This window comes from Equus caballus, chromosome 7, assembly GCF_041296265.1.
Source record: "Equus caballus isolate H_3958 breed thoroughbred chromosome 7, TB-T2T, whole genome shotgun sequence".
Taxonomy (NCBI): Eukaryota; Metazoa; Chordata; class Mammalia; order Perissodactyla; family Equidae; genus Equus; species Equus caballus.
The window spans coordinates 9,750,418-9,894,596 of NC_091690.1; the positions used below are offsets into that span (position 1 = coordinate 9,750,418).

General features: G+C 35.8%; 1 long non-coding RNA gene across 1 annotated transcript; it reads right to left on the reverse strand.

Annotated features, from left to right (window-relative positions):
- Positions 1-31,083: 31,083 nt before the first annotated feature.
- On the reverse strand, positions 31,084-90,829 carry LOC138925273 (uncharacterized). Its single transcript, XR_011441198.1, has 2 exons — positions 90,484-90,829; positions 31,084-32,471 (listed from the first exon to the last, which is right to left on the reverse strand). It is a non-coding gene; the product is annotated as an uncharacterized lncRNA (long non-coding RNA).
- Positions 90,830-144,179: the final 53,350 nt, after the last annotated feature.

Below are 144,179 nucleotides of genomic sequence, written 5' to 3' on the forward strand. Positions count from 1 at the left end.
GTGATCTGAAATTTTAACCAAGGTTTTGGATGTCAGCTTCAATGCTGTTTTTGACACAAAGCTGTGTTACTTGGTGAAGTAAACTGCCTGATCTGCAAACATTTGTTCCCCAATATCATCATGGCAGATCAAACATTACATTTTGATAGTGGTGATTTATTTTACTAAATAGTCATTCACAATGACAAGAATTCTCAAAGAAGCTGGTCAGAGTTGGAGGAGCAATTGTAACCTTAAACTTGGTAACCGGTTCCCAGAGGACATGGCCCTTACATCTAGGTTTCGGAATCAGTCATGTCTAACAAACAGAGATCATCAACTACGGACATGTTGAAGCTTTGAAATCAAACCAGAACTCATTTCTTTTCCCTCACATGTCTTCACAGGTCTTTCTCCTTGATATATTTCTTTTACGCTAAGATAATTTCAATATTCTTAATAGTTAGAATTATTTCTCCTATAAGAATATTATTGCTTCCATGTGAATCATATAGAATATGATTCTTTAAATAACACTTCCAATTACATATACATTTCCAGTGATGTTACCTTTATGTAAGAGAAACACTAACAGTTATGTCAATAATTCCCATTTATGCAGCTACAAACAGAACAAATAAATTTGTTTTTGTTGAGATTATCTCTAATGCTGTGTATGTTTCAATCACTCAAACATTACTTTGGCAATCAAAATTAGAATAATATCTGCGGACAGCTGTTATTCCAAACAAACGAGGAAGGTAAGCCAGATGGAAAGGCAGAGGGTTACAAAATTCCTTGAGGACTTCTCAGCTGACTACTTTTTCATTAAATGGTGATTACTGATAATTTATATTTTGGAACTAGTCAAATTAAATAACAAAATGCAACTTGTTTGCGTATTTACACTGCTGTTTACTTCTAATAGGTATTTTCTCTCTTTAACTTAAGTGATCCAGCTGATACATCAATTGCAATCAGTTCCACTAGATGTAACTGAAAGTGATACGGAATGCCAGTCATGTGCAATTACAGATCTGCCAAACACTATTAATATTCACTTCACAAAAAATTATATTCAATTGCTGAAAGTGTTCCCTAGTAAGAGGCCCGGATGTTCTCTAGTACATGCTTGTTTGTCTACTCCCTTCATGTGAGACTAAAGAAGTTCCAACAGATGAGAAAAACTGTGCTGTCTCACCCACTCAGCGATTGGGAGAGCCGGACACTCAATTTTCTTTCATTGCAATCATACACTAACTGTTTTAGAAATGTTCTTCATGGGAGGGACTCCCAGCCTCATATGATATATAGAGAGTTTGCATGATGAGATAGCTAATGATTTCCAGCAGACAAATGACGTGACAACAAAACAAATACAGAACACTGGGAATAAGTAAACATAATGTAACCGACGCCAAAGAAAAGGTATACTAGGAATTGGAGGAAAAGAGCTTCATGGCTAGCATAGTGGAAAGATGTCAATTACCTTGTGAAACTAGCAGCGGTTAATCTAGCATAAAATAGGGGAAGAGTAACATCATCATCATCATCATCATCATAATGAAGAAGAAGAAAAATTCAAAGAAAGAAGAAAGAACAACAGATGACAAAGCAAAAGAAAGACAGCCCAGACTATTGCAAGGAAAACAAACAAATCCCAAAAGCAGATTCAAGTAAATGTGCTCAGCAGGAAAGAAAGAGTAAAGTACAATATGAGAGAAAGTTCCATGAAACATTGCTGTATTTTTGAATTACTGTATTTTGAGTGTGGTTCCCTTGAGCTGATTTTGTAAAGAATGCAACATTGCATTAGATTTAGTTTAACGAGGGAATATCTTGAAATTTATGAGGAAATGTGTCAACAGGAATCCAAATATAATTAACTTGCTTAAATGGCTTGAATATGTTAGCATAAGCACAAGGATATCTGTGACTAACTGCAAGTGCCTAAATATAAGATGGGATCATTTCCCCTTCCAATGTGGATTCAATTACAGTTGGAAAGAAACTTTGTTCCTTTGTCTTCCATGGGAGAAACAAGTCTTTTTAAAGAGGGATGCAACTGGAATAGCTGTGAATCTAGAAACTCTGCTGACTATGGAATATTCATTGTAGGTAAAGTTGATGTAAACTTTTTAAAATGATTCAATTACTACTAATTTGGTTATTTTAGAAATGGGAGTACAAGTTGTAATAAACATTCTATGGAGAAGCACTTTTCAAAAGTGCTGTTTGAAAATAAGCAGATACAATACAATAAAATCATTTTTTATAATGTAATATCTGAAAACCAATCACCATAAATACGTAGTATATGTTGACATAGTAGAAAGTAATAAAAAAAGATGTAAAAGAAGGAAACTCAGTCAATTCTCAGAGTAGGTAATAATCTCTTAGGCAAGAATGCAGCAAATCAGTAGGATAATTTTAAAGCTACAACCAACCACTCAAAATGGCAGAAAACCTTATCTAACATTTATTATAAATACAATGATTTAAAATGCCAAATTATTTCTGGATCTGTCTTATCAGTTAACCAAATTGGAACAGGCAAGAGTCACACAATAGAAAACAGGCTGCCCAAATTTCTCAGCTTCCAAGTAGTTTGGGGCTATTAGCTACTAAAGGAATGATAGCTTTTTTCTAAAAAAAAAAAATATATATTAATTTGTCTTATGGATATCAAGATGCTTGTATTCATTTTCTATTGTTGTGTAACAAATTTCCACAAACGTGGAAAAGCTTAAAACAATGCAGTTATGTACATAAGAGATCCAGGCATTCTGGGTTCTCTGCTCGGGATTTCAAAAGCTGGGTTCTGTTATCACCTGGAGGCTTGATTAGGGAGGAATCCGTTTCCAAGCTCACTCAGGCTGCTGGCAAACTCAGTTCCTTGAGGTTGTAGGGTTGAGAATCTCAGCCACATGGAAATCACACGGCTCTCTCTACAGCAGGAAAGTTTGCTTCTTCAAGGTCAACAGGAGAGAGTCCTCTGCTGCTTCAAGACTCTCTTAAGGACTCACCTAATTAGCTCAAGTGAACTGATTAGGGACCTTAAATACATCTCCAAAATCCCTTGACCTATGCCATATGGGCTATCATGAGAGTGACACTTCATTATATCCACATGTCCCACCTACACCCAAGGAGAAAGGATCATACAAGGGTGTGAATCATTGGGGATCATCTTAGAATTCTGCCTGCCACAATATTCTTTCACAGTGAGCCAATTTAAACCCATCTAATAATTAAGAGTTATTAGACTGCTGTAACAAATTACCACAGACTGAGTGACTAACAGCAAAAACAAACTTCTTATCTTACTGTTCTGAACGTCAGATATCTGAACTGGTCTTGATGGGTTAAAATCAAGGTGTTGGCAGTACTGTGTTCCTTCCTAGGAGCACTAGAGGATAATCAGTTTTCTCACCTTTTCCAGTTTCTAGAGGCTGCCTGCATTTCTTGGCTCATCCTTCCATTCCCATTTTCTTAGCCAGCAATGGCCAGTTGAGTCGTTCATTGCGTAACCCTGGCTCTGTCTCTTCTACTTCCCTTTTCCACTTATAAGGGCCTTATCATTACATTGGGATTACCCGGATAACCCAAGACAAACTCTCCTTCTCAATGTCAGCTGATTAACAACCTTAATTCCATCTTCAACCTGATTTCTCCTTGCTGTGTAACACAAGACATTCCAGGTTTCTGGAGATTGGCATGTTGGCGTCTTTGGGGGCTATTATCTGGCCTACCACAAATCTGTCTAGCAATTTTGGGAGAATTTCCCATAGACACTGTATATCTCTCCATTCATTTATGTCTTCTTTGAATTTTTTTTCAGAATTTTGTAATTTTCTTTCAACATTCAGTTCTTGTACATATTTTGGTAAGTTTGTACCTAAGTATTTCTTTTCCTTAGAACAATAGTAAATGACATTGAATTATTAATTGTGGTTTCCACATGTTCGATTTAGTATATAGCAATGAGATTGATTTTGTATGTTCATCTTTTACCTTGCTACCTTGCAGACTTCATGTATTAATCATAGGAGTTTTTTTGTAGATTCCTTGCGTTTTTCCTATATAGGCAACTGTTATTTGCGAAGAGGGAAATTTGTATTTCTTTCTTTGCAATCTGTAACCCTTTGTTTTTTCTTTGCCTTATTGAAATGTCTAGAACTTCCAGCGCTATGTTCAATTAGATCATAAAGTGTGGGCATTCTTGCCTTGTTCCCAATGTTAGGGGGGAAAGAATGCAGTTTTTCACCATTGTTTCATGTTAGCTGTAGAATTTTTGTAGATGCTAGTTATTAAATTGAAGTAATTGCCCTCTTTACCTACAAGATTTTTTTTATGATAAGTGGGTGTTAGATTGTATCAAATTCTGTTAATTGATATAATCACATAATTTTTTTCTTTAGCCTTTATCAATATAGTTGATGGAGGAAGCCAGCCTTGCATACCTGGAATAAATCTTACCAGGTCATGTTATACGATTCTTCATATTCACTGTTGGGTTTGATTTGCTAATATTTTGCTAAAGAATTTTCCATCTACATCCATGAGATACTGGTCAATAGTTGTCTCATTCTTTTGTTTTTTTGACTTGATTTTCATTTAAAAACCTTATAAACTGGAAAATGATCCTTCTCTTTGATCTTCTAGAAGAAATTGTATAAAATTGGTATTACTTCTTTCTTAATCATAAAATTCTTCAGTGAAGTCACATGGGCCTCAAGATTTCTTTTTCTAGGAGGTTTTAAATTACTGATCCAGTTTCTCTAATGGTCATAGGGCTATTCAAATTAGCTCTTGAATTTTGGTTAAGTTTATATAATTTGTATCTTTCAAGGAATTGCTCCATTTCTTCTATGTCATTGAATTTATGATCATTAGGATGTTCTTAGTATTGCCTATTATCCTTTTAATGGCTGGAGGATCTGTAGCAGCAGTGCCTGTTTCATTCCTGATATTGGTGATACGTGACTTTTCTCTTTTGATCTTTTCCTGCTAGTGGTTTATCAATTTTATTGATTTTATCAAAGAACCAGCTTTTGATTGCATTGATTTCTCTATTTTTCACTTATTTTCTGTTACATTCATATGTCCTATTATTTTTATTGTTTAGCTCTTTCTCCTTGCTTTGGGTTAATTTTGCTCCACTTTTTCTAGTTTCTTGAGATAGTGACTTAGATTATCATTTTGAGAACTTTTTTCTTCTCTGATGTTGAGCTTTTAATGCTATAAATTTCACTCTCAGCACTACTTTATCTGTATCCCATAAATCTATGTTTTGTTTTGTTTCATTTAGTTCTATGTATTATGTTTTTTGAGACTTCCATTTTGACCAATATAGTGTTTAAATGTGTGTTCTTTAATTTCAAAGTATGTGAGGATATTTTTTGTTTCCTCCTTTGCTATAAATTTCTAGTTTGATTCTATTGTGGTTGGAAAACAATCTGCATGATCTCAATTCTTTAAATTTGTTGATGTTTGTTTTAGGACCCAGAACATGATCTATCTGGGTGGATGTTCCATGGACACGTGAAAGGGCTGTTCATGTTGAATGGTCTACAAATGTCAATTAGATCCTATTGGTTGATGGTGTTGTTCAGTTCTATATATTTGCTAATTTTCTGTCTACTCATTCAATCAATTGCTGGAGTATTGTGTTAAAGTTCCAAACTATATTTTGAATTTGTCCGCTTTTCCTTGTAGCTATATCAATATATGCTTCATGTATTTTGAGTCTCTGTTTGCTGGTATCTTCACATTTAGGATGATTATGACTTCCTGGTGGATTGATATTTTTATCATTATGTAACATTCCTCTTTATCTGTAATTATTTTCTTTGCTCTAAAATTTACTTTATCTAATATTAATGCAACCAGTCCTGCTTTTTTTTAATGTTAGTTTGATATATATTTTTCATCCTTTCACTTACAATCTACCTTATTTAAAGTCATGATGCAGTTATGTCATTTGTTTTTACTACTCTGTAAATCTTGTCCTAAGTTTACATTAGGGTTCACTCGATAGCGTGCATTCTATGGATTTGGACAAATGTATAATGTATAAGGTTATACGGATATGTCTTTTGTAAATATTTTCTCCCACTCCATAGCTTGTCTTTTCATTTTCTTGACAGTGTCTTTCACAGAGCAGAAATTTTTAATTTTAATGAAGTCCAGTTTATAAATTATTTCTTTCACAGATCATTCCTTTGGTGTTGTCTAAAAAGTTATTGCCAACAGAAGGTCATCTAGATTTTCTCCACTTTTTCTTTTTTAAGACTAACATTATCTTGTAAGAATTTTACAGTTTTGTCTTTTACGTTTAACTTTATGGTCCATTTTCAGTTAATTTTTGTAAAGGCTATGGGATCTGTGTCTAGAGTAATTTATTTTTTGCACATGGATGTCCAGTTATTTCAGCATCTTTGTTGAAAATATTCTCTTTTCTCCCTCTTATTGTATTTTTTAGGTTTTACACTTTCTATTTCTTTGTTACAACTTCTATTTCTTTGCAGAAATTTTCTATATTTACCTTTCTATCAATGGAATTTATAATTACTTGTTCAAGCAGTTCCATGATAACTGCTTTAAAATTTTTTTCAGAGTTTCAACATCTAATTCATCTCAGTATGGGCATCTGTCGATTGTCTTTTCTAATTCAAGCTGTAATTTTACTGGTTCATGGTAGGATGAGTCACTTTTAATTGTATCCTCTGACATTTTGAATATTGTGTTAGGAGACTCATTATACTTTTAAAATCAATTTTAGTGGATTATCACTTTGTTTAGGCTGAGCTTGTAGGTTTTGACCTACTTCTGTGGGCTGTAGTTGCAATGAAAATTTAGTTTTCTGAACTTCTGCTCAAAAGACCTATTCTGCTATTCTGGTCTGCTTCATTCTTCTGCTTCTGCTTGAGCTCTTGCTAGATCCCTGCTGGCGCCATCTGCAGAGACGGAAGACACTTATCTGGGCTACCCAATGTCATTAGGTGCACCTGAACCCATGGATGAAGCTATGGCCTCTTTTCTGGACACCTAATGTGGGTGGGGTTCCCACTGTATCTCTGCTAGTGCCACCATGAGAGAGAAGTGCTACTTAGTTCATCTTGTGCCACTGGGTGGAGGACAGCTTGATCCTGGCCCTGAGTTGCCTTCTGCTATTTAGTGAAGGGCTGGAAGACTTCTGGTCTGGATCTTCTGCTTCTAAGTGGAGGATGAGAAGTTGCTAGGTCTGGAGGGCTCTCTGCTGTTGGGTGGAGGACAGGGATATCCAGGTCTATTTATGCCACCAGTGCAGGCAGAGAGTCTCCTTTTGCTGCCAGTGCTTGTGGGATTAAATTTGGGTCAGCCTGCCTGGGTCCTGCATTGCCACTGCTGCACGGGCATTGCACCTCTGCTGCTGGTAGCTGTGGGGCAGGAAATGAACTGGCCTCTCCACTTTACATTTGTGCCATTGCTAGGGAAATATTGGCCCACTGCTGCCAATGGATATGGGGCTGGGATGGGTTGGTACCCATCCCCTTGCTGGCATTGCTGGTCACTACTGCTGATACCGAACCTGAAGTAGTTTGCTCACCCATTGCGCAGCAAGCCAATCTCTGGAACCAGGTGTGGTGGAAGAAAGTAGGAATTTTAGTTTTGCACAGCGCTGAGCAAGGAGAGAGGGCAGCTAATGTTGAAATCCCAAACTCCCCAAAAAGCTAAAAGGAGGGATTTTTATTTGGGGTTTTAGATAGGGGAGTGGGAGCATATGGCCTTTCCGGTTGGAGGTTTCCCACCAGCCTGTCTTTGGCCTTGAGACTACTTGCAGAGAGGAGGGAGCCCATGACCTTGCTGATCAGCAGCTTTCCCACCAGCCTGTATCTCTTTGCAGGGAGGAGATAATCTAGGTGCTTGTCCTTGGCGGTGTCTGTCTCCATGGAGGATAGTGGATTCTGGAGCCAGGAAGCCAGAGAGTAAGCAGGAAATGAGTGTTTTTGTTTTAACCCCATATATGCTGGGTTTAATGTGGGGAAACTGATAACAGGCTCGATTTCACTGCCACTGGATGTAGGTCATCAAATTAAGTACCTGGTCTTCCTTTTGATCAGAGAACATGAACATTTCTTGTCTTTTTCTCCTTTTTTTCTTTCCTCTCCTCCTTTTTCTCCTGTTCCTCCTCCTCTTTCTTTTCCTTCTCCTTCTCCTTCTTTTTTTGTATATGCCCATTAACATTTCTGGATTGCAATTCTCCTTCTCATCCACTCCTAGACTGACTATATAGGAAATAAAAATAAAACTAAGAACTCATCCTGAAGTCTTTCTTCCCATCCTGAGATAGATAGTCCACTTTCTTACAACCTTTCAGATTCCATTTATTTTGTGCATTGAATTAGTTGAATTATTTCCGGGCTATCTAGTTGTACTTAGAAGGGAGGAACAAGGGAACATTGAGTTTATACCATAATATCCCAGAATCAGAAGCCTGTATTTTCTTTGAAACAACAACAAAAAATCATTTAATATATTTTCTCACCTTATGAAAGTAGGCTTAAAATCTTATAAATTCTGGGGCTGGCCCCGTGGCCGAGTGGTTAAGTTCGTGCGCTCTGCTGCAGGCGGCCCAGTGTTTCGTTAGTTCGAATCCTGGGCGCGGACATGGCACTGCTCATCAAACCACGCTGAGGCAGCGTCCCACATGCCACAACTACAAGGACCCACAACAAAGAATATACAACTATGTACTTGGGGGCTTTGGGGAGAAAAAATAAAATAAAATCTTTAAAAAAAAAAAAATCTTATATATTCTACCATATTGCATGCTAATGATGTATAGTATGTGATATGTTGTATGTGCAAAATTAATAGGCTTTTGTTTCCTCCTATTTAAAACTAAAAGTGTATTTTTTAGCCAAATGTTCTTAAAACAAAAAGTAGTTAATGGGGCCAGCCCCGTGGCCAAGTGGTTAAGTTTGAGCACTCCACTTCCCATGCCATGACCCAGGGTGTCGTTGGTTCTGATCCTGGGCACAGATATGGTACCGCTGGTCAGGCCATGTTGAGGCAGCATCCCATGTACCACAACTAGAAGGACCTACAACTGAAAATTCACAACTATGTGCTGGGGGTATTTGGGGAGATAAAAGCAGGAAAAAAAAAAAAGAGGATAGGCAACAGTTCTTAGCTCAGGTACCAATCTTTAAAAAAAAAAAGTAGTTAAGATTACCTAACCTGTCTTCAAATTAATCCATATTTTTCATAAATTTAAAAAACTTACAAAGGAAAAATAAAAATGCATCACTTAAGCCAGTGTGATTTAATTATTTTAAAGGTATACTTAGTAATTTTAATGTAAATAAATATTGTAAATTAATTTTAATAAATATTTACAGATAATGTCAAGTAGCAAATGTGCTAAAACCACAAAAACGAAATTTGAAGAAAATATAGACTAAAATAAAATTCTGCACAAGAATTTTAAAAGAAAAACTTGCCAAGCAGCGTGATCAATTATAAACATAGCAGTTAAAAATTTTTATACGGTGTTGGTTTCTTTCTTTTATAGATCTATCTATTCATAAAAGTGCTATTTTTTAAAACAAAAATAAAAATAAAATTTACCTTTTAATGTGAAACTCGTGCTTTTCTTTTTTAAGAATAGAGGAAACTAAGAGAAATGAAATACTGTATCCTGAATTGGAGTCTAGAAATAAAAAAAAGAAACATCAGTAGGAATAAAGTCTGCAGTTTATTCAGTACTGTCCTACCAGTGTTAATTTCTTTGTTTAGATAAATATAGCGTAATTATGTAAGATGTTAACATTAATAGAAGGTAGCTGAAGAGTATCTGAGAAACCTCTGGACTACATTTGCAACTCTTGAATATCTAAAATCATTTCAAAATAAACAAAATAAAAACTCTTTCAAAAATATTTAGTAGATCTTTAGGTCCCCTTTTATGTCATTGATTTTACTTTCTATTGGAGACTTTAAAAAAAGGAAACAAACTGAGTTTTCTTATCACCTGAATTCTGATGTAGTATTTTTTATTTTATATGGGTAAGAAGAGCACAACAGACATTTTAACAAATTCTTAGCCTGAGCTGGACTAGAGCAACAAATTAGTTTCCTTGGAAGTTCTGAACAGAAGGGGGATCTGCTCCACTCACCAGCTTTTTTCCACAGGCTTCCACAGGATGCTCATAAAAAAGACTGGAAGAAAGTCAAGGGACCCAAGAGAGCCACTTTCAGTGCTGTGAGGCTTGCCAAGATTTGAGGATAGAGCTGGAGTAACTGTAGAGGTCCATGCATGTTGTAGACCCTGCATGAGGGAAAGATAGGCATGAAACATGCTGGTTCCCCAAACTCTTCTTTGATAAGAAGCAAAAGACATACCCTGCTGTAGACGGAGTGAGAAACATTTCTATGCCCCAGATCAGACCTCGCTGTCAAATGAGGTGAAGATCAACTGCCACTGGAGGGAAGAAAGAAAACCCACCCACATCCCAGTTCTGATCAGATACCAGGCAAGGGTGAGCTGTCACCCTTCCACAGTCTTTGATGATACTAGCCAAAAGCCATCTGATGGTGGGGACCCAGGGGCAGAAAATCTTTTCATGGCCAGGATCCTGCAGGGATTCAAAACAAAGGTGTGCTGCCTCTGGAGGATGGGCCAGAAACAGGCTGCCCACAAGAACACACTGATACAATCCAGAGTTCTGCTGCTACAGGGGAAGAGGCAGGGAATAATTCACCTGTACCTTAGACCCTGCCCTGGGATAGAGGTAGAGGTCAGAACAGGAGGACTGAGAAAGACTCATTTCTGAGTTGCAGGCTCACAGGCCCTGCCTATGACAGACTGGAAAAGGAGAGCCACGAAACCCTTTGCCTCCATCATAAGACTCACACCAATTAAAATACCAAATTATCTGACGTCTATGTAATTGGCACACAGAAGGTAAAGGGAAACAATGAAGCAGAAAAAAAAAAAAATGGGAGAGATACTAACTGAGGATTTCCAAAATTAATGAAAGACAACAAGCCACAAATCCAAGAAACACAGAGAACTTAAAAGCAGAATATGAAAATGATAGTTCTTTCTCTAATTCTCATATTATTCTTTCTTCCCCTAGCAATTTGTTTAGTTATGTGATCTTTATTTTGTCTGGGAGTATAACACAGATTTGTATTAACACAGATTCTGCACCAAAATTCACAATATTTTTGTCCTGCTCTTCCAGTTAAATAGATTCACTACTCACTACCAGTCTTTCTGTTGACTTTTTATTTTTTAATTATTTAATTATCTCTTGCTTGGCTTGGTTCTTCTAGGAGATTCACTAAGAATTTCTTGGGAATAATAGTCCCCTGTTATTTGCATAGTCAAAACTGTTTTTCTGTCACCTTTATTTAGTTTGAGAATGTATAGAATCCTTGGGTCACTTTTTGTTTCCCTGAGGATTTAAGAGAAGTTGTTGCAGTGTCGTCTAGCTTTGGCAATTGTTCTGGAGAAGTCTAAGACCAGCTGTAATTCTTTTAAGCCTTTGTAAATAGCACAGTATTCTTTCCTTACAGCACAAGACATATTTTTATGTATTTTTTGAAGCCAATTAACTTTACAGCATATGGCATGGAGTTGACTCTTCTGGATCCTTACACATTGAAGTTGTCTTTATTATAGGAAAAATTTTCTTTCTTTCTTTTTTTTTTGTTTTTGGCTTTAATTCTATCTCCTTATACTTGTTCTGTTTCTTACTTTTACTTTTAGTTTTCTCTAGGTACTCCAATTATACAAAGGTAAAATATTGGCATCTCTGATGATCTTGAAGCTGTCAGGGGAGTATGTGTGCTTACCTCTAGGTTCGTTTGTGTTATAGAAATTTATTTTTATTTATTTATTTATTTATTTATTTGTTAGTTAAACATTGGCGCCGGAGCTAACATCTTTGGCAATCTTCTTTTCTTCTTCTTCTTCTTCTTCTTCTCAAAGCCCCCCAGTACATAGTTGTATATCCTAGTTGTAGGTCCTTCTGGCTCTGCTATGTAAGATGTCACCTCAGCATGGCTTGATGAGCAGTGCTAGGTCCCTGCCCAGGATCCGAACCCGCAAAACCCTGTGCCACCAAAAAGTGTAATGCACAAACTTAACCACTCGGCCATGGGGCCAGCCCCTAGAAATTCATTTTTATTTTAAGCAATTATTTTCCAGATCTTTGTTGCTCCTAGTCACACTTAACGCTAACTGATCAATTTTCTTTTCTTTGTATTCATATAATGTAGTTGCTTAGCTGTGAGCTTTTTCTTCTTTGTAAATATTCATCATAACTGACAGTGATATCTTACAAGACTGCCAGTTTGAAGGAAAATCTTCCAGGAATTTGCCAAAGACTGATTCAGGAGACATCAAACTATTCTTGTGATCCCAGATTCTGTGTGGATGATTAGCTTTCATTTCAGCCCTGGCAACAGGGAAAGCAAAACATGACTTTATTTTCACAAGTAAAATAGTCTAATTCCCCATACCCTCATAGTCAGAAGGTTTCCTGGGGGTGGGGATTTTCTGTGAGATTCCTCATCTAGTCCCACTTTCTCATATTTTCAGTAACAGAGCCAGGTGCACTCCTGTTCCCAGTATATGCATCTTTTGTTGACTGTTGCAAAGGAGCGATTTAGGAATGGCACAAGAGACCGGGTTCCTCATTGTGAAGTGTGTGTTTTTCAGGCTCCACCCAATCTTTTCAGCTGCAGTACCCTTTAGCCAGGGTGCTACAACTTTATGCCCTCAGTACATAGTTGCCTTTTTTTCAATTATAATGTCTTGGGGGGCCGCCCCATGGTTGAGCGGTTAAGTTCTCGCGCTTGGCTGCGGGGGGCCCAGGGTTTCGCTGGGTCAGATCCTGGGCGCGGACATGGCACTGCTCGTCAGGCCACACTGAGGCAGTGTCCCACATGCCACAGCTAGAAGGACGTGTAATTAAGATACACAACTATGTACTGGGGGGATTTGGGGAGATAAAGCAGAAAAGAAAAAAAGATTGGCAACAGTTGTTAGCTTAGCTCAGGTGCCAATCTTTAAAGGAAAAAAACAATTATAATGTCTTGTCCTTTTCATCAAAAATTGAAAGATTTAAATATTTCCCTTTTTCTTGTTTCTTTATAAAGTACTTCTAAAAACAAAAGAGAGAACTGCCGATTTTTGCAGCCTTGTTCAAATTACAAACTGAAAACTGCTACCAGAGTCACCTTAATTTTAACTCAGGAACAGGGAAACCTATCAGAGTGAACTAGATTGTACTCTAATTATGATTTTATGAAAGCATTTAGGATAGAATTGCCAGAATACTATTATATAAAATCTTGCCATTATTTGTAAATTGTTTGTTTGCTCTGCATATTGTTACCTTTTTCAGTTTATACAAAGCAATCTAGGATCTCGTTGGTGACCTGTTTAGATAATCTCTGGATATAGACAAGAAAAGCTGATGGAACTCTACTGTCTGTCAGACTATTGTCGTTTCTAGGAAATTCTACTCGAAGGTTTACCTCATCCAAATCAATGCAGGTCTTATAGCCTTCCTCTCCTCCTCATTGATGCATGAACATGTAACTTATTTTGACTAAACCCTATCTGTACGTTAAGGCTGCACTCATTTCTTTTTTCTACTTTTTCCCATTATTCCCTATCACTTGATCCTAACTCATTCTAATGCCCAAAGTTTTGACAATTGTGCTCACACAAATCTGAATCTGATGAATAATGTTTTAAGACATTTTCTCTATGACACACTCTTGACCAAGATTTTGAGGATCTCGTTACATTGAGAGATTCTCATTGTGTCAAGCCCCTACTCCAGCCTTTCTGAGAGTCCTCTCCTTTAAAAGAAATGTGAAGGTGCTTGTAATAATGAAAGGATGTCACAAATATGAAGTGTCCTTATGATAATTAGCACCTTCTCCAGCATTGGATATTTTACAGAAATAAACTGTATCTATCTCCCATTTTCACTGTAGGAACATAAACAAGGAGATATGTTCATTCAACAAATATGTATTGTTTATTTCCTATGTGAAACTCACTGTGTTCACCATTTAGAGTATACTAGAGAGAAAAACTGCCCTTTCTCCTCATATGATTTATCATTTGGTGAGGAGCGTGAACATTAACCAAATGTGTAAGTAACTATACCTTTTTAATTGTGGAAAATATAAAGAAAAGATAAAACATTAGGAGGGCATTAACATTTAGACTTGACTTAATATAAAGGTAGGGAAGGATCACTAAAGAAGTTATATCTGAGCTAGAATCATAAAGGTGATTACACAGGATAAGAGGGCGGTGGAAAGGGGAAAAACATGCATTTGCTTACCGACCTCGCTATACTGCTTTATGGACCCATGGCCTTAGACATTGTTATAAAACAATAAAGTACTCAATATTGATTGATTCATATTTTATTGAAATAAAAAATTTAAACAATTGATTTGTAACTTGGAACACAGTCATTAGGTCACTATCTTTCAGTGATGATAAAACCTGCAACTAATCAATGATTAATAACTGGTCATTTTTATTCCCAGAAATATGGTCCCCCCAAAAAGATGTTGAAGTTAAACATTTGATGAAAGAAACTACATTTAGCACTATTTTCCTGAGCTGATTAAAAGTAGCTCCAGTCATATCCCAGTAGCTTTGCTTTTGTTCAAACATCTGTTTGTTTATCTTCTCCTTGCCCTGAAAGCTGATCGAGTGGTTCACCAGGTGGAGATGGAAGGCTCCCAAGAGTGTGATCCGGTAAGGATTTTTGAAACTTCTCTGTCTGGGGTCACAAACCAATAAAAGAAGAAAGAGTGTGGCAGATTTAATACTTTATTTTATTTTCTATTTTTAGCCTGTAGCAGTTCAGTCTTTTATTTATTTATTTTTAGTAGGGGTCACTTTAAACATTTACTCTGAGTAATTTATTTCGCGTGTAATTCTTTGTCAGCGATTCCCAGTTTATGCATTAGATTGCTTCAGATGCATTTTCAGGTTATTTTCACACTCCAGGCAAAGAGCTATTGGATCTCTATCTATCTGTCTCTCTTTATCTATCTTTCTGTCCCCTAACTATCTAAAAATTTTTTCCTTCAACTTCACAAAAACTTTTGATGTAAAGAAGCAAATTTTTTTTCAAAATGAGATGTTATAAAATACAAAGTGCAATATATAGAGTGAAGGTTTATACATTGAGATAATTTAATAAAAAATATGAATTTCATGCCAAATAATACAAGTTAGTCATTTGAGTATATATAGAACTTATGCTTGTGAATGTTTTGCATGGTTATATTTTATGCTTATATATAAAAAATATATATATATCTGAAAGTAAGTCACAATGTGGGAAGATATTCAATATATATTTGATGAAGAATTAAATAATCACATTAGTGAAAACTAATAATCAAAAAACAAAATATCAAAAAATGTTAAAAAGCAAATGAAACATGTTTTCCGATAAAATGGCATGGATTTTAGTATAACCCTTGGAAGAGTTAGGGATCAGTGAGAAATATACTAAAGACGGATGAAATTATAAAGACACTAAAAAAGATGAACATTGAACACAGTTTAGGAAAAAATAACTACATAATAGATGAGATTGGGCTGAAAGGTCCCATAGATGGACTAAAGCATATTTATTGTCTAAGGAAATAGAATAAATTTTGTGTCTCATGCTCTCATTATAACCCAAGAGGTACTTAAATATAAACAAATAAATAAAACATGAGTATAATAATATAGCTATATTATAAAAATTGTATAAGTCCTATTAACCATCAGTATTATTTCTGCTTCACATTTGTCAACAATTAAATTCCAGGTAATTCATTAAAATTTCTTCTTATAATTTTCTGAAATTTTTAAAACTTTCTATTACAAGCATAAAGTATCAGAAAGTCTAGCAGAAAATATGCCACAATTATAACAGACAATTACTTTTACTTATTATTCTTCCAATAATTTTATTTTACAAAAACATCATTTTGAGAATGCATTTCCTTCATAGTTATGTAAACACTTTGCCAAAATAAAATAGATCACTAACAGTTTATGAATGACACTGACAAAAGTTTTTTAAGAAATCAATAACCCTGGAAAATGATCAAAAAATTAAAATTAACATAGATATAATTGATCTAATTTAATTTTAAAAATATTTTATAACCACTCTATTAGAAATTAATACAATAGATATTCTAAAATAGGCTATCTAAAAAATCAAGAAGTTATTTCCCAACACATGGAATAAGGCAAGAATACTTCTAAACAAAAATCTAATCAGTGGTATTTATTGTTGGACAAATGTAACGACCAGAATGGAGAGAATTAAAAAGACAGTATTGGTGAACGTGTGGAGCATCCTGGTTTCTCATAGACTGAGAGTGTGATTTATCATGACCAATTTCAAACTATTTGCCATTAGCCACTAAAGCTAAATATATGCAAACTCTATGGCCTAACAATTCTAGTCCTAGATTTATCTAATAGAGATGGAAATGGAAAGAAGTAGAAGTCTAAATAGAAATAGAAAAGACATATTAGAATGTTAATAGCAGTACTATTATGTTGCCCATTGGGGGTTGTCTGCTCACCACAAGACATGCCAATATTCAGGAGACAAGGTGGTAGGAGAGAAAGGGTTTCTTTGTCACAGCTTGCCAGCAAGAGGGAAGATGGCTGACTCATGTCTGAAAGAACCATCTCTCAGAACAAAGACTACAGGCCAGTTACATACGGGGCTATTCTCCAGGTGGGGGAGGCGGCTGGGGTTGGTCTTCGGATGGGGAAAGACCTCTCGTCCCAGTTCCTGATAGTCCTTTGTTTTACTGGATATGCATCAAAGAATGGAGCAAGGCTCTATACCTGATCTTTCAGTTGTCATTGATGATGGCTATCAGCATAAGCTCTCTGCCTGGGGGTCATCACTTTCCTAAGGAACTCAAAAGAACAAAGTTATCATAAAGCAGCTGGGAGGAGCCACAAAATCTACAGAGCATGTCTGGACTAGTGAATTAGAGGTCATTTAAAGTTACCATATGGTTTCTTTTCTACAATATGGCTTCCTTTGTGTCAACCTTGTGTTGAGCCAGTATCATTTACAATAGCAAAAGACTAGAAGATTCTCAAATGCTCATTAACAGTAAAGTGGATATAACCAGTGTTGTATGTTTACACAGTGGAATAATATATAGCAATGAAGAAAGGGCTGATGCTACATGGAAAATCTGATTACACTTTATAAACAACTGTGTAAAGGAAGCTAAATAAAAAAGTATTGACCAATACCACATATATAAAGTTGAATTCAGCAAAATTGCTCTGTATCAGGATAGTGATTATGTTTGGGGTATGGGTGATAGTCATTGAAAGAGGATAAGAGAAGGACTTCTGGGATGTTGATACTTTGTTTCTTGATCTGGATGCAGGTATTTGGTGGTGTTTACTTACTGAAAATGTATTGAACTTAAATGTGATATGTACCTCTTCCTGTTGATGTGATACTTCATTAAATTTTTAAATCAAATGTACTTTTCTATGGCTGTGCTTTCAAATATTTTTACTGATAAAACTCATTGTGTACATACAATGCCCATCTTCCTTAAAGATGAATAAACTGTAGGGGAGGAGGACATTTCCTCTCCCCAAATGTGGGTTCGTCTGGCCGGAGAACAAATTAAATTCACATGAGACAGAATAGCAAGAGAAAATTAAACAAAGCTTTATGAGGAACCATGGCCCAGGGCCTCTCTTCCCGAAGGAAGAAAGGGCACCGAAGAAGTGGGGTGCACATAGTGGTTATATACCCCCAAACAGGGTGTTTCACATGTGATTGAAATGCCCCTTTTACAATAGTCACGAGGCCGCTCTGTCAGCACAGAACTCGATGGAAACGACAGATAGGTCTGCTGTCCCAGTGAACGCCCTGGGGTGGCAGGTGTGTTGCCTCAGGTTGGGGGGGGGGGTGTCACAGATGAGCACCACAATCGGTTCCCAGCCTAAAGAAAGATGCTTAATCTTTAAGGAGATGCCAACATTGGGAGGGGGAGGGAAGTCAGTTACAGGAGGTTACCAGAGAAGCACAATAAAATGCAGATTTAAGTCCTTGCCTTTGGTATTGATTAAGAGTTTCTAGAGAGAAGGTCACCTTTCTTCTTCCTGGTACAGAGAGGGAGGCACTTTTACAGATAGAGATTTACCTTACAAATGTAAATGTGTCCTAAGGAAGGGCAAGTTCCTTTCCTCAGAGCCTCCTTCCCTGTCCCAGCTTATCAAAAGCAATCAGCCTCAAATAATCCCGATGCCAAAGAGACATATCTTGGGGTGGCCAATTCCAGGTCCCCACAATATCAAAACACAAGAAAAAATTCTAAACAAGGTCACCTGAAGCCAATATTATCTTCCAGATATCATCAGTATATGTTTTACTGTGAAAAAGAGCATAAAATGTATCTTTTTCTCCTAAAAAGATTAGATTAAAATAGTACAAAAATTTCATGAGGACATGAGTACATTAGTGCATTTTTATTTTATTTTATAATGAAACGTAATTCAAACCAAAAATTCGTACTGGGTTCGTTTTATTTGATTCATCATCTCCATTGATTAAATAAACCAGACAAACAGAAAATCTGATTTTGTTTGATGTTAATGAATGTTACCTAAATGTCTGAATTATATCTCATCAATGGAAGAAAGAACATATAAACGGAACTGGAATGAGTTTATTACTCTTCCAGTTCTCTCAGATCAGTTGCTCCTTATACATTTTTGTGGGCTCTCTATTTTGCCACATACAATAACTTCACTTGTTAAATCATCACCACAATTTATCGGAATCTCCAATATAGCAAATTATCTCATTCTGTCTTCTACTATGGCTGTTTTTGTATGGCTTCTCTTCCTTGCTAGACTGTTAACTTGTTTGGGTCGGTCACTATGCTTTGCTTATCTATTTATCTCTGCAAGAATTGACCTTAAAGCCTCACACTTATGAAGTATATTGAATAACACGTTTTCAATTTTTTTTTTCCCTCTATATTCATTTGGTTTGTGAGATACTTAGCTTTGGGCATTATCAAGAATGATGTTTGGAAATAACATTTCCTATCTCCGTACTTAGCCATGTGACTTCGGGTAAGTTATTTAACCTCTCTGAGCTTTGGTTTTCTATAAAATGGGAATAGCTACACTGCACCTATCTCTTAGAGTAGATGTAAAGATGGACAAGAATTAAAGTGTGAAGTGTTGGGTCTTTTATTAAATACAGGGCAGCTAAATAATAAATGTCAGTTCCTCTCTCTTTCTCCTTTCCCAAAGGCCTATCTTTTTAAAAGCAAGTGCTATCAGCATCTGTGAGGAAACAGTTCTCTTATTTTTATTCAATTAATTTAAAATAACAAAACAAAACAGTTCACACATTTGTCACATGCCCCACCTCCTGCCTTTGGCAACCACCAACCTGTTCTCTGTATCTATGAGCTTCTTTTATTTTTTGCTATTGAGTTGTATGAATTCTGTATACATTTTGGATATTAGCCCCTTCTCAGATATATGATTTGCAAATATTTTCTCCCATTCAGTAGGTTGCCTTTTCATTTTGTTGATAGTTTCCTTTGCTGTGCAGAAGCTTTTTAATTTAATGTCACCCCAACGTTTATTTTTGCTTTGTTGCATTTGCTTTTGGTGTCACACCCAAAAAACTGTTGCCAAAACTTTCGTCAAGAGCTTACTGCCTATGCTTCCTTCCAGGAGTTTTATGATTTCAGGTCTTACATTCAAGTGTTTAATCCATTTTGAGTTAATTTGTGTATATGGTGGACAATAGTGGTCTGGTTTCATTTTTTGGCATCTGGCTGTCCGATTTCCCAAACACCACTTTTTGAAGACACCGTCCTTTCTCCATTGTATAGTCTTGGCTCTTTTATCATAAATTAATTCGCATATATGTGTGGGTTTATTTCTGGGCTCTATTCTGTTCCATTAATCTATGAGTCTGGTTTTACGCCAAAACTATAGTGTTTTAATTAATACAATTTTGTAAAATAGTTTGAGATAAGAGAATGTGATGCCTCCACCTTTGTTCTTCTTTCTCAAGATTGCGTTGGCTATTTGGAGTCTTGTGGCTACACACAAATCTTAAGATTGATTGTTCTATTTCTGTGAAAAATATCATTGAAATTTTGATAGGGATTGCATTCAATCTGTATAATGCTGTGATAAGAAAACAAAGACAAATAAGGAAAAACTCTCAGGGGAGACTTCAGAATTTCTATTTGGAGTTGCCCAGGGGCGATCCTCTCATTGGAAAGGGGAATTGTTTAAACTAGGAGTAGCTTTGGAGAGGTTGATAGAAATTGTTATGCTAAAATATTCCTAACAAGCCTCTTGACAATTCTAATGATACCTCTTCATATCATTATGAAAATGATAATGATTTTTAAAAGCTCATATTTTAACAAAAATGTTTTTTTAAAAAATAATACAAACACTGTTGTAAAACGAAAGATATAAAAAACCCCAAACACTCCCTATAACATCAGATGACATATAATTTAAAAAATCTTGGATAAGCGATCGATTTTCAGAGGACATTCGAGAACTTCTGTTTTCCTATAATTTGATTATTTACCTTAGCATCAATGTCAAACACTCCTGGCCAGAGCCTTCCCTAGTATTCATCCTAGCAAGGATAAAATTGGGGACTTTCCATTTGTAATATAAAAACTGTAGAGACCTCTGAAAAATAAAGACTTGAGGTCAGTACAACGTGCCCTTACAGTTCACAGTAGATCACTGATGTTGATGTCTTGAAGTCTCAGAAGGCACTAAAACAATTCTGCAGGTAAATGGCAGCTGACTTGAGAGGCTTCTAGGATGTCTTTACTCAGGGGAATTCTAGAAAAGCTAGAGGCCATAAAGTATAGCTGGTGAATACAACCTGGCTGCCCAATTGTCCATATTCTATGAATAGCTTAAAAGTTAATGAGCATCCCTTGATAACTGACTGAGGGGGAAGACACAAGAATTTTCTTCCATTGACACATTGCTAGAGGCTAACTCACTCTAGGACTGAAATTTAATGACAGCTGAATCAGCTGAAATTTTAGATAAAGCATTTACTCATATATAATTTGCTAAGCTTGGCTGCATGTCCTGTCATAGTTTAGATTCCAAAGCACCAATAGAATTACAAAGACAATATCAATCAAAATACCAATGATTTTTGACCTAGTATAACCATAATTTTAGATTAAATACCAATGATTTTTGATCTAGTCTAACTCATGATTGTATAGATAGAGTGTTTGCCTATGTCTACACAGCCAGCATGAAAATATGGTACGTGAACTGTAGAAGATGGAGTTATCTTACAGCTAGACCAGAACATTCCTCTGATTATTTCTGGGGTTACTTAGAAGTCAGCTAACGACTCCTGTCTACAATAAGATGAGATCAGCTAGCTAGTAGTTTTAAAGTGCTCTATAAAGTTTGAAAATCCTCTGGCAGAACCCAGGACTATTTTGGGGGCTGTATAAATGAATAGCTGACATTTGGCAGCCCAATTTCCCTGCATAATCTGTGGTGCGTTGAAATGAACAAACAAACAAAAAAACCCTAAAACTTCTGCTGGAGCTCTCTTAAAATGGAGATCTTCCTGCGTATCTTGATAGATCATAATCCAGAGATGAAGCACATCCTGTGAAACTTGGAAAGATCCAGGGGAGCTGCCCTTGGAGGTTTCTTGGGACCCACATGCTTACCTGCGCTTTCTTTCTCTGATGTACTCTGTTCTTTACCTGGATTGGCATCTTAAATGTTTATTGTCTGTGGAGTCTTGTGAGCCCTTTCAACTAGCCTATCTGTGCAACATTTCAATCAACTAACTGGTTAAGTTGGGTATTTCCTATAACTGAAATAGATACATATGGTTGTATAGTCTATTCCATTTTTGGCAAACTTTGTCCTGTATAGTTTCATTCACAAATTCATTTGAATTAACTTATGTCAGAAAAATCACAATAGTACCAGTCCACATATACAAAACATTTTAGATTTACAATGTCGTGTTTCACCATCAAAAAGCTCTGTGAGAACTGATGCCAAATTTTGCCTTGCTATATGTTAAGGATAGTGGAAGAAGTTAGCTTCCTTCTCTTCTCCATCAATTTCCTAACAAACTCAAAATATACACATAGAATCTAAGCAAAACCCAGACCGAGGCTCTAGCCTGCCTTTTCAGCTAGAATGTTGATTCCTAGCCACCTGCCATTCAGAATTTCTCGCAACTTGATAAGCAGGAAAATTTCCAATTTCCTGAAAAAGGCAAAGACTCAGGGAATTTCAGTAAGTTTCCTAAACTCACAAAGCAGGTGCCCAAACTCAGGTCTTTCATATGCAACTTATCCAATATAGACTCTCTAATAACAGTTTCTAATAAAAAATTTTGTGACTTTAGTATTATATCAAGCTGCTAATCACATTAAAAACTGAAACACTGAATTACTCATATTTGATGAATGTTATGATTTATAACAGAAAGCTGAATTAACTAAACACAGTAACCTCAAGCCAAACATCATTTTGATAATGTAATGATCCTGCAGGTTATAACAGGCTAACTTATCAATCCTGGGTTCAGCTTGAGCTAGCAGAAAGTTGTACCTCATTTTCTTTTCAATAGATCCCCCCTGTAAAGTCTGATTGTTTACTTTGCTGAAAGTTACAGTGGAATTGGTTTTATTTTATTTTTCTGGGATGTGAAATGATAGCCCAGGTGTAAAATCAAACAAGACACATAATACTGAAAATTAAATTGGTCTTAGCCTATTAAGGAAAACTCGAGTACAGGTATGAAAAAAATGCCAATACCACTGCCTGAATTCTTAGCTTTTAATACAGTCCGCAATACCTGGCAGCAGTTTTTCAGGAGACATTAGATTGACAGGTTAATTATAGAAGATGTAAAACTATATGTACAGATAGCAAATCAAACGAGTATTCATTCGCTTGGCGCTTCACCAGGAAACAGCAGACAACTTTTATTTGAAACTATTTGAGGATACAAATCATATAATGCATGACATTGAAAATTCCCATAACAAATGCATAGTGAGGCTGCCAGTAAGATTACTGATTCACATTCAAACATAAATTTATGGGGAGGAAAAAAAAAACCTCGATTCACTTCAAAGTAAATGAATTCTCCTATTAGGATGTGCGGTACTATAGTGTGCCTCACAATATCCTTCAAGTTGAATGAGATCACCTTCAAGTTTTACCATTACCATACTGATGTCTTGACATAACTTGAAAGTTGTATTCTATCCTTTGTCATTTTGTACCAGAGAGATGCACACACTGGCGAGGAATGTCTTGATTCACTGTATTTGGACCAATGGAAATAATTTTTTTCATCTACATTTATACAGAGGAGTTCACCTTGCTTTGAAGCCAGTCTGAATTTCTGAAAGTAGACATAAGGGATTCTTGTTTGAATAAATCTATCTTGAAATGATAAAACTTCCCAAAGACAATTATTTCAATATAAGACACTGATTTCCATGAATGCAATATAGTACTCCCAGCTTTGTTGTTTATTGGTTTGGCTAGACATGGTCTTGATATTTTGTGTTATTTTGGCTATGAATGAGTCTTAAAGAAATACAAGACAGATTTCACAAGAGTAAGAATTGTTCTTCTGATCTTAGCCAAAATCATTTCTTCCCACTGTTATACCATATGTTCTGTGCAGATTGTCTATTTGGCTACTGCTATCAGCCGTGGAAATGGCATCTTTTCAGTGGTGAAATGACCCCTGTATGAAAGGAGCTGGCAGGGCACTTTGGGAACTCACAGGATGAGTGGATCTGTATCACCCTAAGATTCTTCTCTTAGTATGAGATTTCTTTCAAGTCTTTGGCAAATCCACAAACAGGATAAATTACTGCAACCTAATATAGAATTCTCAGCAGAAATATGACTTGAATGTACTTTTCCTCTACTATATTGCTTAATTCTGTAATATAGAATCTGAATACTCTTCATTGGAGGAAAAAACCAACAACTTCTCAACTCTTCTGTGTTTGCCTAACCTGCAAGCAATCCATGACTAATATTCATTGAGGACTGACTATATCCTAGGCCCTTTTCTGGGAATCTTACATGTATTTATTCACATTTTCCTCTTGAAATTTCTACTTGACAAGTTATTTTATTATCATTATTTAGATGAAGAGATTAAGGTTCAACTAAGTTGAATTCATTTATTCAAACAAATATTTGAGTGCCTACAAAAGGTGGATTTCTTGGGAGGTCAGTGAAGACTGTGTCTCATGGTTGTTCACTTATAGGGACTTCCAATGCCCTGAAAGGAGCCCTAGGATCACGTTCATATGGTGGCACTTAATTTAGTATTTGTAATGTCCTATTATTTTTCCTAGAGAGCGTTCCTCAATTTGTATAAGCTTCAGTTGGTACAAAATTTGTATCCACTCTGATAATTGCATAGAAATCTCCAGTCACTGTCATAAATACATGAGATACTTCAGTAAACAAATAAAGTGCCTATATTGCACTTCGGCAGCCCAGGTTTGGTTCCCAGGCGCAGCCTTACACCACTCATCTGTTAGCAGCCATGCTATGGTGACAGCTCACAAAAAAAGAAAGAAAAGAGAAGAAGATTGGCAATGGATGTTAGCTCAGAGCAAATCTTCCTCAGGAAAGAAACAAAACAAAACACAAGGATACACTTGAAGAGGATTCAGGAGTTGGGGAATGAACTGTGGAGTTAGGAAGATGAGTGGTTGCAATTTTATACAAAATTTTCAGATGGGCCTATTAAGCAGATGACCATTGAGGAAAGACTAGAAGGAGGTCAAAGAGTTTGCTGTGTGAATACCTAGTGGAAGCACATTTCAGGCAAAGGGACACTTCAGTGCAAAGGCCCTAATGCCTTCCCCAGGTTCATATAGCTAGAAAATGAGAGTTATAATACAAACACTTGTAGTCTGGTTTCAGAACTTGTTTTATCACTATACTACACTATGTCTACATTGACAAACTATTGAAAAGTCAAGTAATAAATGTTTTAGGAAAACTACAAAGCTAAAGAAAATCAAGAGGCATAAAATATAAGCCCTGCTCTCAAATACTTGATAATCTCGTGTGGAAGATATAGCATACACATATAGATGTATGACTATAGAAGGAACATAGTCTCATTGTCTGATAATTCCGGATGTTGGATCTCAAAGATTATATCCAGACTGTTGCAGAAAATTTCCTGGAAGAGCTGTAACAAGATATGGGCTTTGAAGGATCAATAGTTTTCATATAAATGAAAAGGACCTTTCGGACAATATGATGTAGTAAGTCACCAGATTTATACCCCGGTGCCTAGCTTGTCCCCTTGGCCCTAAGAGTTGTTTTGTTGTTCTTTTAAACCCTCTAGAGATGTTAAAAATATTTTATGTCCTATGTATTAGGGAATGCCCGATGCAAGGGAGATGTTTTGAAAATCACTTTACCCTGTCAGCAATCCTCAAAATTTGGAGTAGACAGAATTTGTCACCAAGCACAATTATATTTTAGTCTAATTTATGTTAAATGGGAAAAGTCATGACTGCTGGATCCAGTGAACTCTTTCATTTCTTCTGGGCACGAGCACACTGAAGCTGTGTGAGGTACATGTGTGTGCATGTATATTTGTGTGTGTGTGAGTGTTTGACTCAAGCTGCTTCAGTTCACACTATGTCCTCTGGCCTTTGAATTCAGTAATAAAACACGCAATTCATACACTATTACAAACAGATTTCTGCTAAGCATTCTATGTGAGAATCACAGAGTTTCTTCTGCATAACAAAGATGATAAAACACTGACAGCAAAATACCTTATTTATTCAAAATAAAATCATTTCTATACTTAATTATTAAAGCTATATATTCATCAAATCCTTCTTATATGCAGTAGTAGACTTCAGCCTTTAAAGGCTCTTTACTATAAATTTGTCAACAAGTAAAACCAGTTTTGCCCATCTGCTTTAAAAATGAGATAATCGGCCTCTATTTTGGAGCGGCCACCAAGGATTTCCACCTCCTGCTATCTGCACTGTTATATAATCCAGTGCTCTTACGCATAGGGGATTATTCTCTGCCTATCCACTGGGGAACATTTAGAAATATATGGGGACAATTTTGATTGTCTCAACTTGGAGGAGGGAGTGCTCCTGTAGTGTCTAGAGCCAGAAATGATGTTAAACAACCTACAACGAGCTGAATAGTCTCTCACAACAAAGAATTATTTGAACTAAAACTTTCAATAATTCTAAGGTTGAAAAATACTGTTCCTTTTGGCATTGAATAGGGTTGACCTCCGTAACCAACATGATACTGTGAAAATGAGGGTGTGACTTCAAAGCTTAGGTCATAGAAGATAGTGGGGCTTCTGTCTTGCTATGTTTTTGTATCGCCTGCTCTGGAGAAAGCTAGTTGCTATGTTGTGAACACACTCACATAGCCATATAGACAGGTCTACCGAACCTCTGATCTTGGACTTACTAGAAGCTTGCCATCTTTTTATCCTTCCCATATGATTTCCCCTAGGTAATTATTGTCTACATGCTCACAATTCCCCTGTAAATCTCCAGCCCAGACCTCTCCTCCAAGCTTTTGATTCATATTATCTAATTGTGTTTATTGACTCTTCCACTTGGAAATCTCATAGATACCTGATATTGAACATGTTCAAAATATAATTTTGATTCTCTTCTCACTAAAAAATATCTGCTCTTCCCCAGGTGTTCCAAATCTCAGTAAACAGTAGCATTATCTATCCATTTGCTCAAGCCAGAATGCCAGACAGCATCTTTTCTCTTATTATTCCTCCACCCAATCCCATATTCACATTACTATTAGAGCTTAACGGTTCTGATTTGGAAATACATATTGACTCTATAAACATATCTTTTTACTGGCTTAAACCACTGCAGTTGCTCACCTGCAATAACCTCATAAATGATCCCCTCTATACACCAATGAAGAGCGCCAGGGTGTGACCTTATTAAAACACAAATCGCATAATGTAAATTTCTCTCTGTAAATTCCTTAGTGGCATCTCATTACAGTTAGACTGAATCCAAAGCTATACTGGCCTACCCACTCAATCTCACATTATCCTCTCCCTAGCTCTTCCTTCTGCTTCAAACATATGTATAATATGACATATGACACAATTTGCTTACTAATTGAATAAAATCATATGTACCCTGTCCATTAAATAAGTTATTTCTGGAAAGCTAAGTACAAATATATTGCTATTCTTTGATTTTTATCTCTGAAACCTAAAATAATAATTGTTCTGTTTCTGAAATGTTTAAATGGTATATGGAGACTATGAATTAAAAAGTAATTCATGCAAAACTAAAAATATATATCATGCATAGTGAGTATTATTCAGACTCCTTTTTATCTGATCAAATGTTATTTTTAAGTAGAATGTTTAGTCCTCAATAATTTACTTAAAAAAAAATCATTTCAGTGATATTTTGGAGATTGATTTTTGCTAAACTCAGCATCTGCCTTTATTTGAAATCTTTTGCTAAATTGAAGAGCCTCAGCTCTGGATGGGTCATGTTTTCTCCTTTGTGAGAAAGACTTCACAGGATATGTATGTTACACTTCTCTCCAGTAATCTTCTCAGATTGTGTGCAGAGAAGGAAGGTTACTGCTGTGCCAGCTGGAAGAAAGGTCTTTAGTTGCAGACTCTCTAGACCATTGCCTAGAAATTACAGATCCCATTGCCAAGTTTCTTTCCCTAAGTTTGTTAAAATGCTTCCATCAGTCTAATCACAACCAGTCTCATCCAATTCTTACTTATAAGGTTATGATTTAGAGAGAAATTTATACCTAGAAGAAATTTTATTTCAACTAATATTTATGAGTAATTCTGAAGCAGAAAAGTTTAACTAGACATGTCACTGGCAAAGTTTTTGTAGTTTTTGCAAATGAATACAGGCATTGCTATTGCCTAAATAGAAGAAAACTCAAGAGCAATGTTTTCAGTGTATGCTATACTTATGGATGATTGATTATTCTGACAAAAAGTCTAGAATAACAGACTTTTAAAAAATGTTAATGATGCTAGCAACATAGACCTATAAAAAGCAACACTTAAATTTCCTGTTGCTTCCTGACTGTGTCACATAAATACCTCTTCACTTTTTACAAAGAACCAAATTAAAAAAATAATAAAATTATTGCTTTAATCTAGGGTTGTAATTTTTCTTCTTGAAAAATCTCTACAGTTTCTCTAAATTCATTTGATGTTAAATTCTGCAGGCACCCTCTTATTATGACCAATATTCATTATCATCATCAGGAAATACTCATTGAACAAGAATGATGGAATGGTTCTGATGTGACTTTATTTTAATCGTATTAAGTATAGTAATGCATGAAGTATAAATTGCAACCAAAATTATTCTCTATTAGTATCACATTAGGCCTCTATAAGATCTCTAGAAACTGTGATTTACAAAGTGACCAAAAAGGAAAATTATTTCTATAGCAAAGCCCACATGTGTAAGCAATGTCCATGGTAGTTTGCAGTTTATGCTATTATTTCAAAGAGTATGGCCTTTACTTAGGATCTCAGTGCTAGAATTGTTTGCTAGTATCCCAGTTTATATGAAGAGAGAGGAACTGAGAACAACAGACAACTTGAAAATTCCATACCCAGCACTGGAGTCCTAAAACCCCAATATGTATTTCTAATGATGGCTTTTCACTACTTCTATGTGAGTAGTACTTTGTTTTAGAAGCTTCTTCAGAACATACAGCTATGTACTTATGCAGTGTCACTCAATTGACCCCTAATGATATTCTACAAGATTGGCTAAATCTAGAAATAATAGCTTTGTGATACCCTGACCTCTGCTTAGCTATGAAGATTTGAGAATGTGACTTCCTGCACATAAACCATTGCACAGAATCTCTTTTACATATATTAACTACCAGACATGAGAAAAGCATCCACTTCTAATTTTCAAGGCAACAAATTCAACATACATGTGAGTTAAATGCTATAGAATGTGTCTAGTAAACAATTTAAGATGATAACAACTCCAGAGAAACCTATGAACCCTCAAGAAGGATGAAGTTTCTGATTCAGAAGTCTCAGAAGGCAAGTTGAGATGGGATGTTTGAGGGGCTCTCCAGACCGCCGAGCTTCTCACCAGAAAGACAGGCCTGAGCGTTGGCACAGGTTAAAGTGACAGAAATTTGCCGCCCTCATCTGCTCATTTCATCTTCCTAAGAAAATGTTCCATTTCCTCACACGCTTTCCACACATCAGACTTGGCTCTCTAGTTCAGAACTATTATTTATGCTTTTTTTTCCCCCAATGAGTCCCCTTAACCATTACTGTGTATACTTTAAGCTTTCTATCTTACTCTGTAATGAAAGTCATTAATGTCATGCCTCTCCCTCCTAACATCTGTCAAATGTCAAAGAACACAAGCAGAATTAAGGACAGGTGGGCGCTTTACAGGATCTTCGAGCTGAGAATTTAGGTTAAGCACTTAGACTGAAAAAAGTAACTAAAAGCAGGGACAGAAACAAGCCCGAACAATTTTTTGGTACCCTGTTGTATGCCATCCTGCCTCAGTTCACTGTTCATTCCTGTCCCAAGACAAGTTCTAGATTCTGATAATATGTATGATATCTATGGATAAATAAGTACTCTTGCATCATATTTGAGGCATTGTCTTTACCTTCAAGGAGCTTACAGTCAGCCTAATTTTGGAGATACTGGAGGAGTTGGCGTGGAAACACAAATCAAGGAGAGAGTAAAGGAAGATTTCTTAAAAGAGATGATATAATTTGAATTTTAAAAGAAGATAAAGTAAGGAATTAAAGGAAAGTTCATCCCAGACACAGGACTTACAGGGTAGCAGGATATATGTTTAGTGCAATTTAATAGAGAAGAGTAGGGAGATATGTGTGAGAGATATATTAAAGGTCACTGTGTTATATATACTGAAGCGTTTAAATATTATTTTGAATATTATTAGGAGATTTTGGAGAATGTTGGGCAAGGGTTAATATATTAGAGTTCGCAAAATTCTCTGGGAGGAAAAAGGAAGATATATTGCAGGGAAAGAAAAGGTAAGAATAGCAGAAGGGAAGCCAGTTAGTAATAATCATGGAAATAAAGGGTTGGATTTGAGAGATATTAAGGAAGTAGACTCTGCCTATTTCTTTTCAGTCTCCTAGGAAGTTATTCATGAAATAGCCTTCTTATTTCCCACCATTTTCCCCCCGAGATATATCTCATTGTATCTGCTATCTAGGACTAAATGATGTGAGCTGCTTTCCAGAACAATCATAATTTTTATATATTTGAATTACCTTGTATACCCTCTACAGAAAAGTTTTCACTGTTAAATTCATTCGGCCTAGATGTACTTACACCTAGGCAAGACTCCGTGATTTGTGATATAGAAAACAAAATCATAATACATAATAGGGTGTGATGTTAGCCCTTGTAATTCTTAAAATATAAGAAAGAAAAATGAGGCAAATGGAAAATAAGTGTCACAGGTGTGGAACAGACTTAAGAAGAAAATTCAGAACACTATAAGGTCCGTACCAAGAGGAATCATTAGAAATCCATCCTAGATGTTTTGTTTTAACATCACTTAAAAAGTGAATGAGACGTCAATAAGTGAAGAGAAAAACTAGTGTTCTATGAGTAGAGAGAAAAAATATTATGCAGGGGGAAAAGGAATACTTGTAGGAAAATTAATTAATTAGGCACAGGGCTCATGCTAGGAAATACTGAGACCTAATGGAGTTCTCTTCTCTGGAATGCCACCTAATGTGCCTAACCCTACTGGGAGAGAAGACCTGATGCCCTACAATCTTGTTTTCTTCAGAAAAGATTTGCATCCATTATTAGTTACATATTACATAATTATTATGAATTATTATAAGTATATAATTCATAATTAATATGAATTCATAATTAGAGTTTCTCTTGCAGCTGTCAACCTATAAAAATCAGAAACCAGTTCAAAAGGCAAAGTGTTTATTTGGGATCTGAAAATCACAATTTGAGGAGCAAATAAATTCAGATAGAAATCTTTAGTGTCCAGATTCCAACATGATTGGTTATTGATTCTATGTTCAGAAAGTCCGCAGTCATCAGTCTTTGATGAAAATGTCCATTCTTCTGCTGATTCTCAATTCTTTATAAAGCAATTGCTGTTTTAGTCCAGTCCAAGGTTCAAGGAATAAGAGGAGTAAGGCAGTTTCTCTGGAATGTCCGCTGGATCTATTGTAAAATGGCTCCACTTATGTCAATTCTTCATATTTTCCACTTTTGATCAAGATCTTTCTCCAAAAGCATCACTGATCAACCATTTGAAAGCATTGTTGATCGACTATTGAAAAGTATTGCTGATCAGACATCAAAGCATCCTTGGTCCCTTGTCACCAGGAAGGCTCATTCCCAGTATGTCATATCCCATGTAGGAGGGATAGTGATTTTCTTAAGTGCTTCCAGCCACATTTGAGCAACGAGTGCCAAGACAGAGAAAAGCTTGTCATCAAATCTTATGAAAAACAAAAGTTCTTTTAGTTGGCCAAATAAATATTAAAATCAGTTCAAAATGTTGGGCTGCCATCATTTGTGTGGAGTTTATATAGCACTGTGAAAAGCAATAGAAATAGAGTCTTATAATAAGAATAATTTCCAGAATCACAAGCGAGACATTAATTCCAAATTGTAGAACAATTCTAAACCATGAGGCTATACCTGAAGGTAGCCAATTAAATAGACCAAAACATTTTAAGCCTTCTATGTCTTAAAATAATCAGCCTAAAATAATCCTCATACCAAAGAGACACATTTGGGGTGGCAAAATTTTGCTTCCTCACAGTCCCACCTTTGATATTTTCCCCAAGAAGTTTCACGGTCCAGAAGTTGAGTTGGCAGGTTGTTCCATCTCATTGAACCGGTCTCTTAATCCTGACAATAGTTCTGTTTAGTTAAAGTCATTTCAGAAGACATTGACGCAGGTGAACTCCCAAAGTTAGACTTACATTCTGTAAGCATGCAATCAGTTATTTAATAAGAAGCATTTCTACAGAAACAAAAGAAAAACAAAGATAAATATTTGCAGTAAATTATAAACCAGTTTTTGAGCCCAGAGGGCAGCCAGTCAAGAAGATTTCTAGATGTGGGGTGGGGGGAGGGTTGAAGCATCTTTTGTAGTTTGAAATGCCTCTTATGATGTCATCAGTGTTCAGGTAAACTTTCTGAGTGCCTTATACAGCAAGAGGCATAAACATTGTCTAACATGGGCTATTGTGGTGATATCTCTGAAGTTTATATCACGTCATCCAGCTTCAGTTTGCAGGGCTTCAGGAAGAAGAGTAGTTTTAGTTCTCGATGATTCTAAGTCAAAAAGATGAGAAAAAATTGTAAATTTTAGGTTGGATATTTGTAGCTAGGTCTTTGCAGAAACTAGAAAAACTCAGGATCCAGTCCAGTTTACAGGTAGAAAATAAAACCTTAAGAACCAGGAACAGCCTAGACTCTAATATACACAAAGGTGTGTTACTGAAACACAATTTTTTCCCTAAAATTACCCTCATTTTTATCAAGATAGCCAAATTAAGGGGGCTGGCCCAGTGGTGCAGCAGTTAAGTTTGCACATTCCACTTCAGTGGCCCGGGATCTGCCTGTTCGGGTCCCAGGTGTGGACATGGCACTGCTTGGCACGCTATGCTGTAGTAAGTGTCCCAGATATAAAGTAGAGGAAGATGGGCATGAGTGTTAGCTCAGGGCCAGTCTTCCTCAGCAAAAAGAGGAGGATTGGCAGCAGATGTTAGCTCAGGGCTAATCTTCCTCAAAAAAAAAAAAAAAAGATAGTCAAATTAAGACTAATTCATTTATAAAATAAATATAGTTTCAATAAACTTGGACTGATATTTCCATAAGTACAGCAAGAATAGTGACTGATCATATAGATTCTTTTAATCTGTTGTGTTGGAACTTTTCAAAAGGAATCTCCAAACTGAATTTTTAACAGCCCCTCCATGCTAGAAAGACATGTCAATGACTTGCCACTATATTTCACCTGTAATACCTACAGATTTGGGTAAATTTCTCTCTTTTCAAGGTCTCCAAAATATCTTGAGGTTCCTGGGCCTGCCAGGAAGTGACCTTCCTTATTCACCAGGTTAGTCTGTTGAGAACTCTGCAAGCAGTGTACAGGCTGATTTTTCAAAGGGCTCTATTGGGGCCATAAAGTCAATCTTAGTTCCTTAAAGCTGTCTGGTCATATTGGAGTCTATGCATATCCCTCTCAAACATGACATTTCAGTCAAAGACTTGGTAATATAACCAATATTTCCTATTGCGTCCTGGTATAGGAAAAACAGATTCTTAGTGAACTTACGTAAGTAAATATATTGCCATGAAAATAAGAATACTCACTAAGAGTTTCCAAATTCTGGAGGGATAAAGTAGAAAGAAACAGATAAATGTTTTAATTCTGTTTACAAAGGTATAATTTACCAAATTGCTGTGAGTCAGACATAGCTTAAGAAAAGTTTTCTTAAATCTGGAAAACAAAACATTAAAAAAGTCAAAAACGTTTTAAATTAAAAATCATAAAAGTTATAATTATCTTTGTCAGTTTATTCAGTTCTATGTTATTAATGCTTATTCTGCTTGAATTTAGTTTTTCCATTAGTTCTTTCGACCTTACCTGATAACTGAAGTGTGACAGGGACAGTGATAATTCCAAGAAGTTTGCAATATTTTTGTTAAGTCTTGTATGATTTGTCCAGTGAAGTGGGTGCTTCATTCACTGGGGATTGTGGAAAGTTTATCCTATTATATTAGAAATACACTTTCTAATAGTTTCTTTGCCCTTGTGGGTGCATCCGCCTTGTGGCAGAGGAAGGCGTTAGCCCATCCAAAAGACATACATGCAATAACAAGAAGATATTGATAACCCATGCTAAGTAGCAGCTGAATAAAATCCAGCTGCAGGTGCTCAAGGGGCCCAGAGGGAGGAAGTCTGAGACCCCTAGGGACAAAAATAGTTCTTCTTAATGCACTACAGTTGGTGAAAGAATGCAAAAACCAAAAAATGGGGTTTTCCAGGGAGGTAGGAAGAGCCAAGTGGCCCTCCTGCTTTTCCCATAGCCCTGACTACTTGTTTAATTTATGGCCATGGTCTACTCATCTTAATTTCTCTGATTCAGGAGCAGACTGTTGCCATGTTACAAGGATGTTAGGATGGCAAAAGTCTGGCAATGAGGAGCTACTCTTTGCAGAGGAAGAATGGACCTCATCCCCATGTGCCACAGTCTCTATAGCTTCTGTTGTTCCTGCCTTTGACTGAGTCAGGTAGAGAATTTTCCTGATATTCAGATTCAGTTCTTTTAGAGTAAGCCTCAATTTTGATGACAGAGACCCAGTTCAGTTTTATGAGTTTTCTAACTGTGAAGCATTTTTGCAAGTGGCAGACTAACTATAAATGACAAAGGATTCAAAAATGGTTTATAATAGTGCAATTGGCAAAGAAATATGGTTATTTCTTTGACACTCATTTTAAGATAACTAGAATTATGACTGATAGCATTATACCAGGATATATCAGATTTTTAGGGATTTCACATAATTTCTAGAGTACTTACATACCTATGCAAATATGACATAAAGAAGACTAATGTTACTTCTTATTTGACAATACTTTCCATGTAATTTAACCTATCAAATATGCCTAGTTAGTTTAATGAATCTTTTGGAATGTTCCAGGTCAAAAAATGACTTCACTGAGCTGGCTCTGTGGCTAAATGGTTAAAGTTCTGTGCGTTCCACTTTGGCAGCCCAGGGTTTGCAGGTTCAGGTCCTGGGTGCAGACCTACTCAACTCATCAGCCATGCTGTGGAGGCATCCCACATGAAAAGTAGACGAAGACTGGCACAGATGTTAGCTCAGGGCTAATCTTTCTCAAGCAAAAAAAGAGGAGGATTGGCCATGGATATTAGCTCAGGGTGAATCTTCCTCACAAAAAAAAGTTATCACTTAGAATCTCATTTTGGGAAGTTTGTCAAAAACATCAAAAGGTCTTAAAATACTTGGTCAAACAGGATCATAGGTCACTGTGAAACGATACTCAGTTATCCATTTAACCATGGTGACAATTAGAGGCTTTCAGGCAAATACAGAAAGTTAAATACTAGAAAGAAAAACTTTAGCTCTTGTTATTTAATACTTGATAAAAACAACAGGAAATTATTTTGATAAAACATAAAATTCCTTCCTTTTAGACAGATAACTCAAATATAAAGAAAAACCATTCATAATCTGTTTATCAAGAGCAGCCTAAAAGCTGAAGAAAACCTTGTCCTCTTAACAGTAAGAAACCAAGTCCTAATTTTACAGCAGCTTATTTTTGACATTAAAACTCATTTACTTAATTAAATTCATTCCAATCTTAGCCAGCTCGACTATGCATAAAACTCTTTACTCAGGGTTCCTTTTCCACAAACCTTCTATAACCTTCTTTTCTACATTCAGAATTTGTCTTTTCCTCTTTCTTAGAACCAGTTTTACTTTAGGACAAATTCCTTTTTTTAACAAAAATATCTCCATTTCTTATATATTCTTTTACTGAAAATGTACATTTTCTCATATCATACCTTTTTTTTTTTCAGGAAGATTAGCCCTGAGCTAACATCTGCTGCCAATCCTCCTCTATTTTTGCTGAGGAAGATTGGCCCTGAGCTAACATCCATGCCCATCTTCCTCTTCTTTATATGAGGGATGCCTGCCACAGCAAGGCTTGATAAGCAGTGTGTAGGTCTGCACTCGGGATCCAAACCAGTGAGCCTCAGGTCGTCAAAGTGGAGCATGCGAACTTAACCGCTGTGCCACTGGGCCAGCCCCTCTAGCATACTTTTTCTAACATGGCACAAGAGATGTTTACTAATAGATCCAAACATCTTTTAGTTTTTCTGTAGTAACAAGACAAAAGTAGGGAAACTTATGTTTAGTAATGTTCAATATTTTATCTTATTTGGAAATGATCTAGATGTTCAATAAATTTCCATCATTTAACTTTAGCAAAACTCCAAGATTGCAAGTTATCAAAAGATCTTGAAATTATTAAGTACATAGTATCATAACACATAATTATTGTTAAAAAGTTCACCAGAATCTTTTTATCTTACTTAATCTATTTAGTTTAGTTGTTCTTTTCTTTTTTAAAGATTGGCACCTGAGCTAACATCTGTTGCCAATCTTCTTTCTCCTTTTGTTTTTCCTTCTTCTCCCCAAAGTCCCCAGGTATGTAGTTGTATATTCTAGCTGTGAGTGCCTCTGGTTGTGTTATGTGGGACACTGCCTCAGCATGGCCTGATGAGTGGTGCGATGTCCATGCCCAGGATCCGAACCGACAAAACCCTGGGTTGCTGAAGCAGAGTGTGAACTTAACCACTCAGCCATGGGGCCGGCCCCAGTTGTTCTGAATAATTATGTTTAGATTTAAAAATAAATCTTCAAGAGACATTAGACAAAGTCAGCCATCAATTTTTTTGTTGTTGACAAATTTGGTAATAAAGATAACATAAATTTGTTTGTCTCTTAGTAAACCTAGGTAGAACAAATGTTTAAATTTAATGCTAACTCTAAAGATGTCTATTTTAATTAAACCAACAAACTTAAATTAGCATTAATACCAATATTTTACTAGATCACGTTTTCCTGAAATTCATTTGAGTTAGCTCTGGTTATATATTTGAGGGTATACTCAATTTGTATAGCACTTGTTTGTTTTCAAACCAATTAAATAGAGCTCTCTACAAATTAATTTTGATAATACCATCTGGAGGTAGGAAAATATCACACATTTACAACATACATATATAGACACACATTTGCAGAGACCCCACAGCTACTGTTTTAAAATTACTGCCATGAATCAGATACAGTGATACAAAACTTACTAGTTATGAAAGAATACTTGGATCCAAACTTTGTTTTGGTATTTGGAAAAAGATTAAGTTTATCTTCTCAGATTGCTAAGCTTTTCACTATTTGTGGATAAAAATTTTAAGATTTATATTTGATCTAGGCAAGCTATCTTAGGACAAGAGAGCCTTTCTAGCAGCGTGTATTTTTGAAAAGATCACTTCTCCCCACCCCCCCTTTTTTTAAGTCTTAGGAATCTGGGTTTGTCTTTGGGGCTGAGGTGTGTTTCCTGGAGGCAGCATATTGTTGGATCTTGTTCTTTGATCCATCCTGCCACTCTGTGTCTTTTGATTGGGGAGTTCAATCCGTTTACATTTAGAGTGATTATTGAGACGTGGTGGCCTACCACTACCATTTTGTGTCTTGTTTTCTGGTTTTCTTCAGTTTCCTTTGTTTCTCGTCCCATGGTTTAATCTGTTCTGATGTAGAGCTGCTACTCTCTGTTGTTGTCCTTCTACTTATCTCCTCTGCTCTTGGTTTTGTAGTCCCTTTCCTTTTTTGGATTTTTCAGGAATGAGGGTTTTCCTGAGGATTTCCTGAAGAGGAGGTTTTGTGGCAATGAACTCCCTTAATTTTTGTTTATCTGGGAAAGTTTTTATTTCTCCATCGTATTTGAAGGATATTTTCGCTGGGTAGAGAATTCTCGGCTGTAGGTTTTTGTCCTTCAGATTTTTGAATATATCATTCCACTCTCTTCTAGCCTGTAAAGTTTCTGCTGAGAAATCTGCTGATAGCCTGATGGGGGTTCCTTTGTAGGTTAGTTTCTTTTGCCTGGCTGTCCTTAATATTTTCTCCTTGTCGTTGACTTTTGCTAGCTTCACTACTATATGCCGTGGAGTTGGTCTTCTTGCATTGATAAAGTTTGGAGATCTATTGGCTTCTGTCACCTGAAGATCCATCTCCCTCACCAGATTTGGGAAGTTCTCAGCCATTATTTCTTTGAATAGGTTTTCTGCCCCTTTCTCCTTCTCTTCTCCCTCTGGTATACCTATAATCCTTACGTTGCATCTCCTAATTGTGTCTGATAATTCTCGGAGAGTTTCTTCATTTCTTTTAAGTCTTGCTTCTCTCTCCTCCTCTGCCTGCAACAATTCTATATTGCCATCTTCCAAATTGCTAATTCTTTCCTCCATATTATCGGCCCTACTGTTCAGAGCATCTAGATTTTTCTTAATCTCCTCTATTGTGTTCTTCATTTCCAGTATTTCTGTTTGGTTCTTCTTTATCGTATCAAACTCTTTTGTGACATAGCTCCTGAACTCGTTGAGTTGTCGGTCAGAATTCTCTCTTAACTCAGTGAGTATTTTAATGATGGCTGTTTTGAAGTCATCATCATTTAGGTTATATATCTCATTTTCTTTGGGATTGTTTTCTGTGTATTTGTTACTTTCTTTCTGTTCTGGAGATTTGATGTATTTTTTCATATTGCTTGATGATGTTGATTTGTGCCTCCGCATGGAGATAGAGTTTAGTTGCTCCTTTCACTTGTTTCAGCTGCTGCGGTGGGGGGAGCAGCTGTTTATACTTCACCAACCAGGAACCCTGTCCGTAGTTGCTAACTGGGCCTGGGCCCCTCTTCGTAGCCACAGTGGCCCTTTGGATTCCCTCCTCTGCCGTGGGGGCCGTCACGGGGGGCTTCAGACTGCAGGTGCCTACTGTTGTTGCCCACCTAGATGCGCTCTCTCCTTGGGGTCTGCAACGGTGTTATGGGCTTTTCCAGCGGCCAGGGGTGGGATCACTTTTATTTGTCGCTCGGTTGCTGTCGGCACCCACCAAATCTCACTTGTCCTCTATGGGTCGCAGGAGAGCTATTGGCATCTTCTACAGTCTGTGGTTAGTACACCTAGCTATGCTGCTTTTGCCCTGGGGTCTTCCAGCCTTGTGGCTGGCGGCTGGGTGCCTTCTACTGGTGCTGTGCAGAGGCTTTCCCTAAGGCTTCTGTGAGCCTGTAGGGTTTCCCCCTAGGCTACTAAGCTGGGTCTCTGGAACTCTCTCCAGCCCCAGTCCTCTCCGAGATCTCCGGCAATCCCTAGCCTCACCTGGTGGGCAACGGCAGCTGGGGGTCGCCCCGCCCTCTGGGCTTCTCTCCGGGCCTCTGCCGGGAGCTCTGAATGCTCAGCGTGGCCCCTCTGCTACCGGCAGACAGAGAGTTTTGTCTGCTGCCCGGGCGGAGCTCCGGCGCTTCTCCACCGGATCGCCGGACCCGCCTTTGAAAGTTCCCCCGCCCCGGTCCTCTCCGAGATCTCCGGCAATCCCTAGTCCCACGGGGCGGGCAACGGCAGCTGGGGGTCGCCCCGCCCTCTGGGCTTCTGTCCGGGCTTCTGCCGGGAGCCCTGAGTGCTCAGCGTGGCCCCTCTGCTACCGGCAGACAGAGAGTTTTGTCTGCTGCCTGGGGGAGCTCCGGCACTTCCCCTCCGGGTCGCCGATCCGGCCTTTGAAAATTCCCCCGCCCCGGTCCTCTCCGAGATCTCCGGCAATCCCTAGTCCCACGGGGCGGGCAACGGCAGCTGGGGGTCGCCCCGCCCTCTGGGCTTCTGACCGGGCCTCTGCCGGGAGCTCTGAATGCTCAGCGTGGCCCCTCTGCTACCGGCAGACAGAGAGTTTTGTCTGCTGTCTGGCGGAGCTCCGGCGCTTCCCCACCGGGTCGCCGGACCCGCCTTTGAAAGATCCCCCGCCCCGGTCCTCTCCGAGATCTCCGGCAATCCCTAGTCCCACGGGGCGGGCAACGGCAGCTGGGAGACCTCCGTGCCCACCGTGTCTCTCTCTGGGACCCTCCGGGCGCCCCGAGCACCAGGCCGGGTCTCCCCGCCAATGGCGGGGAGAGACTCTCCCCGCGGGCTCAGGTGTGCAACTCCAAAGTTTCCCTCTGCGTTTAGGAGTAATTGCGGGGGGTTTAAGTAGGGTTCTGGTCACCTGTTTCCACCGTCGCTCCTCTGTTGTGTTCTCGCTCCTGCCCTAGATGTGTGTGGATCCTCTGGGGGTGTCCGTTGGAAGAAAGCCGCTTGCGGGTACTAGGCTGCCCGTCGGGGTCGGAGAGTTTTCACCTATTTCCACATCCTCCCGGAGGAAAGTCCGTCCGCCTTCCGATGTATAGTCGCGTGGGTGTCTCAGACGTCCTGAGATGCTGTCTGGATATCCTTTGTCAGGCGATAAGTGTCCAAATAATTGTAGACTCGAAGGGCGAGAGACAAAGAGGGCTACTCACGGCGCCATCTTGGAAGAATCCTAAGTCTTAGGAATCTGGGAAGGTTCTAGATAAGAGTTCCCCAAAGGAGACCCTGTAAAACTTTTACATCTCAATGGCACAGGGAAGGAATGCAAACACCTCCAAGAAGGACTTTTGTTCCTTAAGAATATTTACAAGCCTTTTTTCTTTTTTTAAAGATGAGCACCTGAGCTAACAACTGTTGCCAATCTTCTTTTTTCTATTTTTTCTTTCTGTTTTTTCTCCCCAAAGCACCCCGCCCCCCCCCCCCCCCCCCCCCCCGCGCATAGTTGTGTATTTTTAGTTGTGGGTCCTTCTAGTTGTGGCATGTGGGATGCTGCCTCAGCGTGGCCTGATGAGTGGTGCCATGTCTGTGCCAAGGATCCAAACCAGTGAAACCCTGGCCCACCAAAGTGGAGCTCACAAATTTAACCACTTGGCCACAGGGCGGCCCCTTTACAAGCCTTTTGAGATAAATTGGTGAAGTTAGTTGCTTGTCAAAATACTGACATACCCATCCAACTACATTTTCTCCAATTTCTTTCTTTCCCTCTGGGTACATAGTTTTATTTTAGCTTAGTTGGGGGAGGGGAACCCTAAAGATAATTCCTATCAGTAGTGGACTTTTGTTTACTGTTTTGTAGTCTTTTCTTTTAGGTACTTATATCTTTAATTTTTCATTAGGTTTTCTTCAATGCAACTTTCAATAAAGCTACGTTGGAATTTTGAAGCCTTTGCTTTTAATTGCACTTTTAAAAGAATATTGTCTAGCTAGAACGTCCCTTTTAATGGCCATTGTAATTCCCCTGAGGGCTGGTAGCAGTTTAGTAGGACCCTAGCTTCAAACGGAATTTAACTTCCATTTCTTCCCAGACATATCTTGCCAGAAATGAGTTGCAACCTATACTTTGGTTCAGCTGTATCTGGTCACAAATGGAGTATAACCCACATTTCCGTCCCACCACATTTTGGGCCCCCAAACTGATGGTTACCAGGCTAAGCTCTCAAGACATAAAACAAGTTTAGTAAGATTTTGTCATTTTTGTAAATATGTACAACTTCTAGGTCCCTAGTTTTTAAGCAGGTGTGCTGGAAGAGGCACACTTGAATCTTTAGAAATTAAAGATTGCATTCGATTTGCCTGGTCTGTGGTTCTCAAGTCTAGTATGCAAAAAGACAAGTTTTGGGAGTTCAAAAGAGCCCCAAGGTGGCCACCGTAATTGTAAATTGTCTTTGGTATAGTTGGTTCACTGGGACAAAAATTTATAAGGGGAGGAACAGTAGTTCTAAAATGTAAAACCAGCTGGAGTTCCCAAAGGAGGAAATTCTTGGGGAATTTTGGAAAATGAAAGTTCCTTGTTAAAGAAGAGTGTGCAACACAAGAATGACAATAGGGATACCACTGTTGAGGGAAGTCGCTCCAATTTAGTCAGAACACTCACCAACCAGGAATACTGCTGCCTGAGGGAAGCCCCTCCAGTGGCAATGGCCACAAGCCATCTTTGAGACAACAGTCTCTCAGGGAAATCTCTGTCTGATCAGGAAGAAAGGTGTTGGACTCAGCCAAAAGGCGGGAGGTCAGATTCTAAGAGGACTCATGGTTGGAGGAGACGGCAGTTGGTGGAGGTAGTGAGCACAAGGGGCTCATGTAGGTATTATACTCAGTTCCAGGGACATGGGTCCAGAAAGATGAGATCACTTCAAGTCCTACTCTCTGACACCAAGTATATCAAAACATTTTTGGAGGATCAAACAATTGCAATTTGACGATCACAGATTCAGGTAGAAACTCAAATGATGCCCCAATTACAGCAGAGGGGCTCAGGAATTTTATGGGAAAAAGGAGGAAGATAGGTAAGGTGTTTTTAAGAAGAGTTCATTGGTGCTGACAAGCTAAGCTACACTTGGCTATACATACACGGTTATTGATTCTGTCTCCAGAAAGTCACAATCATCAGTCTTATGATCAGGATGTCCATTCTCCTGCTGACTTCTCAAACAAATGCTGTTAAAACAGTTGCTATTTTGGCCTAGTCCAAATGTTTGGCCAGTCCAAGGTTCAAGGAACAAGACGAGCAAGGTAGTTCTTCTGGAATGTCTGTTGTGACTCAGTTGTAAAATATATGTCAACTTATGTCAATTTTTCACATGGCCAAGGTAATGCCTAGACAACAGTGAAAATTCTTAAAGAAGGATGAGATGGAAGTACTGGCTATAGCTATGTGTACATCTGTCCATTCTACTGAGGCAGTAAGTGAAGCATTTTGATATGCTAAACTCAGTAGCCTCAGTATGTCAATCTAAGTGTGTGTGTACTTTCAGAAACATAGCTACTTCAGTTTAGGAAATGCACAGCACTTCAAGGTCACCAAGAAGACACTGTGTTCCCTGAACTCCAGCTATCAAGGTTAAAAGGTAAGATTAGAGGACAGAAAAAAATGATGATTATTTTCAGTTCCTTGCCCCAGGATATCTAAGCACAAGGGAGGAAGAAATTGAGCTTGCACTTTATTGTTTATATATCATTTAAATTCTACTCAGAAAAAAAAGGCATTGAGGAACCAATTTCTTTGCAGCTCATTTCATGTTTAAATACTCTGCCAACTATTTACTCCATATTTCATTTAAGGTGAAGTCGAATATCTAAAAGACAATCATTTCAGCATGGGCTTGATGCTAATTAACATCATTATGTTTCCTTCCTTTCTCTCTTTTAGCTAAAGCGATCAGAGGTACTAGGTGCATACCAAGTCAGTCATTTACAATAATATCATTTGTTTTTGAACAACAATTTACTCCAGCTTTATAAAAGAACATATTGTTAATGGGCTTTGCCAATACTGCTTTCGGATGTCATTAGGTTTACACGGATAATCTCAACATGGATAATGGCAGAGTATATTTGGATTAAAATAGCAAATCAAGAGTGTGTCATTATTTCTCCACATCCATGTTTCTAACTTAATTTTTTCCTTTACCATAACAACAAATTGACAGTGCATTAATTTAAACGTTCAATTTAAAACCAGCCTTGGAGTTAATGCATTTAAATTGGTAAAAGCAAAGATAACAGCAGGCTAAAAGCCTTGTGAAAATTGAAATGCTATCAACCCAATTTAAATAATTTTGGTTCTACCATGATTTGTCTTCCTTATCCTAGAATAAGACTTTTCCACCTTAACTGTTGCAGATTTGGAAAATTTGAAGGCTCTCTTTTAGTGGCAAGAAAAATGCCTGGGGAAATTCCCAGAGGTTATTAGAGATTAGTTTAATATCTCCCAAATGACTGTAGGAGAAGAAGGAAAATCCTCTACCTTCTAGGTCCTTCTGGCTGGTCTAAGAATTTAATTGAAAGGAGACAGACTAACAGAAGAAAATCAAACAAAGTTTGAGAACATGTATACATGGGAGAAACCCAGGAAAGCTGAGTAACTCACCCAAACAGCAGAGGCTGTTACCTTAAATACTATCTTCAGCTAAAGACAAAGAAGGATGTTGGGGGGCAGGGGTCAGTTATGGGAGGTTACCAGAAAAGCACAGTAAACAAGAGTAAGGTTATTATGCAGATTTAAGTCCTTGCCTTCTGCACTGATAAGAGTTTCTAGAAATAAGGTCATTCCCCTTTTTCCTGGTACAGGGAGAGACACCATTACAAATGAAGATTTCCCTTACAAATGTAAATGTATTTTTCAGAGCTTCTCCTCTCTCTGGAGTTTCCTTTTTTTTTTTGGTCCCCCAGTAATTTTATTGAGATCATAATGGTTTAAAACATTGTGTAATTTCAGGTGTACCTTATTATTTATCAATTTTTGGATAGACTTCATCTGCTCACCACCATTAGTCTAATTAAAAGTAATCAGCCCAAAATAATCCTGATTCCAAAGAGATACATTTTGACCTTGAGATACACTTCTGATCCTCTACAAGACAAAATAATATCTTTTTGAATCAGTGAACCAGTTATGTTTTACCCATTTCAGGTCAATGTTATTTCTGAGAACATTTCAAATAAAATTATTTATGCTATAGAAAGAAGTTTATGAAAAATATCTAATATATAAGTACATCTGGAAATAATTAAATGTATTTCAAAAACAAAGCTCACTATACAAATCTCATGATCTGAGTAGAATGCAAAGTTTGGAAACATTTTAGGTGCATTTTTTTAAATCCAAACTGAATGTGAGGAAAATCCATGTGTAAAAATCACTTGACCTAGAATGAATTCTCTCACATTTTAACTCAAACTTGTATAGAACAAGAGATTTAAAACCTGATGCCTACTACACTCCATTAAAATAGCTGATTATAGTCATCTAGTCCAGAGAAGACAAGCAGTCTTGCTAAGTGTATATAAAAAAAAACCCAGCCAGAGAGCCAAGCAAATTTAGAACTACAGGACAACGGTTTTAACTGGAACCTTAAAGATCATTTAGTTAAATCTCCTCATATAGAGGATAAGAATCTAGGCTTTCTTGTTCCTTGATCATCTTTCTTTCTTTTTTTTTTTTTTTTGAGGAAGAATAGCCCTGAGCTACCATCCACTGCAAATCCTCCTTTTTTTTGCTGAGGAAGACTGGCCCTGAGCTAACATCTGTGCCTATCTTCCTCTACTTCATTCATAGAATGCCTACCACAGCATGGCTTGACAAGCAGTGCATAGGTCCACACCCGGGATCCAAATCGGCGAACCCTGGGCCACCGAAGTGGAAGGTGTGAACTTAACAGCTGTGCCACAGGGCCAGTGCCCGATCATCTTTCTTTTCACCCCATATAACATTAGCAGAATTTATCCCTTTTTGAGACTCTCACCTTATTGTTTTGTCTACATTTCCACTCTATTTCCCATACATATCCTCCATCTCAAACACATGGTTTATTATCTTCCATATTAAAATGTACTCTCAGGAACAGAGTGCATATACTTTACTTTTATAAAAATACTGTATTCTAATGTTGATTCTGAATTATTTAAGAGAAAAACATTCAGATTAAAGCAGAGTTTTGATTATAGTAGAGATAGAGTAACTATTAGGGGATTCTGAAAAGAAAATACTAGCAGGTGGATTGAGGACGAAGACCAGAATTCAAAGTGTCACCAAGCTGACAGCGAGTTTCCTTGTTTTTTCCCTGTGGGGGAAGTGGGGCAATTCCCTCCTGCTTTTCCTTAAGGTTCTTATGGCTGGTCAAATAATGAACAAGGCAGGTTAGCAGGAGAAAATCAAACAAAGTTTAATAGCATGTATACATGGGAGAAACCTGGGGAAACTGAGTAACTCAGCCATCTGGCTGAGGCTGCCTGTTTAAATATCTTCAGCTACAGACAAGGAGGGCATTGGGGATAGTGATTTGGGGCTTCAAAGGGGAGAAAGACAATTTACATAGAGACAGAAGGCAAATGTTTGTTAAACAGGTTTTGCTGGGCCCAAAAAATGGGTTTGTTGGTGTTCTTTTATCACACCTATTTTACATCATACTATAGCTATCATGTGGTTTGAGCTCCTTCCTGGAACAGGCCTTCTCTGTTAAAGTGTTTTAGGCAGTTTGAGGGGGAGAAGGTCAAATGTTCAGCCTGAGTCTTCTGAGCCTTTATTGTCTTCAGCTGGAAATGATCCACATACCAGAGTGGTGCATCTTGGGGCGGTCTGCCCTGAACCCCGTTATCCTCATTTAGTATATGCTAGGCAGCAGCACTAACTGGAAATAGACACTATGGCACAGAGAGAGCTCTAAAAGAAGCCCTCTAAATGACGAACAGGGAATAAAACTCTTAATTCAGAGAGTATGCAGAATCCTCCCTCCCTTTTTTCTTTTCCTTTTCTCTGTTCTCACACATCTTAGCCTCAAAGCAATCCTGTGGAAAAAATGGCAATGGCAGCAACACGGGCCCACAAGAGTCAAAATTCAAATGAAGGGGACTTCTGATCAGTGAACTTATGGTTCCAAGAGTAAGGGTCAATCTTTCATTGCTTTTTTTTATCTCTATCTGTCCCGCTGCATTTGGTCCTGAATGCAGGTATAGACAAAAAGTATGTGGCTGAAAAGGGCAACTTTAGCCCCAGCTTTCTAGCTGGAGGGCTGAAAACATGAGCCCCAGGGAACTGGAAATTACCATTGTATTACTTTTCTCAGGTTGCCATAACAAAATACCTTAGGCTGGGTGGCTTAAGCAACATAAAGTTCTTTTCTCACACTTATAGGGACTAGAAACCTGAGATCAGGCTACCTTCATGGTCAGTTTCTGGTGAGAACTCTTTGTTGGCTTGCTGACTGCAGTCTTCTTGCTGTGTCCTCATTTAGCAGAGAGAGAGGGAGCTCTCTGGTATCTCTTCTTATAAGGATACTAACCCTATCAGATTATGGCCCCATCCTTATGATCTCATTTAAGCACAATTATCTCCTAAAGGCCTTATTTCCAAATATAGCCACACTGGGGATTAGGGACTCAACATATAAATTTGTGAAGGGGACACAGTTCAGTCCATACCATCTAGGAAGTTCATGAAGAAGGAAGAGCTCATGAAAGTGAACCCACAAATTTGTTGTTGAATTCATGAGCTCCCTCCTGAGTGGGACATATACGTTGATCTTATCTCAATCAGAATACTTTTGGGAAGTAAATGTAGACCAGGACCCAAGCCCTAGACTGACTACCAGGTGGTAGATATGTGGGACAGATTCAAGATGTCCTGTAAAGCCTTTGAAAACTGAGTTTATATTGGAACTATACACCATAGAAAGTAGTTGGAACTGATGGTCTGAAACTCATCAGGTTGATTACCTGCTAAAACAAAAAATATCACGATTTTTAACATTTAGATAAGACGTAGAGTCTCATAGTGCAACACTCAAAAAGTCCAAGATACAATTTAAAGTTATTTTGCACGTGAAGAACAAGAAAAATCTAATATTACATGGGAAAAGAAAATCAGTAGACATCAGACCTGAGATGACACAGATGATGGAATTATAAAGACGTTAAAGAAGCTATTTTAAAAATGCTCAACAAGTAATCATGAATACTCTTGAAAGAAATGGAAAGTGTAAAAATGTACCAAATGAAAAGTTAGCACTGTATAAAATGCAATAACTACAATTTTAAAAAGATAGAGAAAACCTCACTGGATTGGCTCAATGGCACAATAGAGATGACAGAAAGAGTCAGTCAACTTGAAGGTAAATCAATAGAAACTATTTATTTTATACAAGAACAAGAATAAAAAGTGAAAGAAAAATTGAGCTGAGCCTCATGGACAGTTAGATGTTAAGAAAGTCAGCCATGTGATTCCCAGAGTCCCAGAAGAAAGGGAGAAAGAGTATAGGCTAAAAAAATATTTGAAGAAATAATGACTAAAAACTTCCCAATTTAGGGCATGGGTATACAATTCAAAAAGCTTCAGAAAACCCCAAAGAAGATAAACTCAAATATTCATGCTCAGATACATCATAAACAAACTACTAAAATGCAAGACAGAGAATAATTCTTCTTCTTCTTCTTTTTTTTTTGCTGAGGAAGATTCAACCTGAACTAACATCTGAGACCGATCTTCCTCTTTTTTTTTTTTTTATGTATGTGAGCCACCACCACAGCATGGCCACTGACAGATGTAGGTGTATGTCCATGCCTGGGAACCAAACATGGGCTGCTGAAGTGGAGTGCACTGAGCTGAACTACTAGGCCACCAGGGCTGGCCTGATAATAACTCTTGAAAGCAGTCAGAGAAAAGAAATGCATTACCTATAGGAGAAAAACAATAAGATTGCCTGCAGATTTCTCATTAGAAATCATATTTGGAAGTTGAAAACAAAATTTATAATATTGACTGAGATTTTTAATGTGTATAGATGTAATACATAAACAACTGTCACATAGGGGAGGAGGATAAGCAATCTAGATGATGGTAAGGTTTCTATGTATACTGAGAAATGTTAAGTACACATTTTGTAATACCTGGACAGTCACTGAAAAAGTTATACATGTTCATGTAGCGAAAAATATATAAAGATATACTAAACACTAAAAAGTGTTCAGATAATCCAAAAGATATCAGGAAAGGTGAGAAAGAAAGAAAGAGAATTGAAAAGAAATATAAAATGGTAAAGCAGCATTCCAGTTCAAGTTGGTGACATTAGGAGGCTCCTAAACTCACCTTCCCCAGGGACACAAGTATACAGCTACACATAGAGAAATTCCCTCTGAAAGAAATCTGGCAACTAGCTGAATGACTCCTACACATCAGGCGAATGAGAAAATACTCACATCAAAATGAGTGGGAAAGCCTGAGACACATTCTTGCCATAAACCCCATCCCCAGCACAGTGACATATAATCAGGAGGGAATTCACACTTCTAGCTTCTCCCTGAGGAGTGAACGGTTTGGACTCAGAATCTAGCACCCCAACTTTTAAACCTTTCACCTGAGGGATGGAAGCCACAATCACCTAGTTGTGAAAAGCAATGGGATTTACGCCCATGAAACCCAGAAGACTATAGTAAACAAACAGTTCTTTTTTTTCAGATTGGCACCTGAGCTAACGACTGTTGCCAATCTTCTCTTTTTTTTCTTTCTTTCCTGCTTTATCTCCCCAAATCCCCCCCCTCCCAGTACATAGTTGTACATCTTAGTTGCAGGTCCTTCTAGTTGTGTCATGTGGGACGCTGCCCCAACGTGGCCTGAGGAGCGGTGCCATGTCCATGCCCAGGATCCGAACTGGCGAAACCCTGGGCCACTGCAGCGGAGTGTGCAAACTTAACCTCTCTGCCACTGGCTGGCCCCAAACAAACAGTTCTTAATGGGCTCACAAAAATTCACTGTGGCTATTACCCCAAGGGTGAGTGCAGAAGGCGCAGATAGAAACACTCATCTCTCAGGCTTTCCCTGAAAGAGGCTTATTTGATTACTTCAAAAGCTGCTGCCTGAGAGTTTGTCTTCTGATCAGGCTCCATCTGGGCGTTGACTGAGTTCCTCTCCTTTGGGATGTTGACATGTATTGGCACACCTTCAACTACTGGGAACTACTAAGAACAAAGAAGTCACCTTGGACAATCACAAAAGTTTGAAAGACAAAAAAGAGCTCACGCCAGACTGAACGATAAGATTCATTTCTAATGGGATCACTCCATCAAGACTGGGAAGGTGAAAAAAAGAGAGAGGACTCAAATAAATAAAATCTGAAATGAAAGAGGAGACATCACAACTGATACCATACAAAAACCTGGGATCATAAGTGACTACTACGAACAATTATGCACCAATGAATTGCATAACCTAGAAGAAATGGATAAATTCCTAGAAACATACAATGTACCAAGATAGAATCAAGAAGAACTAGAAAATCTGAACAGACCAATTATTATAAGGAGATTGAATCAGTAATCAAAAATATCCAACAAAATAAATCCAGGACCAGATGGCTTCACTGGTGAATTCTACCATAAATTTAAAGAAGAATTTATACCAAATCTTCTCAAATTCTTCCAAAAAATAAAAGATGAGGAAATACTTCCAAACCCATTTTATAAGGCCAGCATTAGCCTGATCAAAGCCAGACAAGGACACTGCAAAAAGAAAATTCAGGCTAATATTCCTGGTGAACATGATGCAAAAATCATCACTAAAATATTCAACAGAATTCAACAATACATTAAATGGATCATACATCATGATCAAGTGAGAATTATTCCAGAGATGCAAGGGTGGTTCAACATTCACAAATCAATTATTGTGATACACCACATTAACAAAATGAAAGGTAAAAATCATATGATCATCTGAATAGATGCAGAAAAAGCATTTGACAAAATTCAACACTCTCAACAAAGTGAGTATAAGATTGAATGTACCTCAACATAATAAAGGTCATATATGACAAACCTGTAGCCAACATCATACTTAATGGTGAAAACCTGAAAGCTTTTCCTCTAAGATAAGGAACAAACATGGATGCCTACTCTTGCCATATTTATTCAACGTAGTACTGGAAGTCCTAGCCAGAGCAATTAAGCAAGAAAAAGAAATAAAAGTCATCCAAATAAGAAAGGAAAAAATAAAACTACCTCTACTTGCAGATGACATTACTAATATATAGAAAACCCTAAAGACTCTACCAAAAAGCTGTCAGAACTAATAAACAAATTCAGTAAAGTTGCAAGATACAAAATCAATACAGAAAAATCAGTTGTGTTTTTATATAACAATGTCGAACTATCAAAGAGAGAAAATAAGAAAAGAATCCTATTTACAATTGTATCAAAGAGTATAAAATACCTAGAAATAAATTTAACCAAGATGGTGAGTGATTTGTACACTGAAAACTGTAAGACATTGATGTACTAAACAGAAGAACAGATATATAAAAATATATTCCATGCTCACGGATTGGAAGAGTTAATATTGTTATGATGTCCATACCACCCAAAGGAACCTACAGATTCAATGTGATTGCTATAAAAATTCCAATGGTATTTTGCACAGAAATTCTAAAATTTGTATGGAACCACAAAAGGTCCTCAATAACCAAAGCAATCCTGAGAAAGAAGAACAAAGCAAGAGGCTTCCCACGTCTTTATTTCAAACCCTATTACAAAGCTATTGTCAGGGTGGAGAAAATCCCTTTTCTTCCCTTCTTGTGTTCTTATGGCTGGACTAAAAATAAAATTGACACAAGACTAGATTAACAGGAGAAAATCTGAGTTTAATATGTATGTATTGGAGACCTTAAAGAAATGATGCTCCGAGAGTATACAAAGTAGACAGCGTATGTATCTTGTACACAAAGAAACAGTAAATTTGTGAAGAATTGACAGGACAAAGAAATTTGGTTTGAAGTACGTAATTCGTGAGGAATTAAAGCAGAGTTTAGGCTTGAGGTAGTAAATTAGCAAGGTTTGTTTATTCAGGCTACTTGGCCTTGAGTTCCCTAGCTCCAGTGATAAGGATGCAGGGAGAGCACCTTCCACATGGAAGATTTATTTCCTGCTTTCTGGGAGAACAGAGACAGGAGGGTGAGAAAGCCCTTTTTGCTTCTCAAGTAATTTTAGTCAAAATAACCAATATGCTATTGTGGGATATTGTGGGGTGGCCTGCCCTAGTACCCAATACTATAATAATCAAAACAGTATGGTATTGGCATAAAACAGGCACGTAGATGAATGGAACAGAAGAGAGAGTTCAGAAATAAACCCACACATATATCATCAATTAATTCACAACAAAGGAGCAAAGAACAGACAATGGTAAAAGGATAGCCTCTTCAAAAATTGTGCTGGGAAAACTGAACAGCTATGTGCAAAAGAATGGAACTAGATCACTATCTTACACTATACACAAAAATTAACTCAAAATGGATTAAAGACTTGAACCTAAGACCTGAAACCATAACATTCCCAGAAGAAAACAGGTGGCAAACTCCTCAACATCAGCCTTGGCAGTGATTTTTTGGATTTGACACCAAAAGCAAAGGCAACAAAAGCAAAAATAAACAAGTGACACTACATCAAACTAAGAAGCTTCTGCTCAGTGAAGGAAACCATCAACAAATTGAAAAAGCAACCTTCTGAATGGGAGAAATATTTGCAAATCATATATCTGATCAGGGGTTAATAGCCAAAATATACAAAGAACTCATACAACTCAACAGCAAAAAAACACAAAGAATTTGATTGAAAAATGAGCAGAAGATCTGAATAGGCTTTTTTCCAAAAAAGCCACACAGATGGCCAACAGGTAGATGAAAAGATGCTCAACATTACTAATCATCAAGGAAATGGATATCAAAACCGAAATGAGATATCACCTCACACCTGTTAGAATGGCTATCATAAACAAAGAGATCACATTTGTGTTCATGAGGATGTGGAGAAAAGGGAACCCTTGTGCACTGTTGGTGGAAATGTAAATTGGTGCAGCCGCTATGGAAAACAGTATGGATGTTTCTCAAAAAATTGAAATAGAACTACTATATGATCCAGCAATCCCACTTTGGGTATATATCCAAAGGAAATGAAAACAGGATATTCAAGAGATATATGCACTCCCATGTTCATTGCAGCATTATTCACAATAGCCAAGATATGGAAACAACCTAAGTGTCCATCAAAAGATGAATGGATAAAGAAGATGTGGTATATATATGCACAATGCAGTATTATTCAGTGATGAGAAAGAAAAAATGGTGCACTTTGCAACAACGTGGATGGGTCTTGAGGGGTTTATGCAAAGTGAAATAAGCCAGATAGAGAAAGACAAATACTGCATGTCACTTATATGTGGAATCCAAAAAAAGGGAAAGTCAAACTGATAGAAACAGAGAGTAGAAAAGTGGTTGCCAGGGATGAGGCGGTTGGGGAAAAAGAAACATGTTGGTAAAAGGGTATAGTCTTTCAGTTGTAAGATTAATAAGTTCTGAAGATCTAATGTAAAACATGCTGACTGTAGCTGATAAAACTATATTGCAGGGGCTGGCCCACTCTATAGTGGTTAAGTACACATGCTCCTGTTTGGCAGCCTGGGGTATGCAGGTTCGGATCCTGGGGATGGACCTACACACTGCTCATCCAGCCATGCTGTGGCAGCATCCCACATACAAAATAGAGGAAGATTGGCACAGACCTTAGCTCAGGGCCAATCCTCCTCACCCCTCCCCCAAGAAAACCCAAAAAACTATAGTGTATAATTGAAATTTGCTAAAATTTTCTTTTATTTAGATGAACTTAGATGTTTTCATCTCACCCCTGCCCCAAACAAGATTAAATAGGTGTGGTGATGGATGTGTTCATTAACTAGCTGCAGAGAATCCTTTCACAATGTATAAGTATCAAATTACCATGATGTATACTTTAAATATCTTACAATTTTATAAGGCAATTATACCTTAGTAAAGCTGAAAAAGAAAAAAAAAAGGGGGTAGACATAAATCCAAAATCATCAATGACATAGATGAAATAGATCAATTCTTCAAAAACCCTGTATTAGTTTGTTAGGGCTGTCATAGCAAAATACTGCAGACTGGGTGCTTTAACAACAGAAGTTTATTTTCTCATGGTTCTGGATGGTAGAAGTCCAAGATCAAGGTGTCAACCTGTTTGGTTTCTTCTGAGGCTTTTCTCCTTGGCTTGAAGATGACTGTTTTCTCATTGTGTTCTCTCGTGGTCTTTCCTCTGGGTATGCATCTCTGGCATCTCTCTGTGTCTCCAAATTTCCTCTTCTTGAAGGACACCAGATTGGGTTTGGGTCTACTCTAAAGGCCTCATTTTAACCTCGTCACCACTTTAAAGGACTTATCTCCAAATACAGTCACACTCTGAGGTACTGTGGGTTAGGGTTTCAACATAGGAATTTTGGGGAGACACAATTCAGCCTGTAACAACCACAAACTATGAAATCTCATTCAGGATAAAATAGATAACTCAAATAGTTCTATAATTATAAAAGAAATAGAATTTGTAGCTAAAATTCTCCTGAAAAAAGAAATCTCTATCTCTGGACAGTTTTTCTGGTGAAATCAAATTAAAGATTCGAAGAATAAATACCCCCAACTATACACAATCCCTTTTAGAAAATAAAAGAGGGAATAGTTCCTAACTCAAACTATAAAGCCAGCTAACTCTAATACTAAAACCAGAAAACATTACCAAAAATAAATAAATGAACGAATGAGAAAGAAAACTACAAACCAATCATCCCTTTTGAATAAAGATGCAAAAATTTTCAACAAAAATACTAACAAGTCAAATCCAGCAATATATGCATACAAATAATAATATGCTACCACTAATTATGGTTTATTCCAGCAATGCAAGTGTGGTTCAATATTAGAAAAATCAATCAATGTTTTCCACTATATCAACAGTCTAAAGATGAAAAGTCATACGATCATATCACTTGATCAAAAAGAAAGAAAAAGACATTTGACAAAATTAAAAATCCATTCCTCATAACAACTTAGCAAACTCGCAAACTAAAGAAATTCCTAACGTTGATAACGAGCATCTAAAAAACAAAGACTATAGCTAACATGATACTCAGTGATGAGAGAGACTGAATGCTTTGTCTCTAGGATCTGGCACAAGACAAGGATATCTACACTCTCTACTGCTGTTCATCATAATGCAAATCCTAGTAATGAAATAAGTCAAGAAAAGTGAATAAAAGGCATACAGACTACAAATGAAGAAATAAACCTGCACTTATTTATAGACAATAAGATTGTCTACACAGAAAACCCTAGAGAATCTACAGAAAAGCTCCTAGAACAAATGAATAATTTTAGCAATGTTGCAGGATATAAAGTCAATCCCCACAAATACAGAAAGTCATATTTCTATATACTAACAATGACACTACTAAGAGCATGAAAAGATATGCCACAACTTGGGTAATATTTACAAGTTACGTATGTGACAAAATTACATTTATTGAATATATAAAGAACTCTTAAAACTCAACTGTAAGAGAACAAGCCATCTAATTAAAAATGGTCACAAGATTTGGAGACTTCACCAAAGCAGATGCAAGTATCACAAATAAGCATATGAAAAGGTGTTAAATATTAGCCATTAAAGAAACACTAATTGAAACCATGATGAGACATCACTACACACTTATTAGAATAACTAAAGTATAAAGTACTGGCATTAGAAACTACTGGCAAGTATGTGATGCAGTTGTAACTCTTGGAAATTTCTTGTCAAATGCAAAATGTTACATCCATCTAGAAAACAGTTTCATAGTTTCTGATAAAGTTATCCATACATTGTCATGTGTCCCAGTACCCCCACTCCTAGATACTTACCCTAAAGAATCACGATCTTACATTCACACACAAACCTATATGCAAATGTTTGTAGTAGCTCTAGTCATGACATGCCTTGGAAGCAACTCAAGTGTCTTCAACAGGTGAATGGCGGAACAAACTGTGCACATCAATACAATGGAATACTGCTCAGTAAGAAAAAAGGAACACACTATTGTTACAAACAACAACTTGAATGAATCTTAAATGCTGAATGCTGAAAGAAAAAAGCTGGTCTTACAAGGTCACATGACATATGATTTCATTGACATGGCATTCTTGAAAAGCCAAAACTATAGTGATGGAGCACAGCTCAGTGGTTGCTAGGGCTAGAGGTTAGGCAAATGTGTGGCTATAGGGGAATGGCCTGAGAGAGCTTTGAGGACTGATGGAAGTCTTCTCCATCCTGATTGTGGTGGAGCTTACACAAATCAACATGGGTGTTAAAATTCATAATGCTGAATCATCAAAAAATATCAATTTTACTGAATGGTGATTCAAAATATATTTTTTAAGTATAATGAAATCATAGGAAAAATGAATGAGACAACTAAAACCCAAAATAGTAAAAGATGACTTACATTTTTCAACTTAATGCAGTTTTCCTGGCCAAAATGTTACACACCTAGGCACTAATATAATTTAGATTAATGTAGATTGCTCAAAAAGAAGACTGGAGTCAAATAAAAGAGGCTCTGGTTTTTTAATTGAATGCCTATGGTAATGGTAATAAGCTTGATATTGATGCCAGCATAATTTGAGGAGAAAAATAGAAGAACAAAGATTGTCTGTGAATGATTTCAAAGGAAAGCTATTATCAGTGGATGCTTTTATCTAGTTTACAAATACATGTCATACCAGAATATTCTCAATTTATTTTTGATAAGGTTTCTAGGCTGATAGCTCTGGGCAGTGTAATAGACAAAGTGTACCTACTTAGTGTTCATTAACAGAAGTGACCCTCACAGAAATCCACAATATTCTGTTATGCACAGGAATTCCTAGATTATTAGATTCATATCTCAACGCTACATTTTCAATAGAACAAATAAAGCCAAATGTGCATTTAGAGTAATGGATCTCTAAAGGTAGCAATATAATTTTAAAAACCAATAGCAATAAGCAATTCATAGAGTTGTTGTAAGAAGTAAATTCATTACTAGATGTAAAGTGTGTAATGCAATGTACATAGCATTATATAGCAAAGGATTAATAAATGTCAAAGAGCTAACTTTACAGTTTACAAACACTCCCAACACTTTGAGAAATGTTTAGTGTTTTGCTCTAGGTTATGCTATAAGTTGTTGAGTTTAACCAAAGTCTGTTTCCAATGTACTTTCTATTAAATCTTGTTTTCATATAATGATGATTAAAAGAAACAGGTATATTTAAGCTAAAGGGGGGAGATATGATTCATAGGGAGAAGGGGGGCATAAAAATTGTCAGATATTTTCAGAGACTGACCATGAGAAAGGATTTAGTTATTTGATTATTGATTTATTCAGAGAATGATTACTAAGTACCTTCAGGGAGCTAGATACTGTGGGAGAATAAAGAAATAATGAAATAATAAATATGACAGCAGCCTATTCCCAAGATGCAGAAATAGAAAAAAAAAAGGATGTTTTCTGACAGAGTTTTGTGATTAATATTTAGGTTGACATTTATAAAAATTAAGATTACACAAAAAACAGATTTCTCAATATTTTAAAGTTACTGGAGTATCTGTTATTAGAAATTTTGATTAATAAAGGACAATTATACAATCTAGTTCATTCCTTTTGAAAGTAAGAAAAACTTTATATGTTTTCGTAATTTTAAAACTGATGCTTTTTGTGAAAGAGAATGATCACACAAGTTTCAATAGAGCTAGAATAAAAATGCTAGTCTTCACATTTATTTATTTTAACAAATACCCCTAAAAGACCTATTATTTGCTAATCTTAAGTTAAATACTACAGAGATGCTCTCAAAGGATTATATAAAGTAAAGCATCCAACGTAAGTTACTTACTATAGCCTAGAGCAAAATAGAAAAAGTTTTCAATATATAGAATTGGCTACTACTATTGTTATTAAATTATTTTTAGAAACTGATAAGTACTGTAATAATAATCATACTACCACAAGTAGATGCTCAGGAATCCTGTATTATATTTGAAATTTTGTAATATACTCAGGTAATTGAAATGTGTGATTATGAATATAAATGATTAAATAATATCTTGACAACTTGGAATTCAAATAAGTCATCTAAATCAGAAATTTGTGAAGAGTTCATAAATCAAATAGCCAATAGGCCAATCCAGTCAATACTTTTATTACCTATGTAGACCTAGTTAATAAAAGGCCAACTTAAAAGACAAACATACATCCCACCCTCACCACAGATCAGGAATCCTATGATATCCTGAGCTTATCATCAGCTCTAAGAGCTCACTACTATTTATCAAATTAGCTGAAGGGGAAGAAGAATTTTCCTCTACTGTTCTAGTTTCTTCCAGTTGGTCTAAGAATTAAATTGACATGAGACCGAAGAACAGGAAAAAATCAAGCAATTTAGCTGAAGATGCTAAAGAAAAAAAGAGGATGTTGGTGATAGTGGTTTGGGACTTCAAAGGGGAAAAAGGCAATTTACACGGAAATGAAAAAGCAAATGTTTGGCAAACAAATGTTTGCCATACCTTGCAAAGTCCATGGGACGTGGAGAGGACTTTGATCAAATGGGCCTTGTAGGTTCCTCCCTGTCCACCATGCCAGCTCATATTATACTTTAATTATCTGTGGTATTAGCTCCTGCCTGGATCAGGCCTTCTGTCTTAAATTCTTTTAGGCAGTTAGAGGGGAGGTCAAAATTTCTTCCTGACTTTGTTCTTAAAAATAATCAAGCCAAAGAGACGCTCCCCACACAGCCAATACCAAATTGTACCATATGATTATACCTGTGGCTCCCTATCTGATTTTTTATTGGATCTCAAGGATGAAAAAGAGGGATTACGTGGGAAGACCCTGAAAACAGTAGGAATTCATTTAACTAGATTGTGTGCCTCTGATTTTGTCGCCATCATCAGTTATTTTAGAGTCTTAAATTCTTCTCTCTTCTAATATTTTAAAACTTCCTGAGAACTCTATTGAGAATAGAAAACTCTATTATCTATGAGAACTCTATCAAAAAAGCACCAATTTAAATTCAGGTCTTATTTTTGGTTTTAAGAAAACTCATCCTAGATTTGTCACTTTGGCAGTCAAGAGTCAAGAGTCAATTCACTGTACTCTATTCCCCACGGCTTATTTTAAAAAGGATGGGGTATAAACTGGAATTAGTTGTCATGCCCTCTTTACTTATGGTTTGCGGTAAGCTCTCAACAGTACCCGGCTGCTGATTTTCAAAGTTAGCCCCATTCTGTAAGCATAATTATGCCTGTCACAATACCAGGCCCAGGGATGAAACAGGGAGCAAAAGCATGGTGCCTACTATCATGGAGTTTATGGCCTGGTCACAGGGGGAAAGCAGTTACCAAATAAGTAAAAAAGCAAATAGATAATTCCAGATTGAGCTATGTGCTCTAAGGAAAAGCAATTGTTTTACATGGAAGAATGTTAGAACAAACCTGACCAGACCTGGGTTCAGAGAGAACTTCAATGATTTGATATCTCTGTGTTAATGGATTTTCAGAATTTAGCTAGGTGAAGCCATGCTGGGTGGGGCAATGCAATTAATTCTGCCCCAGAAGATAGGAGCAAAGGCTCTACTGTGAGAAGGAAGGGGAAGGAAGTGAAGGGAATCTTCTGCAGCTGTATCTAGGAGGAGAGTGCTGTGAAAGGGAGGCCAGAGCAGTAGATGGGGTTGAATCCTGTGGGGACTCGTGGGTAATTTTAAGGATATGAGTCTTCGCCATTTTTTGTCCCCGAGGAAGATTCACCCTAAGTTAACATCTATTGTCAATCTTCCTCTTTTTGCTTGAGGAAAATTCACCCTGAGCTAAAGTCTGTGCCAATCTTCCTCTATTTTGTAGGTGGGTTGCTGCCACAGCGTGACTACCAATGAGTGGTGTACCTTCACACCCTGGACCCAAATCTGGGGCACTTAAGTTTGGAGTGCACCAAACTTAACCACTAGGCCATGAGGCCAGCCCACTGGGTCTTTGTCTTAAGAACAATGGGAAGTTATTGAAGGGTTTTAAGGTTGAAGTAGATGGTAAACTATTTCATGACAGTTATTTCATTTACCTTTTTTTCACAAAATAGGCAAGAGATGTCAGTAGCTGTTAACAGGCCACAGATACAAGAGGAAGTGAACCGTTACAAATTATACTCTGTAAATATGCACATGTACTATTAGTGTAGGAAATTTAATAATAATCAAATAAAGTAATGCTGGTCCTCAAAAAAATCTGCTCCTTCAAAAGTATGAAGGCACTTGAGCTAGGAAAAGAAGGGATATTTGCATAATCTGAAGGAGTGTGTTGATGTATTGCATTTCTGGAGCACTCCCGGAGCCTTCCCAGGAGTCTAGATAATGACACCAATTGCTTCCCCTCTCCATCAAGGCACACTCCATAAACCTTGTGGATAATATGTCTGCCCAAGGTCTAAATATCTGAAGAGTTAAGTTTAAATTTTGCTATTATTCATATAGTTCTAAGGCTGCTTGAAGTTAACTGTGATAAACTAGCCATTTTAGTAAATGATTTGAATGGTAGTCTCAGCAGCATTGGGTGCAAATTTATTCAAATTGACACTAAGGAAGTCATAGATCTCTCATTTGAAACACACTATCGTATTTTTCTGTGTGCCAAGAAAGTTAAAGAAGATAAAGGTTTGTCTAGCAAGCCAGCATGAATGCAAAAATCAACAGCAGCAGTTTATGAACTGTGCTGCCTGGTGTAGGATGGTGACATCACAATTTCAGAAGACTAGTTTCTTGTAATGGGTTTTAAGTAATCTGAGAATCTATGGCTCATAAACGGAAGTGAAATGAAGATAAAAACTTCAGGAGACAAAACAGGAAAATCACTATAATATCAAGTAGAATTAGGACAACTGACAGAAGTGACCCCAGAAGAGCTACGTTTTCAACAGTACTGTATTGATTGCTTCAATTAATAATCGCTGCAGAAGTAGGTATTACTACTATCTCTATTTTATAGATGAAGACACTTAAGAAGTAATTTGTCCAAGTGACAGAATAAGCAAATCACAGAATTTGAATGTCAGCCAGTTATCTCTCTGAATTAAGAATCATGGGGCTAAACCATCATGCCACCCTATCAAGGGTTAATTGGGAAGCCAATTCCAGAAAATGTCTCTGCAAAATGGGAATTCTCATTCTGGAATATAGAGAATGAGGCGATGCTTTGTAAGTGTTTTTGGTTTAAAAAGATAAGGTAAAATATCGTAACTTTTAAAATGAGGATTATCTCCATTTAATCAGCCTCCTGCTACTCTTATTTATGTTACACCTTAACATAGCAGTAAGTACTGTTAGGTCAGTGAGGGAACAAGAAAACCAGCACCTCCTAGAAGGAGATATCTCAGATTGACTACTGATTGCAGTCAGAAATTAGGATCCTAAAGCAAAATTTAGTAATTCAGGTGTTTCAGGGAAACATAAAATAAAAAGATGGTACTGTTCTGTGCCTTGGAATAAGAGGTTGTGTCAAGAGCATTTATTTAACATCAAACCCCAAACAAAAACCAAAACAAAACAATAGAACGCATCCGGCAGAGGGAGACACTCAAATATTTGTTTAAAGTGCCACAAACTAGACCTGTGACAAAGCAAATACACCTGAAAAATACATAATATCTCTTTCTTACTAGCTTGATAAAAGAAAGCATCTTCTCCTAAGGTGAAAAATATCCATTATCTGGTGGTGGTTTTCCACTGAAATCATGTTTCATTAGCCCTTCATTCTGATCCATATTGGAATAAGTTTATCAATTTGTCCTTTATCTGCTTTCTTGGTTTTGTTTCTTCTTTATTCTCCTCTTCTGTCCTTGTTCCCATCCCCTACCTGATCCCCAAATATACGCTTACACTACATAATTTGTTTATTCTGTTACCTGTATTTGGGATACATCTATTCATTCAATTTGAATGTTCACATCTTTCCTTTTCCATCCATCCCTAATTTCTCATACTTCTCAATATACGTATACACTGACCTTTTCAAAAAAGCTGTCCTGAATCAATCTGAAGGAATTAACTTTTATAACTATTACCACTAAACTATTCATATAACTGTTTATAACTATAACTGCTTATAACTATTACAACTATTCTACTAAAGGATCATATTTAGAAGAAATAAATTAGGCCAATAGGTATGATGCATTTCTTTCTTCATTCTGCTTTTCATAGGTCCTTGAACTTTGCATATCTGAGTAGCAGTTCACGTGTGCACACACAGACAAACTAACACATTTACAACATATTCACACACACACACAAAACAAATAGGCATAGAAAGACTCAAGCACACACAAGCTAGAGAGAAATAGTCTATTTGATTACAAAAGATTTTTTTAAAGGACAAACTAATTAACTGTTATGTGTGAATAATGTGTCATTAATAATTCAGTCTCACTAATAGTTGAGGTTCTGGGAAACCACTAGTAAAGCAGACATATCCCTCTTAGAACTAGTGGCAAAAGGATAGTTTAAGATAACAGGTAAAATCATCCTTGACAGAAGCTAAAATAGCAATTACCACTGGCTGTTGAAGGGTAAATGTGAAAGCTGACTGGGTGCATTATATATCTTAACCTTGTTGATGGTTGCATAAATTTATCAATTTTTTTCATTTTACTGTTTGTAAGTTATTCTTTAAGAAATGTTTTAAAGTAAAAAAAAGATAGACACATGGCATATACATACTATCAGGCAAATTTCCAACAATATCCAGGTAACCTACACATTTCACCTAAACCTTTTGACTTTCTTGAAAATTAGATCTTATCCTTCTCTTTTACTAAGCTGACATAGAATGAGCTATTTCTAATGCATTCATATCTCAAAAATAAAATCACGGCTAAGAATAATTCCACTGTTAAGTGATACCAAAGGAAATTATGTTCACCAATTTATTTCTCTTCTATCCTTTTCCCCTAAGTTGTACACACAAGCTAACAGCAATATATTCTTACCCAAGTTGGAAAAGAGCTATTTTAATAAATTAAGTACACACCAAATTTTCATTAAATATTTACTATAAGCAGAGCAAATCCAAATTTTGGGACTTGCAGTTCATATAAATGCAAAAGTGGGGGCCCCTTTAAAAAGATGAATACATTTATGAATAATTATTTATACTGAAAATTTAATTATAATGAAAATGTATCAGTTACAAATTTGTAAGACATTATTAATATAAAAATCATAAATCTTAAAAATGATATTTGAATTAATTACCTGTCAACCCTAAAAATACACATTTCTCTAAATTTTTATCTGCATACTCTTTGACAAAATATTGTGATATCATCTTTATTAGAGAGAAAAAGAATATATAATTCTTGCCTGTAGCATGGTTTATTAAATTGTGTTTTATGTTACGTATAGCTTAGAGATTTTCCTTGTATCCTCACAACTTATTGGCAATCTCAGTCACATTTTTGGGATTGCCAAATTGGGAAAATACTCTAATGTGTGCTTTGTATATAAGTTGAAAGATTTTACAGCATTGCAAGTTTTCTTGTGTGTTTGCTTCCCTTAAATATTTTTGAGTTGATACTGATTGACCAGTTTATTGTCAATATATGCATTGTATTGTCATGCTTGAGCTTTATCTTACCTTCATCAGTTTTATTTCACATAAGCAAGCGATTTAAAATGTTTCCTAAGTGTCTATATGATCCACTCCTCTTAATTAATTTGATTATCAAACAATATGAGAGTATATTCATCCATTCAAATTTTATTTCTTCATCTTAATGAGTTACTGAACAGGTATTATCTATTATTTTGTTTAAATTTATGTCTATATGTCAAAATATTTCTATTAGTTTTTTAGGTATCTTTATTGGTTTTCATAATCTATTATTTTTATCTGACTTTTCTCTAATTACTTAATACATTACCTAACAAAAATTTGTTAAATTTCCTTCAATATCCAAATCAGAAGCCAATAATTTCTAACTTGTTTTATTCAAGGGACCCCAAATGTCTTACCAAATTGCAGTTAAAATTGATTATCAAGCTTAATAGATAGTGCATGTCCATCAAAAATAAAAAATATGATATTATAATTGTGTACGCTATGTGATCAAGTACACTTATAAGAGGCAAGCATTTTCATTTTTAGTGGCATTAATGAAAACCAAATCCACTGCTTACAATTTTATACATCTGACGATAGGAAGAATTTCCATAGACTAACTTCCAGCTCCATGCATTTCAACATCTGTTTCTCGTCTACCACGCACATACTCCAGAGCATGTTAGAATAACACATCTGGCTCTGCATCTTTCCATTTTGATGCTGGCTGACTCAGCAGAGTGGGAGGTACTTATGTTCCTGGAAGCCATTTTAATACCAGGATGACTAGGAATAACTTAATTATACAGGAAATCAACTGTGAAGCAAATGAATACATTCTACAAAATTTAAACTAAATATGTCAGCAAGCGAATTCTGCTTAGCTGGATCATAAGAAAGCTTGCAGCCACAAGACACCCAACAAAAAGGGCAGTGAGATGCGTAATAAAACGGAAGTCAGAGGGAAAAGAAGTAGCAGTCTTAACTGTGGTTAAAACATCTTAGTTTTGTAAACTTTACAAAAGATATGACTTTGGGGACACATTTTTAGATCCCCTCCTAATACTTCAAAAGGAGGCTGTGTTTTCAGGCTTTCTGAAGCTTAAACTTCATTAACTTAATGGTTATCTGCTTGTGATAAGAAGGACATGATGAAACCACTTGCCTCATTTCCGTTAATTTTTGCTTTTCTGTTAATTCAGATTTGTGACTCTTGCTTCCAACTTGCATTCCACATCCAAACATTTGCCAGTGCTGCATAATTTATAACTGAAATATGTATTAAATTTGCACTTGTCTTCTGTTCTCTTCTCATTTGTGATGTAAGGCCTGACAGTTGGCTTTTCGTTTTGTAATGTTAACTGCCTGTCTTAAGCTTTGATCACTGAGGCACACACTTCAAAGAGGCATCCATTCAAAGATAGCTATCTTGAATAAACACATTGTCAGCCACAGGACTAGATAAAGAGCCAGGATTGTTCCCCTACCGAGGCTCTTTTGTTTTAGAGATCTTGGTTGATTTTGGTGACTGACTATTTGGGCCACTTGTTTGTTTTTTTTTCTTATTCTCTTTCCATGCTTTAAATTCTGGCTCTTATGTTTTAAATTCACCAATAAAGAGTGAGCCAGTGAAAACCATAGGCCCCCACCCTAAGGCCCAATAAAAGCAGAACCCCAGGTGCAGTGCCTTCTCTCTCTTTCTCTCTCTATCTGTAACCTGGCTGTGTGGCCCCAGGTGAGCTATGTAATTTCCAGGTCCTTTAAGTAACAGACTTTTAGTTTTTCAAAGTTTCCTGATGGTTATTGCTGAAGGCTGTCTTGAAATCATAATAAGAACCACAAGAGCCAGTCCAGCCATAAAATTGGTTATTGATAGGCTGAAACTGGCACACAACATCATTATTACCATTCTGATTTGAGACTTTTGATTATCATCTATTCAATCACGGTATTTTTCTAATCATGGCTGCAGCTCCTATTCTTTCTCTACTCAATTTTGTTTCATACATAGTTACCATATAAAGTTTCCAAACTATATCAAGACTGATAAATAAATTGTAAGCAATAGGATATATTGAAGCATACGAAGAAAACATTTGGTGTAAAACTAATTTGGCCTAACCCTGCTTTTTCCAAAAGGGCCTGACATGGCCGTTGAGCATGCATTGTATATCTGCTTTAAATATTTATTCTGTCCCAAAGACAAGAACAGATGCCCGTAAGATAAAGGTGCAACTTCCCCCACATTGGCATTTCCTTCAGGATAAGCATCTTTCCCTAGGCTAGGAATTGATTGCTGCGCTCACCTGTGACCACCCAGCTCGAGACAACAGACCTGCTACCTTCTGTGTCCATCAACAGGGCAATCTCGTGACTATTGTAAAAGGGACATTTCAATCATATATGAATCATGCTCTCTGATTGTATATAACCACTCTGTACACCCCCTCTTCTTTGGAGTGCTCCATTCCTTTGTGGAAAGACTCTCCCAGGCTATATGTTCCTCACATCTGGCTCATAATAAATTCACCACAGTTTTGACTTATAGACTGGTTACGGATTATTTGTGTCAACAAGACCTTTCACTTTAGGTCATATTTCTGTCTTGATCATATCCCATACACTTTAGGAGATGCAAGTGATTTTAGCATTCTAGTTCTTTGATGCTCTTTAGGAAAATGTCTCTCTGTATCAGTCACATTTCAGCCTGGGAAGCATAGCTACTAAGAGATGATGACTGACAATGTTTATTATAGGTAATAGACCTTACACAAATGTGGGCAAAGCTGGAGAAGTAAAGTTCTGGATGAGAGAGTCAGAGGATTAGAAAAAGAAACACTAGTTGGTTTACCTGAAGCCATACTGCAAGAGGACAAGGTGAAGAATAAAGAAATATCAAAGATCCGAGCGTAACCAGTGCCAAAATGGAACTGAAAGGGGATGTTTATGGAATTGCCTGTAGTAAGCTCTTGTCTCTATGTAGTCACCACCACTGTGGATCTGAGACCACTCCTGGTCAGCATAGCCAGTAGCCAGGAAGCTGAGCTGGATGTGAAGTGGAAGAGAATGGGGACAATGCAGGGCCTGCAAAAGTTAATTCTACCTGCTTCTCATCTGCCTTCCAAAACTTATGAGAGCTCCTCTTTGGGTCAACTCACTCTGGAACCAAGCAGGAAAGAGGGGTCTGGGAAACATAGTTTTCAATCTTAACCAAATACAATATACTTCCTTGTTTCTCTTGAAGAAATTCTTGTCTATTTGTGAGCCCAAGGCAATTTGTTAATTAGTAGTGTGCTCAAAAATGTTCTCTGGAAAAAATAAATAACTAAATAAACAGGAGTCTTGATTTGGGACTCTTGCCAATTTCTATCTTGAAAATACTCCCAGTATGGCTAATTTCAAGTCCCAAGGTGATATTACTGAATGTAGAGTTGGAAAGGGATGCTAACAATAAACTCTCCTGAATCAGTCTGAGCCAGTTCAAAACTCCACTGGTACTCTCTCTTTCTATTAATTGATATCAACATATTGCTTTATTTGTTACCCTCCTCAATTCAATTTTAGAATTGGCAATAGGAGTACACATTTTTCTCCCTGCCATTCACTACATTGTTCTGATACTGACTCAAAAATCCATAGATCCTTAATTTTACTTAATCTATTTTTAATGGCAAAATATCTTTTCCTTTGTTCTACTCAATCCATATTCATAAATTGAAGTCATATCTCTATCTGTCTTATTTTTCACCAGAAATTGCATCACCTTCACTGGCACCTTAGTGTGGACTTTATTAAACCTATTGTGCTGGACCCAAGGTGAGCCCCTTCAATCTAGAGACTTGTATCTTTCAGAAATTGGAAATTGTCTTGCACTATATAACAATCTGTGTGTGTGTGTGTGCATGTGTTCTCATCTCTATTTGTAAAACTCTTACATCTCTACTGTAATCAAATTTCATAAACTCTGTTTTCCAAGGAAAATATTCATTTCAGGTATGTTTTGAAATTCATTTGAATTTAGTTTTGTGAATTAGTCTCATGCTTTTTTCTCCGAGTAACACATCTTTGAAGTTATTTTATGTTTTCTTAAACTGAGTTTTATAAACTTGCTTTAGAGAAAAACAATATGTTCATTTGACAAACAAAGCAATTTAGTAACCAGCATGCAGCATTCATGTACCTACTTAATATACACAGATACTAATTGTATGGTTTGTACCAATAATCATTTGATTCAAAACACATCTGGTTAATTGTGGTTCTTTTAACTTCTGCCCTTTCTAACTTGCTTCAAATGGTGTTTACCCAGCAGTTAACGAGTGTTTTCTAAAATATGCATTTGAAAGTTTTTTGTTTGAAATGTCTGTTTTATTTTTATTTTGAATATGAATTTTCCTTTAAAAATACATAGCTCTTTCAACAGTCTATCATGTTTTTCTAGATTACCATCTTTGAATTATGATGCCATAGAACCACAAAGATGCTCATTAGTTTTCTATTCACTCAACTGATATGTTTTGCATAATCATTATTTGCCAGACACTGAACTAAGCACTCAGGAAAGAGAAAAGAAAGATACGATTCTTACCCTTTAGAAGTTCTCCATCTAGCAATGAAATGAGGCAAATCAGCCTCGATTTTAATACAGTGTGATAAGCTCTATAAAATCACAGAAAAGGGGAATGACCCAGAATGTGGGAATGTTTAATGTAATTTTATATTGTAGATCCATGGCAACAGAGGCTTGAGAGTTCTGTTTCCAGAAATACATTTTGGGAGTACTAATGCATACATTACCTACCTCTTTCAGTAGCCACCATTCTGACCCTGTTCTCATGCTTTTATAATAAAATTCTTCTCCATCTCTCTTTTCCCCTCATCTTTCAATATTTTTTCATTAAATTTATTCTGAAATTTCAAGAGGATGATCCAGATTTTTAGTGTCAAAATCAGTAAACTCTTGCAATCTCAGGAGTTAGATTCTGGGAAAGTGTACTGTTTCTTTGATAATTGTCTCATAACCTATTTCTCGGTTCTCTCTTTCTAAAAGTCCTATTACTGAGATGTAGGACATCTGGATTGACCAACCCTGAAATATGAGGAAGTCGGCTATGGATTATTTTAAAATTCTTTATGTTCCAAAAAATTGTTTCTAGTAAGAAGCTAATATTGGGGAGTGCAATAAAAATTTCAAATTTGTGATAATCACAACATAAAAGGGAGGGTAAATAAAGATTATTGAGTCTATTACGTACACTCTACCTCACGTGTGTTAATGTGTTAGGTCATTTAATTCTAAGAGCAGGCTGACGAACTTTGCATTACCAAAAATTGCTGGACTATGGTCAGTTATGTCTCAGTTTTAATTCTGTACATTTGACCTTAGATTTAGAGGAAAACATGGTGATCAAAATCAATTTGGTTGTCACTACATTTAGGATTATGTTAATAATTGCATTTAAATTACTGTATTTATAGTCAATTAATTTAATGTTTTCTTCCCTCCTCACTCCAACACACACACATATATATGTGTATACACACACCCACACATGGACACACACCCACACACAATTCACACTCATTTTGGTTTCGTGAAGAACTTACACAATGACCAATATTCTGAGCACATTAGTTGAATTCTACTTATCCTTTAACTTCCTCCAGGAAGTCTCCTGTAAGCCCACAAGCCCAGACAGGATGAGCTACATCATTTGTGTAGCTCAGTGCAAAGTGAAAACACAAGTCCTCTTGGTCAAAAGTCATTAAAACTTCAAAACAATAACAGCAAAGCATTAAACAAAACATAAGGCTTTGCTTGACTGTACAGATTGCATGTTTGTGTAGCTGGCTCTGGGTCCAGGTTAAGTATCCCTTTTTGGTTAATTTATGGTACTTTGTGTTTTACTTATCATAGCAAGTACGACATTCTAAGGTGATCTCTTATGTTTACCTGTTAACGCTTGTATCCGTTTGCCAGGGCTGCCAACACAAAGTGCCATCGACTGGGTGGCTTAAACAACAGAAATGTATTTTCTTACCGTTCTGGAGGCCAGGAGTCTGATATCAGGGTGTCGGCAGGTTTTGTTTCTTCCGACACCTCTCTCCTTATTTGTAAATGGTTGTCTTCACCTTCTGCCTTTATGTAGTCTTCCCTCTGTGCCTGTCTGCATCCAAATTACCTCTTCTTATAAGGACACCAGTCAATTGGATTAGGACTCATCCTAATGATCTCATTTTAACTTAATTACCTTGTTAAAGACCTCATCTCCAAAAACAGTCACATTCTGAGGTCCTGAGGGTCAGGACTCCAACATATGAACTCTAGGATAACACAATTCAGCTCCTAACTATGCTTTTTATGAATATAAGCTCTCTTAGGTCACTGGTTCTGAGTATGTTGTTCACTATAATAAATTCAGCTTCTATCACATTCCAAGGGATAAAGTAAAGCCTCAATGAATGTGAATGTCTCAAATTGAATAAATCAGTAAGTGAATCAGTGCATGTGCATATATCAGAGATTCTTAGGATCCATTGTCAAAGACATTTCAAGTTTTAAGACTATGGTTCCTGAGATTGGGTGAGCATTCTCTGAGTCATTCAGAAAGAAAGTGCTGAATTGGTAAACGAGAATTTCATGAGATGACTAGGTCATTGCCTAAAAGAAGTTTTGCTCAAACTTTTGTCTATATCTAGATGGAATGTCAGGTAAAATATAGTAATTTGATAATTCTTTTAAAAACAGGTATTCACATTTTAGAAAATATTTTTAAACTACTTAGATCAAAGCGAAAACATGGTAAAATAGTGAAGATTTTGAAAATTATTTTAGGTGGAAATGCTGCTTTATGCAGCATTTTACTTTGGATTAATGGATAATTTTATTACTTTAGAAATAAAGGTGGATTTTGTAATTTTACTCAAAGTTGAGTTCTAATGTATTACTTACCAAATACTGCTGAAATATCAAAAACTCACTAGAGAACATTATAATATGCATATAAAAGACATTAGGAAAGTAGATTGAAGACACTCATAAATGCAATCTACATAATTTTAAAAAACGGTGCGCTCTAAACTGAATGAGGTGGACATTCTTTGAAATAATAGATTTTAACGTTTTATTCTACTAATAAAGTAAGTCAAGACTATTAGGCAGATGCTACAATCAGAAATCAATTAAATTAGTACATAGCTCTAAATCAAAAATTATCAGTTGGAATTGAGGACAAAAATAATATTTTAAGCGATTTGGTCTCTACTAGACTCCATTGGGTCCATTGATAATATCATTCTCAAGTTTTCCTTTATTTTTTGAGCCAAAAACACCATTCAATGGCATTTCCTTCTTCTTATTTTTTCTAGCTGTTTAGTTAGAACCACAGCTGGGCAAAGATGCGTAAATCTGAAAAGTGTCCTAAAATGGACTAAGCCTGAAAGGCCCACAAGTAGACACCGCTAACCCATCCCTCAACTTTTACCCAGTTTGACCCTGGCTAATTGCCAAAGGAAGAAAAGACTTGGGAAAAATGAAGGATCTTCCTTCTGGTCCAGCATAAAGCTCTGGGTCCAACTTTTCTTTTATTTGTTTGTCTCTCTCAAATAAACAACTGGAAATGTATTATTCTGGAGGATTATAAATATAAATTTCATACAGAAAATATGCTAAAAAAAATTTGTAACTATATTGGAATATAAGTAAAGAACAAGGGAAATGAGCACTAAAAATATCAGTGTCAAATTTGTGGACTGCTCCTTAAAACATGTGTAAGATTTTAAGGCATTCGTTTTGCTTTAAATCATTCTTTCTTCCATTTTATCGTGTCACTCTCATTTCTCATTGCTTAATTGTTTTATCCATTTAAAATATATTTTATCTAATATATTGACTATGCTCTGTTAAGCTGTCAAATCCAGGTTTTAATTTTTTATCGTTGCTGTTTTCTTTCTTTTTAATTTGTATGTAATTATATAAGACGCAATAATTTTAATATTCACAAAGTATATGGTAGAAGCAAAATATATTATTTTAGATACTATCACAAATTTAATTTTGGAATTTATCTCTATAGTTAGTGATAATTTTCAATAATAACCATTATTCATTTCAGGAAGAAACCAACAATTTTGAGAGTACTGAGCTTTCAACAAACAGCACAGTAGTGAATTAGACATAATAAGAGATTGGTTTTTTCTCCTAATTGATAATCTTCACTGGCAATCCCTGAGAAGATTAATTTTAACATATGTTAAATTTAGAAAGATGCTAAGATTTATGGGTTGATTAAATTATCTTAGTATTATTGTTGCAAATAGTTGATATAATAAGCACATGTTAAACATATGTGAATAATACATTTAACATTCTAATAGCCTTTTAGATAAACGTTTGAGGATTTGAATCTTCAACCTCTATATATGTTTACCAAAAACAGCTATTCTCTTCTAAAATTATCGACTCATTCACCATTTGACTTCCTAGGGTTCTTATTGCTCTAACAGTGTGCTTGTGACAGATTATAAATGTATAAAATACTTTAAAGTATAGTTCAGAAGAAAAATCAATGATATATGATTTGGTACGTTTTTAACAAAGAATCTGATAAACTAATTTGGGCTTTGCAATCATAGCTCAAGTATATAAAATATAATTTTTTATCTTCTTGCTCAGTTCTATTGGAAAGATTTTATGGTTCTAATTATTGCAAATCTGAAACATCTGGTAAATTATCATTTTGTTCATTAGAGAACACTGGGAAAAGTTCTTGTTATACTTGCTTTTGGCATGTTTAAAACAGTTAAATTTCATACTCACTTTTCATACTCACTGGGACCATATGCTGTAATTATCCAAGAGAGGTCACCAAAAGGGGAGAAAAGTAAAATTCTACACCAAAATATTTCATGAAAACTTCTTGCACAATGGTTGGAGTACTAATAATGGTAGGGAAAGTCAAAATCTATAGGTAACCCTTATTGTATTAGCTGTTTTAACAATTTTTACAAATAAATAAAGAAATATACTTTACGCATCTTTACCCAGTGATGTGAAAAAGTGAAAAATAAGAGGACAGAGGGTAGCTATCAGGCACAAACTAGGTGAATAACCACTAAGTCATCATATATTTTCTCTATAGACATCTCTGACTGTAGGTGATTAAGGGATTATCCACAGGAACAGGAGGCAACATAATCAACCTTTAGGATAGCACTAAAGCTTAAATAAATGTCCATGGAGATTTTACAGGTTTTATCTTGGATATATGACAGAGAAACAAAATATTTTTCTTTACTCATTTCTTAGTTGTCTCAGTTCGTCCTAAATATTAGAAATATCATATCCCTCTTGAAAGCTTTTGGAGGTGCTAAGTGTGCTAGGGCTCCCAGTGGCCTCTAGAAGACCTATGAAAGGCATCTATGAGTAATAACATAGAGTAGTGTTAAATGTTAATAAAGCTTAATTTTTTTTCTTCTAGAACGGAATCACTTGAGGATTTCAAGTGCAAAATGTCTTGGTCTCAGTATTGAGTTTTAAATGTGTAAATCAAGTCTGAGTTGCTTAATTTAAAACATATTTTTTACCTGAATTAGGACAGTCATTGTGTTCGTGCTTAAAGTACTTTTGTTTTCCTAATTTGTGACTTTTTAAAATTCTTATCTTGCAATACAATTTGACTTCCATATAAGAGGAAATAGTGTTTCCTTTTAGGGACTCAAATCACTCAATTTCTTTCTTCCCTTCTTTTCTTTTCTGCCTTAATTTTCATAAATTGTTGGAGAAGGTCATTGAGAAGATGTGACTGCTGTTTGATCCATGAGCTGGACCAGGCAATCAGAGGCTCCTCAGCCCCTCCTCTGTCCTTGGAATTTATGTTCTGCTCATTGTTCCCACAGTGGGAGCTGTTTCAAGGACATAGCCTTGAGAGTAAGGTGTCATTGAGACCATCTGGACAGTATATATGACTGAAACCACTTAAGGCCTCTACAGAAAACTTAAGATTCTAGCAGGAGGGTGTGGAGATCTACTTGTCTTGTGGCCACCCAAGACAAGCCTCGTAAGTAGGTTCTCTTGCTGATTAAAACTGCCACCTACCAATTTGGAGTGGTCTGCCTCTTTCTTTGGTCTCTTGTTGCCCTCTGTGTATGGGGGCCAGTCTGCAAGCCAACAGACATCTACTCCTTCCTTGTATTAGACATTGTGGAGACAGTGCTGAATAAGCATGGAGGTTTCACAGTGAGGTTACAATTCAGTAGATCCAAAATAAGACAGAAGCATGTGTTAGAGTTGGTTATACAACAAACTTCAAGGTAGATTTTATCAAAACGATGTAAGCGCAACTGAAGACAACATATAAAGGATATTAATATGACATGCTTTTTATTAAATGTTTAAATGCTTAAAATGTTTCTACAAGATAGTTCATCAAAAACTTCCAATGTCATCCTCTTTATCATAATTAGGTATCCTTAAGTGTTATCTATAAAGAGTGATAATCAAATAAATCACAGAGGAGAAGACTTAATTTCTTTCTCTCTTTTTTTTGTTGTGATACTTTATTGACATATTTTCCTTTGTAGTTTTTCAATAGCAGTAAGATTGACAATCATCTACAAATTTTGCAAATTTGACAGCATACTATGAAAAGTTTTCAATTTTTGAGAGACATCAACATCTATCATATTCTTTAGATCACAGAATAGATTTGCGGGCATCTTTCAATCTGGGCATTTTCAATGTGTATACTAATTTTCCAAAACCTTTGTCAATTAGTTTTATAGTACATTAAGAGAATATTTATTAAACATCTATTATGTAACACAGACTCTGCTAGGAGAAGAGTGGAAAATAAGTACAATTTTTGTTCTTGATGATTTTATATTGTAGTATATGAATAAAGTAAAAATTACATTAAACAAACCTGCAATCCAGTCATGGGCAGCAAAAGTCCCAAGAAGAAAGCTCCCGCTAAGCAAAAAGGGAGCTAAGAAGAATGTTAAGCAGAACCAAAGGCTGAATAACAAAAATTGGAACTCAAGGCCTCCCCAGGAGGAGGCCTTCCCAGGAGGGACTGCAGAAAATAGAGATTCCAAAGACTGCTTAAGTCTCTGACCGCTAAAATACATATCAAGAGGATAGACTAAACGCAGCTCACAGATAAAACTAAAAGAACTAAACTGCAATTTGAGCTGCCATCCATCAAAGACTGAGTTTAATATATGAGTCTAATTAGAGTAATTGCCTGAGAAAACAAAAACACCCACACTCTTTGGAGGTGTATGATAGAATCCAGAGACTTCAAAACATAACACACACGTAGTCCGAGTCATATCCAAAATTAGTATACACACAAAGAACAAGGAAAGATTATCCAATTCTCAAGGAAAACAAACAAACAGAAAAGCCAACAACAGAGGCCAATCTCAAGATGAATAACCTAGATGTGGCTATTATCAGACGAGAACTTTAAAGCAGCTGTTGTAAGTATGCTTCATGTGGTATAAAAAGACACAAGCTTTTAGTGAATAAAATAATAGAAAATCTTAACCAAGAAACAGAAAATATAAAAAGAACCAAATGGAAATTCTGGAACAGAAAAATACAATATTTGAAAAAAAAATTTGCTGGATACAAGTAATAGGAAGATGGGAATGACACCAGAAATAGCCAGTAAACTTGCAGCTAGATAGAAAAAAAATCTATTCTGAAGAACTGAGAGAAAAAACAGTTAAAAAAATTAACAGAGCCTCAGGGACCTGTGCAACAATATCAAGGAATTAAATACTTGTGCAAATAGTGTCGCAGAGGGAGAAGAGATAGAGATTGGGACATAAAAATTATTTAAAGGATTAATTGACAAAAATTTCCCAAACTTGCTGTAAGACATAAAAATATGTGAAGCTCAGGAAAAAATTATTTTTTAAAGCAAATACTATGCATCTTAATCTTTCTGATATCAAAAATCCATTATATTAGATGTTTCTCATTGAACCAACATCTAACTCATGCTTGAATTTAAATAGATCTATTTGATACATCAAATTTGTTGTAATGTATTTGTTGTACTGTATCTTCCCATAAAGAAAACACTTGGACCATAGGACTTTACTAATGAATTCTGTCAAACATTCAAGGAACAAATAATATTACAGAAATCTTTTCAGTAAATGATAGAAGTGAACTCTTGTATTAACTAGTTTTAAAAAGTCAGACTAACTCTAATTCTATTATGTAGAAAATACTTTAATAGAGGGAATAAGAGCGTGTGTTGGAGAGCAATACAGAGTAATTATTGATCACAATAATTACTGAGAAACAGAAGAAAATTTCCTCAGTCTGATAAAGGGCACCTATGTAAAACCTACAGCTAACATCATACTAAATTGTGAAATAATAAATATGTCCTTCCAAACATCAGAAACAAAGCAAGGATGCTCATTTTTTCCCTTGTACCCTGTACTCACCATTGTACTAGAGGTGCTAGCCACTGCAACAAGTCAAGAAAAATAAATAAAAGATAAAATGTTCAAAAAACTTTTGCACATGGTAACTGTTTACATAGAAATTCTAAACAATATACAAAAATTCTATTATAACTAATAAATGAATTTAGTAAAGTCAGAGGATACAACATTAACTAAAATCAATTGTTTTTTCATAGTAGCAGCAAACAATTGGAACATCTGTTCCAATTTCCCAGAGCATTGCTGAGGGCAATATGGGATTATCTAATTAAAGAGAAAAACTCTGTTTGTAAATTGGAACACTTGATATTATTAAGATGTCATTTAATTTTAAATTTTTTAATAGATTTAACACAATCTGAATAAAAAATTCCAGCAGGAATTTATGTAGAAGTTGATAAGTTTGTTCTAAAATGTATATGGAAACCCAAATGATATAGAATAGCCAATACTCTCTGTAAATAAGAAGAATGTTGGATGATTCATACTACATGATTTTAATATTTACTATAGGACTACAATGTGATTTTGATGATAAAAGGATAGACATATAGATCAATGTAACAGAATCAAGAATCAGGAAGTAGATCACACAAATGTAGTCAATTGATATCTGACAAAGGTATCAAGGAAATTCAGTGGGGAAATAGTAATCTTTTCAACAAATGAGAGTAAAACAAATGTCTGAATGAAAATTAAAAAGGAACATTGAATTTTACTTTACATCATATATAAAAATCAAATCAAAATGGATCATGGACCTAATGGTAATGATAGATCAAGTTCAGGCATGGTTTAGATATGGGGTCAATGGGGAAATTTTCTCCTGGTACAGATTATTCAATTCAGGAAGATAAAATTGCATGATATTTGAGTACCTGTTTCAACAGTGAAGCTTTTCTTTTTTTTAGTTCCTTAACTGTATTTTCCTCTCTATAAAAAATTACAGAGAATATGTTTTATAGTATATAAACTATATAGTATAGTATTTACTATATAGAATAGTTTTTATAGTATATAGTATATATATATACAAAATCACACATAATATATAAAAAAATATGTATTTATATATACACACATATAATCAGTCTCTGTAATAATCACTGTAGCCAAAACTGTAACAAAACTGTGAGAACCTACTCACAATTAATAGCAGGTGTTCAGTCACTAGTCCCTGAAGCAGAAATAAGGGTTTCAGGAATGTAGGTTAAAAAAACATAAATTGAGAGGTTCTAAATATCTTGAGTAACTAGAGAAAAAAAACTCCCCTATATTATATCTGCCAGTAGGGGCTACCATCATTGAAAAACATTTATAATTTGCAAGAAGATAGCACTGTATCCAACGTAACTCTCTGACAACTCTTCCAGAGTTGATAATGCTGAAGATCAAAACTCCTAATTGAATCTTCAAATTGAATTTTAAGTTCACTAGGTATAGGATAAAGATTAACTGTGGAGATTAACTGGCAGTTTTATGAAGCTAAAAACCAAGGTTTTCTTCAGTTAAACTTTTTTTCCACATACCCTTTTTTATCTGTATGCTCTTCAGAAAGGTTAGTACATGTTCTGGGAATGTAATCTTGACCAGATAGCTGCAATAAGGCCAAGGATTGGCTTGTATTCCAAACATGGTGGGAGTAAGGCCAGTCCTGTGATAATCCCTCTGTCCTGTTAACCCTTAGGAATCAAACCTTATGGCACAAGAAAGTACCTAAAGTAACATCTATTTCTTCGAGAGAGTCCAAACTATACCTGCTGTAGGAGTTCAAATCTATGCAGACATTGAAAACCAATCCAGCTGAAACTAAGTAAAGCAATCAACTGGGGAGGATAACTTAAAAATACCGCTCCTTGATGTCCTTAGTCTTTTAACCACTATAAGATAATTTCAATTTCAAAGTTTAAATTTATGGGGTCTTGAAATATTTTAAATATTAATTTTCTAAGACAGCTAAATTTCAGATTTTAATTTTTTCTTGAGAATTGGATTAAGGGAAACGATTATATTAAACTTTGAGACATTATGTTTTTGAAATTTTATTATCAGACTACCCTAAATTTTTTGAGTGAACTTCACTGCAGATCTCTCAATGGTCTACACGGGAATGCGCCTGCACGCAATTGGGGATGGGAAATAGAATGGGGATTGAATTTTCAACCTTGCAGAAAGCGTGGTCTCAGAATTAATTAATGCAGTATCCGAACTCATTTCAGAAGCCTCTGGGAGCACAAATCACAACTTCCTACCATTCCTTCCAAGAGGATCCACAAAGAAGCAGTTGAGAATAGGAGTACAATAGTCCTGCCAGACTGATCTAATTACCTAAGAGGGCTGGAAACGTCCCTGGTTGAACACAAATTTAATAGTTGGGAATTGTTAATGTGAGAAAGCCCCTCAGGCTTATTTTCTTGTTTTATTTTTGAGTTTCAGAGAGAAATCAAGCATGCATAGTCAAATCTTCCTCCCTTTTTGTCTTAGGTGCTAGTTGCCCACAGAAACCATACACCGATCTGCTCCTTCATGCAAGTAGATTTTGGCAGGAAGACCTCATTGAGAAGAGTGAGGTCCATATAGGTCAAATTTCACCTATAGTGAGTAATTTTGTATGACTCTGATATTAAATATTAGAAGCACATTTGCTGTCATTTATAAAATATAATCTCCAATAAATTTATCTTATTCATTAAAAGTAAAACTTAGATTTTCCTATGCTTTACTCTTATATCTTATTTTTCAATTGTTTTGTAATGCGAGCAGGGAAAAAGGGATTTGTAGATTGGCTCTCTCAAACCCCCACTAGCAACCACTCTAAGCATTTTTGTTACCATCCTTTCAGAAATAATTAATAATCCTCTCTCTTAATTTAAACACAAATCAAATGCAATTTTATATAACAGTATCGTAAAACATACTTTGTTTTTTACTTTAATGTTACTTAAGAGCTGATTCTGCCGCAATGAAATGTATCTATAGAAACATTTTAAATGTTGGCATAACATCCATTGTCAAGTTCTAATTTAATTCAGGAAAATAATTGCCTACGGTAGCTTTCATTAAAGCTATTTGAATACCTTCCCAATCCTTGACTGTCCAGCACATGGTACACTTGAACTTCCTGGCTTCTTGTTTTTTGGATAGGGACATGAGACTAGTTCTGGTCCATGAGTTGGGAATAAAAATTTTGTGTGTCATTTCCAGGCCAGAACATTATCGAGCAATTTAAAGCCCCCCTGGCACTTTTTCTCTCTGACAAAAACTGGTAATGTTATAGTTACTGATCGTGCCAGCCAAGTTATAAGAATGATGTGAAAAAGAGATTTCACTACTGCTCAACAGACATGTGGAATGAATGAGAAATAAATTCTGTTATTTTATGTTACTGAGATTGACACAGAAATTGGTACCAGAACTGCGTTGCTGGTGCAATTACAAACCTCAAACATATGATATTAACTTAGGGGCCAGGGAGCAAAGAAACTTATATTGGAGACTGAAAGGATGATAATTCATTATGTACAGTGGAAACACTTGATAACACATGAAAAATATTCAACTACAGTATTAATAAGAGCAAATCTATAATAAAATGAGAAGAATTCATTTTCTCTACAAAATTTGAAAAATTTCAAAGTTTTCTTCAAGCGTTCTTATGCTGTTAGTTGGAGTTTATATTAGTATAACCTCCTGCAAAACAATTTGGCAATATGAATCTTTTGGCAATATGAAACTTTACATTTTATTTGTTTGTTTGTTTAAATTATTCACGCAGTCTGCTTCTAGGAATATGAATAAAATAGCACCAGGAGCAAGCAGAAAAAACCTTCACATAAAGTCAAATATTACTGTATATTTTGTGTTCCCTCAACTGAAACCAAATGTTCAGTATATTCACATGAAGTGAATAATGGAAAATACCTAGAATTAAATATCCAGAGATATTTAATGGCATTGAGAAATATATGGATATAATATTAAGCACAAAGAAAGTCACAAACTTGCATGTTACTGAGAAGTCCACCTGACAAAAATGAAACAGTAAAATGTCCAGTTTGTGAAGAGTCTGTCTTTCTTTGATGGTGCCATCATGACCTTCTGTCACTTTCTTCTTGGACAAGACTGTGTTGTCAATTTTTATAAATAAACAGGAATTACTTTTCATAAGAAGAACTTAAACCTTAATTTAAATTTTTCAACTTTTCATTTGACTCTATTACATATACAAAATATAATAAAACTTTCTAAAAGCATGTTCAAACAACTATCTAAAAACCCTGTCTTAACACATGTAACATCATGAAGTAAGTGTCCTATGCAAAAACTCTTCTCATTTGTCGGGTCCCAATTATACTACGTTCTGAGGTGACAGTAATTCTCTTTATACATACAATTTTCTCTTTTTTTTTTTCTCAGCAATTATCTTTATGTGGCTGTAAAGGCCAGGGCCTCCCTTAAATGGTAGGCAGTAAATCTGTAGACTCCTTGAAGATGGATAAAATGCCAAATACTCAACCTGAGTTGATATTTAGGGACCCTGCAATTACATTTTCCTCCTTTGAAGAATATCTCAAAAAGATAACAAGTTACTTATAGGCATGTAAAGCTTAAGCCATGTATTTTCAAATTCTGTGTATAGACATGGACCAAGATTTTTGTGATTCACACCATTTGAAACAAAATCTTCACCATATTAAAATAATCCTGTGCTAAAAAATTATGTAGATATGTCCAAGATAAAAGTTATTTTTTTCTTTACAATTAACCAAAATTTTTATAAAATGCAAAAAATAAAACTTTTGGATTAATTGCATTTTAGAAATTCTAAGGCAATTTACTTCTTGCTATTAATTTGACACAAAATTGAAAGTATAAAACTTGCAGTTTTACATATTTGATAAATATGAAAACTAAATAATAGCATTTGTTTTGAGAATGATAAAAATAACCGTAAACTTTTCTCCTATGATTTTGAGCAATGCCAGGCAAATTACTGAACAAAATATACCCTTCCAATTCACAGACCCTAAATAAATATGCACACATACCTTCTCACAGGCCGGCACACAAGCGCATGCATGCCCAGCCCAGGCACTTTTGTGATGTGAGAGAGAGAGAGTAGAAAAGAAAGGAATCAGAATACTTTTAGGCATTATGGAGGAAAATATTGGAGTATTGCTTCAGAGTAATTTCTATCAACAGAAAATCCTCATGTGAATTAAACTTTTCTACCCATGAAATTGGCATTTTAGTATGTTTCAATGGACAAGATGAGTTTATGGGAACAGGTCTGTAATCAAACACTGTCTTTTTAATCTAATAACGTTCTGGCCTTGGCCAAGCTACTGAAGATATATGAACATCAGTTTTCTCCATTGTAATACTGATCCTGCTTACATATTTGTGCCCAATAAATGTTAGCTCCTCCCCTGAGTTACTCCTCTTCTTTCATAACTAATTTGCTCATTCTTGATGTTCCGCATTTTGCATATTTCTTTTGGAAAAATCTTGTTTTGATTCCTATCTGTAGTTTTATTACAGGATGTCATTTTCATTTTTGATCATTATTTATCTCTGTTGTCAACAACTCTTCATCATCCTCTTCTCAACTTTTAAATATATCCAGTCCTTTAGGTTCTGACTTTGATCTTTGTTCTCTGCATATTGTCCTCTCTAGCCCTTGTCCATCCCCTCAGCTTCTAAAGTGACGGAGCTTAAGACTTCCAATTTCTTGCTAAGTAAGTATTATACTAGTTTATAAGTGGAAAATAATAGAAAACTTGTATATATTGGGCTCTTTCTCCTTTTCCTGCCACAGAACTCCTAAAACTCTTGTTATTTCCTAAGTGATAAGAGCACTGGAAGCATCTTTTGTTCTGTCTGGTCTTTGACCCCTCTATATCTGACAGAGAGATCCTAAGTCCCTTGGAATTTTCTGGATGATTGGAATGTCTTTTATTCTAATGAGGTGACTCTTGGTGGATAGGAACTGATCACAAGAAAGATTAAGCCATGATTAGAAGCTTGAAACTGGACTTCATACAATCTACCCAGTCTCATGGATATAAATATGTCTTAATCATGGATTGCATATTTTCTCACTGGACTGAAGCCTTCCCTTGCCAAGAGGCTACTGTGTCTTCTGTGGCTAAAGTCCTTTTTAAAAAGATTATCCCTACCTGGGGAACTCTTCTTGAGCTTCATAGAGATCAAGGAATCCATTTTACTGGTCAGGTACTTTGACATTGTGCTGTCTGGCCTTTTTTGCAACACTTTCACTGCAGTTACCATACTCAATCCTCTCATTTGGTCGAACACACTAATGGCGTTGTCAAGACTCAATTGGCAATATTCGTAGAGGTTCTCCAAGTACCTTGGCCAAAAGCCTTGCTGTTGGTTCTTCTAAATCTAAGATCTACCCCCTATGGAACTCCTAAACTTTCATTCTTTGAGATAGTCACAGGATGCCCAATGCACTTGACTCCTGCCTCTTTTGATTCACAGCTGATAAAAAAATATATATATATACTCCAATATTGCAAGGGCCTAATTTCTTTTATCAAAAATAATCATGTTTTGGTACAGCAATCTTTTCACAGTGTGCTCCAGGGAGATGAAGACCTTAAGCGTCATACTTTGCAACCTGGAAATTTCGTCTATTGGAAAAGATACACCCAGGAGGACTCTCTCCAACATCACTGGAAAGGGAACTATTAAGTAACCCTTGTGCTGCAAAATTCCAGGGAATAGACTCTTGGATTCACATGACACACCTAAAGAAAGCACCAAACCGTGACTGGACTTGCACATCATCTGGTGACCTGAAAGTACAGATTTCACAGCAGTGAAGCAAATGACACCTGATAGGATAGCTTTCCCAAGATGTCTGGACGAGGCCTGTTGGAAGGATGTCTGTCCAGAACTTTGATGATGACACAATGCTTTACATGATGTCCAATGCCTATAATCTGGATAACATATGGACTTTAGAATAAAAAAGTGCCTGGGAGTTCTCCCTTCTACCCCTCCTTATTATTCAAACGTGGCCTCAGTAGGTTTCTAACCTGTGCACTTTCCCTCCAACATGGGACATGACACCCAGGAAAGGTCCTTGGCATTGAGGGACAAAAGGCTGCTGAAATCAGAAAAACCTGGCCCCTGATCAGAGATGCTTTCAGAGAAAGATCTCAATCAAAATAAGGAAATGTGGAAATTAATAAACAGAAACCTCATTAAAATAAAGTTGGGAGGTCAAAATGGGGAGCTGTCATGACCTACATTGATAGCAGAGCCCAACAGGAAGAAGGACTTCCTCTTCTTGACGGAAAGAAGCACAGCCAGTGAGAGACTGTCACAACCCAGCCAACGAAAAGCCACTACACCCCAATCTCTTTGTTTACAGTAGCAGTCCCAACTTCTTATTCCCCTCTATGAAAGAGTTTCTCCTCCCTTTGCTGCTGGGGACTTGCCTTTGGCTTGCCATTGTTGCAAACCCTGAACTGCAATTCTTCACTTATCCCGAATAAACCTATTTTTCTTAGAGGAATAACTGGCTGTCTATTTGTTTAAGGTCAACCGCTCTTAAAGATACATTGGAATCCTCAAAGTAACAGAACTGGATACTAATTTTTAATGTACTTTTAAATGTTTAAAAACAAGATACAAACATCTTTTGATTGTGTGAAATGCTGTAGAACCGTAAGGACAAATTGACGTCAACTATTTCTCAGGAAATCTAAGGAAATTTAAATAAAGCAAAATGATGATTCTTTATTTTTACCTCAATAAATAGTAGCTTATTCATAGACAGGAAAAAGAAGTATATAATGTTTTAAGCCTAAGGACATTCATATATTTATATTTGCAAGAGATTTCAACACAATAGGTGTAAATCTTCTTAACCAAAATCTCTAGCACCAAACTACTCACTATAAAGTAATTCCTTAAGGTGAAAAGAATTTTTTAGGTTCTCTTTCACACATAGAGACTTATGCGGGAAATTTAGTAAGGCTGTGAGGTCTAAAAACTAAAGCACTAACACTTGAATATGTGGCTCACAAAGACGGTGGACTGTCTGATGAATTTACCCTTCTTATGCATTCTTCACACTGCAATTATTTTAGTCACAGGAAAATAAGACATTACAAGTAGGTCTCTATGCCAAAGATGTCTTTCCTTTGTGTGCAGTTTGGGAGAAGGTTTATGTCCTTGACACTTGTGAATAATTTCTACAGTTTATTTTGTCTTCGTTCACATAAATAAACCTTGGACTTTTGCCTTTCAAATAGCACACAATGTCCGTACAAGTATTATTCTGTCAATAAGTTAACAGAAAAAGGATCTCCTAGTTAAACCTTATCTACTCAGCAATGCTATCAATTAGGAAAACACATTGATTAGAAAGATCAATAAAATTCCTATTTGCTGGTACAAATTCAGTATGTTTTCAAACTCTAATATCTTTTTCCTCCCAATGGAAAATAGTAATATTTATTTAAAAAATGGGGAAGAAAGCTGTTTTAATAAAGTAATCCCAAGAGAACTGGGTAAATATATATTGTCTTTATTCGATATTCAGTCAAACTCAGGTAATATTTCCACTCCCCAACCTTTTATTTAATTTCCCTCTGACCCTCACTTGCACTATGCTAGATATTTCATTTCAAACTCAGTTAAATAAATAAGTCACATTCTCTTAGCCCATGAATTTCATAGCTATTCTTTGCTGCCAGTAAATCTTACCTTTTATTTTCTCTTGTCAGATCAGGGCCATAAGCTGGAACTAGGAAACATGGTTCTGCTCCTTCTCAGGATCATCAGCAATCTTTCACCCCACACTTATATATGAATTATTGAGATAGCTCTTGGTTAAAAAAAGAAAACTATCCCAAACGTAATACTGCAAAGAATTGGAAGAATTGAATTTCCCATAGAGCAAATACAGGATTGTTTTCTACCTCTCAAGTGAACTCCAAAGACAATGAGAATAACAATAAGCACTTGATGCAAAATGGGAAGTTGTCATCATAATTTAGGGCCAAAATAGAAGAAAAGTACCGTATACACCTGACACCATATTATGAATGAAGGCCAACCCAGATCAATTGCCTTTAACTCAGCGTGCTGAAGAGGCATGATGAGTATTTATGGCAGCTGTATCTGTAAAGTTTCCTTAGACTCACAGGGTCAGAGAGATGCAGAAATCTCTGATAAATCATGTAGTCCACTGAACAATGCTGTATTTCACATTGCAAACAGACATATGGGAGCTTTTCCTATGTGATCTTAGAAGCACTACTTCGGGATTAGCTTCTATTTATTTTTAAGTCTTTTTATCTGAATATTATAAACTGCTAATTCAATGTCTGCCTATAGATAGTTACCAAATATTTTCATCATTATTCTTCTCATGCTTTCTATCAAATAGTGAATGTCAATTCGGTGCAATAAACTCTGAAGCAAGCTGACCATCAGAAAAAAAATCCTCAAATTCTGTATTATTTCTCCTAGTAACACAAATATGAGCATAATATACTATATTACTTTAAATATTAATTGTGTAAAGGAAGACAATATATCAGTTTCTCCAAATTTTATATACTATATTCTTTAAAAACAGCTGCGTTGAATTAATCACTAAACAAAAAACAGTGTTGCGTCTTTTCCAGGGCAAGTTAGCAGAAACTCAAAGTCTCTTCTCTCTTGTTTTTTAGAGATCAGATCATACACAGTTCAAGTTGATGATAAATGATTGAAGAGATTCTAGTTGCTTACTAATAAATACAGTGCCTCAGAAAAAGAGAAGGAAATTAAATTTATATACGGTCATGCACTGCATAACAACATTTCAGTCAACGACGGACAGCATATACAATGGTGGTCCCATAAGATTAGTACCATGTAGCCTAGGTGTGTAGTAGGCTATAGCATCTAATTTTGTGTAAGTACATTCTATAATGTTCACATAATGACAAAAATCACCCAACAACTTATTTCTCAAAAGGTATCCTATGGTTAAGAGACACAATTGCATACATATTTTTCAATATTCTTTATAGAGGTAAACTGATAAATATCTCTTTTAATTTCTATTTGACATTCATTGGGTTTGCTTGTGATACATTACTTACTCAGAAGAAAGAAATTCTAATATCTAAGAATTATAGTATATTTATAGATGATCTTCTAAATGTAGGATATGAAATAACTCATTTATCTCCCTACGCCAAATCTATGAGAGATATACCACAAGGGTTTCTGTTGAAGAAATAGAGAAAAAGAGGCATAGGGAAGTTAAGTAGCCTACTCAGAGTGACAGAGCCGGTAGTGGCAGAGCAGCATTTGAAGTCAGGCAGCATTGTTTCAGAGACCATCTTTTATATTGAGATGTGCTGCCTTACTCAAATGAAATTAAAACTATTTCCAAAGACATGTACATTCAAGATCCTTATCCAGGTCTTGTGGGCTGATTGTGTAACCCCCAAATTCCTATGTTGATGTCCTAACCCCAGTACTTCAGAATGTGACTGTATTTAGACAAAGGGCCTTTAAAGAGGTAATTAAGGTAAAATGAGGTCATATGGGTTTGCCCAAATTCAATATGACTGGTGTTGCTACAAGAAGAGAAGATTAGAGACACAAAGTATGAACAGAGAAAAGACCGTGTGAGGACACAGCGAGAAGGCAGCCATCTGCTAGTCAAAGAGAGAGGCCTCAGAAACACTAAGCCTGCCAACACCTTGATCTTGAACTTCCAGCCTCCAGAACTGTGAGAAATAAATTTCTGTTGTTTAAGCCGCCCAGTCTGAGATATTTTGTCATGGTCGCTCTAGGAAGTTAATACATGTGTCTACTAACTTTTTCTCTATGGAAAAATACTTCACTACACAAGCACAGTGACATCTGCTAACCCATGGAAAATTGATCTTTAAGGACGTTGCATTCATTATTCATCCATCAGTAATTTGCTGTTAAAAAATAAAATCCTGTTATTCCTTGGGCTGATATAAAAGATATCACAAAGAAAAAGACTGTAAGATTTAATTTTAGGCATACCTATGGTGCTTGTTAAAAATAAATAAATAGCACTTAAATAATTAGTAAGTCTTGTGTCAATGACTCACAATCTTAATCATCAATATTCCTTCACTTACATTACCACATTTTATTTAGATTTATCATAGTTCCGAAAGCACAAAAAGAGCTGCAGTCAAATTTGAGTAAACAGGAAAAAAAAATTCACTTTATGCACTCCTTCTGAGTGACTATTAAAAATATAAAATCTATTTGAATGCATAGCTAAGAGAGAAAACGAATCTTGAGAAAAATTTGTTTGAGGGTAAAAAAGCTAATAGTTAATGAATGCTTAGTACATATCAGCTAATATTCCAATGTTTTATACACATTTTCTCATTTATTCCTCACCACAATCATGTAGTTTGGTATTACTGCTATTTCCATTTTACATATTTTACCTATTTCTCAAGCCAAAGCTTAAGAGTTTAAGGAAGCCACAAAGCCACAAAGTCAGAAAAAAGAGATTTAAGATCTGCCTGACTTTGCATCTCACTATGTGCCAGACTCCACCATTTGGGGTTCTAGTGATTTGCGGTAAAATGCTACTAAATGCCTGTTTTGTCTTTGGGGGCAGCAAATAACATACGGTTTGATACACTAAGTCTTTGTTCTCTCTGTACCTAGTGCTTAAATGGTCTTAGAAGTGATACGGAAGAAACTTCTGCCAGAAAAATTATTCAATCCTTAGAAAGGGGCAAAGGAGTTTACTGTGAGCTCTTTCACTGTAGGGCTGAGCTTGACTTCCTATTTTCTAGGTTACTTTACAATTCTGTAGAGGCAGAGTTTACTTTGTACACTTGTATCCAATAGAGATGCAACTAATTTCTGTCCAATGGAACAAAATAACCCTAACGAGTATTGTTTACGGCACTGTTAGACATTATCAGTTTATAATTAAAGTAGCAATTTATTAGGAACCCTCATTAATTATTCTCTTATTAATTAATAAGTTGAATTAAGTATTTGACAGGTCTTATTTTATATTTGAATGTGAATCATAGTTTTTTCTTTTTGGAAATAATATTTTCAACAGTTGTAATTTTCTAGTAACTGATTTGAGAAAAAAGTTTTGTGATAATCATGATGTAATTGTATCCACTATTTGGAATTTTACCTGGAGATATACTGTTTAATTTCATAAAACATTCAAAAGTAATCTCATAATTTAAGAGATTAAAGAATTAAAAACTTGCAGCATGATGTCAGAGTTTACTGAGAGAGAGGGGAGCGAGAGAAACTATCTACTGAAATACAAGGACAGTTAACACTTTCCTCTTTTTCCTCTTTTTTGAGGAAGAGAGTATTTTGAATCTCAGACTGCCATATTAAAGTATATTTCAGAAGCCTCTTATAAAATTAGATGATTTTAATTTATTGTAGTCCATAACTCAACAGTACATAGCCAAAACTCAAGTATAACATTTTGAACCTCAAGAATAAAAGACAAAAATCCATTATGAATTTAACCTGCTTAACATTCATCTATATTAACCAACGAATATCTGGACACAAAAGACACAATAAAGATCATCATTCAATGAATTTTTATACAAAAGAGAGACATTTTTAAATTATAAGCTTTTCTAGTGCAATTGAATCATAATAGTAAAAAGAATCATTTGTATATCCCCTTTCAGAACTATTATTCTTCATTAAAAGGAGAAAATAGCTACAAAATTAGAGAAGAGAGCAAAGTATTAAATGACAATTTCCATTTCTTTGGAAGTAGAATAAGATATTCTCATACTAAATTTTCCCACCTTAAAGGATTTAAGAACCCATCTACTCATAGTCAATTCTCATGGCTGGAGAATAGCTTGTCTATTTTCAATGTCTACAGTGGACATTGAAAAAATAATAAGAACAGCCAATGTCATCAGTTGTAGCCATAGAACATTCACTCTTCCCTTAGAGCTAAGGATAAATTAGATCTTGGAATGAATGCAGCATCGTTCTCCTCAATGAACACCTCCTCCCCCAGGCCTCTGCACCTTTCTGTTCAGAGGAAAGAACTGTTCCCTTTTCATGTGGTGGGGGGAAGGACATGTGAATGTGAAATATTAGTACTCCTCTGTTCAAGGAATAATGAGTCATCAAATATTGTATTCATTTTTTTTCCCCAAGGAAGATTAGCCCTGAGCTAACATCTTCCAATCCTCCTCTTTTTGCTGAGGAAGACTGGCTCTGAGCTAACATCCATGCCCATCTTCCCCTACTTTATATGTGGGAGGCCCACCACAGCATGGCTTGCCACACCTTGCCATGTCCGCATCTGGGATCCAAACCGGCGAACCCTGGGCCACCGAAGCGGAATGTGCCCACTTAACCACTGTGTCATTGGGCCGGCCCCCAAATACTGTATTCTTAATTTAGGCAGTTTCCTCAGGTAAAAACTGAGAGAAACATTGGTCTGAATATAAGGCATTTCTTTACGGTAAATGAGAAACAAGTTTGTTTTGACTTAGACTTCTGGCACACAAGAATCTGTGTAGTAAACGGGCCTTTCCATACATCAGAGAAACAAATGCCATCTAAAATTGAAGTGGAAAAACACCCATCATTGAACAAACATTTAAAACTTAAGGAAACAAAGGTCACTAAAAGTGGTGTAGCTTGCACAGTGGGATGATTGCTGAGGAATCTAGCCAAGAACCTGTATCTCCTGCCTCCTTGTACTTTATACAATTTCCTCCTTCACACTGGCTTTCAGAGGTTGTTTTTAATCACTGCTGGAGAGAACTTATATGGTGCTCTTCTATTCATGGATCTGTGCTTAAATAAAGCTGAGAATAAGTAAATGAGACTCCATCCCCTGACTTACATTACAAACTGAAATAAATGACTAATGAATATTTTATTGTAAGTGTTGGAAGTAAAATTCATTATTCCTTGTTAGAAACACATTAAAAGGCTATTAATATGAACTAATATGGGCAACTTGCTCTCATTCTAAAAGTATAGGAAACTATATGTTTTCTACTCTTTTGAAAATTATCAATTATAAGTGTGTTTAAATAAATATGTACCTTTTTGGTGCATAATGACTGGAATGTCTCAGAATCTGAGTCAGTCATTTTGCTCCTGGGAGACAGTTAGAACACTTAAGGAAAAATGAAGAAAAAAAACTAAGACAAGAATTACAGAGATTTGCAAGTTGTAGGGATTAATGTCTTCCAAAAAGTTTCAGAAATAATGAGAGTGAAGGGATATGGTTTCCTCACTTTGTGTTTTTCCCATTCATTTAACAGATTATCTCATTTTGAGATAATTAAAAATAAAAACTAGAGTATATTTGACCAATTAACAATATAGTTCAAAGTACAATCTTCTGACTTTTGGCACAAAATTTACCTTCAGATTTTCACTTACAAATTCCACTTGAATACATTTGGTTTCTTTACCAAATTCCATAAGGATGGATAGTAGGACAGCAGACAGCGCTGTGGTAGAGTCAGACAAATCTGGTTTTATATTTCAGCTCCAGAATTATCTGCCTATTTGAAAGTAAGATCTGGTAAAGATTTCTTTCTTTCTTTTTTTTTTTCCTGAGGAAGATTCACCCTGAGCTAACATCTGTTGCCAATCTTCCTTTTTATGTATGTGAACTGCTGCCACAGCATGACCACTGATAGAGAGTGGTGTAACTCCACACCCAGGAACCGAACCCAGGTTTCCGAAGTGGAGCACAATGATCTTAATCACTAGGCAACCGGAGCTGGCCCTGGTAGAGATTTTGAAGATCCATCAAGCTAAACCTCTACATTTTACAGACAGAGGAATCAAGATGCAAAAAATGTGAACCACAATGCCCAAAGTTCTACAGTCACTAGAATACTATAAGCTTGTTCCTATAACTCCCAGGAAAAACTATTTTCCACTACAATTTACTAAAGTTCATATTCACTAAGCCTCACTGAAGAAAGATCAATATGCAGTAAAAAATTTGATTTGAGGTAACTACTTAAAGACACGTATTTAAGTGCCTTCACTCCTAGGCTTGTTTTTTAGAAGACCTATAAAAACATACAAGTCAGGTGGGACTATCCATATCAGTATTGGACACCAAATATTATGGCCATCATCATTCAGAAAGTTCAAGGAAAAGAACCTGAAACACTTACCTGAAAATCGCCGCAAGAGAAAAAAGCCTGTCACAGAGTAAGCGGAAGGGCCTTTCAATATAACTCCAGGAATACCTCTTGGGTAAGATCAGCAAGGGCCAGAGGAAAAGGAAAGACAGGTGACAGCCAGGCAGATTATTCGTGCTATAAGTCTATGTGCACTGGAATCCTTACTCTGTACTTTCCTCTGTTTCCATTTATAGAATATCGTGCATCTGTCTAAGGACGACCCCTTCCCTTGTGATTGTATTCCATTTCCTCTCAGAGTCAGTCATACAAAGATATTACCACTCAGCTACTTTCTCTCATTCCTGCACCATTCATTATTCTATCTCTACCTCTTAATTCCCATCAGCACAAAAGTATATTGTAATACTTCCTATCTTAAAAAAAAAAGTAAAACAACTAAAACCAAAGTGAAACATTCTCAGCAACAAAGGAAACTAAAGCTTCAGATATACCTTAACCTCTCTGAGAAGCACAATCACAAAAATGATAGTTAAAACATTAAAAGCAAATAAAAAATGTTTTTTAAGGCATTTTTAAACTTCAGGAAAAGGAAGAAATTCGCAGGAGTCTAGAAATAACAAGAAAGTAAAAATCCCTAAAGGATGACGTAGTGTTGAAGCCAATGTTTGTGTATTTGTCTCTGGGGTATCTGCCAATCACTGTTGGCCCAGAGCCTTGATTTTAACTAGCTAAGTACTTGGACACGCTACAAAGGCTAGGTCTGAGACATGGAGGGCAGCTGAGAGACCTAACGCTGAAATCCTAGAAATTCCATACTGTTGACATGTTAAAAGCGTATAAAAGGAAACAGAGAAACTGCCATCAATTGCAGATTATATGATTTTATATGTAGCAAAGGAAAAATAAAATTTATGAGCGAGTTATGGTAATGAATAACAAGAGTTTAGCAATTTTGTAGGATAAAAGATCATTTCCAAATTTTAATTGAATTTCTGTACCTTAGCAACAAACAATTAAGAAAGACAATTATCTATCTACCTATCATAGATGTTCGTGGAGTGGAAAGACAACATCATAAAAATAGCAATTCTATTTGTCTATATATCAAAAAGATGTATAGATTTAATGCAATTTCAAACAAGCTACTACTCTGCTTTTACGGATTTAGATAATTTGTTTTTAAAATTGATACAGAGTATCAAAGGGCTACAAAAGGTGAAGGTACTCGTAAAGAAGAACCAGAAGGAACACTAGCTCCGGTAGATATAGAGCCACGTTAATAATTAATTAAGACAACGTGCTATTGGTGTAGCAATAAGTAAATAAAAAGCAGAAACAATCTAGATTCCAGAAGTATTATGTGTGTGTGTGAATGCATGATAGATTTTGAAATATTTAAATTTAGGAGTCTATGGCCAGTTAGTGGAGAAGGATAAAGGAGTCAATAAATTATACAGGAACTTTTATTTTCATTATAAGGAAAAATGAAAAAGGATCATGATCTCAAACAAAACACCAAAAAAAATTCCTAAATGAGCAAATTCTTACATGTAAGTGGCAAAATTTTTAAATGTTTAGAAAAGTTCTAGAAAACAACTTTTGATGTTAAGATAGGGAAACATTTCTTAAGACAAAAAGAAAAAACAATAAAAAAATCAGATATATTAGAATACATTAAATTTGAGTTCATTTCATTAAAAAACATCATAAAAAGAGTAAGAATAAAAGTGCAAACTAGGAGAAGATATTTGCAAAAGATGAGACTAATAAGGAATTATCATCCAGAGTGTATAAAGAAATCTCACAAATTGGTAAGAATAACACAAATAACAAATAATAACATTCACACAAATAATAAAATGACCAAATGAAATAAAAAGCCATTTTCAGAAAAAGAATCCCAATTGGTGAATACACAGATTAAATGATGATCAAACTGACTAACAACCAGGGAATACAAAATAAAATCATAATGAGATAACATCAAATCCAAACAATTGGTAAAAATCAAAAATCACAAATCAAAATGCCTGCTAGGATATAGAGCAGGGGAACTTTCTGCACTGCTGCTATAAAGGAGTGCTGACAATTTGCCAGCGCCAGGTAAAGCTGGTTGCATGCATGCCAGGGAATTAGTAATTCCAGTCCTAGATTAGGAGAAACATTTGTGCATGCACACATGCACCAGAAGACAAACATAAGAATGTCCATGACAGCATATTTCAGAATAGATCCAAAAAGAAAAAGAAAAGGAGAAAACGTGACAAAACCCTGGAACAATGGGATGAGAGGGTGTTTTGAACTCATGTATAGAGGGAGAAGGACGTCTGTGAATTTTTGCTTTTTTGTTTTCGTTTCTGTTGTTGTTTTTCCTTTATTTTGCTCAGCCTCTTACATTATCATGAGAAAAAGACTATCAGGACCATTCCTAGAATCATGTCTGGTGAAGATCTTGTTAGCACAATAATCAGAAATTTAGAAAATAAGTGGAGATTCACTAATCACAGGCAGTCACTTACCTGCCCCAGAGGCCAAATTCCCAGGGATGGTTAATTTCAATCTAAGGAGTGTCTCTTCCCGACTCCAGATCTCCCTAGAAAGACAATAAATGAAGATATGAATAGTTTTGTCAGATAAGGAATGGCTAATTTTGATTTTCTGATGCTTTTTTAAGGATTTTAACCCTAGATCTTTTCACCCAATTCATCTGCCCTCTTCATGGGGATGACACAAACAAAGGTCCAGCTTTTCCTAATATACATTGTTAACAGAGGCCGACACTCCACTAGGGGAAAATGAGTTCACAGAATGAAATAACATGATATTTGGGAAGAACAAACACTTGCAGCAGACAACCTTGCAATAGACAAGGACAGTTAGAAAATCCAGATAAAATTTAAAAACCGTTTTTGAATGGCATTGAAGAGCTGCCGAAGCAACGGGGACCATAGGGATCCAGAGTCCAAGAAAATAGCTGACGGTCTGCAGCCACCTTCTACTCAGGGGCATTCGAAGGTCTGTGATATAGGGCAAGGGCCCGCTTTGCATTTCCAGACATTGACCAGGGAAAAGGAGGCTGCTTGGGAGCTTTTAACAGTTGCTTAGGATAGAGAAAAAAGACGGAAAATTAAGGGGCCTTAAATATATGGTTTCCATTCAACTTGTAAAATTCTGAGGCTTCGTGGAGCAAGTGGATAACAAAGCTAAGCTGAAGAACTCTGTAAAGTAGAGCAGAATTTTTGTCTGTCTTATAGGGCTGAGGACAAAAGATCAGAATTCAGGACCTACCAACAGAGAGGCCCTGGTGAAAGCACTGGGGTCTCAGTTGAAAGCCCTGGAGGACTCTGCCCTGGAAACACGGTTCAGCTGGAGATGGACTGAACCTTAACAAAACTCCAATCTAGTCTCAAACTGGCTCAGTCCATTATAGTGTTAAAGCCATCAGCCTTCACTCCTTCTTGGAGATAAGTTTGCCATTGACTCAAAAATAATTAAAAGGTCTGAAAATACCAAGTATTGGAGTATATATAGAGGGACAAGAACTCATACCTTCGTGATGGAAGAGTAAATTGGTGAAACCACTTTATAAAGTAGTTAGATTATTTCCTGAAATTGACCATTCATATTTCCCATGACACAGCAACTTCACTCCTAGGAATACGCCCAAAGGAAATTCTTAAAAAGCGCAAAGGGAGACTTGTACGAGGATGTGCAAAAGAACGTTCACAATTGCAAACACCTGGACATGACCGAAATTCCCATCCACAAAACAATGAATGAAAGAACTGAGGTATAGTTTCATAACACAACATAATTTAGCATTCAAAAGAAATACGCTCAGCTCCACAAGCAAGAATGCAGATGAATCTTTACAATATAATATCAAGTTAAGAAAATATCAGAAGATTACATAGAGCATAACATTCTTTTTATAAAGTTTAAAAAGAAATGAAATATTACTTATCTGTCAGATACACAAAAGGTACAGCAAAACTATATAAAAAAGAGAGTAGGAGAATTATTCCATTTATGTAAAAGTAAAAATTAGATAAAATGAAAACATTTTTAGGGGCTCTTACATAGAAGATAAATCTATGAGAAAAAAAAGAATGCTTAACATAAAATATATTGTCTATGTAATCTCTGGGCAGAAGATGTGGTATACAATTGGGGAAAGTCACCTGAAGTGTTACATAACTGGTAACCGGTGTTCAATTTCTTAAACTGGGTATCACTTCATGAGTGTTTGATTAATGTTAATCCTTATGACTCCAATTATGTTTGTCATTAAATATTCAAATACGTTAGATAATCTCTTTGTGGAGATACATTTCACAATAGAAACAAAGAAAGCATAGGAAATAAGTTTAAAAACTTTTGACAAATCATTAGTTTTTTTGCCTGAGCCTCATTTGTTCTCTTCCAATAATAGAAGTTCTTAGAAGAGTCTTTTCTTCACGCTGACTCCATTCTCTCTCATCCTATTCTTGTAGAATCCATTTCAGTTATGCTTTAGACCCTACCATTCCATTATAGAAATAATTCTTGTCAAGGTCACAGTGACCTCCATATTGCAGTAGTTTCTCGCTTCTCATCTTATTAGTACTCTCAATCACATTTGATACTGTTACTTCTCCCTTCTTCCTGAAACAGTCTCTCACACAGCTTTTGGGAGCCCACTCTATTGTCTCTTCTGCCGCCTCACTAGTTGTCTATTTTTAATTTTCCTTTCTTATTCTAACTCATCATCTTTCTCCATAAATATTGGAGTGCTCCAAGGCTCTGAACTTGAACTTCTTTTCTTTTTATCAATACACACTTCCTAGATGTTCTCATTCTGTTACATGATTTGAAGGCTACCAAATTAATATCTGTATATCTGCTTTCCTAAACTTATCTCTGAATGTTTGCATGCTAACTGGCTATTCAACATCTCTCTTTTCTTGTCTAATAGGCATCTCAAAATTACTTTATCAAAAATCAAAACTCTCCTACCTCAATGACTAACATGCATGCACGCGCACACACACACACACACGTGCACACAGAAATTCACCCAGTCTCTCTCATCTTAGGAATCACAACCCCTTCATTTTAGCTGATGCTCAGGCCTGAAACTATGAGATCATTCTTGTCTTCTTTACTTCTTTCACATGTGTGCGTGCACACACACACACTCACACACTCACACTCATATAGCACATCAGAAAATCTCCTTATGCCTTGAAAATATTTCCAGAATCCAACCGTCTCTCTTCATCTCCTTTATCTACCCTATCCCAGTTCCCATCATCTCTCATGGTGAATTTCAATAGCCTTCTTACCAGTCTGTTCTACATTTAACCTACTTGTGAGAGAATAATGGCCCCCAAGTATGCCCACATCATAAACACCAGAATTTGTGAGTATATTAGTAATTGGGAAAGAGGAATTACGATAGCAGATGAAATTATTTGCTAATCAGCTGACTTTAACATATGGTGAGGCTTTACATGATTAAACCCAATGTAATCACAAAGGTCCTTTAAAGTAGAAGAGGAAAGCTGAAGAGAGAACGAGAAAGATGTCAGAGGGACTTGGCCCAATGTTAGTGGCTGTGAAGATGAAGGAAGAGGGTCATGAGACAGAAAAAGTGGGTATCTTCCAGAAGCTGGAAAAAGCAAGAAAACTAAACATATTTCTCCTTAGAGCTTCCAGAAAGAATGTACCCTGCCAACACCTTGATCTTAGCCCAGTGAGATTGGTGTCCAACTTCTTATTTTAGTACTGTAAAATAATTATTTGATTTATTTTAAGCTGCCAAGTTTGTGCTAATTTGTTACAGCATCCATAGAAAGCTAATACAACATCGTACAATTTTCTCTCAACACTGTAATCAAATGTTTTGGTAAAAAACAAGAAAAGAAAACTCAGCTCATATAATGTCATTTCTCTGCCAAAAATCTTCCAATGACGCTATCTTTTTGAAATTAAAAAGCAAAGCCCTCAAGATGGTCTATAAGTCCCTATATAATCTGGCTCCCCAGGGTCTCTCAGAACTCATTTCCCTCTCTGTACTTCTCATTCTGTCCAATTTCATTGACCTGTTATGGTTTCTAGAACAGAAGAGGCATGATGGCACTTTGGGGTTTAGTAGTCACTATCTTCCCAGCCAATCTTCTCTCAGAAGCTATGCATTTCCCCCTTTAGTTCTTTGTTTCTCTGCTTAGGTGTCACCTCACCAGAGACGTTGTCTCTGACTACCAAAACAACAAAATCTTCCAACGGTACTCGTTTCTTCCCTTATACTACTCTTATTTTTGTCACAGCATTTTTTACCACCTGAAATCATATTTACATATTTTTAAACTTATATTCTCTTTCCCTACTCTTTTGCCAACTGGAATGTAAGCTCCATGAGATTGCCTATGTCTCTAGTTCCTAGGAAGATTTCTGACATAACTTAGATTTATAATGAATAATTAAGAAATGAATGAATAAACAAAGGAAAGGCAAATTTCATCCTGAAAAATAAACAAGGTCTATTAAATAGGATGCATAACCTAGCACTCAATTGTATCAGATGGCTTAATGAGGAAAGTGGGTAAAGAGATACAATTTACTTTTAACATCTGGAGTCATTACACTCAGAAAAGGAGGTCAGTGTCACAATGAATATCAGACTATCTCCAAAAACATAAAACACCAGCAGAAACAAAACAACAATTATAACAATGATTTATTAATGTTATGAATCTCTTTGCTCTAGTTTCCTGCTTCTTCTGTCTTTTTCCCACAAATGTCAGGGAACTTTATCTTTGACCAGAGAAAGCAAACTTTAACAATTGTAAAGAATGACACTGTTTCTTGTGTATCTCTGAAATTTTTGTATAAAACTATGTATAATTTCTTAGTAAACCCAACTCAACCTCCAGTTCTCAGAATAGTTTTAGGAATAGGTCAACAATAAGGATGAAAAAGGGAACATTACTGGTCATGTGAAAAAGCTTACTATAGAATATTAAAAGATCAATCTGAATAATTGGCACCAATATCCCTCCATAAAATAGATTTATTGCAAAAAAGGGAAAATTTTATAAATGTCTCATTTATACATCAATGATATTAAAGGTGCTATTGAATCTATGAAAACCTGAGATTTCCATATATTGCTTTATGATTAAAAGAACTCATTTGCAAAATTTTAATGTAACAGGTGACATTAAAAAATGTACACCCCTTTATCCCTAAAGTGCAGCTTCTGGGACTCTTCCTAAGAAAATAATTTTTTTTTAAATAGTCAAAAGTTTACCCACAAAGTGTATAGTGTTGTCAGATCATTTGATTTTTCCATTTTTTTACCAATGAAAACAATTATTGTCATCCACTAGATATAACCATTTGAGGCTTCTCAAAATTGCATATTTTATAACATGAAAATATGTTTATAATATATTTAAGTGAATAATCAAGGTAAAATAGCATTAATATCATTATCCCTTTTTATAAAATATGAATATGTATATAGAATATATTGGATGAATAAATTCAAAATTGAAATTTGCAGTGTGCTGGTTAGAGAAAGAAGAAAATGTTTTTGATCAGAAAAAATAAACTAGAAAAGTATAGATAAAAAGGATAAAAAATGGATCAGTAGATGTATATATGTCTTTCTTAAATCATAAAATGGCCATCTCTAAAAAAGGAACAAAGAGGGGCCGGCCAGGTGGCAAAGCGGTTAAGTGCTCACGTTCCTCTTGGGCGGCCCGGGGTTCACCAGTTAGGATCCTGGGTGCGGACATGGCACTGCTTGGCAAGCCATGCTGTGGTAGGCGTCCCACATATAAAGTAGAGGAAGATTGGCATGGATGTTAGCTCAGGGCCTGTCTTCCTCAGCAAAAAGAGGAGGGTTAGCAGCAGTTAGCTCAGGGCTAATCTTCCTCAAAAAAACAAAGGAATAAAGAGAGAAATAATAAGAACATAAAATCTGGCAAATGAAACAACTTTATTTATGGGGTCTATTTAAAGTTGATAGCAAAGTATCTATTCGTACTTTGTATAATTAAGTAAAACTAAACTTAAACATGATTATAATTAACTAATTACCTTAAGATTTTTCCTGATTTCACTTTATAAATGCATTCTTTATTCCCCAGAATAGTAACTCATAACATTGTGAGGATTTGGCTAAGGAGAATACTAAAAGAATCAAAACAACACTGTTTAACAAATAAAATACTACTATTTTGAGTCTCATCTATTTGTATTACTGGGAATAACTGTTTGCTTACTGCCATTTACCTATAAACAAGAATGTAAAAGCAAATCTGAAAATAAGAAAGAGACCAAAACACACTAATATTGTCAATTATACTCCATTAAATCATAGTTGATCATGATCATATAAACCAATATTTGCTGAACATCTACTATTTTCCAGGCATTTTAAAATAAGAATTCCTAGTCTCACAACTAGCATTGCAAGTTAAATATTATTATTCCCATTTCACAGTTAAAGACACTCACTAAAGGATTTCCTTAAGGGCAAATTATCCAGAAAGTGATAGAGAGGATTTGAAATGAATCCTGAATCCACTAGGTTTTGATCTATCCAACAGATCATTAATACTTTTAGAAGTATCAATGTTATTGGATATTCAATAACACTGAGAATTCAGGTCCCAAATTATCTTATATGTTTAGATATTTTGGACATGCTAACATGAGGGAAAAAAATTCTGACCTTTGTAACAATGATATATGGTGCTTATAAGAAAATTTCTGTCTCCTGCATGCCCACACAAGTTTTTGTTTTCTTTGACTTTATGTTGATTTTAAGAAAACTGATGTAGGAAAAGGAAAATCACTGTTGCAAGTTTGACGACGAAAATATTACCCTTTCAGAATGACGCTTTGCTAGAGAGCATGAAAGAGGAATGGGAGAGGGAAAAAGCGCAAGCAAGAGAGAGAGAGAGAGAGAGAGAGAGAGAAAAGAAGCAAGGAAGGAAGAAAAAGAAGGATGCAGGGAGAGAGAGAAAGCAAGCTTATTTGCAGTTGTGGGAAATTGTTTTTGGTGGGTTGCGGAGTTTTTTTTGCATTATCTACAGTAGGAGGATTGTAAAAACACAACAATGCACATCACCTAATAATCACATTTATTTAAAATTGTCTCTATTTTCAGAAATTGAATATTTAAGAAATAACAAAAAGCTATTTCTCTAATATTGTAGCAGTCATTACATCCATGTAGTGAATAAGATACTAGTAAAAATATGGCCACTAGATATATTCCAATGAATTACAATACAGGATAAGTTTATTAGCCGAGTGATACTCAAAGACAAAGACTAGAAATAGACAAATCTTTGAAAAATGAAGACATTAAAATAAACAGAAAAAATAAACTATTCAGTAGTCTCACTAAACTGTTAATGTAAACAGTGGAATTTGAAAAACTTGTTTTTCTTCTTTGAACTAGATATTCTACAATATTTTAATAAAATAATTAGATAATCATAAAGTGGCTGATTCAAAGTTTTTTACTTCCTGTATTTCACATTTCAAAGAAATAGTTTCATTCTATGAAACTACTAATGGCAGCATCAACAACACAAACCTTTGAAATATAACAAAATAAGTGAGCAAAATGTCTAATGAAAATTGCAAAGAAGAATTATGTCTCAGAATATAGAATAATGGACTCTTCAGTGAATATAACTGAAAGTATTATGCCAGGGAATGAACTGTATTTTCATAAACTTTGATCACTCTCTTTTTGGTAAAGTTTGTTAACCTATTCATATACCAATTATTTTTCTCCTTTTCAAGTGACACTTTCAGCACAATCTGAACGGTTAGTTATATTTAGTGTCTCTGTTGTCATCTGGAAATATTGTTCATTTAAATGAGGTTTTAGCGAGTAGTCATCGCAAAGCTGTAACTGAAAAGTTCCTCTTGAGTATGCTTTGAGAGAATCAGTTTTGCTTTTTGTGCTATTTTGTGTTCTCTTTGAAGAAAATATTTGGACTGACAGCAGCAATGTAGCTAATAAAAATTGCAGACTTAAATGATTAATGTATGGATTAAAGTACTTAGACCTCAGCAACCAGCAAAGGGTGAGGAAGTCCCAATGGACTTTGTGTTTTAGGTCACTGTTCTAAATATCATGCAGTTCAGTAGTCTTGGTAAAACATTGCCAACTAATAAGCAAGAAACAGGAGACTGGCCATATTCTGACAGCAATGGCAGTGTATGAGAAAGAGCATGATTTGGCCCAAATTTGTGATATTCATACATATGTTTGATATATCTGTAAACATGATACGTGGTGAACCTTCTTACATGTAATCAGGAATTATGAAGGGAAAATGAGTTAATTCTACATTGCAACTTAAGAAATTAAGTTTAGAGATATTTTAAGGGTACAGAACACATTTTAGTAACAGAAAGAATGAGTGTGGAAATTCTGAAAACTCCATGGGAAAACTAAAAACATGGTGGTTTGTAAGTCCCTGAGCTGGAGAAGAGTAAATGAAAAGGAGCATCTACTTTCCACGTCATCCCAATGCTTCTCTTCATGCTGTAAGCGATGGTGAAACAGACACATTTATCTATATAAGCATATATGTGATCAACGGAGACTTAAAAACATTTCTAAACCAGTTAAGACTGTTTATCAGTGATTTCTCATGACATGTTGAACTGAATTGAAAGATGTTATTGACCACTTGTGATATACTGGGGTAAATTCTAGGTGCAAGACTAAGATTAGCAGGACTCAAAGTTCAGGAATCAAAAAGCTCATATATTGAGTAGAAGAAATAAAACAAATGCATGTAAAATAATAAATTTTATAATATTCTAAGGACATTTTAAAAAAGGATTTGGATATATTAGCAGGTCAGAATGTCAGGGGACAGGAGAATGTCTACACCGTCTCTTCCTGTCCAAAGCAAACAGTAACTCACTAATTTTGTGCCTTATCTATAGTCTCTTTAATCACTATTAACAGTTCTCTACTCAAGATTCCAACACTTTTTCATGGAATATTACTGCTGCAGCACAAGTAAGTGGCCAAAGTGGGAAAAATACATTCAACTATGTTTAGAGGAAAAAGGAAAGGCTGTGTATCGACACGGTTGTAGCCAATTTTAACTGTACCTCAAGATTGAAAGACATTAACAGTCGTGAGCTTTCCATCACAGTGCCCAGGTGGTGCTGCTATTATTTTTGTTACTGTTGCTTGTTTTCAATCTGTAATCCAGATTACTTCAATCCTAAATTGCTGTGATTTCTAAGAGAAAAGTTATTTTCAGTGTTTGAGTATTTTTAGTGTCAGGAATTTTGCTGAGGAATATCTGTTTTTAGAATAAGTGGCATTCTTGTTTGAATTCAAGTTTCCGATGAGCTTCATGTAAGTGAAAGACTACGGGCTTTGGAGCAAACATGGTGGGTTTGAGACAACTTTCCAGTTAGCAATGTGCCTATGAGCAATTTAAATGTCCTGAGTCTGATTTTTCTTATTTGAAAATGAGTATAATAATACCTTTCTCATGCATTGTTATAAATAGCAAATTACATGATTGTTATCCTATGTAGCACATAAGTGCTAAATAGATTTACTTTTGTGTGCCAAAAATAACCTAATATTTGAAAGAAAATTACACCTTTTCTAATATATGGTTTCCTAGGTGAAAGTTCAACATTTGACCTGATGGTTACCTCAGCAGAGGCAATTAACGAGTGGATCACATGGAAAGAGGGGGAGAAAAAAGAGAAATAGGGTATAGAATTTCCAGTCACATATGTTAAACTGGTTATATTATAATTTTGGGACCTTGAGTTTGTCAACCTGAGAAGGCTAGGGAACATATATGTATATATGCAGATCCTTCTTGGTTTTCGTTATCTCCCTTATCCGGTCCTGTAATAATGATTCTAGAAAGTTTTCAGTAACTGAACCCACCTGCCATTCCTAAACGTAATTCTCCTTACCTAGAATGGATTTATTTGTGCATGTGGCTGTGCTGTTTCTATTTTGGGCATTGTGTAAATAACTATATGTGTACATATATGGTAGTGTGCGTGAGTGTATGTGTGTATGTGCATGTGTTACAAGCATCTTTATGTATTTTCTTAATTCCAGAGTCATTATGATGTTTGGGCATGCAAGTATATGACAACCTTCAAGCATAATGAGTATTATTACTCATCTTCTCTACTGTGTGACAGAGTGATCGTCTCAAGAAATCACATCTCATATATTCTCACCAAACTCACACTATTCATCAATTATTCCATGACTTTCAAAATACTTAGACTGTACTACAAGGCCTTTCACCATCCTTCCCTGTGTCATTAATTCTATTTCAACACTACTATCTCTCTCTTTCTTTGTAAATGTCAGTCAGTCAAGCCCTCTTTCTCAAAGGGCAAGTGAGAGGGTGGTTTGATATGAACTTGAGGGGTAGGAAGAAGTCAGGTCAACTCCGTATGATCATTCCTCTTGGCCTAGTTAACTTCTGTGTCTGCATCATCGTGCACATGCTTATGCTTCAGACGTGATTCAAGAGTTGCTTCTCCAGCAATGTCCCTCTCTAGCCCAAGTCTTGGCTAGATTATTTTGTTAAATCTTTCATTCTTTCCCAGCTCTTCTCTTAATTTTAAATTACGCATTCACTTGTGTGACTAATTTATATTATCTATTTATCTATCTATCTTATTCCCTCAAAAGACCATACAATGAGCTCAATGAGAGGAGAAAGCTCATGTGCTTTTGCTCACCATTAAATCCCCAGGCATCTAGAATATTACCAGACACAAAATAGGTACCCAGAAAACATTTATTTAGTGAAACGTTAACTCTCATATAACTTCGATTCCTCTCTTCTCCAGAATTCTGTATTTTTGTGTGAGTGTCCAAAGGTTTTCAGGATCTGTTTGATGACAGATTAATTGATCAAGCACTATTGCTCATTGATTTAGCAAGCAAATACTATCCTTAAGCATTAAGATCTACTTGGATATACCTTTTCTTACTGAAATGAAATTGTGGTGGTGATTGTTTTATATCAATTTTTCCTAAATAGAAAGGATAGCCTTTCATATATTTTAATAGCTTGTGCAGCCTCATATGTACATAAGAGCAAAACCAGTCATTTGTAGCATATAAATAAATGTGATGAACATCATGTTCTTTTAAGTTCCTTTGCAGCCTTGAAATTTTATGAATTTACATGCCACCTGAAGTCCATGAAGTGCTTTTCCTTAATTCCTTGACCCTGTCTTTTTATGATTTTAATTTGTCCTGACACCTGAAAATCATCTCCTTTTATAACTTGAATTAGCAGACACTGAAAATCTTTAGGCTGATGGCAAGACCCATTAACCTGAATGGTGAATCAGCAGAGTCAAGTTAAGCAATGTAAAATATTTAAGATTAAGCTTTTCCCTCTTCTTGCAGTTTATCTAAAGGTCTTGTATGGCATTATCTGATTTAAGCTGTTAGTGCTTTTAAAAATATGTGGCACACCCACACTTTCTGAGGGTTATCTCGGTGCCCTCTCAGCTATTTGAGGTTGATGTAGCTTCTGTGTGTGGATGACAACAGTATTTCAGAGGCAGAATTTTCAAGCAGATACAGAAACATGAAGGCATAGTCCCAAGCCGATTTGGACTTAAATAGCCAATGCTCCCTAGGAGCATTTGAGTATGCAGCAGCCCATGTAAAGAGTAGCTAATGCTTTCCCTAGAGGAGCTCTAGGATGGCAGAGAATAGAGCAGAAACTTTACAAGATGACTCATATTTCCCTTTAGGCTTTGACTTTTGCTGAGAAAATTTAGGATAAATCAACATAATACGTTTGCTCCATACATTCCTACAGATTCTACAGATACTTTTTTGGAAAGATTGAATTGAGATAGGTAGTTACAATGTTAGGTACACACACTGAATGTAATTCAGAAAGCACCATACTCCATCAATAACCCCATTTTTTTACAATCATTGTCTTCTTCTATTGTTTTGAAAATAGCTGTCTTACAATGGCCTAATACAATCCAATTCAAGTGAAACAATCTCAATTTCCTTAACTATTTCCTGTATTATATGATTTCTGTATTTCACAGTTTTGGTCTAGTCCTTGGTGAAACATACATAAATTTGTCCATATATATTTAGAGAATGTCTTCTTTGTACCATACACTGTGATAACTATTACGTGAAATATAGGCATTATCTTCTATTTTTGATAATGCTCCAAAATACCTTCTGCAATATTTTCTTCAGAGATGATGCAAATAACCACGTTCATTTGCATTAACATGATCTTGTAGTACATTGACAAGCTTGTTAGTTTCTCAAACACAATGCATTATTTCAAATTTCTTCTCTCCTTTGTATTAGCCACTCTATATGTCTAAAATTATCTTTTTCTCTTTTTCCCCCTGGATGATATGCCATTTATATAAGGCCAAGCTTAAAATTATTTCCACTGTGAGTCTTTCATCCACCCTCTTGGCTGAAAGTGTTGCTATCTATGTAAAATTTGATAGTTATTTTTCACCTTTTACTTTCAATATTTGTATTGCCATTATTTGGTAAATGGTTGTCTTTTTGTTAGAATATGTAATCTAGAACTTTTTATTATACACCTTTATATCTTTAATATCTTGCTCAGTACATGGCACACAGTAGTGAATGGATGGATCAAATTATCAATCCAATGCGGAGAGACATAGCCCCAGAATTTCTAACGGTCTGGATTTATGGGCCAGAAAATAAGAAGGTGAGTACAATATACTTATGACTGATAAAATCTGTGTAAACTTTCAGCAGACATTCTTTGATTTATGAAATTTGATAAAAGGTAGCTGCAAGCAAAAATACAGAGAGAGGTCTAGAATTGTTTTATCAGCTCTGATAGAAAAAATGGACTCTCCAGGTTTGGGCACAGGAATGGACTGCATAAATGAAGTCAAAAGAAAAAAAAAGTATACAAAACCAAGGGTTAGAAGTTTTGCCTCCACTGTTACTATACTTGAATATCACTTAAAAGCAGTTTATTAACTCATATGCAATCCAGTGTTTTTTATATTACACTTCTGTTTGACTATGTAGTTATCTAATATAAAATAATGCATTTATGTAGTTTTAGGTAGAAATGCTTGAACGGACTAAATGTAATCCATATTTGCAGCACTGGGACACTTCCATCCAAATTGAACATGATATATATATTATCTCTAGAAAATAGTGCCCAAACTACTCTCCTGTTAGTGAGTCACTTTTTATTTAATCACTTAACTGAAACTACTGTATAACTTCCGAGGGAAATATCTATTAGGAGAGCACTCCTGAGAGGGAGAGTGAGGATGTGAAGTGGAACAGTGATGATAACCGTGTGGTCTAGGAAAGGTGAGGGCAGAGATTTGTACACACAACAGCAACTCTGCTACCGTTAGTTATGTCAGACTAAACATAAAGCTGCATGGTTAACTATGGAATCACTTATTGAAATGTGGCTTTTTTCACACTTTCCTCTATCTAGGGTATGCGTGTCCCTTTCATTGAAGAAGAAGGGAAAGAAGTCAGCACAGCGTATTTACAGGAAAGGATTGTACCTGAATGCTGTATTTCATGCTAAATAAATCACCTTCCTATTGCTACCCTATCACCTCTGTGATGATCCAAGGACCATCCTTGGTGCCCCAATGACTCATCATTATTGTTAACTACTGGACATTGTTAATACTCCTTCATTAATCCTCTAGGCATTTCATAAGAAGCAGTTTCTCACCAAAAAATTTTGACTTTATAGATGCTTTCAAGTTATTACTAATGCCAATTTTCTAACCCTAAGTCACAAAAAAGTTTCTGACTAATGATGTTGATATAACAAGTTCTAGTCCAGGTTTAGTTTCTACATGTCAGAGATAATCAGTGAGGAATTCTATGTCCTGGATGGTGTAATAATGGAGGATAGTGTGGGCTCTAAGCACTGTGGATGGTTTTAGGGACCCAGAAGTGAATGTAATGATCAGGTCTGCTATCACTTCTAAAAATGTTAATCATTAAATAAAAGGACTTTATGAATATGTAAAAGCTGACTTGTTAATAAAGTTATTAAAAATATTGCAAATGCTTTCTTAAGGAAAATTTTAAATAATCATGTTAATCAGGGTGAAACTTGCTCAGTTGCAGGAATTCAATTTGTTCTGACTCCTCTATAGTTACAAGTGAAAATTTAAAAAAAAACTGTTGCTTAATTTAATCTTTACTAAGCATAACTGAAACAGTTTATTGGTGTATTGTGGGTTTACCTATTTCCCTTTTAAACTTCACTCTCCAACTTACTATCCATCAACAAATCCTACAATTAAGAAGTTACTATCTATTAAAAATAATACAGAACATCAGGAAAAATATTTTCAAATATCTTGAAAAAGTTACAAAAATTAATGGAAAAAATAACTCAGCTGAATGACCAAGGAATGTCAATGAGTAAGAGGTTTGCCAAAGACATCGATAACTGAAAGAGTTTGCGGTATTTGCTTAACTTCAATTTCCCTACCACACAGATGCTAATCTATATAATTTTCACTTTGAAAATAATTCTTCTGGTTAAGGAAGACTTATCAGGTTTAGATTCCTTTTTTCACTATGGCTATAAAGTCAACACTCTGTAACACTATATCTTTAGGATGGATTAAAATAAAAGGAAATTAACATAATGATGTTTATTCAGGATATTATTTTTTTAAAACTAGACTCATTGCTTCAAAAAAGAGTCTTTAAAAAAAAAAAACACACATTTCTACTATTAGAAAAAGAAATTCTCCTAGCTTCTACATTTGCTTGTTTGTACATATTAAGGGGATTTTCTAGATTAAGTTTCTTGTCTCCTAGCCCCTTGGCTGCACTTAGAGGTAACTAAATATCTGTGGTAGACACAGAGAAAAGTCACCAGAGGTCCCTTCGGGGAAGGATGTGCTGCCTATGTGAGGGCAGCGTGGTGAGCAGAAAGTCTCCTGCTGTCAGGTCTTCCAAGCTCTGCCTCATCTCCAGAGAGCCACCTTACCCAACGTCCTTCCTTTCCCAGGTCAGCCTCCATTCAGTGACTGAATGAGGTAGGGGCATAACGGCCTAGTAATTCTGGCCCCAAAATATTTAGAAGGGCGATGTTTGCTCCAGAGCGTTTGCATGGGGCTTCCTTGGGCCTGCTTTATAGTTCCAATTCTACCCTGCCTTGTCCACCTTCCTTTCACAGGTATTGATCACTAGTAAATATATGGCACTCCAAACTCTGTCACAGCATCTGCTTACAAATTCTGTCACAGCATCTGCTTCTGGAGAACCTAATCTGTGACAGTTTTACCAGAAGTGGTTGAAAAATGCAGGTGATAAGGTTTTTACAGCTAAATCACTAGCCACCTGGCTGGCAATAAAGACCTCATCATTCTTGGTAGTTTGGAGCACAGACAGTCCCTGGCACAAGGTAGCAGTTCAATTGCTAAAACCAGAGATGAATCTTGATGGTGTATGGGTGGAAGGGAATGCATTCACTGACTTGTGAGGCATTTGAGACATATGAAAGTAATAGTAGATGTTAGGAAGTGGTATTATAGAATCATTGCTAAGCATGATTAATGCTCTCTAGAGAAATAACGAGCATCTGAGGTAAAAAAAAAAAAAAACTGGCACTTGAAAGCTGGGAGTGACAGCCCGAGGGTCACTTTAGCTGCATGTAAAGAATCTCTAACCTATTGCAAGTGGAGGGAAGAGAAAGCTGAAAACCTAGGTTAGAACTCTGGTTAAACTTCAAAGACAGCTAAGAACCCAACCAAGGTGAGTACATTATGCCAAGATCAGAGCTCTGACAGGGAAAACTAAGACCCTGACACATGAATCTAATGAACATTCTGAGCCTATAGACGTGATTTGTGTCCTTGGTAAGAGCTAGCATTTCTTCTAAACTAAGCTGAAAAACAATGCAGAGGTTTTCTCTTAAAACAAACAATCTCTTGGAATTGTTAGAATTTACCTGACCAGATGACTTGAGTAGAAATCTTTTTCTTTTTTAGCTTAAATCTGTAAGCTATAGACCCTTTTCACTGAAAATAGTACTATAGGGCATCATATTAGTTGGAAATCAATAGTAATAGTGGATTTAATCCATTAACTTTTTAAAAGAATATATCCACTATTGATTTTGTTCAAAATCAATATAAAGTAATATATTTTTAAATTAGCAATAAAATAATCAAGTTTACATTTTTAAAAATGCTCACAACAAAAAACTTTTGAGCATCCCCCTTCAGGAACTTCTCTACCCACTATTTTGGCCACTAGTCCTATAACTAGGGTTTAAAAATCACAAAATAACCCAAATGAAGGCAAGCTGGGCCTGAGAAGAAAGATGGGGGCCAGCCCAGTGGCACAGCAGTTAAGTGTGCACGTTCTGCTTCTCGGCTGCCCAGGGTTCTCTGGTTTGGATCCCAGGTGCGGACATGGCACAGCTTGGCTTCCTCAGCAAAAAAGAGGAGGAATGGCAATAGTTAGCTCAGGGCTAATCTTCCTCAAAAAAAAAAAAAAAAAGAAAGAAAGAAATGGCCTATATCACAAAGGTATTGTATTACTTAGCTGGCCTTTACCTGGCAGGAACCACAGGTGTACATAGGGAACTCCATTCTTAAAGTGCTTGATTAAGGGAGCTGGAACATAAAATTGGACAGAGAAGTTTTGTTGACTTGGAAGCACTCTCCTAAAATCCAGTATTTAATATCTGTTCAGGACAACAGGAAATAGTTTGACTCATTATGAGGATGACTCACAGAGGCGTGGAAAAAGCAATGACTTTTATGACTAAAGTTGTAAACAGATGATGGAGAAAAGGATTCAAAGCCTGAGGGAAGTGTACATACTGGAGTGCAGCCAGAAGACCTGCTGGATGACTATGCTCTATGGGAATGCCTAGGGGACACACGTTATTAAGCCTACAATGAATGCATTGGTGAGAGGGGTACTAGCATCGGAAAATATTCAGTGTGGCTCTAAATTATAGGCCAGGGCTGTCAATAGGAGAGACTGTGCAGAATTCAGATCACTGATAGAGCTAAAGATGAGAGAACCCCAAAACAATAGATGTTAGATTATGCTAATTAACTGCCAGAAACCAAGGGGAAACAATCATAGTAATGAGGTTTCAGGGGCAGTCAAGTGGGACTGATTGACCAAGACCTATGGAGATAGTTCATAGACCACAATACCCTAGCGGTAAAATAGTAGGTATCTAACAATGGTACTACTCCATTTTTATTGGCAGAAGAAATCAAGAATGCATGACTAGGAGGAAGAAATTGGATCATTCTCTCTGTCAAAAAGTCATGCAACATTATATGTTAATTATATGTCAATAAAGCTGAGGTGGAGAATAAGAACACATGTTAAAAAAAAAAAGCCATAATCCTTTGATATATACCTGTACATAAGTCAACTTTCAAACTAAGAATTCAGTGACTAAAGTAGTGGCTGAGTCCCCAAGAAGAAGGATCCATGGGAAGAACATGTGAATCCTTTTACTTTCCAGCCCAACGTGTAAGGAGCTTAGAAGTTGCCACTCAATCCTAACAAGTAAAAATATAAATAAACTGAAAAATCAATACCTCTTCTTAGATTCACCAGACAAGTGAGGTCACAGAAAAAGTCCCTGTCCCCAAAATTGGAGAGACAGACAGGCAAATGCAGAGAATTAGAACTTACTGGATCAGAACGTCCACAGCAACCAGTACTGGAGTAAGAAAACCTGAACTGTAATTGGTGAATTGCTAAACTCTCAGTGTAGACAAGTCTGAGACGTAAAAACTCAGCCCTTGGGAAACTCTCAGTTTTGTGAGTTTTACCTCCAGGAGCTCTACTGGTTTCACAATGAAGATCAGACAAAAATCCCTTCATGTTTCCCATAGGGGCTGGTGAAAAATAACCATTTTGAAATACATCAGAGCATCTGTTCTTCATGGCAAGGCCCACCCTCAGGAGAAACTATTTTACCAGAGCCTAACCTCCTGGGGTTTTATCAGAGCCTAACCAACCCGGGGGAAGAGAAATACCCAACTCCAGTAAACTCTAGCCTTCCATGTGGGGAAAGGAAATACCCAACTCCAGCCCCCTGCAGCCATTCTTTTCCAAATAAAAGGGGAAGTGGTTGAGAAGAATTGGTGAAGTTCACAATCTGAGGGCTCAGGCTCACGAAAAGACTGAAACTTAATCATATAAAGAATGTGTCCCCTACCCCCACAGCTTTATACTATTATACTAAGGTCCTATTTTTTGCACTTCATTTTCTCCAGTACATTATGTCCTTCTTCTTATTAAAGCTTATAAGGCATATTAATAAGTAAAAGACAAGATTGAAGAGATAGAACAAGCATCAGAAAGAGACCCAGATATGGCAGAGATGTTAGATTTTTCAGACTGTGAATTTAAAACAATTGTTATTAATATGTTAAGGGCTCAATGGATAAAATAGGTAGCATGCAAAATAGATGGGTAATGTAAGCAGAGAGATAGAAATTCTAAGAAAGAATCAAGGATAAACACTAGAGATCAAAAACACTGTAAGAGAAATGAAGAATGCCTTTGATGGCCTCAGCAGTGGACTAGAAACAACTGTGGAAAGAATATCTGAGCTTTAGAATATGTCAATACAAACTCCCAAAACTGAAAAGCAAAGAGAAAAAAAGACTGAACAGTATAAAATATCCAAGGAACGTGTGGGACAACTACAAAAGGAATAATATGTGTGAAATATGAATACAAGGAGAAGAAAGAGGGAAAGCAACAGAGGAAATATTTGAAACAATAATGACTGAGAATTTACCCTATAGAGGGGAAAAGATAAGAATTACATCCTACTTCTCAGAAACCACGCAAGCAAGAAGAGAGTGGACTGAATTATTTCAAGTATAGAGAGAAGAAAAAAAAAAACAAACAAAAATCCTGTACACTGTAAAATTATCCATCAAAAGTGAAGGGGAAATAAAGACTTTCTCAGACAAACAAAAAGTCTGGGAATTTGTTGTTCACATACCTGCTTTGCAAAAAAATGTTAAAGGAAGTTTTTCAGAGAGAAGGAAAACAATATAGATCAGAAAGTCAGATCTATATAAAAAAAGAATGACCATAGGAAAATGAAAGTGAAAATAAAATAACATTTTTCTTATTCTGAACTGATCTAACAGATGTTTGTTCAAAACATTAATAAGAAAAATGTGCTTGAATATATATATATATACTTATGTATAAGTGTATATACTTTTGTATAAGTGAAATAAATGACTTTAAAGATATAAGGGATGAGAAAGAGAGATTAAGAATATTTTGTTACTATAATATTAGTATAATGTATTCACACTACCTGTGAAAAGACATATAGTGTTATTTTAAAGAAGACTTGGATTGGCTGTAAATCTATATTGCAAACTTTAGGGAAATCAATTTAAAAAATGTAAAATAAAAGAAAGGAGTATAATTGATAAGTGAATAAATGGAATTATATAAAATGTTCAATTAAAACCACAAAAGGCCAAAAAAAGTGGAAAAAAATAGGAACAAAGAATAAGGGCAACAAATAGAAAATAATCAAAAATATGACAGATATTAATCCAAATATATCAATAATCACTTTAAATCTTAATGGTCTAAATAAACTAGTTAAAAAAACAGAGATTGTCAAAGTGGGTCTAAAGACAAGACTCGACTACATGTAGTCTACAGGAAACTCACTTTAAATATAAAGACACATGTAGATTAAAAGTTAAGGATTGGAGAGATATATGCCATGCTAATACTAATCAAAAGAGAGGAGCAGTGGTTATATTAATTTCAGAGCAGACTTTAGAGCAAGGAAAGTTAGCAGGGATAAAGAGGGACATTATATAGTGATAAAAAGGTCAATTCTCCAAGAAGACACAACAATCCTTAATGTGTATGTGCCCAACAACAAAGCCTCAACATACAAGTCTAAAAACTAATAGAGCTGCGAAAAGAAATAGATAAATCCATTATTACAGTTGGAGACCTCAACAACCTTCTATCATAAATGGACAGATTCAACAGGAAGAAAATTAGTAAGGACATAGTTTAACTGAACAGCACCATCTGGCAAATGGATATAATGCACATCAATAAACTACTTTATCCAACGTCAGCAGAATACACATTCTTCTCAAACTCGCATGGAACATTCACCAAGATAGACTAAATTCTGGGCCATAAAACACTCCTTTACAAATTCAAGTAATAGAAATCACACAAGGTCTACTCTCAGACCACAATGGAATTAAACTAGACATCAATAACAGAAAATAGCTGAAAAATTCCAAACACTTGTAGACTAAGCAACATACTTCTAAATAATATGTGGGTCAAAGAAAAAAACTCAAGAGACATTTCAAAATATTTGAACTAACTGAAAATAAAAATACAGCTTATCAAAATTTGTGGGATGCAGTGAAAGCAATGCTTAGAGGAAAATTTATAGCATAGAATAAATATATAAGGAAAGAAGAAAGATCTAAAATCAATAATCTAATTTATACATTAGGTAAGTATGAAAATAAGAGTAACTTACATCCAAAGTAAGCAAAAGAAAAGAAATAATACTTAAAGTAGAAACAAATGAAATTAAAAACAGAGAAACAATAGAGAAAATTAACAAAAACCAAGAGCTTGTACTTTTCAAAGATCGGTAAAATTGATAAGATTCTAGCCAGGATAACTAAGGAAAAAAGAGGGATGACACAATTTACTAATATCAGAAATTAAGGAGGAGACATCACTACAGATGGTAAGGGTGTCAAAAAGATCAGAAAGGAATGCTATGACAAGTTTATGCCCACAAATTTGACTACCAGGATATAACAGACCAATTCCATAAAAGACACAATATTTCAAAACAAGAAGAAATAAACAATGTGAATAGGCCTGTATCTATTAAAGAAGTTGAATCAATCCTTAATAACTTTTAAAACAGAAAACACCAAGCCCAGATGGGTATGGTGGAGATTTCTACCAAATATTTAAGGAAGAAATTATAGCAATTATCTACAATCTCTTTTAGAGAGAGGGAATACTTCCTAACTCATTCTATGAGGCCAGTATTCATATCAAATCCAGACAAACACCTAACAGAAAATTACAGACCAATATCTCTCATGAACATAGATTTAAAAATTTTTAATATTAGCAAATCTAAGGTAACAATATATAAAAGGAAGTATAAAACACCACTAGATTGGGATTTATCCCAGGTATACATGGTTAGTTCAACATTCAGAAACCATTAATGTAATCCATCACATCAACAGAAATGAGAGTAAAAATCATACGATCCTATCAGTAGATGCAAAATGCATTTGACAAAATTCAATGACTCATAATAAAAATTCTCAGAAAAATAGGAATATGGGTGAAGTTCCTCTACTTGGTTAAGAAAAATCTCAAAAATCTTACAGCTTACACCATCCTTAACAGTGAGAAACTAGAAATTTCCCTGCTAAAATCAGAAACAAGGCAAGAGTGTCCTCTCCCATCACTACTTTCAACAGTATAGTAGAAGTCCTAGCTAACGCAGTAAGATAAGAGGTGGAAGAAATAAAACTGTCTTTGTTCACAGATGACATGATTTTCTATGTAAAAAATGAAAAAATGTCACCAAAAATCTCTTGGAACTAATTGCAGTTACAGTAAGTTTGTGGGATACAAATTAATATACGAAGATCAATTTCCTATATACCAGCCATAAACAAGTGTAATTTGAAATTAAAAACACAGTACCATTTACAATAATACTTTAAAAACTGAAATATTTAGCTTTAAATCTTACAAAATATGTATAAGATATATGAGGAAAACAACAAAATTTTAGTGAAATAAATCAAAGAAGAACTAAATAATTGGAGAGATATTCCATGATCTTGGATAGGATTAATCAATAAGATAGCATTAATCAATACTGTCAATATATCAACTCTTCCAAGTTTGAGCTATAGATTCAATAAAATCAAAATAAAAATCCCAGCAAGTTATTTTGTAGATATCAAGGAATTTATTCTAAAGTTTATATAGAAAGGCAAAAGACCCAGAATGGCCAACAAAATATTGAAGAACAAATTTGGAGAACTGACACTACTTGACTTCAAGACTTAGTATAAAACTCCAACAGTCAAGAGAGTGTGGTACTGATGAACAAGCAGGCAAATAGACCAATGCAACAGAACAAAGAGCCCAGAAACTCACCCATATAAATGTAGTCAACTGATGTTCAAAAAAGGAACAAAGGCAATACAATGGAGAAAAGATAGTCTTTTTAACAAATGGTGCTGGAAAATCCAGACATCTGCATGCAAAAAAATAAATCTAGACACAGAGCTTACTTTCTTTACAAAAATTAACTCAAAATGGATCATAGACCTAAGTCTAAAATGCAAAAGTATAAAATTCCTAAAAGAAAACATAGAAGAAAATTTAGATGACCTTGGATATGGCAATGACTTTTTAGATATAACACCAGTGGTTCAATCCATGAAAGAAACAACTGATAAGCAGGACTTCATTACAATTAAAAAATTCTGTTCTGTGAAAGACAATGTCAAGAAAATGAGAACACATGTCGCAGACATGTGTCCTTTGCAAAGGACCCTGCTATCCAAAATGTACAAAGAACTTTTAAAACTCAGCAATAAGAAAACAAATAACCCAATTAAAAATGGCAAAAGACCTAAAGAAGACATCTCAGCAAAGGAAAGATATAGGCGGCAGAAAGGCCTTTATGAAGATGCTCAACATCATGTTATTAAAGAATTGCAAACTGAAACAATTACAAGATATCACTACACACGTATTAAAATGACCAAAATCCAAAACACTGACAACATCAAATGCTGGTGAGTACATCAAACAACAGGAATTATTCATTGTTGGTATGAATGCAAAATGGTATAGTCATTTCAGAAGGCAGTGTGGTGGTTTCTTACAAAACTAAATGTACTTACCATATGATTCAGCTGTCGTGCTCCTTTTGTTTTACCCAAATGATTAGAAAATTTATATACACACAAAAACTTGCACATTGATGCTTATAGCAGCTTTATTAATAATTGCCAAAACCTGCAAGCCAACAAGATGTCCTTCAGTAGGTGAAAAATAACCTTTGGTACATCTAGACAGCGGCATATTACTCAGCCTAAAAAGAAATGAGCTATTCAGCCATAAAAAGACATAGGAGAACCTTAAATGCACGTTACTAAGTGAAAGAAGCCAACTGAAAAGGTTATGTACTGTAGGACTCCCACTCTATGACATTCTGAAAAAGGGAAAACTATGGAGACAGTAAAAATATCAGTGGTTGCCATGGTGATGGGGAGGTGGGGTGAATAGGTGGAGCACAGTTGATTTTTAGAGCAGTGAAACTAATCTGTATGATACTACAATGGTGAATAAATGTCATTATGCATTTGTCAAAACCCATAAAATGTACAATACCAAAAATGAACTCTAATGCAAACTATGAACTTTTAAGTGATAATGATACATGGGTTCATCAGTTGTAACAAATGTGCCACTGTGATGCAGGATGTTGACAGTGGGGAAGATTGTGCATGTGTGGGGTCAGGAGGTATTGGAGATTCTAACTGAATTAATCCTAACACTTTATTTTTCCTCTAAAAAATAAAATCTATCTTAAAAAAAAATAAATTAAAAGAAAGAGTGAGAATGATTTGTAGTTCTTTCCAAAAATGACCTGTGGCCATTGCTTGGGCAGCTGTATACTGGAGAATGAGAAATCACTAGATATTTCAAGATTTATTGGACAGAATCTGAGTTAACATTTTCTCCTGGAAGCCGAAAATGTTATCATGACTCTACTGTTGTAGTGGAAATCTCTAAAACTAACCACTACTCCTTGGCCAAGATGGAAAATAAAATACTACACATCCAAGGAAGACGGCAAAGATTAGTGCCACTTGTAATAGTTGACTCAAGGTTGATTATCCCCATTATATCTTTATTTAGTTAACCAATTTGGCCCTGGCTGAAATCGGATATAACTTAGCAGGTGACTGTAGGCTACCAAAAGTTCAACCAAGTGGTAGTCCCAATAACAGATGCTCTGTAGACAATGGTGTTTGTTAGAGAAGGTACATGGTACATATGTATTAATTTGGTGAATGTATTCTTTCCTATTCTAATCAGAAAATATATCAGAAACAGTCCCATTCACACGGAAGGGAAAACAATACACATTTGGACAAATATAATTTAAAGATATCTGGCCCTCTGGACAACATGCAATCATTGCATTAATGATGTTAGTTGATTAGGATAGATAAGCAAGAATTAGCTAGAGGTCTTGATAAGATAAATGCATTTCAGTGTGGGAGACAAGCACTGTGAATGTTCATGGGTCAGTTACATCTATTTAAAGGTCCATTAGGCAGGAGCATGCTGGGATAGCCCCTACAAATCAAATGAAAATTATTGCATTTTTGCGCCTCCTACTGTGAAAAAAGAAACAGACGCCTGGTGGGTCATTTTTTGTTCCTGAGGCAGCACATTCCACACCTAGGGATACTGCTCTGGATTGTACATTGAGTTATACAAAAGCCTCCTAGAGTAGTGAAGGACCCTGCTGCAGCTCCAAGCTGCAATGTAAGAAGCCTGACACTTGTGCCATGCCATCCAGCAGAATCTACAGTGGTGGAGACAGTGGCCGTGGGAAGAGATGCTGTTTGTGGCAAGACCTAGTGAGAGAATCACAAATCAGACCTCTGGAGTTCTAGAACATGATCATGCCATTTGCAGAAGAGACCATAAGCATTCTGTAAAACAACCTGTGGCATGTTATTGTGCTCTGAAAGATAAAGGATACTTGACCATGGGGCACCAAATGACCTGCATCAAGAATTGTTCATTATGAGCTGGATCCTCATGTTTCCAACAGCAATCCATCTTATGATGCAAATGGTATATCCAGGATAAAGAATGGAATGCACAGGGCATAAGCGAGCTCTGCGAACTATAGCTCAGATCTCCCTGGCACTCACCACAGTTATACAAGCACCCATTTATCAAATCACAGCAATGGTTCTATGGAAGATCCTGTACCACCTGCTGAAGGAGAAGCAAACATTCCGAGATTGGTTTATGGACAGGTGGGTTCACTACTGCGCACACGCAAACCTAGAATGGAGGCAGCTTCAGAACAGCCTCTCTTGCACAGGACTTCGAGGGCAACCAGAAGTGAGTGACAGATGCCTTTAGCATTCCTAATCTTTCTTGGGCACGCAGATACCCTTGAGTATGTACATATCCTTTTATATCCTGGGAATGTGTCAGATGTTTTCAAAGTTGCCTATGGTTATGTAGTTTACTAGGATTTCATTTTAAATTTTTAACCAGGTGCTTGTCTGCGCCAACTGAAATCACAGGAAGCTGTGATATTGCCTATGCGTTGTATAATGTATGTTAATGCCCTGGAGGTGAGTTTTTTGTTTGTGCTTTGATTTTTTTTAATCCCACTATGCTGTACTCTGAGTCAAATCAAATAACCACAAAACCCAGGATATAGAGATTTTCCTGGGATTTGCAAGTTTGGACTAAATATCGACTGTTTCTTGTCATGGTGCTTTTAATATCAAAGTAGGTATTCTTCCCTCTTAGTTGCAAGGCTGTCACCTTTTCATAGCTAGCACACCACTGAACTGGTAAAGGGGTGGGATGGGAATATTCCCAAGTTAAAACATCCTAGATTCTGCTATCTTACCAAGATTCAATAGTTTCTCTTGGTAGATGATTTCTATTGTTTCTGTGGCTTCAATTAATTAAGAAATTTCTGAAATAGTTGATTTTAATTGTTTTTTTGCCAGTAGTTCTGTTACTCTTTGTGAGAGTGAGTTCACCAAGATCCTTACTCTAACATTGACATCAATCTCACCATCTTTTTACTTGTAAACTGTGTCTTTATACATTAACTCATTTACTGTAGGCAGCATACTCTTAGGTCTTTCTTTTTTATACAATTTAACATTCTCATCCTTTTAATTAGGGTGTTTAAACCCCTTATATTTCATATGAACACTGACGTGATTAGGTTTAATTCTAATTTCTACATATTTGCATTTTATTGGTCCCATTTTTATTTCCTTTCTCTTCATTTTCTTCGATAATTAGGGCTAATGAGTACTTTATATAATTCCATTTTATCTAATTTATTAGCTTATTTATATTGGTTTATTACATTACCTATAACTCTTTATTTCGTAATTTTAGTTGCTATTTTAGAGTTTGTAGTGTACAACTTTAATCATAATGTACCTTAATGTGATATTATGCCCCTTTAAGTATAGCACAAACATCTTAAATACTATATTTCTTTATTCAACCTGCACTTTCATGATATATAATAAATCCCACAATAATTTGTTCTTATTTTTGTTTAAACAGTTAGTGGTCTTTTAAAGACATTTAAATAAGTAGAAAATATCTATATATTTACCATGTAGTTATCATTTTTGGCGCTCATCATTTCTTGGTGTAGATTCATAGTCTTATCTGATATCATTTTTTCCATCTGAACAACTTCTTTTATTGTTCCTTTTAGCATTGGCCTATAGGTAACAAATTCTTTCAGTTTTGGATGTCTTAAAAATCTTTATAATTCTTCTTCGAAAGATATTTTCTCTGAATATAAAATTCTAAGTTGACAATTTTTGAGTATTTGTAAATGCTATTGTGTTTTTAATTTTGGTTTTCATGCATAGAAATACAAATAATTTTCGTGTGCTAATCTTGTGTCCTGCAAACCTGTTGACTTCAGCTATGTCTTAGTTTTTTGTAGATTCCTTAGGATTTTCTACATAGCATTTCACTTCATCTGCAAAAAGGAACTGTTTTATTTCTTACTTTCCAATCAGAATGCATTTTCTTTCCTTTGCTTTCCTTACTGCACTGACTGGAATTTGCAGTACTGCATTGAAAAATAATGGTGAGAGTGGACATCCTTGTCTTGTTCCCAATCTTAGTGAGAAAATATCGTCAGTCACAATTATTATTTTAGTTGAAGGTGTTTTGTAGATGCTGTTTATCAAGTTGAAGAAGCTCCTCTAATCCTAGTCTGTTGGGAGTTTTTACCATGAATGAGTATTAAATTTTGTTCAGTAATTGTTTTTGCATCAATTGATATAAAATGTTTTTTCTTCTTTAGCCTGTTACTATGGTGGAGTACTCTGATTCAGGGTTCAACCAAAGAAGCAGAAACAGTTGGTGATATGGTATTGACAAATAGCCTTTTATAGCATTGTATTTTGTTATTTTGATTCATTCATTCAATGACAGTTCATTGATTTATTTCTCTATTACATTATAAGCATCAAAGTGGTAATTAAAACACGCCCTCTATTTTCAGCCATATAGTTGTAGTAACAATATGGTAAGCGCTAGAATAGAAATATATATCTGAGAAGCTATCATCAGAGAGTTCCTTAAATTGAATTCCAAGGAACTTTCTGCAACAGAATCATCAATAAGCTTGTTAAAAATTGCAAATTCATGACCTCCACCAGGCTTATAAATCATACTCTCTCAGAGTTAGGAATCTTAATGTTTAGTAAAAAATGCTAACTGAACTGTAGAAAAGAAAAGAGATAAATATTATTTCTTGGAAGTAGGACAAGTTGGAAAGGGGTTAGATAAAGAAAGAAGAATAAATAGGAGGATAAATTTACTTGTCAGAGAACCAAGAACAGATGTGAGCATTCTTGGAGGGAAGAGATAATATTTGGCCAAGCATATAAGTATGAAAGTGCAGGGCATAGTCTGGAATCCCCATTAAATACCCAGGGCAGATGTTCATAACTCATTTTACAAATGAGGAACCTCATTTTACAAATTGAGGAAGAAACAATGTTGGTAATAACTCGAGTAAGCTCGCGTGATCACTTAGGGGTGAGCTAGAACTAAAACCACTTCTTATAAGTCAACTCATGCTACAGTATGTCCAAAATTTTTATGAACTGGTAGCCTTTGCACTCCAGTATCACTGTCAACAGCACTCTGTAGTTCCTCAAATGGTTGACATAAATTGGAATGTAATGACTCTTGAGATACTCCAACTTCCGTCAGATAACAAAGGTACATTGAACTACTCCACACTTAGTTACTATATCCTCAGTCCGAACCTGATGTGAAATGGGAAGCCACTACTGTTAAGGCTTATTTCACTCTAAAACAAGTTTGGAAAACATCTTGGCTAGTATGTGCTTCTGCAAGTCTAAGAAACGTGATACAGTTGTACTGGTATCAAATAGACAACTAGTTTAGGAAGGAACTCTTCTAGCCAAAAGCAAGATAGCATTCTGGCATTTCCTCAAAATCCTTCCCTCAAAAGTATTATTTTCATGCTCCTTTTTATTGTGCATCTGCCAAGGTGTTTTCACTAGGGTTTCAGCTTCTGACAAGCCTGAGAATGACTGGGAGCCTGCTGGCTCGAGGGTTAATGCCAGGACATTTTCACAGTATCATCTGGGTACCGCAGCGCTGTAAATCTCAGCATTTCGTGATCCCTCCTCCCTGAATTCTCAATAAGCACAGAGGGCAGCAGAAAGCACTCCTGGTGGGGTGATATAGTTGAAGTTCCTTGAGAGGAGAAGCAGCTACAAGGAAGCGGAAATAAGAGTTGCCAAGATGTAATTATAGCCTCTGAACAGGAACTTGTCCAAAACACAAGATTATCACTCTTGCTTTTCAAATGTGTTGTTGTAGTGACTGGGGGGCCCTGGCACAGTACATAGCTGGCAGCCGATTACTCACTGGGGTAATCAGGGGAGAATCAATACTTTCAATGAGGCTCTAATTTCTATAATATCTTCGTTTTTGCTTTCATTTATTTCCTGAATTCTACCAGCTTACATTTCATCTCCTTCTGTGGTATTATAATCTTTTCTCTGCATCCTAACATTTCTTTTTCTGTTCTTATTTAGGAAATATCACAATTTTCTTTGATTTTATCAAATTCATGTTTTAAAATATGTTCTTCTGATCCCTTGTATAATTTATAGCATAGGTATTATTTGAGACACTTCTGTTACAAGTAAGAGTTCCTAAGCTAGATCTTTATATTGTTACTCATTTTGAAATGGGATCTTTCTTTCAATTCTGCTGTTTTCTGCAAAGTACTTGAGGGGAGAGGTTACGGGAATGAAATAGGGCTACATGACTCAGCCCCAGTGGGGGATATTTTGGTGATCAAGATATGCAGGACTAAATTTCTGAGGCTTTTGTTATTTCACAATTGCATCCTTGTCAACCATTCTTCTTTTTTCTTATAATTTATTCAGTATTACTGAGTAAGGGTGAATGAATTTTACAAACCGAACTGACTGAAGAGTTTACTAGTTCACTAGTTGGTAATGTAGCAACGCATGCCGAGCCATCTTGCTCAGTAAGATGCAGAAGATATTGAAAGTACAGAATCGAGCATAATTACTTGCAAAATGCTCTGATATTTATAGTAACTATAAAGTTTCTGAAGTGTCAATTATTCTTATATTTGTCTATTATTGTCAATTTAACAAATATTTTTATTTTTCAATAATTGTTTACCAAACGTAAACAAGATATAAACTTATTATCTTGAAAATGCAGGAACCATTTAATTGTATAAAAAGGGCATGTTTTAGACACTTGCATAAATTATCTGAAAAGTAGAAAAAGGATATATTTCAGCCTTTAACATTTTTTTATATCAACTCACCTTGAAACGAGGTATTAAATTGTTTACATTTAATACCTTGTTTAAAGTTTAGGGAAACTTAATTAATTAGAGAGCACATAGAAACTAACTTCATTCATACTTCAAGTCATTTTTAGGAGGGAGGATATAATCACAGATATAAGAAGTTTTAAAAGAATTATATTTAGTGAAACAGTAAAATTTATGCAAATAAGTTTGAATAGCTGGACTAAATTAATGCCTTTTTGAAGATAAAGTAACTTTGGAGATAAAATAACTTGCCAAAATCCATGCAGAATGAGGTGGAAATTTAAACAAATTGCTTCTATGTAAACAAAATTGATAGATAACCAACCACTGGAAGAATAAGAAAAGCACTAGCCTCAGGTTGTATATTATATTGGTCCAAACGTCAAATACAATATTAGCAAATGGAATTCAGCAGCGCATGTGAAGAATATGATGTGACTAATTCGAGAAAGCAAGCCACATTTTATATTAAGTAGTAGATGGCTAAAATTCACCATATTGCCCAATTAAAAGGAAATTATAACTGCACATTGAGAGGCTGAAATGATATTTTCTAACATTCAGCATTAATTTATGGCATTACTTTTAATAATATAGGCAATTATTTTCATTAAATAAATATTCATTGGACAATATTTATTGACATCTACTGCGTCTCAAGCACAGTTATTGGTTACTTAGGTGCAACAGGAAATGAAACAGACAGGAAAGACTTGCCTTTCTAGAACTTAAAGTCTAACAGAAAGAGGGAGAGATATGTATATATTCTCTATATGGTCTAATCATTCTTCGGTTAGTATCATGTTTGTTAAATATTTTGAGTGAGATATGAGTATTCTGAGTGAAAATATTCAATGGTCATGTGGTAATTCTAACAGAAAAAAATATATAGCTAGAATCGTAGGAGATATTTTAGCTTTTGTCAACAACTGATAGTTTTTGAGTCACCAGAGAGAAATGAGAGGTTGCCTACAAAGCAAATATGATCACCTAATTATCAGAAATAAAGGAGTGATAGTTTCAATGATATGATGGAAAATATGTTTGGCCTAAGAATTTTATAGTTTCACCTCAGTCAGATAGGTACCCCATTCTGATTTTGAGATGTGACCCATTTATGGCTCCTGGGTTCCTCTCTGACACATGACTGGCTCTGGGTTTTGCACAGCTCCAGACAAAATTCCACATCCTGGAAAGCACAACTCTGGCTCAAATCCTTGTTTTTGTGGTCCAGTTTGAATTCTAAAAACCTTAGGCAATGGGGCTTGGTTTGATCTGTGGATTCCCATTTGTATCCTTACTGTGAAGCTTCATCCATGTTTTTAGTCTACAGTTTTTGGTTTCTCATATTAATAATGTGAATATACATTTGTCAATACTTAAAATAGTCCCTATCATTTCTAATATTGGTATGTGTGTACATGTGTGTGTGGGGTGTGTGTGTGTATTAGGTGGGAGGCAGTTGTACGTGCACACAGTTTATAATCCAACAGCTAGAAAATGTGTTTCTTAAAAAATGTTAAATGCAAAAGTTACTGAATCAAAAATGCAGAGATTATGAAATTTAAATTTGTCAGAGGGTACCATTTTATTGTTGAGCCATCCCATAGGTTTTATTTCAGTGCCAACCAGAGTCCTTTAGAGCAAGAAATGGCACCTACAAGCCTGTGGTGAGGCACAGACAGTGGCACTGGACCTTCTCTTCTTTGGTTGTTTAATAAAGTTCAATTCAAGGCTGATGGTGGTTTAAGTTGACGAAATAGTCTCGGATATGGTTGCAAATCTCTAGGAGATTTTCGAAGTCAAAAATGCTTGGGTCATAATTTGTACAGGATGATGATAAAACATTTATTAGATAATCCTATTGTTCTTTTTCTTAGTCAATTTATGTAGGGTCAAATCAGTTCATGCCACGTTACCTATCATGCAGATATTTGCATTTAAAATCTTCTCCCTCCACATATTACATTATTTAAAATAATATTAGTATGTGCTTTAAAAATAAGTTACCTGGGATGTGTTTCTTATTAAAAACATTTTGCACAAACATGTCAATATTTCAAAATCATATTCTGAATTGAAAAACCATTATGTTAACTCTATACCTTCAAAAATGACCCACAAAATAATCTATAATTATGCAAAAGTATCTCCCCTACAAATTCTGTTTAATGCAATTCAAGTTTTATGAATATTATGAAGTAAATAGTTAAACTGCAGGTCTATAATCCATTTTCTTCTGTTCCAGGGTAATATTCCAGGAATGAAAGCACATAAGCTAGTCAAATCTGTAACGCTAATGCTAGTGACAGACCTCTTATATTATATTTACTACTGGAAGATTCCTTATCTATAGAATGCTTGAGAAAGATGTACCCAGTCTGTCTAGCAATGTTCACAGTAAACAAATCTGCAATCTAATTACTTGACTATAAAGTAGAGATGTTTAATGATCAAAACAGATCTCTTTTTTGTAACTAAGGTAGCTGCATACAATAATTAGGGGACCTCATATTCAATGTGGGCAAGAGTATATCCAACATAGCAAGAAGGACAGCTAAGCTGACAATCTCTGACATGTCCCAGCTATATTTGTGCCTCGGGGTTATAGGAGTACTTGAAATATTTAGTAAATCTTGCTACAAGGTAAGATCTCTGATTTGTGTGAGTGCCATTTGAGTTTTTGCATTTAAATATATTGCTGTTAGAAACCTTTATTTTCCAATCTACTTAAAGTGATAAAGGAATTAAATATTCCTAAGGAGGCTTTCAGCATTTTACATCTTGTGTGTATTTGGAGATGTATCTGTGTGCTAAATGGGTTTAGTTTACTTTTGAAAATTTGTAATTTTGTATAATGTCCTTTCCTGTGAGTTTTTCTTCTATTTTGGTAATATAAGTTTAATTTCATATTCTTTTCTATCTAAAGTTATAGTGGTTTGGGCATTTGTTGCATTCATTTTTTTTTTAAAAATCCTGACTGTAAGCATTGAAATAGAAGAGAATTTCAGTTAGTTCCTTTATTTGGGGGTTCTAGAAAGATTTGCTAATGTGTGTGAATGTCAAGATTGGAGATGAAAGGACCTACTGCAAACCTGAGGATGTCAAAGTGCCCTATTTAGACAAAAAGGAAGATTTGGGGAGCCAGGCACATGGTCCATAAGCTGAGTTTGGTAATTGGAATTTTAATATATTAATATAAAAGCTCCAATTGACTTGTTATACAGCTACCAGATGAATGGAAACTGACACCTACGTGTGGGCCTTATAATAAGGAAGCAATGTATTAAGACTCACAAACATGAGGATGTCAATACTCTCCAAGCTGATTTGTCAATTCAAAGCAATTCCCTTCAAAACCTTAGAAGAGTTCTTTGAGAAATAGGATAAGCTAATTTCAAAGTTCATATGAAAGACAAAAAGTCAAGAACTAGCCAGATCACTCCCAACGTAGCTGAAGGTGGGGAAACTTTCCCTACCAGATATCAAGAATTTTTTCAAAATTATAACATGACAAGAAAGTATAAACATACTAAAATGTAGAACAAAATAGAAGACTGTAGAAATTTCATTTATGACAAAGGTATGATTTCGGATTACTGAAAACAAAGGAACTATTAGATAAAGGTCTCTAGGACAATTAGTTACCAATTCTGAAAAAAATGATGTTTCTGCCTAGATGATGCCATGCAAATAAATTAATTTCACATGGAACAAAGACATAAAAGTGAAAAGCAAATACTGAGCTAGATATTAAAAGTTCTCATTACAAGACAGGCTGGCTATAGTAAAAAAAGATGGAAAATAGCAAGTGTTGGCAAAAATGCAAAGAAATTGGAACCCTCATACCTTCCTGGTGTAGTAAAGTAAAATGTAAAATGGTGCACCAGCTTTGGAAAATAGTCCAGCAGTTTCGCAAAAATTTAAACATAGGCTTACCAACTGAACCAGCAATTTCACTTCCAAGTGAGTTGAAAATATATGTCCACATAAAAACTTGCACATGAATATTCATAGAAGTATTATTCATAACAGCCCAAAAGTAGAAACGACATTATGGTCCATCAACTGATGAATGGGAAAACAAAATGTGGTATATCCTTCCAAATGAATACTATTCAGCCATGAAAAAGGAATGAAATACTGATATATGCTACAAGCTGTATGAACCTTGAAAACAGGCTAAATGAAAGAAGCCAGACACAAAGACTATTTATTATACAATCCCACTTATATGAAATGTTCAGAATAAGCAAATACACAGAGATAGAAAATAGATTTGTGGTTGCCTAAGTCTGGGGATAGGAAGAATTTGGAGTGACTGTTAGTGGCTATGGGATTCTTTTTGGGGTGATAAGAACGTTGTAGAAATAGAAAGTGGTGATGGTTGTGGTTCAACATTATGAAGCTTCAATATTATGTGCAACCTTGATATCTGAAATGAGGGGGAGAGTATGGCTCTAACGGCCTAACTATAAACCATTCTCCCCAATTTACTCCTGTGGATAAGGTTCCCAAGCCAAACAACCCTCCTAATTACAGGGATCTGGCAAACGTCCTGCTTACCCCCGAGTAGCATGTTTTAGTTCCCTGCTAGTGTGTGGAATTATTCAAACAAACCAATCACATCCTCTAATGGGAACCAAGGATCTTTACACCCTCCTGATACTACAAAACCTGGCCCCCATTTTCCTGCTTCTTCACTCTGTTCTTGAGTATGGCTCCTATGTGGCCCTGTGTGGCATGCTGTGTTCTCCCCAAGGGTTTGGGTATATGTGATTAATAAACTGATGTCAGTTTCTATCTGTCCCGTGCCAGATGTCATGTGTTTGGTTATTCCCAAAACCCTAGAGTGGGACTCCCATTCTCACAAATGAGGTGAAGAGCAAGAAACGAAAACATGGTTGTACATCTTTGTGAATATACTAAAAATTGCTGAGCTGTATACTCTAAAAGGTTGAATTTTATGGTATGTAAATTATAATTAAAAAAATGAAAGAGGTTCTCATAACACACATAACTAAGGTAACGTACAGGGCATGTGGAAATTCCTACAAATCAATAGTAAAATTCCAACAGTCCAATAGAAAAATGTGCAAAAATATACATAAATAAGACATTTCATAGAAGAGGAAAAACACAAATAAAGGTCAATTGCTCATAAGCACAGATCATACATTTCAGCGTGATAGGTGATCAAGACAATGCAAATTAAGGCAAATGAGATAATAAACTGGCAGTTAATTTGAAATTTAAGAAATCAGAGAATACCAAATGTTGGCAAAACTGGAATAACAGTAACTCTTGTCAACTACTTGTGTAAGGACAACTTGGTACGACAACCTTGGACAACAATCGTGCGTGGACTGAAGTTAACATGCATATATTCTATGTCTTGGCAATTACACTTCTAAGTATCTTAAGAAAAATCATGCTCATGTAAATGAGAAGACATATACAGGAATGTTCACTGCAGATTTTTTGTAATAGCAATAAAAATAAAAAGGAAAATCAAAAATGAAGACAGTCAGTAGGATACTAAACATAAAATGATCCGTTTACATCACGTAACACCATACAATAGGTAAAAATTCATGAAGCAATGCTATGCATAGCAACAGAAAGCATACAGGTAGATTCAATGCTATTCATAAACGTCATAGATTGAGTGCTAAGTTTACAGGTGCTTGTTTTGTTTTACAATCCATATATGTCAAAATATTTTCTTTGGTATATATCAAATTTAAATGATTTTTCTTAAAGAAAGAAAAAACAAAGTGCTGGCACGGAGTATAAATAACTTGAGAAATTTTACTGTAAAAGGGGTTAGAGAAATGAACTTTACTTGAAAAGGAGGGAGAATTCAAAGGATTTTTAAAAAAAAATAATAGACATTATTACATGTTGTAGTCCGATAGAAATAATTTAATAGAAAGGGGAAATTGATGATGCAGGAGAGAGAAAGAGATTAACTACTGAAGTGGTTTGTTTCGGCAGGGAAGAATGAACGGAATGAGTTCATAGGAAAAGCAATATTTTATCCATCGAAACTGAAAGGAAAACGGAGCATAATGACTAAAGCAGATAGATAGATTAGAAGTATGGTGGAAGCCCACAAGTTCTCTTCTGCTTATTTCTATTCTATCTGCGAAATCGAAAGCAAACTCACGAGCTGATATAGACGCAACGCAAGGAAATGTGGTAAGTTGAGGGAAAAGATTGTGTGGAAGAATTGTCCAAGACCAGAGGATGGCGACTAGCTGGGGCAATAGTCGGGCAATTAAAGCATTTAGCCCTAAGGCAACATTACTTCAATTTCAAGAGAGATTTGTCAGCATGATTGTAGGGGTCTTTCCAGCCTTGTTCAGTGATCATAACTCAGACTCAAAGTAGCAGCTAATTAATTTTTTTGAAAAATTCAAATCTTTTACTAACAGTAGGATTTTACTAATAGAAGGACATGCCATCTATTAGCCAGCACATTTCAGCCCAGTGCTAGCTGGTCAAACGTTTATAAGTTATTCACTGGGGACTATAGATGTAGAGATTTAAAGATGATTGTAGATGCCTACTTTTATCTTTTTTAATGAATGAGATTACAATGAGGAAGAAAAGATGAACAGATATAGAACAGAACACATGAAATTATTTATGTACAATCTATTTCTGACTGTTCTTGTTCCCACTTGCAGGAGCTTACCTACTGCAAAGTCCCTCTTGATTAATTCTAGGAGGCGACAGATGTGTTTAATACATGATTATAAACAACCCTTCTCAGGTTTTGTGTGGTATTTGCCATTTATGCTCTCTTTTCATGCCTTGCTTCGCTTCCTATGGGTCCCCACTGCATTTACTGGGTATTAAGAGGCTTTTTTTGGACAAGGTTGCTATGTTCTGCTAATCCACAAGACAACTCTTTTTCTAGTTTAAGATTCTTTGACACATTGGAATCCTCAAGCTGCCAAAACTCTAACGTGCTGAGTTACAAAGTGGGAGAGAATGCCTCTCTCCACTTTTTATTATACTGTGTTAGACTGTAAATAAAACAGTGCTATGTGTGTCCCAAACAATACCTCAAATAATTTTTAGTGAAACAGAACTTTCACTTTTACTTAAAATCCCACTCTAACTTCTCTTTAGTGCACTGAGATCCAACATAAATTCTAATTAGAGTGAGGCTGGAAATAAGACTAATTTGAGGAACACATCACATGCTGTGTCCAGAATGGCCCTTATCTTGTAATAACAAAATGTGTTGCTATGTCGTATTTGAAATGCCTAATGTTCTTCCATTGCAAAGAATTTTCTCTAAGGAGGTATATTATGTTCCCTTGTTAATAACTTAATAACTTGAAGGGGGCTACACTACCAGTACACCACATTGCCCTAGACTGTCTCTTTTCCACTGTGGATAGAGCTTAAGTCCTTGGCCAAACAAGGTTTTGTTTTTGTTTTGTCACAATTGATTCTTGGAATTTCTTTCTGCAATATTGATCTTGATGTTACAGCACTTACTGGAGTAGCCAGAGAAGATATAATCAGTCTTCCACATCTTTTGCTATCTTTCTGGCACCCTTCCTGTTGTTCAGAAATGTCTGACTTTAGTTTAGTACATGGAGCTACTGAAAGAAAAGACAATACTAGGGAGAAATTACATGTGTCGGTAGGTAAGCCTCACATGCTGTCCATTTATCAGTCTTCTCAAATTTTGATATTTCAAATCTGATCTCTTAGGGTTTCTAAATCAAGAAAGTAAAAACATAAAGAGCAACTAAAGTGCAAAGCACTCTACAGGGCGACGTGAAGAATACAAAGATGAGTAAACTGTAGTCCTTGATCACAGGAGTTCAAAAGCTAGTGGGGACAAAGATACATAACAACTTGGAGAGCAGACTGAAAAATGCCAAAAGCAGAAACTAAGTATATCTGGAAGATAGTGTGGAAAAAGACTATTTTCACTCGTGTAAATTCAGGCAGTCTTATTCAGGTAGCTACAAAGAAATAACATTTATTTAGCATCTATCATATTCCAGAGGAGGTGTGATGCAGCGTCTTTTAAAAAGTGGAAATGAGGCAGTTACATAGTCTTAAAACTTGAAGCATGTCTTCTTTTTTTAATAATATGTGTGTGAGTGTGCATGTGCTTGCATTTTTAGATGCATCTATAATTTTATAGTATACGTAGTGTAGATACCTCTATAATTTTATTACAAAACCATTCTTTTGACATTAGTTGGTTACAAAACTTTATATCCATTGAACAGCACTCTTATTTTCACCTCCCGCCAGCCCCTGGTAACTACCATTCTACTCTCTGTTTCTATGAGTTTAAGCATTTTAGATACCTCATATAAGTAGAATTATTCAGTATTTGCCCTTCTGTGACTGGCTTATTTCAGTTATCATAATGTTCTCTAGGTTCATCTGTGTTGTCACATATGGCAGGAAGCATTTTTTCTATATGAAGTCTTATGAGCACTATAGAGTTAGTGACATAATCTCCTCTTGATATATTCAGTAAATCTTTAAATTAGAATAACGTGTATGGATGTTATTAACTGCCTTATCTGCCTTCCCTCTTCTCAGACTCCTACATTTAGCACAGTTAACTATGTCTGTACACATGGGACACACACATGCACATATATTTAAACACACATATTCCTCTATTAAATCTGTATTTACCACCTTTGGAACACATCAGCAGAAACTAGACCTTGTCCAGAAACCATACTCATTACGGAAATGGATCATTTAGTCCTATGCAGAAAAACTATGTGTGTCATTGAAAACATATTTAAAATACACATAATATTTTTCTATTCAATAATTATTGACTTTTGTAATTTTCCAATACCATGATAGATATATCAACGAAAAAAAGAAAAAGAAGAATGAAAGAGATTCTCTTTAAAGGATGTCATACCTTCTGTAAGGTTTTCAAATTGTTGGATCTCAGAACCTCTTTACTCTCTTAAAAAAATATTAAGAACGTAAAGTTTTTGTTAATATGGGTTATATCTATCAATATTTACCGTATTAGAAATTAAAACTGAGAAACTTTTAAAATACCTTCAATGTTTTAGAAATAAAAACATATTACATATTAACTTACATGACATATACGTTAAAATAATTATTTTTTCCAGACAAAAAAATTAACAAGAAGACACATCAATTTGTACATTTTTGCAAAACTCTTTAATGTTTGGTTCTGTAGAGGATAGCTGGACTCTCACACCTACTGCTACATTCAATTTGCTCAATTTTGCTGTTTTAGTTGAACTATATCAAGAAAACACAGCCACACAGATATACAGTTGGAAAGAAAGGAATATTTTGATAACCTTTTCAGAGCATGATGGATAGTTTTCTTTGATACTACGCCAAAATTCAGTAACTTTTTTTAATAGTGGTTTCTTAAAAGCTATTTAAATTTTGATTCTGAAAACTTATCAATGAATTATCTTACCTCTGTTACACTAAAATACATTGTTGTTTCTTGGGAAGCTGTCAAATTCATGACGACAAAAATAGTTTTCCAAAATTCTAATTTTCTCTAGAGAGCTTGAATTTTTATCATTGGCCATTATTACCATCAGTTGTTTTTCTTGAAATAATAGGTTCACTTCATTTCTTTTCAATAACATTTCAGCTAAATACCCAAGTGTGAATAACTATGGTTTATCTGTCAGCCATTGTTTTAAATAAAAATGATCTTGCATGAAAAAAGCAACGGATTCAGCTCACAACTCACAACAATCATACAAGTGTTTCACCTGGTCATAACATTGTTCTTCAATGTACGGCAGAAGGGCTTTCTGTGCACATCTCATTTTTCACAAGGAAGTTAAAAAGATGTGTGCTCAAGGTTCAATATTTGATACAATTAATACGTTTTTCCTGCTTTAGCAAGGACGTTCTTCTGCAAAACTCTTTTGTGTTTGCTTCTCTATGCAGTGGTTTCTTATTAAGCTATTGCTTCTGTGAGTGTGCGGAGATGAGGAATACAGTGATCATATAGCTTGATTCCACTGCCTTGATTCATGCTAACGCGACAATAGTTTTACCACCATTGTTTTTGCGCCATCAGTGTAAAATCCAGCACGATGAAGAGGTAAATAATGCCTTGGTATTATTATGAACATTGTTCTGTCACTGCAGTCCCCTGGAAGTTTTCTGAGATCCCTAGAGGTCTGTGGACCATATGTTGAAAACCACTGGTCTAGTGTAACCACGTTGTTACCTTCTTTGATAATAAATACACAAAAGAAATCTGCACTTTGATCAAATGCTGAGAAGAAACTCACATTACTTCTAGAAAGGAGACAATATAATAGACCACATATTTATAGTCAGAAAAACCTAGGTTTGAATTCTAGCCATGTGACTTAGTGGCGCTATGACTTTAGGCAAGGTATTACATCTTTGTTGGTTTTCTCTCATCACTAAAACAAATTTTTAGGGATGGTGGAAGAATAAAATGAGACCATACACAAATGCCTCATATACACACAATATCTGACATATGGAAAATGCCTGATGAATAGCAGTTTCTATTATTTTTGCTGTTGCCAACAAGGCATATAATTAATGGTATTGCACAAGCTTTGATCTTCCTACCCCACATTTAGTAAGATCAATTATACATGAATGTAACTTTCAGTAAAAGAGCCAATTTTAACATATGGGCCATGACAGGTAATTCATTCTAAAGATAATAGCACTGGAGAATTAACGCATATAGGATCATATTATTCAGTTGTTTTGAAAATAAGAATATTATTGAAGTTTATCATGCTCATCCTTTTTGTGTATCGTCATTTCAATAATTGACTTTCATGTGTGAGTCACTGCGGCCCAAGTCAGAAGAAAATGCCTCAAGAGTTGGTACAGCTGATTAGCAAGTCGGTGACACCACAAAAGGATTATGAAAGAAATGGGCACTTATTTCTTATTTTAGGAAAATTCTTCACATATAAAAATGATTCAACTGTTGCAAGAATTCAGGGAAAATTGACTTTTTTATTTGTCCTACATAAGAACCTAAACTGTGAAAATGAGAATAGTACAGATTTATCAAGACTGGGCTTTCATTCTGTTTAGAACTATTTCAGTTGCTATTAGCATTAAAAGAAGATTGCAGAAAAAGATAAAGAATATTTGAAACTATGGTGAAAAGCCCATTAACTTTGGAGTCAGAGGGCTGGGTTCACGTTCTAGTTCTGTTACTTGATCTAACTATAACCGGTTAGTTCCTTAATTCCTCTGAACCATGATTTCCTCAACTGCAAAAGAATTATAAAATAATTACCTCCTGGTGGTTCTAAGGATTGAAAGAGATAAACTATTTAAAATGAATAACATCATCACGTGGAATGAGCGTTCACTAAACAGTAATTTATTTTCTGCTTATTATTATAAAATTATTAAGGCAATGGGGATTCCTTTCCTAAAGTATAATCTAAAATGCCCTTGGTTATATATCCTCTCACAAAGTAGATTGTGAATATAAGGTTTTCAACACCATTTCAAAAGGACTAGTTCATTTGGTGAATTCAACAAACATTAAGAATCTCAACAAAAGAGGGGCCACCCCATGGTGTAGTGGTGAGGTTCGCACGCCTCGCTTCAGCGGCCTGGGGTTCGCCGGTTCGGATCCAGGTGTGGACCCTCATACTGCTTATCAAGCCATGCCGTTGCAAGTGTCCCACATATAGAGTAGAGGAAGATGGGCACAAATGTTAGCTCAGGGCCAATCTTCCTCAAAGGAAAAAAAAAGAGGAATCTCAACAAAAGATAAAAGAAGTTTTCTTCTCCACAGACTTACAGAAATATAGAACTGAATCGTTATTAAGGTTATTTTAATTAAAAAAATTAACAATTTTAGCCATACCTTTGAACATTATTACCGTCAATCAAAGCAGTAAGAAAACACCACCAAATTTAATATTACAACCTAGTCCACTCCCAGTGAGTGCCCCAACCTTGCTCTTCATTTCCACATGTTTCATAGTTTTCATTACCATTCTTATGCATCATATGATACTAACATGTTTATTCTTATTCTCCTCTGCTAGAATGCAATTTCTTCAAGAAAAAGGTCTTGGTTGTTTTGTTTGAAAGTGCCTGACTCATGATCAGTGCTTAGTAAATGATTTGTGATTGAGTATTTTGAATGGAATAGAGAAAAAAAGCGTGTGGAACGAGATTGTTGCTTTGTGCCAGTTTAGGCTGCTGTAACAAAATAACATAAACTGAGTGGTTTGTTAACAACAGACATATTTCTTACGGTGCTGGAGCCTGGAAGGGCGAGCTCAGGGGGCCAACATAGTTGGGTTCTTGTTGAGGACTCTCTTCCTGGGTGGCAGATGGCTATTCTCTCCTTACATCCTCAAATGGCTGAGAACAGAGAGAACTCTCCGGGGTCTCTTTCATAAAGGCATTAATCACATTTATGAGGGTTCCACCCTCATGACCTAATCACCCTCAAAGTTCCCATCTCTTAACACCATCACATTGGGGGTTAGAATTTCAACATATGAATCGAGGTGGGGGACACAAACATTCAGTCCAAAGCAATGTCTATTTCATTTTAAATTAACAAAAGTGTTCATCTACTATTATAAGAAAAAATACTATAAAATATTATTCCAAAGATAATGATAAATAAAATGTTTGGGGCCGGCCCATTGGCACAGTGGTTAGGTTCCCACGTTCTGCTTCTTGGCAGCCTGGGGTTCGCCGGTTTGGTCTTGGGTGCAGACATGGCACGCTTGGTAAAAAGCCATGCTGTGGTAGGCATCCCGCATGTAAAGTGGAGAGGGATAGGCATGATGTTGGCTTAGGGCCCATCTTCCTCTGCAAAAAGAGAAGGATTGGCAGTAGTTAACTCAGGGCCAATCTTCCTCAAAAAATAAATAAATAAAATAAATAAATAAATAAAATAAAAAATGTTTTCCAACGATAATAATAATAGCTATAGTTTGTTGACTCAATCAATTTATACTGAGCAACATTATTAAATGCACAGTCTGTGCTAAGCACTGTGCTTAATAAATATTAAATCATCTGACGTGGGGGCTACATGAAGTTATCAGAGTTAATCCATAACATAAAGACTTGTAAAGCTTTACTTCTTTCTATTTTATTTAGAATAACAGAAATATAATTTTATTCCCACTCCTCAGTGGTCATCTTGGTTGGGGGTGTGCCATACTTTGGAAAGACCACTCGTCTTCAGCATTAAACTTTCCACAGTTATATTGTATTTGAAAAAATCCCTTTGGTAACCTGAAATCAGTTTATGTGGATGAAACATCTATTTTGGAAGAGCTAAGTGAGGAATATTGAAGATAAATTAGTCTGGTAAATTTATATCACTATAGGTATCATTCACATTATAAGTGAGACTTCATCCAAAGTCATCTGTTAGATTTCATCTCTCTCTACCCTCAGGGCAACATTATATGCCTTGAGGCATAATGCCTGTGCTAGCGCAGGTCTCATTTACTTGCAATGTGCTGAAAAGTTTGGGACTCATTTCATTCACTCATTCATTCTGCAAATACTTATTGAACGTTTATTTAATAAACAGACTCTCTGAAAATGAAAGGAAAAATAGCAATATCCTTGACTTTTAGGAACTTAGATTCTAATGGGTAGACAACTATAAAACAATAACATTGATGTAAAATAATTGCTATAATAGAAGGTTATATACAAGGGCAGAAACCTCAAACTCAAGGGAGGAGTAAGTAACACTTTCAGAAGATGTCCATTCAGAGCAGAAATTCAAGTGACAATAAGATTTCCAAATACTAGTGAGGAGAGAGAATTTCAAAGAGAAGAGACAGAAGGTCACTAGGTATACAAATACACACACACACACACACTCTCTGAAAGCATGGAAGTAGTTCTGTGGAAAAGTGGGAGATTAACCTGGACAGTGAGGTAGGGTCAGAATATGAAGGACAACGTGTGCCATTCAATGTGTAAAGGGAAATCAGATTAGAAGTAAGTCAACAGGCTGCCTTGAATCTTGGACAATTCCTAAGTACAGGAAAACCTGACAAGAGTGTATAATTAGAGTCATTCATTTGTAATAAAAAATTTGTAAAGTGTTCTGAAAGAGTTCAGTCATTTTAAGCCAAGTTGAGATTGAATTAGTTTATTTTGGGAAATGAAGCTCTGCTAATTAGGTTTAGCCCTCAGGCCTATGGCAAGTTGTCGATATGGATTTCGGTGTAGAAGGCAAGGGACTCCTTATTGTACTCGCCTATGGGAAATCTTGCCTCAACTGCTGACTTGCAGAAAAGTTACCAAAAGCTCCTACCAGTCTTTGGTGGACAATTAGCAAGAAGGGAGATGTGAGAAAACAGGCCAATTTTATAACATGCTAACAATTTACAACTCCAGGTGTTTTTCCACGAGCAGAAATCTCAAAATATTCTTAAACCACAGAGAAAGCATTTGAGCAAAATTGTCAGAGTACTCCAATAGTTTTAAACCATAGTTCTAACATTTTGAAAATATTGTATAACAAAGACGTGGGTTTACTCTGTAAATTGTGTGAAGATATAAGCGAGGCCGTCTACTAAAACATAGATAGATGCTTTCTAAGTAGTTTGCATCCTTGCTAGTGGTTTATAAAATTCCAAAATGGATACTTATCCACAAAACTAAAATGCAGGTGTCCGCAAGTACCTTCCCTCTCTGTCCTCTTACGCTCTATTTCAACCAGGTGTTCTCAATTACCTCCAGCTGTAAACGTCAATCAAGTCATTCCCGGATATTAACCATCTGCCTTCCCAAGAAGCGACCGATCTGTACAAATCCTTGGCCTTAGTTACAGGTCTTCCACGCTCATTGGTGCCTTCCACATACTCCCACAGTTCTTGAAGATCACTGGATTCCAAAGTGCTTACATACATTTTAACCATTCTATCAGGTTTCCCTTTCCTTTGTGTCTCAGGCTTTTGATTCACTATTTTCAGTCCATATTTGTTAATGTTTTATTCCGAATTTCTCACACTCTCCTAAACAGACCTTATTTATAATTGTCACCTTCTTTTTTCCAACTGTGAGGGCGTTTCCTGAGTTGAAAGAATTTCCTGGTGACCTTAATTAGCTGTTACATGCAAGGTTAGGATAACAGACTTCTTTATGTGGGTTTGTTTGTTTCTTTCCTCTTAAGCGCAGTTTTAAAGAGAGGTAAGTTTGGATTTGTATTTAAATCAATTTAATCAAAGGTGATTAAATAAATCAACAGGAACACTTAGGAAAATTGTTTATGAGTTTATAGGTCAGGATTAGAGGAGGGCTTCTCTGGGCACTTTGTGTCTCATTCATGTAGAGGCAGCTGGAACTGGAGGATCTGTTTGCAGTTGGCTATTTCACGCACGTGTCTGGGCTCTCCGGCCTCTTTCTCTCGGTGTAGCATCTCATTCTTTACGGCCTCTCCAAGTGTCTTGGCTTCTAACAGCATGGAGGTCTTAGGGTGGTCTGATTTCAGAAGGAGCTTTCCTAGAGATCTAGGCAGAGGCTGAAACATTTCTATAAACTAGGTTTGAAACACCAAAATATCCCTTTCAGTACTTTCTATTGGTCACTAATGCCAGCTCAGATTTAAGACAAGGAAGAAATAGGCTTCCTCTCTCCTGGGGAACTGACATACACATTCTTGGGCGGAATAAATTGATGTCTGATCTGTGGGCTGAAAGCCTGAAAATAAAAAAATCGGGAAAAAAAAGCTGTAAAACTGCTTTGTCAAAAACCTTGATTATTAAAGTAAAGAATAAGCTAAGAAAGAATAATAAAAGGAGTTGGATTGGGAGAGGTTTTTCTATTTTTATCCCTCTATCCATTTTTTAGGTGTAAGAAATTCTGGGCTCTTGGATACCAGTTCCACATGTAAGGAGATTAGAAGTAACTACTCAGTCTTAACAACAATAAAAGGCTGAACAGACTGAACAATCAACAACTCTTCTTGGCTCCTTAAGAGAAAGGAGGGCACAGGGAAAACTGCGGCTCCAGGATTAAAGACACAGACAAGTGAATACAGGAAGTCACAGCTCACCAGAGGAGCGACTCATGAGCAGAAACTGCTACAAGAACCAGCGTCGGGGTAGGAAAACCTGAGCTGTAATTGATGAACTACTGGAGGGTCAGTGTGGACAACTCTGAGAGTTAAAACCTCTAGAGGTCCCCAGTCATAAAGGCACCCTCACAATGTTGTGAGATTTACATCCAGAAGTTCCAGCAGGTTCCCAGGGTAAAGATCACAGAAAAACCCCCCTCAGGCCTCTGGTTCAGGAAGGGGAAAAGAAGCCATTTTGAAATATCGCACAGCTCTCTGTTCTTCTCAACAAGACCTGCCCTGAGGAGAAACTAGTTAATCAGAGACTAACCTGCTGGTGTTATCTGAGCCTAACTGACCTGGGGAAAGTGAAATACCCAACTCCAGGCCCCTCTAGACATCCTGTTCCACCAAAGGGGAGAGAAAAATAACTGAGAAACACTTGTGAAGTCCACAGTCTAGAGGCACAAGCTCACTAAAAGACTGAGACCTAATCATGGGAAGATAGAATGCTTACCCTCCCCCACACCTCACCACCACATGACTAAAGGCCTATCTACAGCAGTTCCTTTCACCCAGTGCATCACATTCAGCTATCAAAAAGAATCACAAGACACATCAAAAACAAAACCAAAAAAGCTGGAGAGACAGCGCAAGCATCAGAACCAGACTCAGATACTGCAGAGATGACGGAATTATCAGACTGAGAATTTAAAACAACTATCATTAATAGTTTATCCATTAGAGCTCTAATGGATAAAGTAGACAGCATACAAGAATAGATGGGCAATTTAAGCAAAGAGGTAGAAATCCTAAGAAGGAACTAAGAATAAATGCTAGAAATAAAAACACTCTAATAGAAATGAAGAATGCCTTTGATGGACTTATTAGTAGACTGGAGTTGGCTGAGGAAAGAATCTCTGAACTTGAAGATATAACAGAAACTTTGAGGACTGATAAGCAAAGAGAACAAAGCCTGAAAATAACAGAACAGAATATTCAAGGACCATGAGACAACTACGAAGGTGTGAAATATGTGTAACGAGAATACCAGAAGAAGAAAGAGAGAAAGGAATAAGAGAGAGGTTTGAAACAATAATGACTGAAAATTTACCCAAGTTAGTGTCGTACACAGATCCAGAAAGCTCAGAGAACACCAAGCAGGATAAATATCAAAAACGCTATACCAAGGCATATCATTTTCAAACTACAGAAAATCAAAGATAAAGAAAAAATTCTGAAAGAAGCCAGTGAAAAAAATGCCTTACCTATAGAGAAACAAAGATAAAAAATTATGCTCGACTTTTTCTCAGAAATGATGCAAGCTAGAAGGTAGTAGAGAGAAACATTTATAGTGTTGAGAGGGAAAAAAAAACACTAATCCAAAATTCTTTACTCTGCAAAATTATCCTTCAAAAGTGAAAGAGAAAGACTTTTTTGGACAAACAAAAAATTGAGAGAATAGACAAATAGATCAATGGAACAGAATAGAGGGTCCGGAAATAGACAAACACAAATATAGCAAATTGGTCTTTGACAAAGGAGCAAAAGTAATTCAGTGGAAGAAAGCATATTCTTTGCAACAAATGGCACAGGAACAACTGGATATCCATATGCAAAAAAAAATGACTCTAGACAGGGACCTTATACCTTTCACAAAAAATTAACTCAAAATGAATGACAGGCCTAAATGTAAAATACAAAATAATAACACTCTTCAAAGAAAACATAGGATAAAATCTAGGTGGCCTTGGGCTTGGTGATGACGTTTTAGCTATAACACCAAAGCACAAAGTATGAAAAAAAACTGATAATTTGGATTTATAATTAAATAAAGTTTAAAATTTCTGTTCTGTGAAAGACAACGTTAAAAGAATGAAAGGACAAGTCACAGACTGGGAGAAAATCTTTGTAAAACCCATAGAATTTGCAACACAAAAACTTAACTCCAATGTAAATCTGGACGTCCATTAATAATAATGTATCAGTATTGGCTCATCAATTGTAAAAATGTAGTACACTAATGCAAGATGTTAATAATAGGGAAACTGTACTAAGCCGGGCAAGGGGTTATAGGGGAACTCTGTACTTTGCTCTCAAGTTTTCTGTAAATCTCTAAGTACTCTAAAAAGTGCTATTATATATTTAAAGATATCTCTAACAAACATGTAATTAGAAAATCACCCAACTCATTGTAACTTATGCATTATACTTCTAAATAACCCATTAATGAAAGAAGAGATCAACTTGGAAATTTGAAAATACTTTGAACTGAAGTAAAATGAAAGTTGACACATAAAAACTTTAGCAATGAGGCTAAAACAGAGTTTAGAGAGAAATATATAACTATAAATTAGTATTTAGAAAAGAATAAAAACCTGAAAGTCAGTTACCTAAGCTTCCATATGAACAATCTTGTAAAAAAAAATTCAAAACTAAACAGTGATGAGAAGAATATGATAAACACAAGATTATAAACCAGTAAACATAATTTATATCCACATTAGAAAAGATCAAATTATTTCTTTGAAAATGTTTATTGTTTTAGCATTTAAAAATTTATGAGATCTATCAAGATTAATCAAGATAAACAAAGAAGAGACAAAGAGAAGAAAAATAATCTGATAAAATTTAACTGTAATTTGTCATAAAATTCTTAGCAAATGAAGAATAAGACATTTACTTAATCTGATAACAAAATATCTACAGCCAACCCACATCATATTTATTTAAAGCTTTCACCTCAGGACTGTGATGAGACAATGAGTCTTTTGAATACCAATTGTAGTCCATGTTGTACTGGATAGCCTAGCCTATGCAATGAGATAAACTGAATAAAGAAAGAGGGAAAAAAGCCATAATTCTTGAAAAGGAAGAAATAAAGGCCATTATTTGCCAAAGATGTGACTATGCAATCCTTAAATTCAAAGAAATCTATAGAAAATTTTGAAATTAAACCAGTGATTTAAAAAGACTTCTGCTTACAGGCAAGAAGGAGTTAACTTGCCATGATCAAATTTACCTTGCCATGTGAAACAAACAGAAAGTTGAAAAAACATATGAGATACAACACTAAGGACATGTTGATGAAAGAAATAATTGATAAGCTGGTCTTCATTAAAATTAAAAACTTCTGCTCTGTGAAAGACAATGTCAACGGGATGAGAAGACAACCCATAGATTTGGAGAAAATGCTTATAAAAGACACATCTAATAAAGGATTGCTATCCAAAATACACAAAGAATTCTTAAAACTCAAAATGAAGAAAAAATTAAACTAATTAGAAAATGGTTGAAGGAACTGACTTCACCAAACAAGATATATACTGGGCAAATAAGCATATGAAAAAAATGCTCCACATCATATGTCATTAGGGAATTGTAAATTAAAACAACAATGAGGTACCACTATATATCTATTAGAATGACCCAATCCTATATAACTATGCACTGTGGCTTTGGAGAGGAAAAAAAATTTTAAAACAATGACCAAAATCCAAAACATTGACAAGACCAAATGTTCACAAGGATGAGGGGCAATAAGGCCTCTCATTCATTGCTGGTCGGAATGCAAAATAGTACAGCAATTTCCAGACAGTTTGGTAATTTCGTATAAAACTAAACATACTCTTACCTTATAATCAATCACTCTACTTGTTATTTACCCAAAGGAGTTGAAGACTTATGTCCACAGAAAATCTGCACATGGATATCTTCAGAAGTTTTATTCATAATTGCCAAAACTTGATAGAAACCAGACGACCTTCAGTAGGTGAATGGATAAATAAACTGTGGTACATACAGACAATGGAATATTATTCAGTACTAAAAGGAAATGAGCTATCAAGCCATGAAAAGACATGGAGGAACCTTAAATGCATGTGACTAAGTGAGAGAAGCCAATCTGAAAAGGCTGCATTTTGTATGATTCTACATATATATGACATTCTAGAACGTCAAAACAGTCTGGAAGAGGCAAAACTACAGAGACAGTAAAAAGATCAGTGCTTGCCATGTTTAGGGGGAGGGAGAGATGAATTGGCAGAGGACAAAGGATCTTTAAGGCATTGAAAGTATTCTATATCATACTACAATTGTAGGTACATGTCATCATATGTTTGTGAAAACATATAGAATGTACAACACCAAGAGTGAACCCTAAGGTAAACTATGGACTTTGGGTGATAATGATGTGTCACCATAGGTTCATCTGTTGTAAGGAATGTAGCACTCTGCTGGAGGATGTTGATAGTAGGGGAGGCTGTCTGGGGAGTGGGATAGGGGATGTATGGGAATTCTTTGTACTTTCTGCTCAGTTTTGCTGTGAAGTTAAAACTGCTTTTAAAAAAGTCTATTAAAAAATACAAACAACTACAACAACAAGGCATATGATAACAATTTTGAAGACATTGGGCATCAAGTAATGAAAGAGGGTGATTCTTTAGAGATTGAAAACAAACTAGGTGAGTTCTAGTTTTATGATTGTTCCAGTTTACTGCACTGAGAGAATTTTTAGGCCATTGGTAGGGGGAGCTCAAGGGGAGCCTGAAGGAATCTATGAGTTGAGTAATATTGCTGAGAGATGAGAAGACCAGGGAGGCTAGAATTTGCAGGACAAAGTTAGAGAGGAGAGAGCTGCATAGAAGCCCTCCCTTGAGCAGAACACCGATGATTACATGCAAGAGAGAAAAGTGCTCAAGGCTAGGACAAGAATCACCTAAAAGGATTAAAAGAAACAGTGCCCACCTTTAGTACAGGACTGTGAATAGTGCAGGTTCCCATCAGACAGTCAGGGAAAGCTTATGCTTCAGAGGTCATTGGATAGTGTCTCATCTGAGTAGTAGGGATCAATTAGCAACAGACTGAGAACACTTCTAGTTCTGACTAACAAATTTGAAAAGCAAGATCTGAAAGGATCAAAACATTTCCAAGTGACTAATCTGCATCCCCAAAAGAGCTCAAGAATATTTTACAGGAATTGAGAATTATCCGACACCAAAGAAAACAAAATTCACATTATTTGAAGCCTGTATAATTTATGAACATATTAGCAAAGTCCAAGTCTTCTTTCTCTGTGACTAGTAATAAGGACACTGTAACAAATGGAGACTCCACAATTATGACACAAGAAACAGGAGGACATACAGAAGGATATCCAGAAAGAACCATCAAAGAAGCCACCAGCTCACCAGCTGTTTAGTGAGAAGGACCTGGCCCCTCGTGTCAGAACCAAACTTTCTATTCTTCATGGTGTATTGTATATAAATACATATAACGAAATGAATATAGTTTTTATTTCAGTGAGTGGAATGTTGTCATTCTCAACCAGTCTTTTTGACATATTCATAATTACTCAAGGCAAAGAATTTCTCTTATGCAGTAGTGTAGTATTCAGACAGCATTTTTCCTTTAAATCCTGCTGTGAATCAGCCTCATTGAAAAATTAGGAAATAATTTAGTGAATAGGAAAAACATCATACCTGTTCTCATGGAGCTTACAATTTATTGGAGAAGACTGACATTACATTAAATCACAGATATTTAACTGAATATTATATAAAAATATAAAATCATTTATTAAATCAGCATAGAGTGAAGAAGTTCATGAGATACAGATATACAGATCAGCGAAACCTATGTTAGCCCTCCTAAAAAATCATCTTAATGCACTTGTATTTATCTGATAAGTATTGGCAAGGAATGCAGTTACAATGGTGTAAACCAGAAGTGGGTTAAGTTTAAAAAAAATTAAATAAATAAAGCTTAGCAGCTGTCTTTGCCTGGCATTATTATCCTTAGAGAGAACTATCTAACAACAAAAAAGTTATATTGGGATATGGCTGTTAGATGTA